We start from the raw sequence: 143,754 nt of genomic DNA, 5'->3' as shown, positions 1-143,754 counted from the left end.
CCTTCCATCCCTACTCCCACCCTTACCCTTTTTACTTTGCCCTCTTGCTTCTCTCCCCACCACTGCTTTTCGCACCCCCCCCACCCCTCAGAAAACCCAGCCGCCTCCTTCCTCATCAGATGTGATCTGTTTTTAGGGCCTGCCTCCAATCTCACACCTGCCAGGAAGCTTTTCCTGTTTCTGCCATTCATGCTCTTTATTTTAGTAGCACTTAATCTCTGTGACAAAATTTGTCATTAATTTGTATGCACCATTTTATATCACTTTTCCTTCTCCAACTAGATTACATCTTCTGAGGGTAAAGACTAAATTTTATACCTTCTTTCCCTGACCAGGGATGGGGAGGGGTTATAATTTAGTAAATGCCTCACTGACTTTGAACCTTCTTTCCCTTCTCCAGTTTGCTTCAGCTTCAGTGGAAGCAAGACCTAGAAAAAGGCTTGGAGCTTATTAGTAAGGCCATTGAAATCGACAACAAGTGTGATTTTGCATATGAAACAATGGGAACTATTGAAGTGCAGAGGTAAAAATAATTTACATTGTTGAGCCTATTTCTAGAAAAGGGGGAGGGGGCACACGCCCCTTCACAGTATTGGTGGACAACCAAGCCTACTCAATGACTAATAAAATGGTTAGCTTCTACTGGAATTTTAACTATTTTCAAAGTCAGAGAATTTTTGAGAGTTGGAAAGGACTTAAGTGGTCATCTAGTCTGAGTTGTACACAAAAGAAATCTCGGCTGTAACGCACCAGACAGTGGCGCCCTCCAAGGAGAGCAGTCTACTCTTGAGCAGCTCATTCTGCTCTACACTTCTACCACCTGGGGTTTTTGATGCTCTACAATACTCACTTGTATTTGAACTCAGATTTAGCTAAACTTTAAAGTTCCTAATTTCCTGTTTACCTTTCTTCTGCATGGGCTGGATGAGTTCAGCTAGTTTTATTGGTAATAAGAGCCTAGTGCTACAAAACAGTATTTTTTATCATTTTTTTGTCTATGAATATTTAAATCAGGATATGTAGTTTCTTAGGTAAAAGATAAGGATCATTTCCCAAGCACATTCCCAGGCCCATGATGAGTGGGCTAACCATTGTTGGTCAGCAGATTTTTCTGCATTCTCTAGTTCTCGCTATACTAGAAACACATCTGGGGTAGTAGTAGAATGAATCAAGGCTACACATCAGATGTGTGACCTTTGGCAAGTTAGTCTTTCTGGTCTGACTTTCCCTTGTTAAGAGTTTAATATTGCTACGGTAGAAATGAGAATTTTTGTCTAGAGAAGTATAGGTTGCCCAGAATCAAATGAAGCTTAGAATCTGCAAGCCGACTAAAAATGATCCACAGATATACCCAGGTCGTCTAACGTGCTCCTCTAACCTGCTCTATTCCCAGGGTAGGGAGGGGCAAGCACTGGGTGAAGTTTGTATGGAGAGATACAAGTTGCACTGATTTTGCTGTTCATTGAATAGAGACTAAGTTCTGTGGCCAAGATAAACCAACCTGGAATTAGTGATATGAAATGCTATTGACAACTAGGTGTAGAGCAGTTTTATAGGGCTTTTGCTTGAGTACTTGTACTTCAGTGGAACAGTGACTATAGTGATTAAACCCCATTTTAAAAATAAAATTTGCTGTCCTGGGAAATGTTGCTGATCTGTACTATGTCTGCCTAGTCCCAGAATATTACTTGTTCTTAGCAGCTATTATTTTAAAACCTGATTGTTTCTCTCTGACTGAATTTAAATTATGTCTCATGAACAAAAATCCTTCTTCCGAGCATTGCTCAGAAGCCCCATATTTCACTAATAGGGGTTTAAGTACAAAGCAGATAACTCAAAGTCAGTTTAAAATTTAGTAGTCAGGTCCCTGTATCATTTTGCTTACATTACTGTCCCTTTTTTTTAAATTACAAAATTTGTGGCGTAGTTTTGACTTGGAATTTTGTCCTTTCAGAGGAAACATGGATAAAGCCATTGACATGTTCAACAAGGCGATTAACCTAGCCAAATCAGAAATGGAGATGGCACACCTCTATTCACTTTGTGATGCTGCCTATGCTCAGACAGAAGTTGCAAAGAAATATGGATTAAAACCTCCTACGTTGTAAAACAGCTGGGAAAGGAAAAATGACCCTCTTTTTAGCCGTTTGCCCATACTTCAGCAGAGCCCTACAGACGTGATCACAGACCGTGATGAATGGCGGAGCTTAGTTTTTCCCTTTGTGGTGTTTGTCATTTGTCACATCTGTTTAATGTTTAGGTGTTGTGGGAGTGGCTGTTCAAGGAAGTTTGCAGTGTTGAAGTTATTCCCTAATGCAACAGAAAGGGATATCTAAAACAATGTTGCAGAGGGAACAAAAGATATCTTGGCCATGCAAATAAAAACTTGGATTTGTTCATGGGTGGGGGGAGTGATTATGTTTTGGATGATTTTGTTTTTATATATATGTACACATATATATGTGAACATTTTACAGCATGTTGATTTTAAAATAATATGGCGAGTGCTATGAAATTAATTTATATGCAGTTAATCCCTCTGGGTTGATTATTTGTTTTTCAAAGGAAAAAAGTATTTTTGTTTTTAAAGCTAAATTGAGAGAGAACCTTAAATATGACCAGAGGCACAAAGCCTTTGCGTTCTGCATAACTCTAGGAAGAACCTGGTGGCAGCTATTGAACAATTTGATCATTTTCCACAGCGACACTAATAAATGATGAGAAATATAAATAGCTTCAAATCTAAAGCAACCACAAACTCCTTATAGTAAACTGTGCAGAAACACAGAATCTGTTTTGAAGGACTTGTAGGCTGGAAGACTTAGAAAAGACTTTTAATAGCATTGCTACTGTTGGGAGTAGACCACTCAAGAGGTAAAAGCAGGTGGGTTTTTACAGGCCTAAGACTTATTTTCTGAACTTGGTACCAATTGTGTACACTTTTTTAAAGAAATTGAAATGCTGGCTTATGTATATAACCTAAATAAAAGTGGAATGAATGTGATACATGGAAATATTTAATTTAAAGTAGCTAGTAGAGAAAATTTGGTAAAGGAATGTGCTTTTATTGAGGGCTTAGATGTTATTGTCAAGAGCGCAATTAGTATTTCCTGAAATGGCAAGTGTTTTGAGTGTTTCACCAAGTTACAGTAACAGTTAGAAAAAGTACCTTTTCTGAGTTGCTACTTTTTATGTAAAAGTATGTGTGTGGGATGCCTTTAGTTTTAAATCAGTGAGCCCTTTGTTGTGAGGTCCTGAGTGCCAATATATAGGAATTTGTTGACAACTCAGGAAACCTATCTGTTTACATTTTTATTCTCACTCAACCTGCAACCCATACTTCAGTTCATTATTTATTCCTAGCCATCATTTTATCCAGACTGTCCTTTTGGGTTATAATCCTCATCTACTAGCAGAGCGTCCCATTTTGTTGCTTGGGTTTTCATTTTCTTTTTTTGTTTGTTTTTTTTAAAGCAGTGGGCCATCGGATAGTATCTCACTAAGTCTGAGCCTTAGACAATACATACCACAACATATTAGGGCCTCATGCCATCCCTCTGGGAACTAAAATCTTGATAGTGTACAGGGTCTGGGGTGAGGAGATGCTGCTTATCCAAAGGGTCAGCATTCACTGGGTGCTTATACTTCTGAAACCAAATAAACTTTGTCAGCGCAAACACTACCTTTTTAGTATCTATAAGATTGGTCCCTCTTTCATAGCAGGGGTAGTAACTCCTGGCTTTAGGAGATCATGGGTCTAAAGGTAGCAAATTGGGAAGTAAAATTTTTTTGACAACCAGGATAGTGACAGTTCAGATCTAAGGGCTCTCTCTCCATTTTTAGTCTTTAAATTATGCACCTTCCAGGACAACCACTGCTGACTTCAGGAGAGTTACTTATCCCCAACTTAAAATTCCTCTGATTCTCTAAAAGGGTTTTTATTTGCATGGCCTTATTTTCATTGACACTGACATTTTCTTCTACTCTTCTTCCTTCCTCCCCCTGGGGAGGGGTAGAAAAAAACCACACAAAGGAAAATGACGCATGTGCCGTTCAATATTATCATTCCAAATCCTCACGGACTGTTGCCTGTTCTTAAAATATTTGAAACTGCACTGAAAGCTACATTTGTCTGTAACTTTTCTTTTGTAAATGAACTCACATGTAAATTCACCAAATAAATATTACATTCAAGTTTTTCTTCATTTTTTAAAGATGGAACAGTACGTAAGTGATCACCAAATAGTAGCAGCCTATTGCTACAAGGTAATGGTAGTAGTTGAAAATAGCAGAGGTTTTAGATGTTAGAACAGAGATAATAACAGTCCCTCGAAATCATGTGCGCTCAAAGATAAAATAGGACAAAAGTGGCATTCCTTTAAAAGCAGGGGTCAGCAAACTGGTTTTTGACACCCATATGCTCATTGGATTCTACAAAAAGGTTAGAAGAAATTATGTGGAACACCATGACAGCTGACATTGTGGGAAAGGGGGCAACCATAGTCATCATCAGTACTTTTTTCCCTGTCCCTATATTCCTACAATATTGGACAAACCAAAGTAAATGAATTTATTTAGGATGTGTGGTGTTTTTTGGGTTTTTTTTTCCTCTCCTCATAGTAAGGACAATGGTCATGGAAGACTGTCCTACTCTAATTTGTCAGGACCAACCCTAGCATTCATTGTCCTCTGGTACTATGACAAGATTGCCAGTCAAATTCAGAGCGTCCTCCTGGCTTTCCTTTACCCCATCCAACTTCTACTTTAAAAAAAAATCCTTTATTGATAACTTATTTTCATATCACCCACATTTCTCAGTGTTATCCCTCCCATCCAAGAATGTAAAAGAAAAGTCAGCGGAAACATTTTAAAATATAAAGTGTTGTTTATGTGCAGTTCTGTATTTGAGAGTTCCATACTCATTATCCCTCCTACCCCCTTTGCAAAGGAGAGGTGCCTTCTCTTAGACCAGGGGTGAGGAACCTGTGGTCTTGTAGGTCCTTGTGTTGCAGCCTTTTGACTGAGTCCAAATTTTACAGAACAAATCCTTTTACTGAGCGGATTTGTTCTGTGAAGTTTTCAATTTTAACCCTTCTTTTTCCTTTCTATGTTATTGCTCTTGTGTATATTGTTTTCCTCATTTAACCTACTCCACTTTGTCTTAGTTATTAATTTATCATCACTACTCTGTATTCATCATTTCTTACAGTTCCATTATATTCACATTCTACAAAAAAAGTGCTGCTATAAATATGTTGGTTTATGTGAGGCCTTTTTTTTTTTTCCTTTCTTATCATTAGTGTTCTTAGGGCATATGCCTATCTCTGGCCTTCTAAGCCAAAAGGTATGGACATTTTGGTTACTTCTTTAGCATAATTCCAGATTGCTTTTCATAATAGAACAGTTTTCCACCCCAAGTCCCAACATTTGCTTTTAAAAATAATTTTTAATAGAACTGTTGACCCTTACTTACAGAGCATCTCACAGATTTCTTATTCCATATCTTTGTGGGCAACCATGCCCACAAAGGAAGAGCAAAAAAGTTTGCTACTATTATATCCTAAAAATTGAAATTTAATCAACATTTTCATAATAGAGCACTATACTAGATAATTATTTATTAATGGCTCTCCCCCACCACTGAATAACCAGACTGCCACACAACACAATTCTTAAAAAAAAAAAAGTCAGACCCCTTAAAGAGTGAAAGCTAAAGGCTTGGGGTAAAGAAATAAATCTTATCAGTAAGACATCCCCAGGGATGACAGTGAAAGACTTCAGCAGGAAGAAGAAACCTCAGCAAACACCTGTTGCTTTTAGAGGAAAGAAGGTGAGGTAGGTGGACCTTAGCCTAAGAGGAAAAAAAAGTAGGTCTGTTTGGCCAGAAGAGGAAAAACTTCTTTCTGCCCTTCCCAAGGGAAGGGCTTCAACTAAGTCCAAACAAAAAGGGGAGCTTTGGCATCCAGAGTGAAGGAATAAGCACGGAAGGGGCCCTAACTTATTCTGACCCATGAGGAAAGGGAGAGTCCATTTAAAGAAATCTCTGGGGCAAAGGAAGAGTCCTCAATTTGATCTGATCCTCAGAGAACAGGAAACCTAGAATTCAGCTGAGGTCAGGCCTCAGCAGCAAAAATGAATAAACAAATTTTTAAAGATTTTAAGACACAGGGACTAGGGTGGTACAGTGGATAGAGCACCAGCCCTGGATTCATGACCTCAGTTCAAATCTGGCTTCAGATACATAACATTTACTAGCTGTGTGACACTGGGCAAGTCACTTAACCCCATTACCCAGCCCCAAAATTTTAAGACACAATCCCAAAGGTTGTTGGGGGGGGGGAAGAACACAAGGCATAAAACTGGATCCAAATTAGAATCGATCAAATAGTTAATGATTCTAGGAGACAAGCATTATTAAAGTCAAAAGATCTTGGGAGAAACAGATCAAGGAGACAAGAATCATTGGATTACCTGAAATCCTTGACCAGAAAAACCAAAAAACTCGATCAAATATTTTTTTTAAAATTGCCTAAACATATTAGAAAAAGAGGGCAATGTGAAAATATGAAGAATCCACCAATCACCTAAAAAAACCTCAAAATGGAAACTTCTAGGAATGTCATTGTTAAAATACCTTTTCTAGATACAAGGAAAAAATACTGCAAGCCAGAAAGAACTCCAATACTGAGGAAATCAGGATCATATAAGATTTAGCAGCTGCCATTTTTTTTTTTTGTTCTGTTTTTCTTTTTTTGGCGAGGCACTTGGAGTTAAGTGACTTGCCCAGGATCACACAGTTAAGTGTCAAGTGTCAGGTCTGAGATCACATTTGAACTTCGGTCCTCCTTCCTCCAGGGCTAGTGCTTTATCCTCTCCGACACCTAGCTGTCCTAGCAGCTGCCATTTTAAAGGAAATGTGGGAAAGGAAATGATGTTTACCAATGCCTTGTTAAAGGATTCTGTACAGTAGATCCTCCATTGAACCTAGAGGAAAGAAACACACTTTTAATTGTTTGTGGGTATGTAAGCGAGTGGGTGACACCAGCGTTAAATCTATTGAGGAACGGGCTTCACTAAGTCTGCTCAAAGAATGGACAATCTGACTTAGCTCAGAAGAGCAGCTGAGGGATAGCTCTAGCTACCAAGTAGCTATTTCTCTTGAGAATTTTGAACCTGTCTTTACATAATTTTATCTGTAGTGAGTGCCTGTAATAACTTTAACTGATGTTACCATTATGTTGATTTTTTAACAAGTTAAAGCATTGGCTACCATTAGGAAGTATGAAGATATTGGAAAAGGGAGTAGTTATTCAAAACTTTTCTGCATCGGCCCAGACTCCAACTTGCTCCCCAATTTCCTTTCCAGGCAGGAAGGGTTAGTAGTTTGCGCATTGCTGTTGACAAAACCTCTCCATTTGTTTTTCCTTGCGAAAACAAAAGGTAAAATGAGACGGGATAATCCAGTAACACATGGGAATAAAGCTATTTTTGGGTTCTTACGTGTTGAGCTTGGAAACCATTTGTGTTTGTGTGCTGTTAACTGACACTTTACACAAGACTATTAGCAAGGACAACCCTCACATTTTAAGTTTGTGTAGAAACTCTCCTCTCCAGCATCTAGATGTTAGGCTGCAAGGATGGCTCTTTCACTTACACTGTGGGAGATGACAACCTACACTATCAGAAAGGTTAATAAGAAATAGAGGGTTGATGAGCCTGAGTGATCTTTGACTGGGTAGGCTAATACGTGGTAGGAAAGCAAAATGAAATATTTAGATTCACTTAAGGGACACTCCAAAGAACTATGTTAGTCAATCTGAGAGACTTGATTGGTGAGGACAACCATGCCCACAAAGGAAGAGAAATTTGATGAGGCAATGAGGGGTGGGGAAAAGGCCCCATGGTTTTTAATTTTAATGCAAATTTAATGTTATCTTTTAAGTAATTTTTATTGTGTACTTAACACAAACATTTAAAGTACAAAGAGGAAACTTCACAAAACTGCCCCTTTCTCCCTCTGAACTTATTCTTTTCCAGTTTTTAATGTATTACTGATGCTCTTCCTTCTTTTCTTCCCATCTCAGTCACTAGGCAGTAACTTAACACCCAGGCCCCACTGCCACAGAATAAATAGGAACTCTCCCTTTTAACAGACAAGTATAATCAAGCAAAACAATTCAACACATTGGCCAGGTCTGAAATCTTAGGCACTTCTGGAGAAATGCAATAAGTTTTGGCCAGTTTTCTGACCAAAAAACTTCCAACTCCATAAAATGGAGTAGTCACCTCAGTGTCCACAGGCACCTTGGTTTTATGTGAATTTTGCACCTGATCGGGATCTAACACTTCATTCTGCTAACTACTTTGGTCAGCATGTCCATTATAAGCCAATGGCTAATAATTAAAATGTTCTGTAATCTCATTAGTTTCTTTCTTTCTTTTTTTTTTTTTGGTTAGGCAATGGGGTTAAGTGACATGCCCAGGGTCACACAGCTAGTAAGTGTTATGTGTCTGAGGCCGAATTTGAACTCAGGTCCTCCCGAATCCAGGGCCGGTGTCTATCCGTTGCACCACCTAGGTGTCCCAATCTCATTAGTTTCTTCACCCTTTACTGACAGAAAAAGGTTGAAATTTTTAAAAAACAGGGAGATCCAGAAAAGAATTTAAAGAGCCAGACATAAAAGGCCGCCTTCCTCCTCCTCAGCAACACAGGCCCCTCAGGGCTTTTTCCACTCCACAGCATAGAGGTCTCTCCTCTTCTGGCTGAGAACAGGGATTTGTTGGCGAACTTCAGCCAACTTCTCCAGGTCTGCAAGAAGAGCAAGTTCTGTCACTAAAACACAGCCTCCTCTGAGAGCAAAACCTCCTCACTACTGGGGGTTCCCAGAGCACACCAGAAACCATTTCCTGGGGCTGGTCTGGGTCTGACCCTGGAGGAGGGGGTGTCACATTCCAAGCTCTGAGGGAGGTGGCTGGTTTGTTTCTAAGGGCTTTGTTGGTGCTTTTATTTTTGTTTTTATGTTGACTAATGTTGATGCACTACTGTCACTTCCCAAAGACCCTGCCTCTGCCCTGCTCCCTAAGGGATACTCCCTTTTAACAAGTCAGTACAGTTAAGTGAAACAAGCCAACACACGAGCCATTTCTGAAATGTATGCATGCCACAATCTGCCCACAGGGATGCTAAGCTGGGAGGAAAGACACCTCAGCATCATGTGAAAGCCGTGGAAGAGGGATCTAGCTGGTTCTGTCTGGTCCCAGAGGGCAGAACCGGGAGCAATGGATGCTAACGGTCAAAATCGCTATCCAAAAGCCGAATGGGCTGTTGGGATGCCCACGTGTTGCTCCATGAGGGTAGGGGTCTCACCTCTCTAGGATTCTGGGTCACACCACCTCTTTGCTGAGAGGCAGGAGGCAGCTCACCAAGTCTAATGAAGTCATGACTGCTGAGTCAGTTTGGAGGGCAAAACCAAACTAAGCCACCATTGTGTAAGTGGAAACTGAGGTTGAGGGATGAAGAGAAACAGGGTAAAACTGGCAGGCAAGTCTTACCTACGGTTGCATACACAACGGTTTCGTCAATGCCAGCTTGGGCTAGAATTTCTCCCCTGCAAAAGGAGCCAACACAGAAAAAGGACGTATTTAGCAGGGGCATTTTCTACATTGAGAGGATGATGGGTAACTGGCTGGTGTAATGGAAAGACCAAGAATATGGTTCTGAAATCTCACTTCTGACACTTAGTAGCTGTGTGACCTTGGGTAAATCACTTAACCTTGAATGGCCTTAGTTTCCTCACCTGTAAAACAAGGGAGTTGGAGATCACAATGGTATCTAATTCTAAGGTTCCTTCTAGTCAAACATTCTGTTATCTCCAAGGATGAAGACTATTACTCTTCCTAATGTAGATTTGTCATATAATATAATTTGTCACATAATGCAATTAATATGCAATAAGTCTGATGATGCACACAGGGTCTATTTCTTAATTCATTTCCACCTCCAATTCATGCTAAATCTCAAGAGAAAGGCTGACCTGGAAAATGTTCAAAACCCCATGTAAAATTCTATAATTTCTCTCTTTTTAGTAATTAACTCTTTGTTAGTTGACCAGGCAGCTACGACTGAATTTGTTTTACACACAAATCAGACATAACAGATGGCCACAATTCTCTTTCCTGCCTATGGCCCCCAAATGTCTTCTAGAACTCTATGGTTCAATTTTTGGAAAGGAAGAAATAAAGGTCCAGTGTTGTACAACCACTTAACTACTCTGTCACTGGGCTGATAGGAGTCAGTGTAGTACTGTGGAAAAAGCACTGATTCTGAAGTGAAATGACCTGGGTTCAAATCCTACGTCTGAAGCTTACTACTCTGCAAGATCTTGGGTATGTCACATGACATGTGGCCACATCTGTAAGAAACTGTCCACAATGCACAGATAAAACTGACCAAATGCTAGAGAGAAACTTGAAAGGGATTCTATTCTGAGATTATATCACAAGGGAATAGAATCCCAAATTTAAAAATGGAAGGGGCCTTAGAGATCATCATGTTCTACCCCATTTTACAGATAAAGAAACTTGAAGCCCAGAGAGGTTAAAAGACATGATCAAGGTCACACAGGTGATAAATGATAGTATTAAGATTTAAACCCAAGTTCTCTGACTCTCTTTCCCCAACACCATGATATCTCCTCAACATCCTTCCTGTAGGGTGCTCTAAGAACAAGTGCTACAAACTAAGGCAGTGTGAGAAATGTACACACAGAAATGCCTTCAAGGGACCTGGAATGAAGAAACTTACCAAGGACTCACCACCGTGCTGTGTCCCCAGGCAACATACGGGGCATTTACATCCCTGGCAGGGGAAGCAGTGGCCACAAACACTTGGTTGTCTACAGCACTAGAATTAAAAGATGAGGAAAAAATAAGTAATCCCTTCATAAAAAATCAGATCATCATGTTGCAAAATTCCTGCCCCAGATGTTTACATGTTGTCTCCCCTCTTAGGACTGTAAGCTCCTTGGGGGCAGGGACTATCTTTTGCCTCTTTCTGTATCCCAGTGCTTAGCACAGTGCCTAGCCTTAATAAATGTTGAATGATTGATAATACTTTTCAATCCAGAGAGGGCCCCTTTTCGGCTGAACAAGATGGAAGAATTTCTCAGGAGACAAAATACCAAGAACACCAAGAGACCAGCTAAACCAGGGAAAACGTGGACTAGCTGGAGGAAACATCAAGGGATACACTTCTAGACATTGTCTACACCACACTATGGCTCATGCCTTCAAGTTCAATAGTAATCAGTGACAATCACCTGAGGGGGGAGCCAGAGTAAAGGGCCTAGCCATGCAACAGCCACAGACTCTACTAGTTCCCTTTGCTTGTGTAGACAGAGCCACGAGGCCTAGCCTTTGAGTAATACAGAATAAAACAGGATTTTTTGGAAGCAATCCTTCACATATGTGAGTAAGGCAGAAGCAATGGTACCAATATCAGGTCACATTCGTGTTTCTCAAGTTTTTTTTAGCCTCAGACATATCTGTGAACTTGCCAGGCACACCACCTACCCCTGTAGTCAGTCATTCCTCATGACATCAAGAAACCCCAAGGAAAGCTCCCAGAATATTAAGTGAACACCTCTCTCTGCCTCCGTATTAACATACTGGTGGCTATAGATGAACACTTCACAGAATAAATAAGCATGGATTGATTTAGATCTGCCAAGTTGGAGAGAAACCCTCATCCGTGAGAGCACAGATCCCCTAGAGTGCTGGAACAAGCACCTACTATGTACAAGGCACTAGGGGTACAAAGACAAAATGACAAACAATCTCTGCCCCCCAGGAGCTGATATTCTCTTGCTTCTCTTGCACAGTCTCTGTCCTTCCATCCATCCATCCATCCATCCTTCCATCTTTCCTTCCATCCATCCATCCATCCATCCATCCATCCATCCATCCCCCATTCCCATCTCACACACCAGCCATCCACAATTCCCACCATCTCTCTTCTTCACCTCTGGTCACAAATTGGCAAGAGGGACTTAGGAAACATGGAAATCTGAAACATGGCTAGAGGCAAATTTACTACAAAATACGCTTTTTTGGGCCTCGGCTTCCTTATCTGTAAAATGAGCTGATTAGACGAGACAGACCCTGATCTACAACCAGATCGTGACCAGATGAACAGGGTACTATTTATGGTACTCTGATCCAAAGGTCCAATCAATTTCTGAATGCAAATAATGAGACAAAATATTTGTGATAACACTTCAACGTCTATAAGCACTATACAAGAAAGTCTAATTATCTTGGGTACAGGGCAGGCCTTATAGTCAAAAAGATCTGGATGGGAGTCCTGCCGTCACCCACACTGGCGATGTGACCCTGGAGCAAGTCACTTAACTTTTTTCTGTGTCTTCAGCAACGCACTAAAACTCACAATTTCAGGGCACTGGGAGAGAGGGAATTTTCTCATCAAAAGTTCCCTATACCAATGAAACCACAAGTTTCTAATTTAAAAAATATGGTTATTAGTACATTTTGGGTTTTTTGGCTAGGCAATGGGGTTAAGTGACTTGCCTAGGGTCACACAGCTAGCAAGTGTCAAGGCCTCAGGGCCGCATTTGAACTCAGGTCCTCCTGACTCCAGGGCCAGTGCTCTATTCACTGCACCACCTAGCTGCCCCTGGTTATTAGTACATTTTAAAATTAAGCATTATTATTCTAAGAATGAGAGTTAGATATCAGTTCCCTAACCCTGATCTAGTATCTGAGTGGAAAACATGGGAGGTGTCAAGATTAAGTCCCTAAAAGGACATAAAATACTTCATCCATTTTCTCCAAAGCAACAAAAACAGATTTCCAGATAAGTGAAATTTTTATGGTAATTTAAGGTTTGCAAAATGTTTATGGATGTTATCTCACTTGAACTTCACAATGACCCTGTGAAGCAGGTGCTGTTGTTACCACAATCTTACAGATAAGGAAACTGAGGCTGACAGAGGTTAAGGGACTTGTCCAGTCACAAGGTGAGTAGATGTTCTGAGATGGGATTTGAATGCAGATCTTTCTGATTCCAAGGCCAATACCCTACATGCCACGATATCTCAAGAAACTAAAACCTGGATTCCAGGTCCCAGGCCCAGACGAGGAAGGGCACAACACTGCAAGGGCTCTTGGGGATCAGGGGTGTGGCTGGTCACAAGGTGAAAAACAAGCAGGAATTCTTCCCGCTGGATCTGCCCAACGTGGCCAAGCTGAGGCTGGAGTCCCTTGGTGACATCCCACTGTGGACAGTAGGTTTCTGCTGGGTCAGCAGTCTACCAAGCTGGAAAATTTTTCAGGAGGAAAAAGCCCTAAAAAACGAGCCTGATCTTACCGGCCTCGCTGGAGCAGCTCCCAGTGTGCTGGTCCAGTGGTCAAGTTAAAAGCACCAGGGTATACCAGGAGCTGGCAACCTTAAAGAAAAAGATATGAGAACTGGCATTGGTCTGAGATGAGTGCAGCCCATGTCATTGCTCCTCACCTGGCACACCTCACAGCCCCAAACCTTAAGACAATGCCAATCAGGTCAGTCTAGACAAGCAGCACAGACATGAAGCCCATCAAAACCAAATCTCCTTCTTTTGTAATCACCGCCTGTGGTTCGATGCCCCACAGAAAATTGAAAAAACTCTCTCAACTCTGGATGATGGATTTCAATCTGAACATTAGACTGTAAACTGCTTGTGGGCAGGGAATCCATCTCCTGCTCCTTCACGCTGTGTGAGACTGACTTGGACAAGTTCACGAAGGACACTGAGATAGCATGACCCAGTTACCTCTACTTCTTCCAAAAGTCTTCTAAGTTCATGGCACTGAACACACACTAGACATTCAATAAATACATAATAAATTCAATAAACTTGCCAATTTTTGAGGTAGTTGGTGGCTCAGTGGATAGGGGGCTGGGCCTAGAGTCAAGAAGACTGGAGTCCAAACCCAGCCTCAGCCACTTACCAACTGTGTGACCCTAGGCAAGTCATTTAACCCCTGTCTGTCTCAGTTTCCTCAACTGTGAAATGGGGACAATAACAGTACTTATCTCCCAGCGTTATGTGAGGATCAAATGAGATAATAATCGTAAAGGCCTTAGCACAGTGCCGGGCACACAGTAAATGCTCTGTAAATGCTTACTTCCCTCCCCTTCCCTTCCAAATTAAATGTCATTTTTAAGGGCCTTTGCTCAATCTCTCTAGCAGGTTCTAGGACTAAAAGAGATGAAAAATTACATAGTCCCTCGTCCTCAAGGAGCTTACCACGAATGTTCACTATAACTGAGTCACAGAAGAGAGAGCCAGACTAAGTGCTCAAGGAAAATGTTGAAGAGTAAACATAATGAGCTGAGGAACCAAGGAAGGCTTCATGAAGGACCTCTCTACTCCAGCTTTAAGTGGAGAGGATTCTGAAGGCATGAATTTATTATTCAGGTTTGAATGTGCCATTTCCAAGAGTGCAATGTGCTGCTTAAGGAGGCAGTGGCTTGATTGATGGACATCTTTAGGCAAAGACTGGACGAGTATCTGCCCAGCATGTTGTAAAGGTGATTGCCTCCAAACCGTCTGATCTAGAGCTCCTTTGTACATAACTACCTGCACCTTGTCTCCCCCATTAGACTGTGAGCTCCTTGAGAGCAGAGAAAAGTTGGTTTTTTGCCTTTCTTTGTATCCCCAGCACTTAGCACAGTGCCTGACACGTGGTTGGAGCTGAATGAGTGCTTGCTGACTTGATTCTTATCCATTCTCTTTCCTCAATCTCAAAATGATCCAGGGCTTTCCACACTTGTCAATTGACCAAGGACTTACTCAGGCTTACGCAACTCAAGGCCCTCAAGTATTTCATCAGCCACCAAAAAAAAAAAAATCCTCACCTTTCTGAGAGTAGACTTGTGCAAGTTCAGCGAAGCGAATGTCATAGCAAATTCCCACGCCCACTTTGCAGTAAGCTGTTTCTCAGACAAGAGATTCAGACAAAAAGTCAGTGTCACTAGGCAAAAGGAAGCACAACAAAAAAAGCAACAACAGTAATACTTGGGGGGGGGGTACTCTCCAGTAAGAGGAGAGGACCAGGAGCCCAGTTCAGGCCCTCCTTCACCCAAATATACCCCAGCTTGGCTTATAGTAAGGGCTTTTAAGCTAGAACCTATGACCTGGGTTGTTTTTTTTTTTAAATCTTTTGATGACTGCATTCCAATATAACTGATTTCCTTTATGATCCTTTGTATTTTATTTCATGCATTTAACATTATTCTAAGAGGCCCGCAGGCTTCAGCAAACTGCCAAAGGTGTCAGTGTGCCCTGTTCTAAAGGATCTTAGACAACCTGGATCTCCCGATAGGAGGTCACCTCCCTTCAGACAGGGGCCGTTTCATTTTTAAATGTGTAATCTCAAAGTCTAGCACAGTACTCAGCACGTTAGTAAGAACTTAATAAATGGTTTTTGACTGACTCAACTTAGGAGACATGCATAAGGACACAAAACAGCTCTCAGATCTCCAGGACTCCACTAGAATTCCAAAATAAAAATGCTAGTCCTTTTACTTAAAAAATGGAGATGGTGCATAAATAGCAAAATGATCTTAATCCTGCTCCCCTCATTTATCCTAAATTATGACTTTCTGGAGGCAGGGCCTGGCTATCTGTGGAAGGCTGGAATAAACAGCAGGCAGGCAAGCAACTTAGCATCCAGCTGCTCACTTGTTCGACTGCCCAGGGAGCATCAGCGGGTTGGCCAACAAGCATTTGTCACTACGTCCAGCCCCTCTGAGGGAAACGCGGATGGGGCTGTTTGGGTATTTTTGTTCCACACCTGTGATTTCACTGGTGGAGGTTAAATCCCAATGTAGATCAGAAAGCAGCTGTTTGTCAATTCACTCTTTTAGAAACTTCCCTGGAGCGCCCAGAGACTTGCCCAAAGTCACAAAGCCAGTACATGTGAAGGCAGGTGCTGAACCCAGGTCTGTCTGACTCCCAGACCAGTTTTCTCCCCACTACCCCAGGCTGTCTCTACTATCCACAGACTTGTAACAAGGTTTTGCAAAATAACTTACTTTGGTGTTAAGGAAAATATGATTGGATTTGCAGTAAGATGACCTGGGTTAAAATGTCAATGCCTCTATTTATTAACTTTGTAACCTTGGGCAAATCACTTCTCTCCAGGTCTGCTTACCTCATCAGTAAAATGAAGGCACTGGTGCAAACCACCTCTAAGCCCCGACATCCCCATAAGGGGTGGGAACACATGCTGACTGTAAATCTAAGAAACACTGCCTTGCGCAAGGACTACGCCCGTGCAGGTAAAGACCGAGAAGGGGGTGGAAGCACCCGCTGCCCTTCACCGACAAGTAGGTGAGAAAGAAGCACCCCAAAGATCGAGGTCCCACGTAACCCTGCACATACGGGTATCAAACATGGAGAGACTGTCACCAGCACTCAACGTTTCTGACTCTTGGAATCGAATCCGTCCAGGAACATTAATGTCAAACAGATGAAGCTGTCCCAAAAATAATTGGTATGGTTACCAAGGAATGCTCACAAGCCTTCAAAAACTAATATTTTACACATGCAAATATGGGGAGTAGTGGGAAAATCCTGTAAACACCCCTCCTAGTAAATCTTACCCACTGGCTGAAGAATCACATTATTTCTAATCTATAACACAGATCTCAAAGATCTTCAGTGGTTCCCCTATTTGCCTTCAGAGTGCAACATAAACCCCTTGGTACTCCAGTCTGGTTCCTATCCCCCTTTCCCGGTTCTGTTTCTCACACTTTCTGTTCTATTCCAATAGGCCTAGCAGATGTTCCCTGTGCACAGCATTTCTCACTCTGATGCGATGGGTGGTCCTCCCATGTTGGGAATCTTCTTTTTTCTCTCCCTCAGCCTACAGAATCCATAGCCTACCCTCCCTTCAGATCACCACCATCCTCCCAGACCCCTGGGTTTTTAACCCAGGAGTCTATGTCACATAAGGACTGCTCGAAGGAACCAAGGATATTTAACCTATATAAAATGCACAGGACATACTAGCTGTCTACAAGTATCTGAAGACCTATCATGTGAAGGAGGGATGAGACACAGTCTATTTGGTCCCCCAGGTCAGAACCAGGAAAACCTGGTGGAAGTTGGAAAGAAACAAATTTAGATGGAAAGTGAGAAAAAGCTTCCTGGCAGTCAGAGCTGATCAAAAGTGGAATGGGATGCCTGGAAAGGTGATGGGTTGTCTCTGAGGGCTTCAAGCAGAGGACGGATGACACTTCTCAGGTATGCTAAAGTGGAGAATCCTTGTGTATACAGGATTCAATAGATGCCCACTCTCAAATCCTGGGATGCAGCCAACCCTTCTCCTTCCTCACCCCTAAGTCTCCTTCCTGCTTCCTCTACAGTCGCATCTCTTGTGTTCCTCCTCTTCTTCCACCACCTGGCTCAGATGCCTTCTCCAGGCTTTCCTCTCCCATCCACACCTTCTCCTCGGTTGACAAAACAATCCCCATCTAGGTAAGACACTGCTATGTGACTCCCCTGCTTAACAAACTTCTGTGTCTTCCTAATGTCTCTGGAATAAAAACTTCTCAGCCCAGCACTGAACACCATCCACAAAATGGATCCATGGCTTTGCTGATCTAACTCCCTGATGCATTGCTTCTCCTTAAGATTATAAAATTGCAGTTCTTTCCATAGGAAAAACCATATTTGGAATAGCCCATCTCTTTCTGGCAGGCATTCTTCTCCACTATTTACACTTTTCTGCTCCTCTGGATTCCACCATTCCCACGCCCATTCCATCCCACACATTTTTCATTATCTTAGATGTTTCCAGGCACATCCTTGGATTTGCTTGTTCACATACTCCATCCTCTCCCCCTTCTCCCCCACAGGAATTCAAGTTTAAGGGACTGTTGGTTTTTGTGGTCCCTAGCCCAGGACAGATGTTTCATCCCCACACTCACTCAGTTGTCAGGTCTTCATCTCTCACGCCTACAGCCTTCTCTTAATTTACTCAGCCACAACCCCAATTCAGGCCCTCATTCTGTCTTCCCTGGACTATTGAATGATCTCCCTGTCTCCAATTCCCCCTCTCTACATCTATCCTCCAAAAAGCCGTCCAGCTGAGATTCCTAAAGCACAGGCCTGCTTCATTCTCCTGCTGAAGGAACTTTAGTGGCTCCCTATTCCCTCTAGAGTAAAAAGCAAACTCTTCTGTTTGGCACTTAAAGCCCTTCCTAAGATGCTCCTCTCCATGCCTGAAATGTTCTCCCTCCTCACTATCTCTTGTTAAACCCAGCTCCCTATATACTTTGTAATTATTTTGTATTTTTCCTGTATTTAATTATATTTATCTATGTGGCTATTCCCACCCCACTCCCAGTACAAGGTTTTTTTGTCTTTGTAGTCCTACAACCTAACATGATATAGGCACTTAACAAATGCTTCTTGAAATTGAACTAAATTTTGCTGCCAAACTCCCAGAAAGATCATTTATACTTGCAGCATACCCACTGCTATACTTCTTCTAATCTGGCTTCTAACCTGACACTTCTCTCTCCCATACTCTGCATTCTCCCTTCCCTGCTAAATCCTCAGCCCTTCCTGTCCTTGACTTCCTCTCCTCCTGAAGATTCTCTCTGCCTCGACTTCCACAGCAAGGCTTTTTCCAGTTCTCCTCCTACCTCTTTGACTCCTACTCACTCTCCCTGAAACATCATCACTGCTCTCTCACTCCTTTAAGTGTGGGTATTCCATAAGTCTCTGTCCCAGGAACTCTTCTTTCTTTATACCTTTTCTATCCGTGATCTTCCCTCCTTCCACAGGTTCATATAACACATCCATAAAGATTACTCCTGAATTTACATATCCAGCCCTTATCTCTGTCCTGAACTCCAACCACACTTCATCAATTAACCACTAGATCTCTTTAGGTCCTGTAGGTATTTAAACTCAATCACCATTTATTAAGTGTCTTCTATGTGCAAGGCACTAGGCATACAAAGACAAAAATGGAGCAGAGCAGCAACAAGGACAAATGAGACTCGATCACATCCTTTACCTTTCTGTGCTTTGTCAGAAGAGTTCCATCAGGACCAAATACAGTACAGGTATTGTAAAATTTTCCACCATCTTCTTCGGGAATGGAGCCTTTCATTAAAAGGAAAAAAAAAATACATATACATATACCATCAAAATTTTTCTCAATACAGCATGTCAGACTTTAATTTCCTTGTGGAAAGTGATTAACAGCTTGTCAATATTTTCTGATGTGCCAAAAATAAGGCTATTTGAACATATGTTTTTCAAAATGATATTTTTCAGTATATATACTTCCAGAAATAAGTTCCTACATGTATGAGAAACAGTATCAGGGCATATAACAAAAACAGGCTTAAGAGAATCCAAGTGTTCCTTAATTTAAATTTTACCCTTAAGCAATTAGATGTTAGTTTGTGACATTATATCAGAGACAGACATCCACCTCTCAATTTAATTTCAACTGGCTTGTGGGACAAATATGAAGAGATATTTTCATTGAGGCCTTGGAGTCTTGAAAATGAAACAAAGCTTTAAAGTCTTTGGTAGCAATATCCCAAAAGACCACAAGATGGCAATGTGACAAAAGTCCGATTCATTGTTTATTTTGTCTCTGCTTCCCTTTTTTAAAAAAATGAATTATTTTTGAAAACGTTGAATTGTCAATACAATTAGCCAAATCTGCTTACTAACTAGTTTTACTTAAATGAATTAATTTCAATGTAAAAAGTATAACAATTTTTCAGTTACTTTTAAGTTCCTATCAGAAATCTGTTGTCTATTCTAATTCACTTCTATTATAAGGTTATAGTTAGTGTGTACTTAAGTGTTCTGATTCCACCTCTTTTTTTTAAAAATCTGGCATGACTTCATAAAGGTCTTTCCAGATTTGTTTTGCTTCTAAGGTAGTTTCCAACACAAAATTCATGATCCTAGGATTTTTTGCATTCCTTGTCAGTTTTGATAGTATTATAATATTCCATTATTACAATTTATTTAACCCTCCCTAGTATTGGAAATTTAGGTCATTTCCTGATTTTTTTAGTTATGTATATAATGCTATGAAAAATGTTAAACAAATAGTTTTCTAGTTTTTTTTAGGCAATTGGGGTTAAGTGACTTGCCCAGGGTCACACAGCTATCAAACACTGTCAAGTGTTTGATCTGAGGCCGGATTTGAACTCAGGTCTTCCTGACTTCAGGGCCGGTGTTCTATCCACTGCGCCACCTAGCTGCCCCCTGTGTTATTTTTTTTTTAAATAACACTTTCAGAGAACATTGCCACCAATGAAATCTTGGTCAAAGGGTATGATTATTTTTGTAACTTTTACTGCCAGACTGCTCTCCAAAAAAAGGTTCTACAAATTTGTAATTCCACCAATAATGAATGAGTGTACCTGTTCCTCCATATAATCACCAGCACTGGGTTTCACTTCCTTTCTCTCATCTCTGCCTCTTACCCTTCACTGAGCATAACAAAGAATTTTCTTTTTAAATTATTGGATTTATTTAACCAAATCTTACTTTGTCTATTCTTAATTTTAAAAGCAGTATAAATAAGTATGGTGTAGTGATACAATGGAAAAAAGCAATGGGAAAAAAGCCAATGATGGTTGCCTTTACATTCTGTGTAAACTTAGACAAGCTGTTTAACCTCCGTAGGATTCAGTTTCCTCCCCTGCAAAATGGCGATAATATCTACACTGCTATACATGTCACACACTCAAATGAACTTGTGATTTCATGAATCTGGGAATTCCCTCCCATGATGTAAACTGCAATTCATCCATGTTTGTCTTTTTTGGGCAACTCTCATCACACCTAACATATGTAACATACATGACATCAAACATGGAACTATACAGGAGTGGTAAAAGCTATTACCATAATAAATAGAATTTTTAAAAATTTCTTTCAAAAAACGTCCCCAAACAAACCTAGGTTACTGTTGAGCTTACTTACCTGCCTTCGAGAGGGAAATTTCTTTACCCCTCACGTTAAAGGCCCCACAAAACAGATATACTGGACATATGCTGATGTGATTTATCTTTCATCTCTTTCTGACAAATATGCCAAACACCAAACATTTTCAGAAAATCATTTTTGTAATGCCTGGAAAAATGTCTATTGGCAAAACCCATGCTATGGAATAGTATGTCTTTAACATGACTTTGTTGGAAGTAGGGGAGAAGAGGAAACTCCAAATCAATTTTTTTTAACATCAGAAAAAAATAATGGTAAAAGTAAAAGACATAAAAATCACTACCAGTTGTGACAACACCCACATGAATATGAACTTGACCCCCACCAAATGAAGAAATATGTAGCCCTGAAGCCCCAGAAAGCTACCTCCAACAAGATAAACTTGGTATTCCTTGGCTAAATCAGAAAGCCTTTGTGTGGATTCACCAGGGATTGTCTCTGCATATTCCGGAAAGTAGTTTGTGCCATAGGGAGAATTAAAGCACTCCTAGAAGTGAGGTAGGAGAAAGGGAAAAAAAAAAAGATGTTAAAGCCCCTCTGTTATGTCAAGGAAATGGTTGCTTTCAGAACGTTTACACTTGAAGAGAACAGTGTCTTCTAGAAAATTGTCAGCTCCCACATGGCCCTTCTGGACAGCAAAGGCATTAAAACTAAAGATCTGACCCAATCCCAACTAGGTAAGCCCAGGCCCAGGGCTCACCTTGTTGACCAAGAAAGAGACACTTAGCTCCTATCTCATCAAGATCCTATGTTAAAGGAAAACCATATGGGTCTAAAAGAGGTACACAGACTTGCTGCTGAGATCATCCAATTTTGGGGCCTTAAAGATGTTACAGGCTCCATGCATATGGACTGAGATACCCAGGACCTATAAAGAATTATGAATGATAAATGATGAACTAAAACTGAATTCTGTGACCTTGAACAAGTAACTATACCATAAGCCACCTCTCTGGTCTTCCTTCTGGTGATCTGAAAAAAGAGAGAATTGAACCAGGTGATCTTTAAGGTTCTTTCCAGAGCAAACATTCTGTGATTTTATGTTTCTAGAGATAAGAATTACTCTCATGACCTGCTGAAAAGTCCCTCCTACGTGTTCTTCCCTACACCTCACCCACATAAATATTAACATGGGCAAATATTTGTACAAATTTGGCTTAACTCTAAGACAGGGAGATGGAAGAAGTGCTGAGACTTTATCTTATGTCTTTTTTTTTTCTTTCACAACTAAGATAGCCAGGCTTTGATGATCTATCCTTAAAAGTCAAGTATGTCTACACTTGTCTCAGGATGAATCATCTTTTTAGCCACGTTATTTCCTGAGTGACTACAGAGGGGCAGGGCTGAATGGTATTGTACAAAGCATTTTTATCCATTTACTATACATTTATTAAGCATCTACTATGAGCAGAGCACTTTGATAGATAGTAAGATGCAAAGTTTACAAGATGTTCTGCAAATTACTCAGAACAAGGAATAATTTTTATATTGTTTGTGGCGAAGTCAAGTATTTCAAGCATCACTTAAGATCAAAATATGATCAGCTGCACCAAAGGACAAAAGAAAATGTGGCCAAAACAAAAACAAAACACTATGAACTAGCAAACTATTCTGCAAAAAAGCCTTATTAATCCTCACAAAATAAGAAAAGACCTTCAGAGGACCCAGAGGCTGGAGAGGTTGTTACTGATTGTTCTAGAGTGCAGCACAGGTTTCTTCAAGTTGGAAGAACAAAGACTAATGAAACACACAAACTGCTACTGTTATGAAGAAAAAATGCTTTTCATGGGCAAGACAATACAAAGACTGGCACTGAATACTGAAAAAAAATGTTTAGGTAACACTAAAAGACTGCAGGTCTTGGGACACTATATATTGAAGGGCAAAAGAACTAAGCTTCCTGACAAAAATGTGATACCCAGCAAAGTTGTGCATAATTCTGAATGAAAAAAAAAAAAATGGACATTTAATGAATTGTCAGACTTTCAGTACTTTGTAAAAAAAACAAAACAAACTTGAACTTGATAGAAGATATGACATATAAGAGCCAAGAAAAACATAAGGTATATACCAAAGACCAATTACAAGGGGTCCAATAAGGACAGACTGTTTACATATGTCTAAGATTGTTATTAGTAATTGAGTAGTTCATAAAAAAGATTGGGGTAGACCTAAGTATGATATGACTTCAAAAAGGAAACAAAAAGTTTAAAAAATAAAAAAGCAACAGCTAAAAAGAGTAATTATCTTATACAAATGAGGTGTGAGTGAAAGAACCAATACAGAGGAATTAGATGTGGGAGGAGGGCTGTTAGTTCTGGAAACCTACTTTCATTGGGAATGGGTTCAAGAGAGAACAACACATACATCGAAAAGAGTATAACTGTCTTCTAAATTTAGAAAGAAATAAAACACTAAGGGGATAAAGAGGGGGGATAGGACAAGGGAGGGATCTCTTGAGGGGAGGGTGAGGGGATAGGTCAAAGGGGTGTACAAAAGGGTGTTTAGATTTATGGGAATGGGAGGATAAGGGAGGGGGATAGGTTAAGTAATAGGAGGGCAAAGTATCGGGTAGAAGTAGAGAAGTCAGGAAGAATAGGAAATAAGAGATACACACAAATATAAAAACAAAGATTAGGAATAGAATCTGTTAGGTAAAGTACATATTTATATAAGTGTGTATGTATGTGTATAATCTATATATAAATATATCCATGCTTAATTGTAGCCTGGGGGAAGAGAGGAGAGGAAGGAGAGAAAATGAACAAAGTAAAAAGTATACAGCAGAGAACAAAAAAAAATTTAGAAGGAAGCAAAGAAAAGATGGATAGTACTGAACACAACATGTATTTATTATATAGGTTTCCTTGAAATGGAAATTTAGTGCTATATATTTTGAATCCTCTCTTATGTTCTGCTGTGCACATGGTTTTTTTTTTTCTGTTTTACTTTATTTTTAAGTTTAAATTTTTTTTTTTGTGAGGCAATTGGGATTAAATGATTTGCCCAGAGTCATACAGCTAGGAAGTATTATGTGTCTAAGGCTGGATTTGAACTCAGGCCTTCCTGACCCTAGGGCTGGTGCTCTATCCATTGCACCACCCTAGCTGCTCCTAAGTTTTAATATTTAAGTTTATAGTATGTTTCTTTTTCTTTTCTTATTATGTGTTTAAATCTTAGTATTCAAGTCTAAAATAAAAAAAGATTAAAAAAAAAGTTTACTGATCAAACTTCCTTTTTCATTCAAGGACTATATCAAAATCACTGAAAGAATAAGTCCAAGTGAACCTGTAAGAAATGGGCACTTTCATGAGGCTGTAAAATACCCACAAAAAAACTGTTTGGAGGAATTATTTTACTTCCAGTGGGCCTGAAAGTTTTGTTCTCTTGAAGGAATTAGTGATAAACTGTTCCAAAAGTCAGTAAAAAAGCTTAAAACTGCACAAAGTCTTTTGGGATACTGGACACGGCTTTGCTGAGAAACAGATTTGTTGTAGAATTACAGAATTCCAAATGGAGATGAATTACTACAACCATGACTTTGTATCATGCCACACATCACAAAAGGATAAGAAATTCACCAAAGAAATGGAGGCAAATATGCTTCAGTGGCCTGGAAATTTTCCTGACTTAAAACTCTTTGAAAATTTTTGTTCTGCAAGGGTTAGCCTTCAAAAATACAAAATGGTTGGGAAAGGTACACTTAATATCTAATATGAAAAAAGTGTAGGTTTACAGTGAAGAATTAAAGAACACGTATCAGATTTTGTGAACTCAATGTCAAATCATGTGAAGCAAGTGATTGCTGCCAAAGGACATATTGCGTATTAAAATTTCTTAAAAATATAAAAGTTTGGGACAGCTAGGTGGTGCAGTGGATTGAGCACTGGCCCTGGAGTCAGGAGGACCCGAGTTCAAATCCAGCCCCAGACACTTGACACTTACTAGCTGTGTGATCCTGGGCAAGTCACTTAAACCCATTGCCTAGCCCAAAAAAACAAAACAAAAAAAATCATAAAAGTTGTAAGGTTACATTAATGAACAAATTTAATATTTGTCCAGCATTTAACACAGCGTAGGCCTGGCATATTTTAAGAGCATAATAAAGGTTTGCTGACTTGACTTTTTGCCTTACTTCATTGCAAATAATTCAGATGCCAGTGTAGCTAAGACAGCTCCTGCCTTCAGGAAGCTTACAGGCTAGTAAGGAAATGACACCAATACAGATGTTTATAATTATAATAATTTATGATCAACACATCAAAGAGGTATAGAAAAGTGCTCATCTAAGGACTAAGGGTGAAAAGTCATAATTAACACCAGAGAGGGAGAAAAGGTACCCAAGGCTACATAGAGGAAGTCTGTTGAAGTCTGTTTGACTTGGAATTAAAGGATGCATAGGAATTCAACAACTGGAGTTGAGCAGGAGGAATAAGAAAGATTGTCAACAGAGACACAGATAGGTTGGATGGAACACAAAGTGCATGGAGGAGAGCACTAGAAAAGAGGCAAATGGCTCCCTATCGTAAAGGGATAATTTTATGTCAAGAAATGTCAAGAAAAAGAGTTCCTTGGCAGACAGAAGGGAGCCATGGAAGATCTTTGAACAGAGTAGTGGTGAAACTAGAATGTACACATAAGAAAAGATTCTCCTGCCAACATGAGAAGTCGATAGGAGGGAAGGTACAAATAGGAAGACCTGTTCTGAGGGTGTTACAACAACATCAAAGGTGGCAAGCAGGGCCTGCTTTACAACTACGGTAGCAGGGGGCAGCTAGGTGGCGCAGTGAATACAGCTCTGGTCTTGGAATCAGAAGGACCTGAGTTCAAATCCAACCTCCAACACCTAACACTTATTAGCTGTGTGACCCTGGGCAAGTCACTTAACCCTGATTGCCTCACCAAAAAATAACAAAAACAACAAAAAAAACCAACTGTGGTAGCAGAAACAGAAGGGAAAGTTCAGAAAGAATGGAGGTGGGGAGGCAGAAGTATCAGCACTTGGTGACTGACTGGTTATAAGAAACATGAAATAGGGATGCATCAAAGCAAAACCTGAAGTTTGAGGGATGAGAGATGAGAAAACTGGCTGAACCAGGTCTAGAGGAGGAGGTGGAATAAAAACAGGTTTGTGGGGAACTGGAGATGCTTATCTGGAAAGCTTTGGACTGAAAACCAAGATTTGGGAGTTAATGGCAGAGGTAAAGTGGTGGTTAAATCTACAAAAACATAATTAGCAAAGGAGAGATTGTAAAGAACAAGGATAAACCTTTGGGGAACCACCACACTGAGGGTCTAGGAAGAGACAGGGAAGTTAAAGAGAATTAAGAAAGTGTGGTGTTGGCAAAAAGAAAAATCATCTGTGTCAAGGGGTAGCCAACAGTGTCAAAAGATGCACAGTGGTCAAGAATGGTGAGAACTAGAAAAAGTCCACTGGATTGGTTCACTAGGGAGTCAATGAGATTTTATAAAAAAATATTTTAAGTGGATTGCTTGTTAAAGATACGTGATGATACTGGTGAATAAGCAGAATCCACTCCAAATAACATCCTGGTACTCTTCCCCTAGAGCCTCCAGGACAAGAGCTGAAATGCATAAAAAAAATCAGAATTTTATTAGATGTGTAATTCACAGATATTTCCTTTATACTTACAGGAAGAGTTATAATTTTGGCTCCTTGGCTTGCTGCCTTCTTGACAAACTCACCAGCTCGAGTCAGGTTATCTGACTTGACAGAAGACACACGAAGCTGGATGAGGGCCAAACGAAATTCTAAGAACACAAGTAAAGGAGAGTAAATACTAGGGAAGGCTGCCCATGAACACTAATGACTTTTATTGTAAGAGGAAAACAGTTATAGGTCCCAGTCTCATATTTAAGATTTTATTACATAGTTTTGGGCTAGCAAACCAAAAACTGGTTCTGAAAACAACTGAAGAGTCCTTTCTTCTTGCTTTTGGTTGTTTTGGGTCTTTTCCCTTCATGACATCCCTTACCAAGGGACTTTGGGTGAAGTCAAAAACTGTGATCACTTGAGATTCTAAGTTATTCCTTTCTAAAACTGTACTTGTCGTAATGATCCTTCTCATCATTGCAAGCTCCTGGAGGGCACGGACTGTCTTTTGTCTCTTTTTATCTGTGCAATTCTTGGCACCATTAATAAATGTCTGATTATGGACTACTGACTTTAGATGATCCATCCCCTGGCCCCAGAGCACTGCCCTGTGCCCTCTTTTCTACACTAACTGTCACCCAGTTCAGCATCTCCTGCTTCCTGCTGCTGCCTACACAATGGGTATCTCAAACTCAACATGTCCAAAACAGAACTTAGTATTTTTCCCTCTAAACAGCCCTCCCCCTACTCTTTTCTTGCCTATTTCCATTGAGAACAAAACCATCTTTCCAGTCAGCCAAGTTCAAAAACTAGATCTCATCTCACCTTCAGAAGAATTAACACAATGACGATATTGTAAAGACAAACAATTCTGAAAGACTTAAAAACTCTGGTCAGTGTAATGACCAACCATAATTCCAGTTGACTTATGATAAAGCATCCTACCCACCTCCTGACAGAAGTGCAAATAAGCAGTATGTTTTTGAACATGTCCAATTCAGGAATTTGTTTTGACTATGCCTACACATTACAGGGGCTTTGTTGTTCTGTTCATTTTTCAACGACGGGGGGGATAGAATGGAAAGAAAATAGATTCATCAGTGAAAAAAATAAAATAAAGGTTTTTTTAAAAGCACAAATGAAGTCAAAGATATTTTTGCTTCAAATCATACAGGTAGTAAAGAGCAGGACTATCACTTGAATTCAGGCCCTCGGACTCTAAGTCAGCTTACAGACAGGAAAATACTCAGAATTAAGTCATCTGAAGAGCCAAGGCTAGCATCCAGATCTCCTAAAGTCCAGCTCCAGGTCTTAACACCATACAACAATGCCTCTTATAAAAGATTTAGCAAAAGCCCAGTTTGAATTTAACTAGAAACTCATTTCTTAGTTTTTCTCTTCAATAAATAAATCAACAATTATTTACTAAGTGCCTACTATGTAGCAGGTCCTGTGCTAGGTACTGAAGATACAAGTTCAAAGAATGAAACAATCACTCCTTGCAAGGAGTTTACATTCTAATAGGGGAGATACACAAATATATTTATAAATACATAAAGCATAAATATGAAGTAAATAAATACAAATATATGCAGGAGTAATTAAAAATACAAGGTAGTTTGGGATAGACACTAGCAGTTGGTGGATCAGTAAAGACCTCATGAAGCTTTGAGCTGCATGTTAAAGGAAGACCTCAGCCTTTAGGAATCACAGACTGAGAGACCCATCTAGCCCAACAAGGAGTGGCCTGGAGCCAGCTCTAACCAGCTTACAGAGAATGTTGAATTTTCAGTGTGAGCATCTGCACCACATAAATCAACAAATTTGGGCCTGATTTATTTTTTTTTTGTGGATTGTTAAGTGTTAATAATGTAGATTAAATTTAAAAGAGTATGCATGTAATTTTTTTTTTCCTGAGGAGCCCAGTTGTAAAACATTTACCAGTGCATCCTTCAGACAAACCTATAAAAGATAACAGACAGAACACCTGGCCTTAAAGAAAGGTAATAAGGTAGTGAAAAAATAAGCTTGGTTGCTTCCTCCAAAATTGCACAGCTCAGACACAAAGCTCCTCACAGCTTCAGGGTACAGACAATAAATCCATTCTCTACCAAAGAAAAATTTAGGTAAGCTGGCCATTGGTAGGTCTGGGGGTGAGAGTAGAGGGGGTGGTGAGACAGGTTATGCAATTATTTTCTAAAGAACACAAAGTCCAGAAGTGGCAGGAATGTTACTGATTAACAGCTTAAAACAATGAATAATTAGGATAAAGGGTTACATATGAAGTCATCAAGATGAAAGGAAAATATTTAGAATAACAAATTTTTCAGTATTTTCCCCCATACACAAAATGACAAAATCTGTAGACTCTTAAGCTATTACTAATTTTTATTTTTATTTTTTGAGACAATTGGGGTTAAGTGACTTGCCCAGGGTCACACAGCTAGTAAGTGGCAAGTGACGTCTGGTCTCAGACCAGACTTGAACTCAGGTCCTCCTGACTCCAGGGCAGGTGCTCTATCCACTGCACCACCTAGCTGCCCCTTAAGCTATTATTAAGAAAAGCTTAACTGACAGCTAGGTGGTGCAGTGGATAGAGCTCCTGCCTTGGAGCTGGGAGGACCTGAGTTCAAATTCAGACTCAGACACACGACATTAACAATTGCCTCACCAAAAGGCAAAAAAATTAGCTTAATAACCATAAACTGTATGTTAGTTTCAGAATTTCAGCTGACTTGAGAAATTTCAATTTTGCCAATCACTCAGGAAAGTAAACAGGTTGCGCTTTTTTCTTTGCACAGATGTTTTCAATTAAGTTAAATATTTATAAATAACCTATGTGCAAGTCACATTGACATAGGTCAAAGACGAGATAGCAAGGGCTACTTACATTCTATTCTAATGTGGATTTTAATCTAAATTTTTTAAGAGCTATATTTTCCTACCTTTTTCCTCTTTACTAATTTTCCACCCCCCCAGACCCTCAAAATCTCCCAACAATTGCTTCATCCTTCTCCACTCTCCTGGCCCTTCTAGCCTGGGATGTATTTATTGTTTCACCCTAAAGATGTTGGGGGAGTTGTGTGTTCTGAACAGTGAATAGCAGCAACACTGTTAACACGTCCACATTTTAGATCCCCCAAAGGGAATGAGGACGATGAAAATGTCCCCGAGTTTGAAGCGGGAGAGGCCTGGGTTAAAGGTCCGGTTCTCCTGCTCAGGTCTGCTGCGCCCTGGCCAAGCTCCCTCCCCTGGCAGGTGGCCCAGCACAGACAGGTCTTTCTTACACGTAACCCAAGGTGGTGGGCCTGGATAACCTTTACAGACTGCCCCCTCCCCCATCTCTAAACCTATGTGTGTAGGTATCTGTATACATACAGACATGTATAGATAGATATAAATGTCTATGTAACATTTGGTGCCCCGGATCCCTCGGGCAGTCTGGTGATGCCTCTGCGACCCTTCTCAGAATGCTTCCCAATGAACAAAACGGAATACATAGAATGACAAAGAAAACCAATTATACTGAGATAGTTCTTCAAATGCTTTTTTGAAAACGGTCGGACCCCGGATTAGAACCCCTGCTGAAGGTGGAGATCAGGTTTCAGAGCCTCAATTGCCCTTTCTTACACTTCTCTTAGGTTCCCCACACCACTGACATTCCCTGTAAATCTCGGCTCAGGAGCCGGGCGGGACCTTAGTGATCCTTTAGCCCGACCCCTTCATTTCTCACAAATGGGGAAACTGAGGCTCAGGGCAGGTATGTGAACTGCCCAGGGTCACATGGTTGGGGGGGTCTGTGTCGGAAGCGGGATTTGAACCCAGGTCTTCTTGACTCGACGTCCCGAGCTTTCTCTCACGTACGCTGGGCCTCGAGGTCGCCGGGCGAAGGGGCAGGGAGGGCGGCCCGGGCCGGCTCCCCGGGGCAGGCTCGGGGACAGCCCCCTGGCCCTGAGCCCGGCCCCGGCTGGAGAGCTCCCGCCGCCCGAGAGCCGCCCGGCTCCGAGGGCCGCGGCCCTGCACTTACGGGTCATGGCTTTCGACACCGATTCCATGGAGGAAAAGCCCCCGCACCCGGAGGGAAGGCTGCGGGCCCACGGACGAGGGACAGCAAGCGCCTCACGCAGGGAGAGCGGGAACCACGCATGAGCCCGGGGCCGGAAGCAGCGAGATGGCCCCGCCCCCAGCGAGGAGGCCCGGAAGAGGCGGGGAGAGAAGAGAAAAGGGAGGGACCTGCGTGCTCCCCGTTGGTGTGGCCGCGTGGAGGCCCCACCCCTCTCGCCCTTTTTGGCTTTCCCGCGGTCGGGCCTGGGCGCCGAGCTCGTCTTAGTATCTTCGAGTGCCTCCCCCGCCTCCCACCAGGCTTTGCCCCCTCCCCTCAGGGGTTTCCGAGGGCTGCCCAGATTGGCTCCTCCCCAGGGGCAATGCACACCCCTCTCTTAATAGACCCTGCGCTTTTCCCAGGCTGGAGTTGTGGGGCCTTTCCTTCCCCCCCCCCCCCCCCCCCCCGCATTTGCTCTTCGGTTGTTTTCCCCTAATAGAATACATAAGCTCCTTGAGGGCAGAGACTGTTCCTTCTATGTGGTGGGTGCCAAGAGCCCACCGCACAGACAGTAGGTGCTTAATAAATGCCAGCGTAATTAAGGCCGGAGCTGCACCTTGAAATAGGATTTAAATAGGAAATTTTACTCCTGCAAACACTAAGCACCTACTGGGTGCCAGGCGCGGTGCTCGTTCAAAGGGGGCTTCTAGTCCTGCCCTGTCTTACTCGTCTTGGGCTGCTGCGCTGCAGGCTTCATCTGCTGGCTCCCTCTTCTCAGAGCCCTCCCCCCAGGCCGTCCAAGGCTCGTGCCCCTCTAGGCTGCACATGTATGCACATGTATACACAAGACCCATCCCCACACCCCTGCATTTTCCTTTTATGTGTATTCCCCCCATCCCCCCAATGTAAGCTCCCTCAAGAAGTCTGCCCTTGTTCTTGCACTCCCAGCTTTGGCAAGACGTCTGGCATTACTTAAGTGCTTAATAAATAGGCTTGTGGACCGACTTGACTGCTAAGCACTGGTCATACAAAGAAAGGCAAAAAGATAGTCCCTGCTTTCGAAGAGCAGGGGAGACAACATGCAAACAGCTATGTATAAATAAGATTTGTGCGAAATAAAGCGGAGATAATCTGAGTGAAAGAAGGGCATTCTAGGCCGGAGGAGCAGCATGAACAAAAACTTGGCGTTGGGAGAGATAGGTAAACAAATATGTACTACAACATATAAAGTCAATAAATATTTATTAAGCACCTACTAAGTGACAGGCTCTGTGCTAAACATTGGGGTTACAAGAAAGGCAAAAGGCAGTCCCTGCTGTCAAAGAACTCAGGCTTATAGGTGAGTGATATTCGAACAACTGTACAAACAAAATACAGGATAAATCAGAGATAATCAATAGACAGAAGATATTGGGATTTTATCTGAGACTTGAAAGGAATCAAAGGAAGCAGAGATAAGGGAGATTATTCCAGGAGTGGGGAACAGCCACTGAAAATGGACTCAGGTAATAGAGTGTGTTGTGCAATAACAGCAAGGAGGCTGGTGTCAGTGAATCCCAAAGTAGCCAGTGAGAAATAAGATGTGACAGGAAAGAGGAAAGGGGGTGGGGAGGTATAAAAGTCTTTGAAGGCTAGAGGATTGTATCATGGAGGGGATAAGGAGCCACTGGAGTTTACTGAGTGGGGGAAAGGGTGTGATATGGTCAGATTTTCACTTTAGGAAGACCACTGACAGCGGAGTGGAGGGTAGAAAGCAGTGGGGAGACTTGAAGCAGGGAGACCAACCAACAGGCTACTGCAATAGTCCAGGTCTGAGGAGAGAAGCATCTGCACAGTGTTGGTTGGGTGGTTGATTGGCTGTTGTCCTTCTTTCTCCAAAAGGACCAAAATGACATCACTATGCTAGCGTCAAGTTTCAGTGTGTCTGACTGCGGCTCCTCAGACCAATACGAGCTCGGAATGTTCTACCACAGGTCAGATACAAATAGTCCACATGAACATTTGGGGTGGATTCTCTAAATTTGTGGATCTCGAGTTTGTTTTTTGTTTTTTATGTTTTTATTTATTTTGTTTTTATTTGTTATTTGTTTTTTAAGCTATTTCAATTCTACTTTGCTCACAGAGTACAGCACCTTCTGATGTCGGCACACCAGTGTCTCCCATGTCACACAATCAATTCCAAAGTTCTTAAGAGAGACCTTGAGAGTGTCCTCTTATCACTTCTCCTGACCACCTTGTAAGCTCTCCATAAAATAGTCTTTTTGGCAAGTGTACGTTTTGCATTCAAACAAATAGCCAGCCCATTGGAATTGCATTCTCTGAAGCAGAGTTTGAATGCTTGGCAGTTTAGTTCCAGAAAGGAACTGGGGGTCTGGTATCTTATCCTGCCAGGTGATCTTCAGAATCTTCCTAAGAAAATTCAAATGGAAGCAATTCAGTTTCCTGGCATGGCGTTGGTATCCTGTTCAAGTTTCATAGGCATACAACAATGAGGTCAGCACAATGGCTCTGTAGACCTTCGGTTTGGTCTTCCTCTTCTCTCCCATACTTTCCTTCAGAATCTCCCAAACATTGACCTAGCTAGCTCTGGCAATGCCTGTGTCAATCTTGTTATCAATGTGTACATCCCTGGAAAGTACACTACCAAGGTAACTGAACTTATCCACAGCACTCAAAACTCCTCCATCTGCCGTAACCGATAGTTCCACATAAGGATGGTGTAGTGGTGGCTGATGGAGCACCTATTTTCTTGGTGGTGTTAGGCCAAAATTAGCACAAGCAGCAGAGAATTGATTCATACTCCTTGCATCTCAGCTTCAGAGGCTGCATTGAGTGCACAATCATCTGCAAACAGAAAATCATGCACCAACCCTCCCTCCACTTTGGTGCTGGCTTGTAGCCTTTGTTGAAGAAGTTGAAGAATTCACCATTAGTGCAGTAACTGACCTTGATAAAAGGTTCATTCTCATTGAAAGCATTTGACAACGCGGCTGAAAACATCATGCTAAAAAGCAGCCCTGGAAAGAGCTCAATAGCCTTCACACCAGAGGTACTAATCCTCCCTGAACACACCCACAGAATGATGTCAGTGTCAGTGAGAAGTGGGCACAGGAGAAATGTTACAAAGGTAAAACCTACAGGTTTTGGCAACAGATTGGATACAGGGGAGGGGAAGGGTGAGAGTGAAGAGTCAAAGACAACACCTAGGTTATGAGGGTGAACTGAAAGGCTGGTGGTACCCTCAGCAGCATCAGGGAAGTTTGGAAAGGGGGAGGATTTGGGGGAAAAGATAATTAGTTGCTTTAGACATGTTGAGTTTAAGATGCCTATGGGTTATCGATTGAAAGGCCTAATAGGCATTTTGAAGATTCAAGTATAGAAGTTAAGAGAGAGATTAGGGATGGATATGTAGATCTGAAAATCAGCAACATGCAGCTAACTGAAACCATGGAAGCTGATAAAATCACCAAGTAAAATAATATAGAGGAGAAAGAAAAGAGGGTCCAGGACAGAGCCTTGGGGGGGAAACCTACCTTTAGTGGGACTGACCAAGATGAAGATGTAACAAATGAGACTAAGGAGCAATCAGATGGGGAGGAGAACCAAGAAAGAGTAATGTCAGAGAAACCTTAAGAGAAAGTATCAAGGAGAACAGGGTCATCAAGAGAAGGTATCAAGGAGAACAGGGTCATCAACTGCTTCAGAGAGGTCAAAAAGGATGATTTGGAAATAAAAAAAAAAGGTCATTAGATTTGGGAATTATGATATCACTGGCAACTATAAGGAGAGAAATTTTGGTTGATGAAGTTGGAAGTGAGACTATAGAAAGCTATTAGGGATGAACAGAGCAAATGAGGGTTTTTTGAGAATCAAAACCATGAAGACAGGCAAGTTTGTAGACAGTAGGAAAGCAGTCAGTAGACCAGGAGAGATTGAAGAAAAGTGAGTTGGACACATGTATAACCTGTATCCAGTTGCTTACCTTCTCAATGAGGGTGGATGGGGAAGGAGGGAGGGAGAAAATTTGGAACCCAGTTTTAAAAACAAATGTTTAAAAAATTGTTTTCACATGCAACTGGGAAATAAGATATACAGGAAATGGGGTATAGAAATCTATCCAGTCCTATAGGAAAATTGAAGGGGAAGGGGATAAGAGAAGGGGGGGAGAGATAGAAGGGAGGGCAGATTAGGAGAAGGGGTATTCAGAATGCATGCCATCTTGGGGTGGGGGGGGGGACAAGATGGGGAGAAAATTTGGAACTCAAAATCTTTTGAAAGTGAATGTTGAAAACTAAAAACAAACAAATTAATTAAAATTTAAATAAATTAAAATTTTTTTAAAAAGTGAGTCAGTGTGGTGGAGGGGGTTAGTTAGTGAAGACAGGATGGTACAAAATTACAATCTGTACCCTATGGCTTCTATTCATCAGCCCTCTTAAGTCTCCAAACCAAAATATCCTCTCTCTGGCCATTATTCCCTATTATGTGTTCTCTCTCCCTATTAGAATATAAGCTTCTTGAGGACAAGGATTTTTTAAAAATTTTATTGTGGACCCCCAGTACTTTGTACAATACTTGGTGTATATACGTACTTAATAAATGTTCCTCAATTCATTCATTCTAAATTTCTAAGGCATTTACAACCATCACAAAAGATAGTTATATACTGCCCCTATTACTTAGAGACAGTGCTATATATGCATAATTAGTCCCAGGGTAAACAGTTACCCAATGATTGAATTTCTTTTTTTATTACTACAGTAGAAAAAAAACTCAGTACTCTGCATTTTTTTGGTGGTAGAGGCAAAACTGTGTCACAATTAAATAATTATCTTAAAGTATTGCTAGAGAGAAATAAGAGACAGTTAATTTCCTGTTGAAACTGTGACCTAAACCATGTACTTTCAATATGGTCAACACTGAACAAAGGAGAAGTCATTTCAATCCCTACTAGGTTCAGTCTTAACCAAAGGAAAAAAAAAAAAGCCTATCTAATCAAAATCCCTCCCTGAACTTGATTCTAGTCTAGGCATTAATTACTCAGTCCAGTTATTTAGAATTTATTAAGTGCCTACGACATATAATTACTGGGTAAAGCCTGGGTATATAAAGAAAGGCAAAAACCAGTCCCTGCTGTCAAGGAATTGAGTCTAGAAATTAGGTATTTGATATGAGTTAAATCAAGAACTAGATTGTTGTTTCTTTTGAATTTTTTTAAATTAGAATTTTGAATATTTTTCTCATCTTGGTGAGATCAAGGACTGAAATATGTTAGTATTTTCCATAAGTGGGAGTTTACTATGCTTCCACACTTTATGTATGATTTCCACTTAATGAATACAGATTACAGATCTTTTTGTTAGGTATTCCTCTTTCCTGAAGCTATTGCTTAAATAGAAATTCAGGTCAGGGGTGGGTGCTTATCAAGTCAATGACTGAACATTTACTCAGTGCTTGTGTTTCCACAAGTGGTGGAACACCATTTTGGGGAGGATTTTGGAAAAGAAGTGAAAGACAAATAGGTTAAAAACATTCCTGTTTTTGAGAGTCTTATAGTACAGTTAAGGAGATGAGTGATACAAAAAGTTGATAAATCAAAGTAGATAAGTGTCAAATAACTGCATATACCCTACTATAGGAATTCATGAGATAGAAATCATTGTGAGCTATAGTGCTTCACGGAGGATTTAAATATGTATTCTGAAGGATGGGTAGGAGTCCAGCCAATACGAAAGGGGTTGGGGAGGCTAGACAGACATTCCAGGGCCCAGGAAATAAAAACAAAGCTGAGAATCCACTTTTCTTCATTAGTCAGTTAGTCAAAAACATTAAGTGCCTCCTATGTTGCTAGACTCTGTGCTAAGCACTGAGGATACAAAAAGAAGCAAAAGACAGTTCCTGAGCTTGAGGAGCTCACTATCAAATAGGGGAGACAAACAAACATATATGTACAAATGAGTATCATACAGGATAAATAGGAAATAATTGAGATGGAACACCCTAGAATTCCTGTAGAAAAAGGAATTTTAGTTGAAACTTAATGGCAGCCAAGGAGGTCAGTAGGCAATTCTTGGGAATAGGAGGATGCTGGTCCTATTAACAGCAAATGGGAAGTTGGGGTTGGGGTTGTGGGGTTTAGGAGGAAAGATACCAAGCTCAGTTTTGGTCCCGTTGAGTCGAAGATGCCTAGTGGATGTCCAGTTCAAGATATCTGAAAGGCAAAGCTGGAGGACAGCAGGGAGGTTAGGGCAGGATAGGTAGATTTAAGAATCATCATCACAGAGATGGTAATTAAATCCATGGGAACTGATGAGATCACCAAGTAAAGTTGTATAGAACTAGAAAAGAAGACTCAAGACAGAACCGTGGGACACCTACAGTTAAAGGGCATGACCTAGATGAGAATGTAACAAAGAAAACTAAGGAGTGGTCTGGTAAGTAGAAGAACCAGGAGAGTGGTGTCCTGAAAACCTAGAGGGAAGAAAGTAACAAGAAGAGGTTGATCAACAGTGTCAGAGACTAAAGAGAGGTCTAAAGAAAGAAGGAGGACTGAGAAAAGACCATTGGATTTGGCAATTAAGAGATCACTGACAACTTTAGAAAGTGGTTTCAGTGGAAAGGTAAGATCAGAAGTCATATTGTAAGGGGTTAAGAAGTGACTGAGAAAAGAGAAAATGGAGGCACCTATTGTAGATGGCCTTCTCAAGGAGTTTAGCTACAAAGGATAGAAGAGATATAGAATGACAGATATCAAGGATGGAAGAATCAAATGAAGATTTTTTTTGAGGATAAGAGAGATAGGTATAGTTGTAGGCAATAAGGAAGGAGCCAGTAGAAAGAGATTCAAGATAAATGAGACTGGGAATGTCTGTTGGAGGAGACAGGATGGAATGGTATTACTTCTGCAGGTAGAGGAGTTTGCCTTGGTCAGGAATATGGCTACTTCTTCAGGTAAGACAGAAAAGGAAGAGATAATGGCAGATAACATCTCAGTAATATGATGAAGAGGAAAAGAGGGAGCTCATGGGGAATTTATTCTGCAAAATTCTCAGCTGAGGGAGTTTGGAGAGCGGAAGCCATGGGATATTTGAGAAGGGATGAAAAGATTTAGAAAAACTACGGTAGAGAATGAGATCGTGGGTTGATAAGGAGACTGTATTAGGATTGTCTAATGTCAGTGAGGGTGCAGTTGAGATTGTGTAACATAAATCTGTAGTGGGCCCAGTAAGAATGGTTGTGTGATTTTCTCCTCCTTAGCTCATCAGCACAGGTGCAGGAACAAAAGCAACAGATAGTGAGAGTTATCCAAGACTGAGACTTGGAAGGGTGAAATCAGTTACATAAGAGGGCTGGGGGAAATAAGAGGCCACTGTTGAGTTGAACTGATTCACCAAGTGGTCAAGATGGGGAAAAGAGAAGAGAATGCCCAATACAGGGAAGATGACCTGGGAGAGAACTGAGGGGTTAAGGTACTGGAGGTCACAGTATGAACAAAATTAGGATTTAGAAAGGGAATGCAGAGGCAGTGGTGGAAGGCCAATAATTACAGTGAGATAAGGGGATTTCTGACTTCTTTAACACAGAGGTGGTGCATTTGTGGATGAGGCCAAGATCAAAGATATGACCATCTTCATGTGTGGCTGAGGTGGGGGAGAGCAGGTCATGGGAAATGAGTAGGTGGAGGAACTGAATGCCTGGAGTATTTGAAGGAGAGTGAATATGTATATTAAAATTCCCTAGAATGAAAGCAGGATTTGAAGAGAGAAAAACTGTAAGCTAAGTACCAGAGTTGTTAAGGAAGAAAGGGAAGTGACCTGGAGATTTGCAGACAACAGTTGTCAGGATTTTTATTCAGTGGTAGATATGAATTGCATAAACCTCAAAGGAAGAAACATTACCAAGTGATGGAGGTACAGGAAAAACCTGAAAGTGGCAACTTGGAGCAAGAAGTATTACAAACCAGTGAGCCAAGGAAAAGGAGTGAAGATGCAGCCAGTAATTGAAAGGGTTGCAGGGAAGCTGCTGAGGGGAAAGGGATTAAGGAAGAGGGAATTAGGAAGAAAAAAATCAATAGCACTTGGTAATCAGTTTTGGTAGACCAAGAATTAGGAACTATTTAGGAGAGGATGTCAATATCTGAAACTTGAGAACCTGAGAGAATGACAGCAACATTTAACAAGGTGTTAAAGGGGAAAACAATCAAACAAACATTTATTAAATACCTACCTTGGGGTAGGCACTGGAGATTCTGATTTGGGGGGAGCTCAGTCTAAAGCATGCCAAGCCAAGGTGATGATAGAACACTCAAATAGAAATGTAGTTTCTTCCTTAATGTATCTTTTAAACTGAACTTGGAAAATAGCTGCTAACAATGTCTATTAACATGACATCTGATATTAATAATTTCTCTAACTCCAATTTTTTTTCTAGAAATAATTAACTAGAATGAATAATTTATTTCAATTCAAGTAGAATTTTATTCAAAAGAGCTCTCAGTTTCTTTATCTTGCTATAAAACTAGCATTTTATCTTCCAGGATTAGAAGTTAGGAACTAATTAGAACAAAGTGGCATAAGTATTTGGTGAGTTTTCCCTCAGCCAATGATGCTAAATTAGGGTTTGTTTGTTTTTTAGCTTAGTTGAATAAGATAGCTCTGTTAATAAGTCAAAATTTCTTTGAAATGGTCTACTTTTGTTCTGTTATACCAAACTGTAATCCTACTAAAACCCAGATAACCCTACTAAACCCAGATGGAACCCTACTAAAACCTATTAAAAGAATCCTACTTAACACCTAGATTTCTGGGAACCTATGGAACATATGCCACTAGTTAAATGGGGCACCTGGCAAGAGAAAATGGATTCATCAATGCAAACCCATCTTTATCAGTATGGAGAAAACAACTCAAAACACATGCTTTTCACAAAAAATGATATGGGTAGTAAAAGCATTTCTTTAGTGTCTGTATGTGTGTATACATTACACATGTGCACATATGTACACACACACATAACAAACACACTAATAATTTGTATAAAGGAATACTGCTACAAACCAGTGTGTGTGTGCGTGCATATGTGAAAAACTATATGTACAAAAATATTTATAGTAGCTATTTTGTAGTGGCAAAGAACTGAAAACTAAGGGAGGTTGTCCAAACTGAGAAATGGTTGAATACATTATAGCGGATGAATTTAATAGAATTGTGTTGTAAGAAGTGGCAAAAGGCACTGTCTCAGAGAAATCTGGGAAGACTTACATGAACTGATGAAGAAAGAAGTTAACAGTTAAAGGAACCAGACTAATTTATTCAATAACAAAAAAAATTAAGACAAACAACTATGAAAGAACTGGGGCAGTTAGGTAGCTCAGTGGATACAGCACCAGCCCTGGAGTCAGGAGGACCTGAGTTCAAATTTGGCCTCAGACACTTGACACTTACTAGCTGTGTGACCCTGGGCAATTCACTTAACCTCACTGCCTAGCAAAAAATAAAACAAAAAAGAGACTTAAGAACTCTGATCAGTGTAATAACCAACCATGATTTCAGAAGACTGATGAAACATCCTACCTCCCTCTGTATAGAGAGATAGATGATAGACTCAAGATGCAAGATGAGACATATTTTTAGACATGGCCAATGTGGGAATTTGTTTTGATTATGCTTATTTGGGGTTTATTTTTTGTTTCTTGTCTTTTTTAATGCATTTTGTTTTTTCTTAATGATAAGAGAAATAAATTTAAGAATGAACCCAATACCATGCTTTTTTTTTTTTTGGGCTAGGCAATGGGGTTAAGTGACTTTCCGAGGGTCACACCGCTAGTAAGTGTTATGTGTCTGAGGCCACATTTGAACTCAAGTCCTCCTGAATCCAAGGCCAGTGCTCTATCCACTGCGCCACCTAGCTGCCCCCCAAAACCATTCTTAAAAGATGAAGGTCAGTTTTCAATTGGATAGTTTGACTCAATAAAAGTACTATGAATGAAATGTTTGTAAAGTCTATGCATATTTGTTACAAGAGTTTTGTTTTTGTTTTTTTTTTCCAGTGGGAGGCAAAGTGAGAAAGAGAAAATAAATGCCTGCTAATTGAAAAAAAAAAAACTTAAGAGACACTTTAGATATTTCAGCATATCTTTCAAATATTCCAAACTTACTAAAGGTCTATTCTTGCTTAATAATTAAAAAGCAGACTAGATTTTCTCCTTATCTGTAATCCTGGTTTGAATTACTATGGAGAATCAAAAATACTTTCCCCCCAAACAACAGTTTGTTCTCTACATAGCAACACAACATAAGAGTAAATTGGTGTGGTCAATAGGGCACTGGACTGGCAAGTCAGAAAGACCTGGGTTCAAGTTCCACCTTAAATACTTATTAGCTCTGTAACTATGGGCAAGTCATTTAAACCTTCTTGTCTATTTTACTCTTCGGTAAAATGTACTAACAGGTTAGACGTGATGGCTTTTAAGGTCATCCTTTCCAATTTGAAATCTATTATCTTATGATATGCAGAATGAACTTAGGCGTGCTATTCACTGATATGACTACCACCAAAACAACACCTGCTACAGACCTTGAGGCTCCTCAAGGTGCACGGTTTGGGGGTATTTCTGGATTAAAGTTAGGACTCTTGCACAAGTTAAATTTTGCTTGAAGGTCTAGAGTTTATGTCAACAGCTGTAACTAAACTGGTAAATGTTATATTTTTCTATGTGAAGAAAAAATGGTAATTTTCCAGTACCTATAACTTAAAAACTCATTCTACTAGAGAAAGTTCAGGAGTTCAAATTAATCTATAATATAGCAACTACAAAAACTTAAAAGGAAAAGAAGTGTCATGTCTTTTGGAAGAAAAAGTTATGAGCAAATTGTACTGGTTTATTTACAGTTGTAATTTAAAAACAGTAACACAAACATTTTTACATTAATATCATGGAAAAAATCCCATGGCTGAATTAGGCAAAAGTCAAAGACCTTGGGGAAGTTCTGTAAGGTAACCAGGAAAAGGGAAATGTAATACAACAGTCATAGGGCAGGATTATAAATACCAAGTGTGCCCCAGGTGCAATTTCATGCAAATGTCTTCAACAGTTCAATTCAGTTGGTTTTAGATAGTAAAGCAAATTATTTCCTGAATTAAGGTGCCTCATAACCACTTGATTCCCATTAAAATAACTTAAAGTAGTTGATTGTTAGATTCTTTTCTCACTCCTCAAAGCATTAGTTTTATATTTTATCACCTGAAAGAGTCTAAGGATCTGCTACATTCCTTGTGAAAAAAAGGATTCTAGAAAGTCATTCCATGGCCCCAAACACATTCTAGGGCTCCCCACCAAATGTGTTCAAAATGGATCGAAAAAGATCAACTAAGAAAGCAGCAAAACAAAGCAGATCACTTTATGTTTCAACGCATCAAAGGGGAAGAAAAATTTTTTTCAAAAAGGTTAAACTTTGAAAAACAAAGTACCAAAGGAAAAATAACATTAAGAAGCAAGGACATGATGATAAGGCATTGCAGCTATGTAGCACTCTGATTAGTAGTTTTTATTTAGTCTCATCACAGAACACAACCTCAAATGAGTGTAAAACAATGCACACTCAAACACACAGGTTTCGAAATAGACAAAACCATATAATTCACTTGTGATGGAGACCATTTTCACTGCTCCAATTTTATCCTTTTCAATTTGAATTTCAAATTTAACACACTTATCCACTTATTATAATGCTTTTACCCATTCCATTTTCCTCGTTAAGACTAGAAGTTACTCTTAGCTATCCTGTGGTAACTATTAGTACCAGGTTTAGTATTTTTGAAGCACTCGTTCATAAGTGTTCAAATTACTTCCCCCAATTGTGCATAGGTTAAGTGGTGTGATTTAGAAAACATGTGTTTACACTTCACAGTAGGGTAGCATTATTCGATCAGCTGGAATCTCCATATCCACGGAATTGGTTGAATTCCAGTCCTTTTAAGAAGAACAAAAGTAGTAAGCAAGATGTTTACTACACTGAGTAACATTTTTACTCTGATAATATTCGTGGGTAAAGCCAAATGTAAGAACATTAGGTTTCCTAAACAATTTCTAAGAATAGCGTTCAAGGTCATCGAAGACACTGCAATCACGCACACACGCACGCAGGCACACACACACACGCACACACACACATTTGTATGTGTCTATATTGTTACCTGAAAAGTTCGGGATGTTGTCTTAAAACAGGTTGCGCAAAACTGAACTGCATCTTGTATCCTTACTCCATGAAGGTGCAAGGTCAGCTACTCTAAAGCCACTTAGTAAATGACCTTGATCATAAATGACTTGTACAAAACCAAAAATGCAAAAGAAAATTTAAAAATTTCAAAACAGTCCTGAAATTGATTATAATAATTTACCCTATCTTAAGCCTGCTACTCAGGCACTCCCAGGAGTAAATAAAGTGTCTCAGGTTAGTATTCGGTTAGGAAAGTATGTTCACACCTCTCCTGGTCTTTTGCTATTAGCTTTCCAAGGCATCCAGAACCTTCATGATCTGTTGTTTTATGGCTTTGGTAGCATCCCCTGCATTTGGAATCAAATACCTGCAAGAACAAAAACTAAATGTTAATGTAAGGCTTTCATAATAATAATAATACTTATTCTTCATAATACACCTAATAAGATTGAGGGGTTAAATGAATTTTTCAAGGAAAAATAAGGAGCCCCACAGTCTGACTATAAGTTGACTTATAGTTGACTATAAGACTGAGACAATCCTAGTGAGCTAATCTAGCAAATACAGTTTATTTCCCCAATCTCATGACAGGTTCTAGGTTGCAACAAGACAATGCAGTGAGCTGCAATGAGAAAAGTTTGTATTGTACATATAACAGTGTTTCAATTAGGTAGAACTTCAAAGCATTTGATGTCAGCCACTTTTGTGAGAATCTATCCTTCTTAGGTCAAAGACAAAAAGGAAGGCCTCTGTATAGAAATACTAAGAGAAATAGTTTTTGTGGTGGCAAAAAACTAGAAGCAAGATGGGTACCCTCTGATTGGGCAATAGTTGAACAAATTGAGGTATAGGAATGTCATGGATTAGGGGTGGGGAACCTGCAGCCTCAAGGCCATATGTGGCCTTTTGACTTAATCCAAGTTTCATAGAACAGATCTTTTTATTAAGGGGATTTGTTCTGTGATTCAGTCAAAGGGCCACATTTGAGGACCTAGAGTACCACATGTGGCCTTGAGGCCTCAGGTTCCTCAATCCTGTAATGGATAGTACTGTGCCATAAGAAATGGAGAACTCAGAGGAATTAGTGAAAACTTGTAGGAACTGCTACAAAGTAGAACCTAGAAAACAATTTCCATAATGACTACATAATGAAAAAGACAACAACACTGAAAGACATCAGAACTCATATCAATGTAGTGACCAATCTTGACTACAAAGGTCTGAGAGAGAAATAAGCCTCTAAAGCTCCAAGAGGTGATTCTATAGATGTAGAGTTCTATTAGAGGTGAAAGTAGACAGCAGCAGGGTTGTGATAGGATGTAAAAAAACACAATTATCACTATAGAGTACACACATTTTTTTCTTAAATAAGAAATACAAGGGAAGTTAAGTATCAGATGCTATACACAGCATGACTGAATATTACAATTTACACATGAAATAATCACTGACAGAAGCTGGAAGCCAAGATGAACAATGCAGGGGCAGCTAGATTGTGCAGTGGATAGAGCACCCGCCCTGGAGTCAGGAGGACCTGAGTTCAAATCCAGCCTCAGGCACTTACTAGCTGTGTGACCCTGAGCAAATCACTTAACTCCAACTGCCTTGCCAAACACAAAAAAACAAACAAGATGATCCATGTAAACTTCAGGAACTCAATTCTTCAAAATTACCATTCATTAAGCAGTTGAGGAATTGCTGAGGCCTGTATTCACTGACACATAAATTATTAAATGCAATCAAGCCTACAGCTGCAAAACATCTCAAGTAGATGAGAGAGAACTGATAAATGTTCAACCAACTCGCTTTAAGCTGTTACTCAATTTAAAATGTACAACTCCCCAGACACTGATTTTAATCATTGCTCTCAAGTATCTAATGAGCAAATAGAGTTCTTTGGTTCACAAGAAGTATAATGAATCCTAAATTCTACAAAGAGAACATGCCAAAGTGCACATGGTCCAACTCTGTATCATGGATTAGTTGCTAGACCACATCTGTGTCAGTAGTAGTTGTTATTGGGGGAGGAGGGAAAGGCAGAGATGTGAACACATACACTGATTGTTTAAATACCCTATTGTACCATTTTAATATAATAATTTATGTGATAATCACATCTTCTTACCTTTCAACTGCCAAAATTTCTATTCCTGAAGTACTGCTGTTTCCATACTTGAAGGTAATTAGCTCAGGGTGTTTTTTCTTGGATGTGATTTTAACTACAGAATTTAGTGCTTGCCGAGACTGTATGTAAGCCAATCCTTTTCGTGAAGGAATTTCCCTTAAACAGTACATGTGTGTTGCAGTAACCAAAAGATGACTTGAAAGAAAAAAGTAATCAAGTATTAGAAAAGAGTTTTCACAAATAAATCAAAGTAGATGCTACCAAACATCCCTTTTGCTAATACAATGGTTAGATCTAAGTGAGATTAGTTCTGTATTAGCCAAAATCACAGCATAAAATGATTTATGAACAAAAACTATTTTATAATGAAGAATTTTTCAAACTGATACAACAAAAAGACCCAATATAACATACAAATATATCAGAATGTCTATTATTACTAATGCTATAGCTAAAGTGGAACTCTTTATTCATAAAGATGTAAACAAAAATGTATTTAATCTACAAACAAAAAATACAGCCTATTTTGAAAACCTCTCCAGCATAAACACTTGGGCTCTAAAAGTGACAGTATTTGCTAAATGATAACTGATAAACAAATCATACACAGTTTACAGGTAAAGATATTATCTTCTGCTACATTATACTTTTTATCAACCTTGATTTTTGACTCAGGGAACTGGAATCTCACTATGGCAGTATCAAAGGAAAACTATCATCTGGCATGGTACCAAAGCCAGTGATGACCACAGATTATTACGTTTTCTTTCATGATTAGAAGGAATGCAATGTATTTAGCTCCCCAAATCACAAGTGACTATGGAGCAATGGTTAATAACTCCCCCTGGCTCAATTCACTTGTGATACATTTACAAAATACCACATGTGAGAGTTTTTCATTTTTAAAAACTATAAAAATATACATTGCAAAAGTTGATAAAATTATGGCAGACTGAATTTACATGATAAAATAGTCATGGGTTTAAATATTTTTTAGCCCACTCGATAATTTTAAGTATATATTATCACACTAACTTTGATAAATTTTATTTTATTTCAGAACAAGAAAATGACTTGAACCAGTACCTAGGAAACATGTGTCCATTTTCTTTTACTTCATTGCAAGGAAAATGATGCTTGATGTCTGGCTTGTTTATCCAGGTTTGAATATTCACAACCTCTTTTCGATCATCATCTGACATTGAAGAACTATCAATTTCATCTATAAAGAATTAAAATTATTGTATAAATGGAGATCACCTCTCAAATATAATTGCAATATGATATAGTAGAAAAAGCACTGAGCTTTTGGTCAAGAGAAAACTGGGTTCAATTCCATGCTGCCATTCCGAAGCTAGGTAACACTGGGAAAGTCACTTAATCTCTCTGAGCCTCAGTTTACTCATCTGTAAAACAGAGATGATATCATCTTTAATCCATAGCTCACAGGCTATTTGGAGGATAAATGAACTAATGGAAATAAACTGTTTCACAAACCATAACAGTGCTATAAAAATGTTTTTAATATCTTCTCACCAACTTCTGAAAAGTCACATACCACTTACTAGTCAAGAGAAAATTTCAAAAATACTTTCATCAAACAAGACTAAAAAAGAACCCTATAATATTTCTTAAGGTAACTAGCTATATTACATGACATTTTGGGATGAAAATCTAGTGAAAAAATTTATAAGGCAAACAAACTTTTCTCTAAACTAAAAGATTTTAGGAGTTTATATGTAAACTTGTCATACAATTTTCAAAAATAGTGTGAAGTAAATCAACTTGATATATATGTAACAAAATTGTAAAGACATGGTTGAGCCTACCCAACCACAGATATATTTCTCCACTGCAAGGAGAGGAAAAAATTTTTCCCCATCAAAAGCCATAAATAGTAACTTAGGGGAAGTAAAAAAAAAAAAATTCAAGAATCACTTAAGTTAAAAAAAAATCAACTTACTTTTTAAGTTTTTAAAGGGAAATACTTATAAAATTATGAAGATAACATTAAAATGCATTCAACAATAAAACTACTAGTTAAATCACCTAACTTTCTATTTCATGAAGATTAACACTATCACCTAATAGGAATTCCCTCAATTTCCCACCTTAAAGCTTCTGTGATTCATCTTCTTTCTTCTTTCCATCTCAGAGGGAAAGGTATCCCCACACCTTGCTAAATAATTCCTCCTGCTCTTGACCTCATTTATCCTTTCCTTTAAACTCCAAGACCCCTTTCTTCTCTGCTGGCTCTTTCCAATCTACTCATAAACATGTCCAAGTCTCATCAATTCTAAAAATGTTTCTCCCTTCTATTTCTATCTCATCTAGCTATCATCCTACATTTGTCTTCCCCTTTATAGTGAAGTTTCTTTTAAAAAAAAAAGTCTGTGAGTAAGTAGTTCATACTAGAGAGGGGGATGAGAAGAAAGGCACACTAATTCACTGTTGGTGAAGTGGCATCATGCCACTATTCTGGAAAATAATTTGGAATTATTCAAGAAAAATGACTAAACTGCCCATCAATGATGTCTCTACTGAGCATATATCCCAAAGAAGTCATAAACAGACAGAAAGAATTCATATATATAAATATTCAGAGTAGCACTTTTTATGGTACCACAAACCTAGAAACAAAGTGGGCAGCCATTGAAGGGAGGGCAGGGGAGCAGGACAGGATTGGGGGGAGAATCCTTGAACAAAGTGTGGTATATAAATGTGATATATATTATAATTATGGCACCATAAGAAATGATGACTATGAAGAATTCAGAGAAATTTGGGAAGACTTGTATGAACTAATATAGAATAAAGGAAGAACCAAGAGAATAATATACATAAAGACCACAAAAACAGAAATGGAAATACTATTAAAAGACATCAGAATTCAGAAGAATGAATGACCAATTGATTTGTGAGGGCTAATGAAACATACTTCACTCCTCTTGGTAGATAAATGGTAGACTGGGTCCAGAATGTTACATATACTATCAGAACTCAACTGTTTTTCTGTCAAAAAGGAGGGTTTCTGGGTGGAGTAAGGAAAGAAGTAATTGGACAGTAATATTAAAAAAAAAAAAGAGCAATAAGGTATTTTTAAAATAGTCTAAATTTAATGCTGCCATATCCTCAACACCTTTTTGCCCCGTCAACCCCTTGTACTCTAACTTGTACTTGCCAACACTCTTCTGAGACTGCTCTCTCAAAGGCCATGGAGGACCTAATTGACAAATCCAATCGTCTTTTCTAAGTCCTCATTCTCCTTGATTTTCTGAAGCATCTGACACAACAAACTGTCCAAGTTATGGATACCCTCAAAGAATTACATAATACCAGGTGAAAAGGACCTCAGAAATCAAGTAGTCTGACTTGTACCTGAACTACTCTAAAATATTCCTAATGAATGAGCACCAGTGACAGAGAATGACACCACCTTCCTGCGGCAGTTCATTCTACACTGGGAGAGCTCTAATAATCACAAAGTTTTATTTTTCATTTTGAGTCTCTGTGTGACCTCCATTCATTGTTTCTAGCTCTTTCTCCTGATCTCATAACATTTGTCTTCCCCAAGGTTCTGCCCTTAGCCCTCTTCTTTTCTCTCTCTACATGACAATTTCATTTGCTCCCAACCCACCTCTAACACCTGCCAAACACCCTGTTATTGCTACCCATTCGGAAAGTTCAGTTCAAATCCAGGAAATCTTTTCTGATATCCTTCAGTACATAAACATATTTTCTTTGTTTTCACCTCTTTCATGAACTTCTGGTTCCCTAATAATTATTTGTGGATATGTCATTTCCCCTGACTAGAGTATGTTCCATGAAAATTGAGTCCATATTCTATCTGAACCTCATTATCCCCTTGACACCTACCACAGTGCTCAGCACAAAGCACATATATTTATATGTAATGAGAGTTTTGCCTTTTTTTTTAAAAATTCCCATTTCCTGGCACTTAGTAAGTACTTAATAAATGTTTACTGACTAAGTACGTAGATCTCTAATATTTACTGAATTGAAATGAACTGAAAAGAGTAAGACAGAGGATGTCGTAGATGGATAGTTACAAAAAGAAACAGACAGAATTTTAAGAAGCAACACCTCCACCTTGTGGCTCTTTAGAGTAACAACTGCTATGGGTACACAAGGCAGCAATCACCTGGTATCAAATGCTGGCCGTCATCTGGTGGTTAGAAGAAATAAAGCATTGGGCCAGCTGTTCCCAACTTCTGAATCATACTATGCCCGTATTATGCATATTATGCCTAATTTTGCTATATATTATGTAGTACAGAGCTATCACTTGTACTCAGTAGTGTGTGTGGATAATAATACCTAAAGAATTCCAAGATGGTAGAGAAAGAAGTAAGTCACTCTCACCCTCCCTCATTGAGGTCTGAAAACCCAGAAAATATCGACCCAGGACAAACCCTAAGCCAGCAGAAAGACAGGGTACAGCAGTCTTGTGTCCCAGGAAGCTTGAGGAATTAACAGGAAAGGCCCCTCTCACTCTGGGAGAGGGGGAGCAGTACAGGACCAGAGGCAGACCAGCAAGCCAGTGGCAAACCCCACCTCAGCACACCAGGGGGAGATCCTGAGACCTTGCTTGGTGGTGCAGGCAAATGCCAACACCAGAACCCCTGAGAGCCTCAATACAGGCACAGGAACTAACAGATACCAGTTCGGAAAACCACCACGGGCTATGGGATTCTCCAGCAGCAAAATCACTGGGTGTCTCAACACAACTCTGGGAAGCACAACTCCAGAAGGCAAAGCTCCAGGCTAACATACATCTACCAGCAGCACAACATAACTCTGCAAAGCTCAGGTAAGCAGGAGCCAAACATTCAAGTGCAAGGCCTGGGTGAGCAGGGAAAGAAGCTTGGGTAAGTGCACCCTTCACTCCACCAGGAGAACTCAACATTTTTTTTTTAAAGTCAGGAAATGGGCAAACACAATGAACAAAAAGCAGAAATGGGAAATGATCACAGATTCTTATTTTAGGGAAAGGGAAGATCAAGGCACAAATTCAGAAGAGGACAACATTGTCCGCTGACCCACATCTGAAACCTCAAAGAGGAATATGAACTAGTCTCGAATCCAAAAAACCTTCTTGGAAGAGCTCAAGAAAGATTTTAAAAGTCAAATAAGAGAGGTAGAAGAAAAATTGGGAAAAGAAATGAGAGGTATGCAAGAAAGAGTCAATAACTTGGAAAAGGAAAAACAAAAATTAACTGTAGAAAATAAGTCCTTAAAAAGAAGAATTAGCCAAATGGAAAAGGAGGTACAAAATCTAATAGAAGAAAACAACTCCTTAAAAATTAGAAAGGAACAAGTGGAAGCTAATGACTCTTATGAGAGAGCACGAATCAGTCAAGCAAAAACAAAAGAATGAAAAAATACAAGAAAACATAAAATACCTCATTGGTAAAACAGCTGACCTAGAAAATAGATCCAGGAGAGACAATTTAAAAATTATTGGTCTAGGGGCAGCTAGGTGGCATAGTGGATAGAGCACCAGCCCTGGATTCGGGAGGACCTGAGTTCAAAGCCAGCCTCAGACACATAACACTTATTAGTTGTGTGACCCTGGGCAAGTCATAACCTCACTGCCTAGCCAAAAAAAAAAATTATTGGTCTATCTGAAAACCATGATGAAAAAAAGAGCCTTGACAACATCCTTCAGGAAATCATCAAAGAAAACTGCCCTGAGGTCCTAGAACCAGAGGCTAAAAATGGTCAAAGAATCCACCAATCACCTCCTGAAAGAGATCCCAAATAGAAAACGCCAAGGAATATTGTAGCCAAATTCCAAAATTATCAGGTCAAAGAGAAAGTACTGCAAGCAGCCAGAAAGAAACAATTTCAATATCATGGAACCAAGGTCAGGATTACGTAGGACCTTGCAGCTTCTACATTAAAAGATGAGAGGGTGTGGAATACGATATTCTGTGAGGCAAAGAAGCTGGGATTACAACCAAGGATCAACTACCCAGCGAAACTGAGCATAACCTTTGAGGGGAGGAGATGGACATTCAATGAAATACGGGACGTCCAAACTTTCCTGATGGAAAGACCAGAGCTCAACAGAAAATCTGACCTTCAAATACAAGACTCATGAGAGGCATAAACAGGAAGGAAAAAAAACCATTATTCAATAAGGGCAAACTATTTACATCCCTATGTGGGAAGACAATACTTACAACTCTTGAGAACTGCATCTTTATTATGACATTTAGAAGGAATATACATAGACAGAGGGGGTTTAAGTTGACTTTGCTATGATGATAAAAAACCTAATTAAGTGGTGAAAAGGGATTGTACTGGGAGAAGAGGAAAGGAGGAGGCAGACGAGGACAAATTATATCACACTAAAAGGCACAAAAACCAAATACAGTAGAGGGAAAGAAGGGAGGGAGATGAGCATTGTTTGAACCTTATTCTCATCAGATTTGGTTCAAAGAGGGAATGACATAACCAGCTAGGTATAGAAATCTAAATAACCCTATAGGAAGTTGGAGGGGAAAGGAAAAAGAATTTCAAAGCAAAAAGAAGTACCCTACAGATAAGCGGATGTACCTGTGTCATATTCTTCTTCATCTCCAATGCTGAATACAGGCTTCACACCACGGTAGGGCTTGCCTACTCTGTCACTGCTACTCACGTGTCTATAATTATTGGAATTTGGAAAAGAAAATAACAGTTTAAGATAACCATCATGCAAAGTTTCCCCCAAACACCATATTAACATGCAAGCAAATAAGAATTTTATGCACCCAAGAAGAGCCCATAGTTTCAGAAAAGCTGTGTCAAAATTGAAAGTAGATAAGCAAACTATGTTAGTGAAAGTGGAGTACAGGATTTATTTGCTAGACTAAATGTTCTCAAAGCTGTAAGAATAAAATTTAAACAAGTTAAACATTCCTCTTAAATACAATCCCAAGTTCCTGACAATGGAACCAAAGATTCAAAGGACAACAAGGCCAACCAGGCATTTTTCCTTTCTAAAACAGAAAAACTGTTGCATGCTGGGAAAACTTGGTTTTGTTTACTTTTTTTTTCTCTTAAAACTTTTTTTATGGACATAAAAAAATACCATAAAGACTAAGGTTCTCCCTCAAAACATCCCAGCTCCAACTTCATTTTTTTTTTTTTGGAGACAAATAAATGTTGTGTACACAACCTAGATGAACCCTATAGAAGTTACCTCCGAATTATATGTATGTATATGTATTTGTATATGTGTGTGTGTGTACACACCTGCTGATATCAATTATCTCTATAAGCCATCAAAGTAAAATGAAAACACTCCATCAACTATATATTAGTCTACACTTTCGAGGAAGCTGCATCATGTTTTTAGAATAAAGATCAGAAGTCTCATTTATTATAAATGTGCTCTCTAGATTTTCACACTTTATCATATTTTTACAAGATGTTCTTATATAGAAAAATTTGGATTATTCAGATCTTCAATTAGTTTTCTTAATTGTGTGTAGGTAATTCTCTAACAAGCACCCTAAATGAGGCTCTAAGCAGAAAGCCACTGTTCTAGTCCCTTATTTTTTCCCCAAAGAGGCTGATATTTTAGACCATATACAACTCACTGCTGAACAGGAAACTAATGGGAAGTGGGTATAATATTGCTCCAAATGTGGGCCAGATGTCCCCTAAACCTGAGTTTGGTATGTTATAATCACATTCCAAGGAGCACAGACCCAGTTTTAGACTCACTGGCCTCATCAGCTACAGCTTGAGTGATAGTTGCCTTACCCACACCCTGGGGACTAAGTAGAATCACACCTGGGAGTGGGGAAAATGATCACTTCTCATTGCACAGCTATGCTGGTTTCCTTTCAAAGAAATTTTATATCAGGTTTATATCAGGTTCAACACCGCAGATTATGAATACTAGATAGAAACAACTCCTGTGAACCACAAAACAGGTTAAACAACATATCTTATAAAGTTGGAACTTAAGACAATTAAATGATCCAGAAATTACAACAAATCTTTTTGATCACTCAGTAAAATTATCGAGGTAGAACCCACATCAGCAAAACAGCTTCAGGGATAAAATCTAATCATAGAATCATAAGACTTAGTTAGAGTTAGAAGAGACTTTAGAGATCATCTAGTATGAACCCCTCATTTTTCAGATTAGGAAACTGAGGGCCTGAGAGATTAAATAACTTGTTCAGTCACTCTAGTAATAAGCATAGAGCTAAGATTTGAACCAAGGTCCTTGATTCCAAAATAGGACTTTTTCTACTATACCACATTGTCTTGGCTTTAAATGCATGTTTCAGTCCAAACGAATCATAAATCTTCTGTCAGCTTTCTGATAGGGAAGAAAATGATACTGCCAAAAGCCAAGGCTTAAGTCCTGTATCTTAAGGCATTTTAAGACCTTTTGATATATTTTTTAAAATAGGAAGCAATTATTTTCTTTTGATTAAACCATTATGATTTAAAAAAAAAAAGCCAATAGAATGCTTACATGAGTAACAACCAGAAAATAAGCATGAGTAACACTTACAATCCAAAAGCAAATTCTTGATCTGGACTGTCAAAATACAATGTTTTGCAAAGAAAAAAAAAATAGAACAAAATACATTAGATAAATTTTAAAGATGTGTCTGTATTAATTTTTTAGTCTTAAAAACACTAGTAAAAATTACTGAAATTCCATAGAAAGGACTTATTTAGCCAAAGTAAAAAAAAAAAAAACTCATAGAAAAATCAACCAAAAAAACCCAATCTTCAACCCAACATCTTAATGGAAATCAGAAGGGAAGGAATTTTTAACTAATTTCATCAAAGATGGAAAGAAAACAACTCTTGTTTTCACTTCATCTAAATTATATTTTGCTCAAATTCAGATTTGAGATAGTTGAGATAGTTTCCCTACGTTAATATGTTTGGTAGGCCTCCCAAACTTAATGGAAAAATTAACTGGAACAAGGAGGATCATAATTTGAATGATAAATTAGTTCACAATTTGGGAAGAATAAAGCTCAGCTAAATAAAATTTAACTAAAACAATCACCTCATAATAAGAAAAACGCGGAGAAGACTGCATGTTGGGGAAGAATGCCTTTAAAAATAAAAAACAACTAACAAATTATACTGTTAAAGGAAGTGATTTCTCTAGGAAAAGATTTAGGTAGGCATTTCAGAATTATCTAAATGTGAAGTTTAAAAAAATTAGAACATTAGCTTCCAAAAGGTATGTTACCAGAAAAGAGCCAATCCTCTTTAACCGGTTTACATTCACATAAGTATTAAGCCTTATTATTTAAAAAAGTGTAAATTTCAAGAAAAGAGTAAATAACATAATGGAAATAGGGGAAAAAAAAACCAATCTGCCACAGGCAGAACTAAATCTCTTAAATGACCAAATGACCGAGAAGGTCTCTTCCAACTCTAAGATTCTGTATTAGATTATAAGCTTTCAAGAGGTTGAGGCCGTGCCTTATCAGCTATTTGTCCTATGGGCTGGTACTTTAAATTCTCTCTTTCTATTTCACTTTCCTGTAAGCAACATGCTTTACTACCTCAAAGCAAATGATGGCATGTATAATCACACTGGTGTATGCAGTCTTCAATGCAAATTTTTCATGAAAGATTAAGTCCTCAAGAGAAGATGGCATAAAAGGAAGTAGAATCAAACCAAAGAAGCATGCATGAAGTAAAAAATGAAAAGCACCAAGCTAATACAGCCCAAAGAGCAGCACTAGACAAATAATCAAAAAGCAGAATGAAAAGAGGCTACCGAAAAATTTAGCTTTTTTTTTCACTGCTACCTGGAATCTCAGGTTAATGTCAGTGTAACTAATGCTTACAAACAGTGAGAATCGTGCTTATAGACAAGCATGGCTTAGTTGGACTCTTCTACCCATGGCTTACCGCTCTGTACTTGTTTTGTCTGGCCAAGGAAGATTGAAAGACATTCTATAGCAAATTAAGGCAGAGGACAGAACAAAACAATTATAAAAAAATTTAAAATCTACATGTTTGAAGTGATCAATTTTTCTAATACATATCATCATGTGAAGACAGGGTTTTTATATTCTCAAGCAGAAAGCAGGAAAATATGACATTGTAAGTAGGGATGGAGGGAGATGGCTAAGGGGGAGATAACTGATTTACTCAAAAGACAAACCCTATTCCCAGAGAGATATTTGACTAAACGGAACATACAGAAGGTGACAATTACATTCCTACACCTAAAGACATATCAAGAAGTTGTGAACTACCTAAAAGTCAAAAGATTAGACTTTTAAGAACAAAAGAACCACCATGAGACCCATTACTTAAACAGTCAGATCTGATAAAATAACCTTAATACGATCCATCACTCCACATGCATGTATAGTTTACTTTTTATTAACAAAAATAAATCTCTAATCTTAGTTGCTATTTATATTTTCTGAAGGAAAAAAAACACTTCTATGAAATGCCATATTTCTAACATTCAAGTTTTTATGTCACCTGATTCAAATATCCCTGGATATTGAAAGTAAAATTTAATGAGTTATTAAATGAATACATTTTCAAGAGAAAAGTGTGCTTAGAAACAAATCCTCATTTTTGTTCTTTCACTTCAGCCATTTTTACAATGCAAAACAGGTACCCATCATTTGGGGAACATAATAGGAGAAATGAGGGTTATGAAAGATTGAGATAACTACAGTAAGACTTGCATAAACTAATCCAGACCCAAAATAAGCAGAACTGAGAGAATAATTTACATGATGACAATAATATGAAGAAAGTTAACAAACCTCAGAACTCTAATCAAAGTAAGTCACAATAGTGACTTCAAAAGAACTGAAAATGGAATATAAACCACCCCACCACCCGACCTCTTTACAGGAAAGTGCTGGATTAGAGGTGTAGATTGACATATACATTTTCAGAAACAGGAAATGTGCTGATCTGTTTTGTTGGACTATACATATTTGTTACAAGAAAGGGTGGAAAGAAGACAGGAGGGTAGTGATAGAGAGGCAAAAACAGGCCATCAATAAAATAAATTTTAAATGCAAACAAAAAATCCAAGAGACACAAAGTTTTGTTGCTATTTGGTTAAATTCAACATATGTATTTTTTAAAAAGTAAATTTAATTTTTTTTAATAGATCAACACCCCCTCCCCCACCTTCCAATTTGTTGTTTCAGTCATTTTTGAGTGATGTCTGACTCTTCGTGTCCCCCTTTGGGGTTTTTTTGGCAAAGTTACTGGAGTGGTTTGCCAATTACTTCTCCAGCTCACTTTACAGATGAGAAGACAGAGGCAAACAGGGTTAAGTGATTTGCCCAGCTTGTAAATGTCTGAGGCCATAGCTGAACTCAGGAAGATGAGTCTTTCTGACAGAAAGAAACAAATCCCTCTGGTTCAAAGTTGTAGGGTAACTTCAGATTTTAGAAAACAACTAACTAATTAGGCACACTGAAAGATAAGTTTCCAAAAGCACATAAAGTACATTATAGGTAACAACAATTTTGAAGAAAATTAAGAGTGATAAATGAGGGAGTATTTACTTTTCTCCATTCCATTTAACTAGGATTATTTAAATTCTATGAAAAATTAAACTCACAAATTCCAAAGAGTAGGCCTGTGTTTTGTTTAGCAAGGTAAAACTTCCTAGTTCATAAATCTTTGATAATGGAGGGTTAGATCAAGAGCGGGCAAAGGCATTTCCCCAAAGTCCAAGACTCTTTCTACTGCCCATAAGACACTGGAAAAGTATCCACTACATGTAGTGATATGTACATATTGTAGCAGGTGTTATTATTTTAATGAATAAAAGGCATACCATCTATCTATCTCATTTTCAAGTTTTAAAAGATTTTAATATACAAGGTTTTTCCAGTTATCTTCAATTCTTTACTGTGTTGTATAGTGGGTCTCCCACTCACAATTCCTCTTTTTGTTGCCAAAGAGGGGATGAACTTTGAGCCAAAATTTATTCCATCGAATAAACACAATATATAAAACTTAGTGGAATAGGATCACTTAACAAAAATGTGTTTAAACAGCTTTTCTGGAGTATCTTCATTAACTGAGGTATATCTATGTACCAATCAGAGATTATAGGTCTTATAGATATAAATCTGGGACAGGTTGAGAGGTAATCCAATCTAACTCCCTCATTTTACTGATGAGCTAACTGAGGCCTAGACAGGTTTAAGTGTGTTATCCAAGACACAAATCCAGCCCTCTTTCTACTGCATCATACTTCTCTTAACCCCAAATTCTATTTAAAAAAAAACCTCACCTGTCTACAGGAGTTGATGTATTCTCAATAAAACTGATAACTTTCTCCTTGACATTCACAGATTTTGTCTTTAAAGCGACAGTCATTTTGTTTACCAATGATTTCATTCCTCGCCCATCATTTGAACCATTAGGAGAATCACCCTGTAAGAAAAGAACTGATATAAGGATTGTCTCCTAAAACACAAAAGCGAGCAAACTCATGACGAAGATATGTGGATATGAACTTTTTAGGAGCAAAAGATGGAAAAGTAGGTATAAATGCCTTAGGCTGTCAAAATCTACTCTTCCTCCAATGAGAAATAGTTCAAACCTATAGATTTCTGGTCTGTCTAACCAACAGAATAAAAAGGTAGGAAGATTACTACTAACATGGCCAATTCATTTTTTCTTTTACATGTTTCTACCATATTTGTTCTTGGGTCTTTAAGTATTTTTTTTTAGAAATTAAATAAACCCATACATATAATGAAAATGTCTGCTTCTATGTCTAAACCCCAAACTTAATCAAATTAACACTGAAAACAATCTCCTTATCAAACTCAAGTTCTTTAACTTTCTTGTTTGCACATGCTTTGGTTGAAGTGGCTTTAGTAAAAATTTTATTTTTAGTGTATATAATGCATTCTCTTCCCAACTTTATCCTTTTATTTTTAGACAGTTGTTAGAGCAAAAGATTTCCATTAGGTCTTTAATCAGTATTTTTCAAATTAGAAGTCAGGGACGCCGAAAAAGGCTGTGAGTTGGAAAAGTAGGTAGAGAGATGAGCTACTCAGCTCCCAAAAGATACTGAGTATTTATAGCAGCAAACTGCAAAGTATTTGAATAAGGTGAGTCAGCCTCTTCTTCCCAATCTAGTGGTTTATTGGAAACAGGTTACTATATAAAATGGGTTACTAAAGGGGATTCTTTAATAACTAAATCACTGTATTACAAATAAACTCACCAAAGTTCTCATTTGATGTAAGGGGGCATCAGTCAAATACTAAATGGTTTCTTTATAAAATGGTTAAAGACTAAATTGGGAAAAAGGAACTACTGGCAATTTAATTAACTGGTGTCCTATTTATAGTTCTACTTTGAGGGATAATCATGCATTACTACCTTAGGACCTTAGGTCTTGAAGAAGACTATAATTACATTAAAAAATAATGACTTAGGCCTAATGGATTTTTTAGGAAAAGGAAGACACACTTAAATCAGACAAACTTCTGAAACTTTTCTTCTATTCAAGGTAATGACTAAAATAGACTAAGAATATGTCTATACAAAATACGAAGACATCTATTAAAACAAATTATCACATGATTAAATGATCATGATTCACTATAAACATAATGAAACTACTTAATGAATTTGTTAATACTTGGTCCTCTTTTCTAGACATTTTAGACACTTACATCAACAGAGGAATTTATACTACTCCTGGAGCCTGAGGTGCTAGCAATCCAGTGGCCATATCCATTTTCTGGTCCATCCACATTTATGTCTGCTAAGTGCTGCTGGAGTGCTTGTGGAAAAACAAGAAATAAAAACTAAAGTATCAAACCCTTTTAGACACAGTTATTAATAACTAAGTAAATATGCTACAAAATTAATTCCTTATATACATATGATCCTCTCTCTGCAGAAAATAGTAAAATAGTATGGCCCATAGTAAAAAGCCATAATTTAAAGAAAGGCTCCTCTTCCCATTAACTTCCTGTCCATATGCCACACATGCGTTACAGTGATTTTAACATGACTCTGGTGAGTTCTACATTTTCCCTTTTTGATTCTTACAAGCTGCCCATAGATAATCTCAAATAAATTGTTTTACAACATAACATTAAGAATTCATGGGAGAACTATTGCTGCTTTTCTTCGCATAAGGAAAACTCAAGCCAGCCTTTCCTATAACAATTTAGCAACTTTCAAAGTTAATTATTTTTTAAAAAGATATATTAATCCCAGTAAAAGCAACGATTGGTAGGAAAAATTATTTTGCAAAACCTTAGTTCCATTCTATAGGAGAACAATTTTCAAATGTTCAAAATACAAAGGACAACAATTTTAATGAACATCCCCTCTGTTTAGTCATACAAATTAATGATGAAAATAAACACTGGATCCAGGACCAATGTCTATATAACACTTATAACCACCACACCACTCACTTTCTAGGTATGAGTCGTTCACTAGCTTATCATTGACTATACTGTGCAAGAGAAAATAAACATTGCTAATATCAAGAGAGATTACATTCACTATTTTCTGTCAAACTACGGAGCCAATCACTAAAAAAAATGAACTTCAGTGTATCAAGATTTATCCTTGATAAGGAATCTATGGCGACAGCCTAATACCCTGTTCTCTTCAGGATCCACACAAATTGGTTGTTATAACTGATCAGGGCTTACAGATCTATATTTTTTATAATCCTCCTTCTACTACTACTTGTAAGATACAGACAACATGCCAACTCCTTTTCGACTTTTAAATGTTATATTAAAATTTCATGAATTTTCAAAATATGATAGCTATACACTCTGCATAACTCTGGTCAATTATTTTAGAATCTGAGGAACCAAGTTATCAGCTTAATGATACGAATACACCTAGCCTATTTAAGTAGTTTCTCACCAGATAAGAATTTATAGATTAATAGTTTAGAACTGGAAAAAACCTTAAAAACATCATTTAATCCAACCCCTCAATTGACTGAGAACCACAGAGGTTAAGGAAATTGAACCACCCAAGGAGACATACAGTGATAAGAACTCTGAGACTGGAATCTAGATTTCCAGATTCCAAGTTCAGCATTCTCTGACTATACCAGGAAGACCTACAAGTACAGGACTGGGGCTTAAAAGCAGTAGCTCAAGAACAGGGTTTTGTCCTTAAGGTTTAAAAAAAAAAAAAAAAGACTAAATTTTTCTATCAAAATTTCCTCCTTTGTTTCTCAGATGACAAGGATATTAAGAGGTAAAAGCTCTCAGTCAGGAGAAAGCAGACTATGATTTCTGAGGTCTATACTTCCTCCTCTCTATTAACCAAATATGTAATCAAATCTTAGTGGAAAAGCATTTGTTATATTATGTATAGCAAAATGTGAATGTTAAAAAAGTATTTATTAATGCATGTTAATAATAATTAATAAACAAGGCTTATAAGTGCCAGTAACTCTGTTACCTACACTAAAGAAGGGGAAGAAGAGATCTAATAGATAATATCAAAAAGTACATAAATACATATATGCATAACTACACATATATATGTATACATACATGCATAAATACATATATATATACACACACGTATACATACATACACAAACACAATTATTTTTAGTTTAGAAGACATAATATGGTTTTCTGCAGCACAGCTACCTCCCTAATTGTGTCTATCTTAATCTAATCACAAAATTAATTTGTATTTCTAGGATACACAACTGACGGTGACAAGAAGCCAGCTGAGAAACCACTAATGGCAGGTGGAAACCAGTCTGAGCTTAAAACACAGTTGTAGACAATAAACATATGTAGCTCATAATCTACACACAGAAAACTGAGAGAACTTTACAATACAAATAAGGTCAATTAATTATAGCTATTTACCAAATTTAGTGTGTTACTTTTCCCTACTCTTCCATATCTTGTTTATAAATGACAAAATGACAAATGACAAAAACTAGTGTCTGCTTGTATGTGTCAGGTATAGACCCATATATTTGTCTCCAGCATTAGCATGAAGCACAGTGCTTGGAATCAGGAAGGTTCATCTTCATGAGTTCAAATCTGGCCTCTGATACTTACCAGCTTAGCTATGTGACCCTGAGTAAGTCACTTAACCCTGCTAAGTGTTAAGCCAGACATGACTGAATAACAACAACAAAACCTCCTTGAAAACAGGGACTGTTTCACTATTGTCTTTCTATCCCCAGCACTTGGCAGTATCTGGCAAAAATAGTAAGCATTTAATAAACACTCAGTGATTAATGAAATTCTCCATCCAACATTACTTCTGCTCTTACCCCAGGTATCTTCCCTTCACATAAGCCAGGTGTAAAGAAATGAAATTTTAAACTTACCCATAAATCCTCCGCTGGCAATGCTGACATATTCTTTGTTTTTCTGTCATGGGAAAAAATATTAAATTATTTTTAAATTTCCTAATATTCAAAATGCTAACGATGCTGTTTACAACTTACATTTCTAGAAACATGTATCCAGCATTTTTGTTGTTCCCTTTTTAAAAAGAATCTAAAAACAAGATCCATAGTGTTATGCATTAAACTGCCAGTTTCTTCTTGATATTCTCAACTTTTGCATGAAGGATTGGAAATCTGTCTTTTGAGTTCATTCTTTTTTTCCCCCCACTGAAAACTGTTAACTTCCAAATGGTTAAACAGTTCAATATAAAGGCTATGATTTAAAATACACCACAGAACCAAAAGGGAGAATAGAAACAACCAAAAAGAAATCGTTCCTCAGTGTTTTTTAAAAACCTTTCAAAATTCTTCTGAGGGCCATAATAAAATTATCTAATCTCCCCAAGTTTTTCTCATAGCTGAAGTATGACTAATACCAGATTTGCTGAATAGGAGTCAAGTCCTGGAAAGGAGAATAAATATAAGGAAGATGGCTTGGGGCCTTCATCTTAGTCGCTATGTGCATCTTGCTCCATCCAGTGTGTCTTTCTTCAAGTATGAATTCTGTCCTCTAATCACTTTTACATTTCTGTGAATCTGAGACCTCAGTAATGTAGCCACTTCCCCTCTCTACAGCAATGCACCCCTGAACCACATTCTGAGATGCTCTTCTATGTCTCCACTCATACCCTCCTGAGGATCTACCTGCAAGCTGCAAGACTTCCACTAGATCTTCAAAGGATCTCTTTTTTTAAATTGTAAACACAATGACTGTCAATAAAAACAACCAAATAAATACATGAACCAAGGAGTAAAAACTTAGTCCAAACTCTCACCCTTTAAGAAGAGAAAGTCAAGCTAATTAACAAACAACAAATAGGCAAGGAAAATACTTTGTTCTGTCAGCCTCAAAGCCTGCCTAGATTCTACCTCTGATTCTTTTTTCCTTTCTTTTTTTACCTAATTATATCCAGGGTAGATACAGTTAAATTGTTAAGAGACCATGGTGCTGCACAATCTAGAACTATAGTATATAGAATAATGCTGATAAAAAGAGGAATCTGAAGGTCAGAAATCACTGAAAATATTGCACAATTTCCAAAATGCAATTTAGCAGACTAAGTTTAGTCTGCTTTCTCTTCCTCTTATTTAATTCTCAACCAAACTTACTGTCAATCTGCAGTGACTATTCAACATAATAAAATAAACTCAATGGATTATTCTTCAAAATGCATGCCATAGTCTGAATAATAGAATTCTTCATTCATTTAGTTTTTCTCTGTAATGTTGTTAGTCCAATATCTTTAGAAAGGTCATTGACCTCATTGAAAAGTAACTCTGGATTTTGATGCAATAAACACGACATCAACCATACACACACACACACACACACACACATTTGCCAAAGTGGCTTGCAACTATCATGGAGGGGAGACACACACACAAGCGCGCGCACACACACACACACACACACACGCACGCACATACGCCAAAGGGGTTTGCAACTCTCATGGAAGATATCCTCCACAGAGCACAAAAAGGAACGTGGTTTCCAGTAAATGCTGAGTTCATCCAGATGTAGTTGTTTATGCTTGACATTGTGTGTGTGTGTGTGTGTGTGTGTGCATAGTTTCCTATATATACATTCTAGAAATAGCTTCCTTCCCCACTACCAATTCCATTTGTTTTCTCAGTTCTCACCCCTTCTGACAATTCTGACGCATGAGACAATGCTCTTCTCTCTCTGTTTTACGTTCTCTTCTAACACTGTCTTCTCCTGTCTAAACGCTCCACAGCCTCCTCCATGTTTTATCACGCTCTTTCCACTCCTCTTTTCTGCAGTCCTCGGCCTTCTTCTCTTGTCTCTACACCCTTTCCCCGTGGCCCTCATACATTATCATAATTTCAATGACAATTTAAAAACATGTATCTATAGAGAGTGTTCTCTCTCTGAGCTCCGGTCCTTTACTTCTACCTATCTGCTGTATAACTCCAACAAGCTATGCTAGCAGCGCGTCACATCCACCACGTCCAAAACTGATTTGCCCTCATTACCAATTCTGTTATTTCTCTCACTGGTAGTACATTTCCCAGCAACTTAGGCTTGGAGCTTCAGAGTTTTCCTTGACTCTTCCCTCTCCTCTCAATCTTCACATCCACTGAGGTGCCAAGTCTCAATGAATTTTAACCTTGTAAAATATTTCACATCTGTCCTCTCCTCACCACTAACAATGGCACCATACAGTTCAGGCCCTTCTCAACTCTCACTCAGACTCCTGTAGATAGTCTTCTGACTTATCTCGCTGCTACCAGATCTCCCCTCTCCATTACATCCTGCAAGCAGAAGACAACTTGATCTTCACAATGTACTCTTTTATTCAAGAACCCTCAGGGTTGCTCTACTGTCTACAGGAAAAAAAACAAACATTTTAGTTTTATATTTGAGACCCTCCACTGTCTGTTTCCACACAACCTTTCTGCGATTATTTCACAGCACTCTACTCCACACACATGACATTCAAATCGAATGAGATCACTAGTTGCTTTTGTACTTTGTCCACATATTCACCAAGACCATTCCCTAAATCTGGAATGCTTTCTCTTCACATCTCCTTTTGCCAAAATCTCTTTTCTTTAAGGCCCAGCTCAGGTGCTTTCATGAAGAATTCTATCCATGAGAGCCTCAGTGGAAAGGTATCCTTTCTTTCTAAATTTTTCTTTGGCTCTCTTATTTGTTCTTATCACATTCTACCTAATGTCATACTTATTTGTCTAAATCCAGTTAGAAGGAGAGCTAGTAGTGGGTGGGAACTGTGTGACTGTATAAGATTTGCTTTATCTAGATTTGTTTTCCTATTATCTCCTGAATTAGATTGTAAACTCCTGGAGGGCAGGAATTGTCATAGGCCTCTTTTTGTATTCCCAGCTTTGCATAGTGTCTGGATGCACTTAATAATGTTTATTATAAGCCTTTAAATGTTTATTGATTGCTAGATAGGACAGACTAGGTACTTAAGTGTTTTTCTTAAATTAAAAAAAAAAGTCTTCTAATTAATACCAGGAATTGAAATCTAATTAATACCAGGAAATGAAAAAAATGAGACGGCTTGTGCAACAGTATACCTCTTACCTCCCTAATTCAAAACCATACAAACGTTGATATCAAAGTTCTAGTTATCAAAAATCTAGTTATCAAAATTTCATTTGGTGCTTATGAAGTCAAATTTTCCAGCTAAATAAATGATGAGAGGACAATTTTTTGGGAATGCAGAGAAGAGCACAAACCATGCCACAAAATTCATAGGTCATCTGATTAATTTCAACCCACAATTTATTAAGCACCATGGACACATGATTAAGCCCTGAAGATAGAAAGCAAAAACAAAACTAGCCAGCTTCCAAAGTAGCACAATTAAACGCGAGATTTAGAGACGGAAGGGACCTTAGAGATCATCTGGTCCAACTTCTCATCTTGCTGATACAAAAAAGAGACCTATGACAATATTTAAATATAATGAAAAAGTGTCAAATCTCAAAAATATATAACCAATTTCACAATGACAATACTATAATGGAAATATTCCAAACTTTATCTATCATAATCAGAAAATGCCTAACAGGCCTGTTTATTTTTTTTACAGCATTAACTTTTTATTTTAGATCAATGGTCAAGAGAAAACACTTGCTCAGCTACAGTCATTTACACAAACATACCTGTAAAAAGTGTGCAAGGACCATGTTCATATACATGTCTTCTTCTTCCCTGCCACTTCCCATGAAACAGAGGTGCTCCCCTCCCGCAACTGAACCAGACTCAATAGATTGCTTCTGGGCTTCTAGCAAATATTTTACTGACTGTGCAAATTCTGATGGATTCTGAAGCATCTGAAGGGGAAAAAAAAGATAAATCTGGCCAACCTGATTTTTCATACTTCTTTCAAAAAATTTAGATCTATTTTATTATCACACAATGTTAGCATTTAAAGTCAGCAGGAAAAGGAAAGAAATAAAAGTCTTCATTTAATTTAAGAAATCCAATCTCTTAATCAGTTCTGATACAGACCAATAAATGTCAATGAAAGACATGAAGATGAATGGCAGCATATGGAAGGATATTATGAACATGTAAAGGCAGGCATAATAGCTACTACATAACAAAAGCAAAACATTTCTTTAGAAAATCCAGAGTTGACTACTGTAGGATTTCAGATAATAGCCAAAGATAGCCCAACTAAAAAGCATCATATTGGGGCAGCTAGGTGGCACAGTAGATAGAGCACTGGTCCTGAAGTCAGGAAGAGCTGAGTTCAAACCCGGCCTCAGACCAAACACTTGACACTTACTAGCTGTGTGACCTTGGGCAAGTCACTTAACCCCAATTGCCTAAAAATAAAAAAAAATTAAAAAAAAAAGCATCATATTTGTACTTTCTGAATGTGTGCTAACAACCAACCAAGTTCAAAACTGTAATTAAATATTTCTCAGTTACTATTTGAAATGAGTACTCATACTTAGATAGTTTAAAACTAACATTTTCAGAATTTCTTAATCAATTATATGAACTTTCCCCTAAGAGCATGTAATCTCTTCTAGTTGAAATAATGTGGTGGTACTTAATGACAACTTATGCTGCATTTCTAGAAATGCAGCAATAATTTAAAAATAATAATGAGGCTACATAGTCATTAACAATATGTCCTTACTTATGCACTATAAGGGAAAAAACAGTATTGTTCCTTACTTTGCTTATTTAAATCAGAGCTTATACTAACCAAATCTGAATCTAAGTGAAAAGCTGTTGATAAATGCCCGGCATTGTACTGTTCCGCAGGCCTGCAATCCACCACAAAGAATCGAACTCCTTCCTATGAGGAAAACAACATCTGGAATGTTAGAATTCTCAAAATTAAAAATTTCCACTGTGAGAGGCTCACATTCAGTGAACATTTGCAACTGATCAAAGCAAGATGGACTGATATGATGTGCTAATAAAAAACTGAATTGAGTATTATGAATACAATAGATTCAACCAAGGAAATACTTGAGATATCCCAAATAATTCTGAGATTTAACAACAAAAATGTCTTACGATGAATTTTTTTTATAATTTAAAAGCTTTAAAGATAAGGCAGTAATTGCCTACAGTACACTAGACATTAAGCAGAACATAAAATTTATTTCCCAAATGTGGAAAGAAAATCTTCTGAATTGACAATCTAAAATGAAGTTTGTGCAATGAATTATTTAATCTGGACTTAATGTCTTTAATTCTTACAAGAGAAAAATCAGATACTGGTACTCACTTTAATCCCAAACTACCAGTCGTGGTATTAAGAGGCAGCGTGGTGCAGTGGAATGAGAGCTGGATTTGGAGTCAGAGGACCAGGGTTCGAATCTTGGCTCTGCCATTTACTACCTGTGTAACCTTGGACAAGTCACTTGACCTTTCTGGGTCTTAGTTTCCTCATCTGTAAAATGAGGGGGTTGGACTAGATGGTCTCTAAGGTCCTTTCCAGTCCTAAACCTATGATCCTAAAATCCTTTGGGGGAAGGAAGGAACATTGTAGCATAGCAGTTTTCCATTCCCCTCCCCAACACTTTTTTCTGATTCCCTGAAAGAGCTTCTAACATGGCAAGACAGTGCTTATATTTGAAACACATGATTGACAAGGGCTGCTTTCTGGGGTTTTCACACTGATGAAAACAAGTTAAGAACTAGTGAATATTTTTCTCACAATTTTCCCTTCTTAGCACATATAGTCTTAAACTACAGTATAAAATTAGCTGAACCCTGGATCACAAATTAATACTAAATATCATATTTAATCTTTGATCTATAATATTAAACTTTTGAAGAAAGTTAGTGGCCAAAATTCCTTACATTTAAAAGGGTCATTTTTTTAGGGGGGGAAAATGTATTTCTTTTATTTACTGACCCCTTGCTGTTGATTTGCTTGAAGAATCTCTGATACTGAAATGGCCAGACAGAGAGCCTGACTTAGATCTGTGTCGTCATCCTTAATTCCCAGCAAAGGACTGCCAAATAAACTATGATTGTCCTGATTGGTAAGAGAGAAGTATTTTTTTAATTAGAAAGAAAAATCAAAGTCAGAGCTTTGTCCCTTTCCTAGAGACTTCTGAATAAACCAAAATCAAAAGACTTGATAAACTGTGTTCAGTGTTTTTTAAAACTCATTTTATGGAGCCTCAATGCACAAATCAACAAGAATATACAAAGCTTATACCTCACAACCACACAGCGCTCACAACTGCAAAGCCTAAACAAACAGCATACTATGTAAGATATGGAGTTCAACTGGTTTGCCTGGTAATGGTAAAATCAAAGCTGTTCTGCCAGAAATACCTCACAATCCAAAAAACAGATGCAAAGAGATAGTGTTACATACCTCTTTTCCTTTATGTTCTTCCTAAAGAAAAACTAAAACACCACAGCCCTTCAAGCAGGTTAGAATTCAAAATTCTTTAAAATTGATAAAACTTAAAACCACTTAATTTTTACTTCTACTATCACCAAAAATAAAATAGTGAAATGACTGCTTTATATTCCTCATAGGTTTCGGAAAATCAAAAAGAAGTATAAATTAGTTATATAAAATAACTAATATAATGATACTCTATTCTAACTCATAAATATGACATTCATCTAAAGCAGAGGTTCTTGCCTTGGGGTGTGGTAACTTGTTTTTTAATTTCATTTCAATATTATTGATTTCCTTTGTGATCCTTTGTATTTTATTTTACTTACTTAAATATATCATTCTGAGAACAGGTACATAGGCTTGTCCAGGCTGTCAAAGGGATCCACAACACAAAAAAGATTAAGTACTCTTGACCTAAAGTATTTAACCAACTATTCTGAAGGGTAGAAGGTGACATTAGGTTGTGGAGAGAAAAAAGGAAATAACCTTCCATAAAATTCTCCATAACCCAAAACAACTATGAAGCATACTTAAGGAACAAGGTATTTCATAATAAGTTTGTTTTTTGTTTTTCAGATTAAAAATATCCTTCAAACACAAAAATGCACTTTTATTATCAATATTTTAATGTTTTTAGGTGATAAAATTTTTATCTCACAGTTGTTTTTAAAATCATAAAGATAATATGTACTTCACATAAAAGCAGTAGCACAGCACTAATACAGTAGCAATGATTCATTTTAGAAAATGAATATGAATATACTTTCCCTCTCAAAGAAATTGCACCTGGTTGCAACCTTTGGGATTAGATTGCCTAGGTACGACTTACTATATTGATTAAGAGGTACTATATATTTCTCTGCTTTCTTAAAGGTAACAATAACTTAACCATTTCTTAAGAACTCCAGGCCATCATTATAAATGTCAGTCACTGTGCTGTGCTCTGACACAGAGGTGTCAAACTCGCAGTCCTCACTAGAACCATATTAAAATGTAATTGAGAAATGTTTAACAAAAAATGTAATACAACATAGATATTATTAATTTAAGTCAATATGCCTCGCCAGGGCTCCCTTTCTAAGAGTTTGACACCACTGCTCTAACGCTCTAACTCGCTGAGGTCCTTCTTTTCTCTTAGCAGCTAATGAGTGTAGCTTCTGCTCTCTACTCCCTCACTGTTATCTACTATTTTTCAGTGTTTCAGCTTCAAACAGATACATAACATACTTGCTACGTTTAATCTGCTATCTTGAGATTATATAAATTCTATTTCACACACAATTCTAAGCCTCACCTCCCACCCTAAGCTCCCTGAGTTTGTAATAGTTATGCTGCTAAAAGACCTTTTTCTCTTAAACTTACCTGTAGATTAATAACTATGTTCTGGACAGCTGAGGCTGCCAAAAAGCTGACCTTTGAATAAGATATTTTTCTCTCTCGTTCAACACATTTTTTTAAATCAAGTAGGCAATAGTTTGTGAAGTTATCACCAACTGATTTCCTCACAACCTGAAATAACTGCAGCATTCAAAAGCAAAGGTCAGGCAGAGCAAAGTGATGATGGATTACTGGTACTTGTCTACCTCCTGTCTTTTCCTTTGTTCTTCCACTCAGGAATACATACACATACATGCAAACACACACACACACACACACACAATCACATAACTTAGAAAATTCAAAAAGGGCAGGAAAAAAAATCTGGGGCATTATGAAAACTAAAGGAAATAAAAGACAAAATGAAGCAATTTGCACAGTGGAATGTTGTATGTATTCATTAACCTCTTGCTTAATACCTTTCTAAATGAAGCTGGAGTTTTACTGTAATAATATTGTGCCAGAGAAAAGAGATCTTCAATATCTTCTATATTCAAACTGGATGGAGTATTTTCCAAGAATTCTAAAATACATGAAGACCAAGAACACAACAGCATTTTAAAACTGTGCATTAAAGAATAAGACTTTGACTGTTGCAAGCTCTCAAGTAGAAATGTTTTAGGGAGTTTATAATACTTAATACTGTGAAAATAGTATTAATATTAATTACATGAATTATTTTTTCAATCAACTGCCCATTTGGGAGGCATGCTGAATTTCACTGAAGAGTTGATACTCATAATAAAGAAAGTAATTTTTGGTTATTTAATAATGCTTTTGTTACTTGGGTCTATTAATCTTCAAATGTCACACCCATTATATTTCATGGTTTCATGATTTGTAGGGAAAGGCTTTTCTTTTCTTCTCAATTACATGTAAAAATTTTTAACATTCATTTTTAAAAAATTTTGAGTTCCAAATTCTTTCCTCCTGTCCCTCTCTCTCCCCTCCTTGAGAAGGCAAGCAATTTGCTATAGATTATACATGTACAGTCATGCAAAACATATTCCCACATTTGCAAAAGAAAACAGACCAAAAAAACCCAAGAAAAATAAAAAAGTTAAAAAAAAAGTATGCTTTGATTTGCACTCAGACTCTATCAGTTCCTTCTGTGGAGGTAGATAACATTTTTCATCCTAAGCCTTTGGAATCGTCTTGAATCATTGTATTGCTGAGAATAATTTAGTCATTCTCAGTTGATCATCATACAATATTGCTGTTACTGTGTACAATGTTCTCCTGGTTCTGCTTAGTACATTTTGCATCAGTTCATATAATAAGTCTTCCCAGGATTTTTCTGAAACCACCCTACTCATCATTTCTTACAGAACAATAGTAACCCAATCACATACCAAAACATGTTCAGCCATTCCCCAAGTAATGGGTTTTCCCTCAATTTCCAGTTCTTTGCCTCCACAAAAAGAGCAGCTATAAATATTTTTGTACATATACATCCTTTTCCTTCTTCTTTGATCTCTTTGGAATACAAACTTAGTAGTGGTATTACTGGGTCAAAGGATATGCACAGTTTTATAGCCCTTTGGCATAGTTTCAAATTTCTCTCCAGAACAGTGGATCAGTTCACAACATGGGAAGGCAAAAAACTAGTAATCTGGGATTCTGTTCACGGAATCAATGAATGCTAGTATTGACTCCACCTAGTCCAAATCTCTAATTTTACAGGTTAGAAAAATAAGAAAATGAAATGGCCAGCATTTGTTTTCCTACATAAAATGATACTTACGAATAATTTCTTCTTTATTGTCAGATTCTTGTGCTAAAATAACATCTCTGTAACAGAGAAAAGGGATACAAATTACCAGTCAAAGTTAAACAAATGGTAATCAGGGAAAAAGAAAATGAAAAATGTAGCCATTTTTATACTCACTTTGTATTGACAAGGATTATTAACATTAAAAAATAAATAAAGAATGGATCTGCTTGCTGTAGGTATCCATCCCATATTGCCTGGGTCACTTCAATTGAACAGAAACATGAAAAAAGGCTTCCAAGCTGTAGTCAGGAAATATAGCAAGAGAAGCAAATATTAGAAATAACTAGAAGTAGAAACTTAAAACTGGTTCTGAAAGACTAATTAAGATGCCAATAAGAAATGTATAAATCACATGGAATAAAATCACCTACACTTAATATTTAGTGAATATAGTAAAATGAGTTTCAGAAATAAGAGCTGATCTTTAGAGAGTACAAAAATGATGCCAAAAAGTTAAATTTGATAGCATCATTGTAAAATGAATAGCATGACCACTTATGTTTACATATTTATCCATTGTAAAAAAACTTCACAGACTGAATCAGAGTAAATCTTTTTCTATTAGTTTTCACACATTTAAACAGAACACAAAAATACACCAACTTAAAGAGTTTTGTTTTTTAGAGTTAAATTGGGCTCTGGTGGTATCACTTCAGTGATAACTTAAGAATTCTCAATTTTTAATGAAAAGTCCATTGCCTACCCCCTAAACCTTATCTGTTTAATTCTAAACATTTAAAAAAAATTAAAATATGCTTTCTAGTAGGACTTCATTCTTTTTAGAAGTTTTCTTTTTTAAAAGTACTATAACAAATAGACATTAAAGACATGTGGTCAATGCCTTCCTAGGTTGCTTTTTTTGTCAGCGGAAAATGGGAACGAAAATAGTGGCAGAATTTTGCTATTTTCAAACCTAGCCCGCACAGATCCTGTTTTTGTCATTATTATACCCTCAATACTAAGCTATCAAATTTTAATTTAACAAGTGCTCTACCAATGAGCACTAAACCTACGAGGACTGAATCTTCCTGTTACCATGTCAAAAAGTTAGTGTTCTGGTGGTAGAAAGTCTCCATTATGCAAACAGAATAATCTAATAATATATTAAGATGGTTCAAAAGGTTCAGTTCACCTTTTTTTTTAAAGTGGAATGCAAGTGAGAATGGCTAGAGTTATATTGCTTTGCATTCCCCTATTTGGCTTATTATGATAAATAATCAAATGATTAAAAAAATAAACTTCAAAAAAGCTATTACTCTTTTATTTTTAATGTTTTCATTTTAAAGCAAGATGGTAAGTGGAAAACCAAAGAGAATATTTAGTTTAACACTTCTAAGATCAATACTAGTTAATATCTACACATTTATTTTATGTCATTAAAATTAAGAAAGCATTAGAGAAAGTCATCAGAAATGCCAAAAACATTGATGTACTTTCATCACTCAATTGTGGGCCTAACCTGGTCCTGCACACTTGCAAAAAAAAATCCAACCACAGTATGACACATATAGAGCACAGGTCATTATGAATAAGATTTTAAGAGAAAAAAAATATATATATATATATACATACACATATATATATGCACACATATATTTGTGTGGGTACACATATATATGGACTACAGAAATGTCACAACACACAGTCTTCAAGATCAGGATGCTAATGAATGCTAAATTCTTGCTAATATAAAGATATTAACAAATAGAAGTCTCTAAAGAAAAGTTAGGGAAACAGGTCTGCTTCATTAATGTTTTCTTTCAATGTCCAACTATCATTTTAGTTTAGGGGACTGAAGCATGAAAATAAGGTTGAAAATTTCAATTGTGCATTTTAAGAGTTAACACTGAAAAATAAACCTCATATTCAAAATCTCTGAAAAAGATGATTAAATATAAAACATGAAGACAAAGAGAAGCAGAGGTATTTAACTACTTTAAGTCCCTGAAGTCAGTTTCCTAATAGATGAAATACTGACCTCAAATGTTTTCATACATGACATCAACTACTTTATTAGACACTGAAAAACCTTTTAATAAGTCCCATTTACAAATAACAAATATGTTAAACTTCATACCAAAATATTCTGGAAAAAGTAGAGTAACAAAAGTTATTCTGGAACACCAATAATTCTAACCCATTAGTATAAGTAGTACTGTTCTATAATTTAATACTTTTCTTCCTTAAATAATTATATTATATATTTATAGATAAATCTATTTTTCATTAAGTGTCCCTACTTTCACTTTATTACCCAGTTGAGTGCATAGGAGTCTGGAGTCATCTTCTTTGTATCAAGAAAGGAACACAGTTCAGGTTCATGATACTGGATAAGCAATCGAAAGAGATGAAATGGTCTCCCCTTCAGAAAACAGTCCCTAGAAAGCAAGAGAGGCAAAGTTTTCATTAAGTGCACTGCACTGATACTGCATGAGTTATTAAAACAGTGACCCTTTCCTGCTGTCTTCTTCTAACTCAAGGGAGCTAAAAATCTTATAAGAAGTGAAAAGTTCCAAGATTATGAGTATGGCAAACCAGCATTACCAAGTGTGACAATATATCCAGAAACACAAGGTTGACTCTGGTTCTGGGGCCAAGTATCAAGACTAAGGAAGTCTCAGATCTATAGTAAGTCACTCATTGTGGGGGTCTGGATAAGTTTTAACCTAGAGGAGAAGCCTGGGATAGGAGGTAATAGGACCTCTTATGTTCAAATCAGCTTGGAGAGGTTGCGGGGAGGAGTGGAGAATCTGAAAGATGCTGGTTTGGCAGTTCCTCAGCACAAGTAGGGAGACAGTTAGGATTATTCTTATCCATTCACTTAAGAGAGTGCCCTCAGTCTTCAAGGCTGACACAATAGATCTATAGATCTAATGGTCATAAAGCAGTATGTATATCATAAGTTTTCCTTGTTATCAACCTGGTTTCTAAGTGGAACCGGCAGCCTGGGAAGCTCTGAAATTGGCCAGAACTGTTTAGAGGCAGATCAGGTAGTACCAGGAAGAAACCACATCAAAAGTGGAATATGCTAAAACCAAGACTAGTACTTTCTTGCTCCATGATAGACCAATGTGTAACTCAGGAATTCTGGAATCTCCTTGATATGAAAGAGGGTTGTTAACAAAAATAAAATGAGATGACAGATATAAAAGTACTGCTTAAAGTAAAAAGTATTGCATAAATTCAAGATAACTTTATTATTATTTCTTCTATTACTAAAGAAGATTCACTGAAATGTCTCATTTGCTGTCAAATTTCATTATGGATATAAGTTCCTTCCATATTTCCTCTCACCAAGTTAGGCAAGCTACAGCATTCAAGCCCTTCTGGCCCATTCAAGGAGCAATTCCTCCCTCCCAAAGGACTTTTAACTATCCATAGACCCATAACTATGTCAAGTCACCAAATATTTATTAAGCACTTACTATGTGCCAGACTCTGCTAGGCCACCACCACCATTTCAGTTACTGAAACCAACCCAAAATCAGAAGAACAGAATTTTCCCCAAATCTCTCCGTATCCAGGTATACTTAGTTGAAAGATAAATCCTTTCCAAATATTAATAAATTCTTCTATAAGGATTTATTAGAAGGCATCACTGTATTTATAATAACTCATCATTTACCAACACAGTACCTCATTTCATTAACTGACAAAAATTAACAAACGCATAGAAGTGTAAAATCCTCAAACAGGTTGCAGTAAAATACTTTGCCACATTAAAAGTCATCATTATAAATTAAGTCATCTCTTCCCAGTTTAACTGCTTAGCATGTTACTAAAGAAGCCAGAGTCAACTTCCATACAGGCCAACAACTTTACTCCATTGAATAGAACTCGAGAACAATGATAATTCTAGCCAACTGTCTAATATATGAATGTTAATGGTCACCAGGGGCCTAAATAAAAATGCATATAGATGGATCTGCAACTATCTATCACTAATGGAACAAGTTAAAAGCATATATCCTACTGACTAGATAAATAGAGGCATTTTCTTCTTCCTTTTTTTGGGGGGGGGCGCTAGGCAATGGGGTTAAGTGACTTGCCCGGGGCCACATAGTTAAGTGTCAAGTGTCTGAGGCTAGATCTCAACTCAGGTCCTCCTGACTCCAGGGCTAGTGCTCTATCCACTGCATCACCTAGCTGCTCTGAGGCATTTTCATAAACAAAAGATATAAACATAAATTTTCATAAACCAAAGTACTAAGATTCAAAAAAAATCAATCTAAGAAATGCTTCAGCTCAGAATGTTCCTAGTCCCACTTTAGGGAAGTAAAAACAGTGATGACTGCAGTGATCAGCAATGGGGGACAGTGCTACTAAAGCTATTAAGATAAAAGAATAGGTCCCAGGGCAGCTAGGTGGTACAGTGGATAGAGCACTGGCCCTGGATTCAGGAGGACCTGAGTTCAAACCCAGCCTCAGACATATAACACTGTGTGTCTTTGTGTGACTCTGGGCAAGTCACTTAACCCCAATTGTCTCACCAAAAAAAAAAAAAAAAAGAAAAAAAAGGTCCTTAGTTGGGAGGAGGGGGGGAGAAACACCTTCAAACACCTGTGCTTACATTTAGGCATTTGTAGTATACGCAATTAAGTATTATTTTCATTTCTCCCATGAGAATTTCAAGTTCTCATCTGTGAAATAAATATGGCATTTACATTTGAAAAAACTGTCCATCTTGATGAAACAATGCCAATTCTGGGAAAGTTTTCATCATTAAAAAGTAAATAGGGGGCAGCTAGGTGGCGCAGTGGATAGAGCACTGGCTCTGAAGTCAGGAGGACGTGAGTTCAAATCTGGCCTCAGACCAAACATTTGACACGTACTAGCTGTGTGACCTTGGACAAGTCACTTAACCCCAAATGCCTTAAAAAAAAAAAAGTAAATAATCTGTAACTTCACATGAAATTGGATATAGCTACTGACCAAAAGAATTCTTTTAAAAGCCTAAATGCTTGCACTTTTATCTTACAACATTCTAAGGGAAACATGTAAGTTTATGGCAAAGCAGTACTAGAATTTTAAACTTTTAGCTAACATTCCAAAAATTTGTGAAATAATTCAGAGTTGAAAAAAGGTTTTTATTTAAGTGGTAGATAATAATTTTTTTGCTTAGTTAAGAAAAATAATGCACACATTTTTTTACCTGGGAATATACTTATTCATGATAGCATAAAAGCAGTTGTATAAATCGCTGCGTGTAAGATGAAGATTCACCAGCGGCTTAAGCAAATGAATCCAGCCGAGGGATGTGCTGTATTTGACATTCCGTGATTTGCAATAAAATGTAATTACAGATTCAACATTCAAGAGTAATGCATCAGTCTTTTCTTCTGGCACTGAAAGCTGATCTAGAAAATAAATGTCAAAACAATTGGTAAGTTAGCATTATAAAGTCAAAGGTATCAAAACTACTTGGTAATAGTTAAAAAACAGATAAGCAAGCAAGTGGCACAGACTGGATAAACAAAACTTCTAGGTAAATCAACAAAGTAGCCCACTGTTTGACAAAATAAAGAACATAAAATAATAGGTGGACCTCTAATTCAATAAGAACTGCTGGGAAAAAATGAAAAGAACTTAGGTAGAAAATAGGTTTTGACCAGCATTTTATGCCATATAACACCGTAAGTTCCAAATGGATAAGCAGTATAATTATAATAGACAATATCATGAAAAAAGAGATGGATAGATGGAGGTCCTCTTTATGACTAGAGCTAGGGGGAGTATTCTTTTTTATTTTTTAGGGAGAGTATTCTTAAACCAAAAAAGGGATAGAATATATTTTTTTAAAAAAAGATGAAACAGATAATTTTTATTATACAAAATTTGAAAGATTTTTTTTCCATTAAAAAAAAATAAACCAGGAGAAGAAAAGATTTGTTGACTGGGGGAAAAATGCTGTACCATTCATCTGATAAAAATCTGACACCTAAGATATACATGGAAGTGATATAACTTAATAACACTAAGAAACAATGATAACTGGCCAAAGGACACAAATAAAAAGTGCTGAAAAGAAGACATGTAACCTTACAAGCTAAAGGAAAAAGTTCTCCAAATAACTAATGATAAAAAAGCAAATTTAAAAAACTCTACAATATCACTTCACCCATTAAACTGTCAAAGATAATATGTCTTAGCTTAGCTCTTTCTCAGAAACACAGGGCCCAAGAATCTACAAATGGAAGGGATGTTTGAGATCATATAAAAACCCCCTCATTTTACAATAAATGAAAGTGAGGCCTACAGAGGTTAAATGATTTGTTCAAGGATCACCAATCTGGTCTCGCGCCAGAAACATGCCATCATGGCTGAGGCAGACTTGTACATCCAGGGCCACCATACAATGTACATCCATTCCCTGCTATCTACATGACACCCTTCCCCAAATACACCATGTTATCTGTAGAATTGTAAGCCAACAACAGCCTACTTCATGTGTGATGTAACTGAAGTATTAGGGGAGGAAGAACAAAAAGAAGACGCCCAAAATGAAGTGACAGCAAGTAGGTCAACTCAGGGGTGAAGCAAAAATGAAGTCATTACCAGCCACACTGAAGTCAAAATAGGCCTTTACAAGAGGCAAACTAATCATCAGTTATAACATTGTTGCTATAACACACACACTAATGGTAATCTAAGTGTCTTAGGATACAACTTATGGTAAATTGGAGACTTCTTGTATACGTGATCAAAACACAGCTTAAATTGTAACAAAAACAGGAGAGAGTAAAATTTGTGGGTACAGGAACACGAAGAACTGAGCATACAGTGTAAAAGGCAAATATTTTGTTTTTTCTCTCCCCAAAATCATTAAAGATTCTGCAACTTGATTCAATTTTTTTCACCTACAATCTCTATTGAAAAAAGGGTCATTTGCAACTTTGAATAACTATCAAATTGTAACCAGAGACCTCCTAAGGGTCAGGTCTCCAGCAATATTTTTAATAATTTCAAGATTTTATATGGACAGCTTGAAAACAATTCTCACACTGACCAATTAGTTCCTGGCAATCCTTGTGTATTGTAGTCTGTTCTGGTAGATCCAAATTACCATCCCAAGATGCTAAACTGTCACCTTTCCCTGCAACATTTAAAGCAATCTGGAAGAGAAAAAAAAAATCAAATCCAACAATTTCAGGTATTATTTGTCATACTTCGAAAATACACTATATTTTCAAACTGAAAAGTTTGAATGCCAGAGAAACAGATCTATATTTTAAAACCCAAGAATTGGTAGATTTATATTTTACCAAATAACATAATGCCCTAGGAATTATTGTTCCTTGGGAAGTGGACTCTATTACCTGGTCATCTTTTAAGATCACTTAAGAATACAGTCTATATATGCTTGTTTATCAACCCCAAAATTTAGCACCTGAGAGTCTGACTTTTATTACCACCTGTATTAACCATTATTGGGAAAGCTATTTCAATATGCACATTTCTTTCCTTCACAAATTTCACAGAAATGGTACTTTGATAACAACTACAACATCCATAATAAAGAATATTCAAACATTTAATGAATATAAAGTCCACAGTAATGAAAATGAAACATTCTTCAGACATTAAGTTGTTTTTAAATTATATTTTCATTCCAACTTACCTTCCAAACTTTTGCCCTCAAATCAGCAGGCAGGGGTCTCCCTTGAATTATATTCCTCAAAGTTTCAAGATCACAACCTCCAGTTTCCAAAGCTTCTCCAAGATCTTTTTCCCTAGGGAAAAAAAATGTTCCTTCCAATTAAGAAAAAACTTTATTTCATAGAATCTGTTACCTGTTCAGGCTACAATAATACCCATAGGCTGGTAAAGAAACTTTTCTTGGTAAACTACTAGTGAGAAGTTTTGCTGCACCCACAAAAATCAGTTATCTAAAATACTGATTTATGGGTTCTGGATAGCTGAAGTTTTACAGTATATGGTATATACAAGATATACAGTATATATCTTCAACAGTTTAGATTCTACATCAATAAAAACAAGCCCATCCTTGAGTAACACATTTTGTAAATTTCAAATTTCAAGAAAAGTAAGGAATGGCATATTCCACTTGAGATCAAGAAACCAGTATCACTGCTAAGTCCTTTGTGGTGTTGAGAATATAATTTTCTTATTCTTATCAATGCCTTACTCTCATCAACAAAACAATGCTAGCTTGCCCTATCTTGTTACAGACTGTTCTGAAGATACTAAATGATTTCCCAATATGTTAACCTCTTTGGAGAGTGATTACTAAATGACTAAGCTATAATTCACAAAATTCTAATAAATCAACTTGGTACAATATTCAATACAGAATAAGTCAACAACTGTTACACAATTTTAAATGAACAAAAAGCTAAACACCCAGGACATATTATGGAGCATATATATACTTGTCATGCCTACAGCCAAAAATAGGGGAAGGAGAGGAAAAGGGAAGAGAAAGAAACGCATCAACTAAAAGCTTGCAGGATGTCAGTTTTGTGCTTATAGTTGCTTAAGAGCTGTACTCATTAAAAGTATGATCAAGGGTACACATATAAAGAAAAACAAATTAGAACTGAAACACCATCGGTGGACTTGGAAAATAGTACACATACTTCATATCACTTTAATAGCCACCATGCTAGAAACTGTGCCCCTCCCCACCCTCATCACTAATTCTAAATTCTAGGTAACCTCTACTATCCAATTCCTTCATTCTTGCAGCCTCCTAGGCTGCTGAGCATCACTGGAGAAAGTCACAAAATTGAATCCATTTCAAGTAGTATAAATTTATTATAAGAAAACCTTGGGTTGGCCCTCAGTGCTACCTGGCAATCTTTCTCTACTCTTATTGACTCCCCATTTTATTCTGCACAGTAATTACTACAAAATCTTATCCTCTTTCCTCAAGTCCCCAACCCTATTCCCACAACAGATAGTATTGACTCTTACTTCACAAAGAAGACTGAGGTTATCTGACAAGAACTTTCTCAACTTCCTTCCTTAAACAAAACCTTTCAGAGCCTTACACGAGCTGATGCTGAGTGAAGTGAGCAGAACCAAGAGAACACTGTACACAGTAACAGCAACATTGTGTGATGACCAACTTTGATAGACTTAGCTCTTCTCAGCAATACAATGATATAAGACAATTCTAAAAGACTCTCGACGGAAAATGCTATCCACAACCAGAGAAAAAAAAACTATGGAGTCTGAATACAGATCAAACCATACTATTTTCTCTGTCTTTTTTGTTCCTTTCTCTTGGTTTTTCCCTTTTGTTCGATTGTACATATATAGCCTATATCAGATTGCATGCTGTCTTGGGGAGGGGGGGTGGGAGAAAAAAATTTGAATCTCAAAATCTTATAAAAGTGAATGTTGAAAACTATCTTTACATGCAATTGGAAAAAATAAAATACTATGAAGTGGGGAGAAAAAACATTTCAGCTTCACTCCCAATTGTCTTCTCCTTATTTCTTGTCTTGGCTAAAAATCAACCTACCTGTGCCCTACATTCTATTTCCTCAGTCAGGACCTTGTTCAAGGAAATCATCCCACTTGCCTCAAGTATCTCTAAGCACCCCCTCTTCACTGGTTCATTCTCATCTTCCTATAAACAAACTCTCAACCTATCCAATTCTAAAAAGCACTTTCTCCTCAACCCTTCTACTCCATCCAATTACTGCCCTTTCCCCTGCCATTCCCTGATACACTTCTTTTAAATCTCAGTGTCTCAAATTCCTCACAATATACTAATTAGATTTCTTCAAACCCTTGTAACCTCTTCCTTTAGGACTAAGTAACTCTGCAATCTGGTTTTCCTCTCCATGTTTCTAATGAAATTGGCTTTTCTCAAAGGTTAACAATTACCTCCTTACTCCTTAATCACATGGTTTTTTTTCATCCTCTTTGACCTCTCTCCAGCATTTAACACTACTGATGTTTAACACTTCTAGACACAATCTCTTTCCTTATTTTCTGATACCACATTTCCCTGGTTCTTTCAACCTCTTTAACCCATTTCTCTGCTTCACTCTTCTCCTCTGGAGCCCCTAAAACAGATTCCAAAGATTCTGTCTGCCAATCTCTTCTCTTTACGTATAAATAACCTCTTCACATTCGCTCCCACATCTTTAATAACCACCTCTATCAAGACAATGTCCATTTCTCAGTCTTCACCCTCCTTGACTTCTCTTCAGCATCTGACACTGACTCTCTTCTCTTAGGGTTTTCCTAAGACTGATCTCTCTTGCTTCTCCTCCCACCTACCTGACTCCTTCCTCTCACTCTCTTTTGCTGCTTCTTGATCACACCACAACCATTAACTGTGAGTGTTAGGAAAAATCAAGAAAAATAAAGAAAGTAAAGAAAAGTATGCTTCAATCTGCACTCAGACTCAATCAGTTCTCTGGACATGGACAGCATTTTTAATAAGTCCTTCAGAATTGTCTTTGATCACTGTATTGCTGAGAATAGCTAAGTCATTTAGAGTTTTATCACCATACTGTTACTGTATACAATGTTCTGATTCTGCTCATTTCATTTTGCATCAGTTCATGTAAGTCTTTCTAGGTTTTTCTGAGAACAGCCTACTCATCATTTCTTATAGCACAACAGTATTCCTCACAATCATATACCACAACTTGTTCAGATATTTTCCAATTGATGGGCATCTCCTCAATTTCTAATTTTTTGCAACCACTAAAAGAGCTGCTATATTTTTGTATATAAAAGTCCTTTTCCTTTTTTATCTCTTTTGGGATATAGACCTATTGCTTGGTCAAAAGATATATATATATATATATATATATATAGTTTTATAACCCTTTGGGCATAGTTCCAAATTGTTCTACAGAACGGTTTAATCAGTATACAATTTCACCAACAGTGCACTACTGTCTCAATATTCCTTTATCCCCTCCAACATTTGTTATTTTCCTTTTCTGTCATATTAGCCAATCTGATAATCATGAGGTAGTACCTTAAAACTGTTTTAATTTGCATTTCTCTAATCAATAGTGATTTAGAGCATTTTTTCACATGACTATGGATAGCTTTGATTACTTTGTTTGAAAATTGCCCGTTCATATCCTTTGACCATTTATCAATGATGGAATGGCTCTTTATTTCTATAAATTTGACTCAGTTTTCTATATATTTGAGGTCCTTATCAGAGAAACTTGATATAAAAGTTTTTTTCACAATTACTATGTATTTCCCTCCATCCTAGTTCCCCCGGTTTATCCTTTTCTCTCTCTCTCTCTCTCTCTCTCTCTCTCTCCCTCTCTCTCTCTCTCCTTTTATGCTGTCCATTCTCAAATGTTTTACTTCTAACTTTTACCTCCCTCAATCTGCCTTCTCTTCTATCAGTCCCCCACTCCCATCCCTTTCACCTTCTGCTTTCCTGTAAGGTAAGACAGACTTCTATACCCAACTGAATCTGTATGTTATTCCCTTTTTGAGCAAATTCCAACAAAAGGTTCACATGCTCTCTCCAACCCCCCCCTCTTCCCATCCGCTATAAAAGCTTTCATGCCTCTTTCATGTCAGATAATTTACCCCATTCTATTTCTCCCTTTCTCAAAACTTCTCCCAGTCCATTTCTCCTTCTCAGACCTTAATTTTATTTTTTTTAAAATAATTATCCCATTATATTCAAATCACACCCATGTCCACTGTCTATGTGTACCTCTTCTAACTGTCCTAATAATGACAAAGTTTTTAGGAGTTATAAGTCTCATTTTCCCATACAGGAATGTAAACAGTTTAACCTTAGTAAATCCCCTGTGATTTCTCTTTCCTGTTTACCTTTTTATGCTTCTCTTGAGTCTTGTATCTGAAAGTCAAATTTTCTATTCAGCTCTGGTCTTTTCATCTAGAATGCTTGAAAGTTTTCTATCTCACTGAACGCCCATTTTCCCCCCTTAAGGATTATACTCAGTTTTCTTTCTGGGCAGGTGATTCTTGGTTGTAATTCTTTGTCTTCTGGAATATCATATTCCAAGCCCTCCAATCCTTTAATGTAGAAACTGTTAAATCTTGTGTTATCTTGACTGTGTTCCATCACATTTCTTTTTTGGCTGCTTGCAATATTTTTTCCTTAACCTAGGAGCTCTGGAATTTGACTATAATATTCCCGGGAGTTTTCATTTTGGGATGTCTTTCAGGAGGTGATAGGTGGGTTCTTTCAATGTCTATTTTACCCTCTGGTTCTAGAATATCAAGCAGTTCTCTTTGAAAATTCCTTGAAATATGATGTCTAGGCTCTTTTTTTTTTTTTAAAGTGTGGCATTCAGGTAGTCCAATAATCTTAAATTATCTCTCCTGGATCTACTTTCCAGGTCAGTTGTTTTTCCAATGAAATATTTCATATTTTCTTCCACTTCTTTTCATTCTTTTGATTTTGTTTGAATGATTCTTGATGTCTAATGGAGTCATTAGCTTTCACTTCCCCAATTCAAATTTTTGAGAAATTCTCTTCTTCAGTGAGCTTATGTATCTCCTCTTCCATTTGGCCAATTCAATTTTTCAAGGAATTCTCTTCCTTAGATTTTTGTCTCTCTTTTACCAGGCCTATTCTGTTTTTTAAGGTGTTATTTTCTTCACTATTTTTTGGTGCCTCCTTTACCAAGCTGTTGACTCTTTTTTCATGATTTTCTTGAATCACTGTCATTCCTCTTCCCAATCTTTCCTCTACCTCTCTTACTTGATTTTTAAAATCCTTTTTGAGTTCATCCATGGCCTGAAACCAATTCATATTTTTCTTTGAGATTCTGGAGGTAGTAGTTTTGACTGTGTTGCCTTTTGAGTTTGTGTTTTGATCTTCCTCTCACCATAGTAACTTTCTACTGTCAGGATCTTTTTTTTTTTGCTGTTTACTCCTTTTCCCAGCCTATTTCTTGACTTTTAACCCTGTGCTAAAGTGGGGCTCCGCTTCCAGAGTAGAGAGGGCATTGTCTAAAGCTTCAGATTTTTTGTATAGCTGTTTTCAGAGGTAATTCTGGGGACCTATAAGTTCATGGTTCTTCCAAGGTGGTATGATCTAGAAAGAGGTATGTTTACTACTCTCCTGGCCTGCTCTCTGTTCCGTGAGCAACCATAAGCAATTCACAGCTTCACCACTGAAGGGAGGTGAATGTGTCAGGAGATGGAAAGTATTTTTTATCATCCATCTTCAGGATCCTGGCTGGTCATTACACTTGTCAGAGTCCTTAAGTGTTTCAAAGTTGTTTGTCTTTAAAATGTTGTCATAGAATAAAGTGTTCTCCTCATTTCACTCTGCATCAGTTCAAGTCTTCTCAGGCTTCTCTGAAACAGTCCCTTTCATCATTTCCTACTGCACAATAATATTCCATTGTATTCATATCTATTCCATTCTCCAAATGATGGGCATCCCTTTAACTTTCAGTTCTTTGCTACCACAAAAAAGCTATCAGATCTTTTTGTACACATGGATTTTTTTCCCCTTTCTTTAGTCTCTTTAGGGTATAGACATAGGAATGGCACACACATTTTATTAACTTTTCCAACATAGCTCCAAATTGCTTTCCATAATGGCTAAACCAATTCACAGCTTCACAAACAGTTCCCTGGACATCTTCTTACCAGCTGCCTTACCCCTCTGACCTGAACCTATGTCCTAGAAGACCTACTCATCCTAGAACTTCCTCCTCCCTCCCCACTACTTTTTGTTCTAGAACCATAATCATTTCAACTCTGTCAATGGTCCTGAAAGAATATATCAATCTACTCTTTTATGGTTCAACTCACTATCCCTGAAACCTTCCAAACCAAAACACTCCTTCCTGCGTACCGGCACTCTCGACATAGCCTTCACCAACCAGAACGAAAGGCAGGGCATTAAAGATAGGGACTGTCTTTCTTTTGTATTTGTTTCTCCAACATTTAACACAGTGCTTCCTACATATTAAACATTTAAGAAATGCTTTTTCATTCATATGAATGAGGATCCCCTTTTCCATTTGAACTATTTCCATTTTTATCTTTACTACAGTCAAGTATTCTTTCTAAGTTAGTTGATTATACTGGGATTCATGCTATCCCTGAGGGGCTAAACTTGATAATATCTAAAATCTTTTTGAATACTAAAATTCTGTGGTTCTAAGTAATTCTGGAAAATCTAGTTAAGCCAAACTGGTTTTGAATTAGCATTTATCTCTGCATTGAAGTACTCAATCAATTAGACAAATCTTATATAGAACTGATAGAATCACCAAGGAAATCAATTATATTGAAATACAGTTATAAAAATATTTTTAAAAACAAAGGCCTCTATTAAGAACCTTTGAAAATTCTAACAGATGGCTCAGGAAAGTAGAAGACTTATAATCTTTACCTTCTAGGCTCCTCCCTCCCTAAAAGGTTGTATATTCATTCTATATAGACTTACATATGTACATATTATCTCCTTCCCTCTCTCCACATAGAATGTAAGCTCCTTGAGTGCAAGGTTTTGTTTTGTTTTTTCATATCCACAATGCCTAGCATAATGTGTGACACATAGTAGACCCTTAAATGCTTATTGATTTATTATAGTTTTCAGAATGCTTCACCAAGTAGGAAAACAAATTAAGAAGTACTAGTAATTCAAATAAGACATACACAATAATTGTAACAGAAGCTGAAAACAAAGGAGAGGTATAAAAAAGTGTTGAGAAATATTAGAAAGGAGAAATAACTTTGAGCTGGGAAGGGAGAGGATCAGAAGTAGAGGTGGTGACATTGAACTGGTACTAAACAGAGAATGAGAAGGATTTGAAGCCAGCAGGGCTCTTCATTTTAAATCCAGTTTTCTTTCTATTTCACCATAATGCTTTAATGAGAATGTCCGCAGGAAGAGAGAGAGGAAAAAAAAGAGGGAGAAATGAAAGTTAACAGAGATCATGAACATGACTGATGAAACAAGGTCCTGGGGAGGTAGAGAGGATAGGATGGAGCAAACTGGTTGAAGGTATCTTTGGAAATAGGGTTACCCATAATTCTGTGAGATCCTCAGAGTATCTTGATCTCCACAGTCCAAAGTAGCAGTCATAATTCTCAGTGATTCAGGTCAAAGTGGGTGAACAGACAATCCTCAAAGGAGGAAACAAAAATTGATAGAGAAATGCAAATCGAAACAACTTTGAAGTACTCAACTTAAACCTGGATACTGGCAACAAAAGTTGCAAATAAGAATTCTAAAATTTATGATAACCTTCAGCTCAGCAATTCCCCTGCCCAAGTATATGCTAAGGATATTATTTAAAAGAGAGGGGAAAAAAATGATATTGACTGAGACCTACCTCTGATATGCTGGAACTGAGAAATCTTTCCAGCAATGTAAATTGGTTGACACCTTTTCTGCAACTTATAGCCATAAAAATATACCCAGAGCATTGAGAAGGTAAGTGACTTACCTAGGGACTCAGTATGTGTCAAAGGTAGAACCTAAACTCAGGTCATCTGGCTCTAATCAGCCTTCTACGACTTTACCATGCTGCCTTTCCCAAAGCAATGGTAACTCACATTTATATGTCAGGCACATCCTGAGAGGGATTTGTTTATGACCACAGAGTTTAAAAAGCTTATTAAGTTTAATAAGTAAGAGGTGGAGTTTGGATATAGGTCTTCTGATTCAAAATCCAACATTCTCATCCACTATGAAAAATTTAAAACAAAACAAAAAACTCAAATGATCTATTATGTCCAACAACTAGGGCAGAAATAGGAAAAAAAATTGTACAGTTATATATAATAGAATATGACTAGGTAGTGCAAAAAGCATTTATGAAGTACTTAAGATGTGCAAAGTCCTGTGTCCTAGAGATACAAATAGAGAGTCCTGCTGTCCAGGAACTCACATTCCAATCAAGGACACAACCACAAAGGAGATTTCAACTATAACTCAAGAAAAAGGTCCTCAAGACACTTCGAGTACTGCAAGGCAGATGGTAATATATCTTCTTTAGTGTCCTTTCTATTGATAATACTGTTCTATTGATAATATCAGTTGAAGACTGATAACCTGTTATTACTGTATGGCAAAAATGACAAAAAATATAAAGACGCATGACATAAAATGATGCTGAGTGAAGAAAGCAGAATTAGAATAGAGACAATGACTACAATTACATAAAAATGACTATAGCAACAAAGCTTTATGAACAACATAAATGGAAGACAGAATGTGATACAGAGCAAATTTAAAGTTAGTTATTATTTTGTTCAAATTAATATTTTCCTTTATGGCATTAGCTTGAGTTTTATGATTTTGTTCAGGATTTTCTATATTTTTATTTATTTCTGAAGATTATAACATACATAACAAAAAATTATTTTACAATTAGCTATTTTATTAAAATTATTTTATAATTTTAAAATTTCTATTTTTTATAAAAATTATTTTATAGAAAAAGATCCCTAATCTTTTGAAAGTTCTGTGTGGATTTTATATTCCTCCTCCTCCTCCCCTTTTACTTTCCCAATTGGATCTAAGCTCTTAGCTCTGACATTCAAAGGCCTCTATAATATGACCCAACTTCTCTCACTGCTCTCCTATATGAATGCTAGGCTTCAGTTAAACTGGGCTTCTCACTGTTCTCCAAACACACACACTTTTCTCACTTCCATGCCTTTGATGTTCTGCTGTTTCTTCTCTCTGTGCCAACATGCTCATTTTGTAAGAGGCAGGGAAATCTGCCAAAGATGATTTGCCAAAGATGATATCCTAAGATATGGATCTGACTATGCCATTTTCCTGCTCAAAATCCTTCATTAGTTCTTTCTGGCTTCTAGGATAAAATACAAACTCCAGCCTGACATTCACTGCCACTCACAATATGGCTTCATCCTACTTTTCCATTCTTATTTCACATTACTCCCTGTTACTCACTCTTATTTTTCTAGTCAAACTGGACTACAAGCTACTTCCTGAACTCCATAACCCATTTCCCACCTCGGTTCTGTCATATAGGACACAAGCTTTTCCTGATATTTATAATAAAGTGCTTCTTTATCTCTTTTCAGAATCCTCATCTTTTTTCAAAGCTCGGTTCAGGTCCCACCTCCTCCATGAAGTCACCCCAAATCCTCAACCCTCAAATTCCCTTGCATTTGCTCATCTGTATATGTGTAATAATTTATAGTAGAATATAAGTGTAAGAATAAGAGACACTTTCATTATTCTATCCCTAGCATCTGTAAGACTTTACACAAGTAACCACTAATAAATGGTAGTCCAACTTAACAACACTTCTATCTCTTCTATGCATATAATCTGTTTCAACTAGAGATGTGGACTCAAAAAGCTATTTACACTTCTCATGGAGCTCATGTTCTGTCTTAGGCTTCAGTTATTTGTACACTTAGCTTTTTCTCCAAGATTATAAGCTCCATGACAACTATTGGACCTATACCCCAAAGATATCAAAAAGAGGAAAATGATTTTGTTCCCATATGTTCAAAAATATTTACAGCAGCTCTTTTTATAGTAACAAAGAAATGAAAACTAAGTCATTCCCATCAGTTGGGAATGACTGAACAAATTAGGGAATGTGGTTTTTTGAGTTTTGTTTTTTTTTTTTTAATTAACAAAAATCTGTTTTCCCCCTCTCATCTCCCCACTTCCATTAAAAAAAAGAAAAACAAAACTCTTGCAATAAATATATACAGTCAAGCAAAACAAATTCCTACGCTGATTGTGTCCAAAAATTATGTCTTATTTTATACCCCAAATCCATTACTTCTCTGTCAGGAGGTAATATGCTTCATCATCTCTGGAATCCAGGATGGTCATTACATTAGTCAGAGTTCTTCTGTCTTTCAAAGTTATTTGTCTTTACAGTGTTAATGTGTAAAAGATTATCCTGCTTATGTCACTAATCAGTTCATACAAGTCTTGTCAGTTTTCTCTGAAATGATTCCTTTCATCATTTTGTATAGCACAACAGTATTCCATTATATTCACATACCATAATTTGTTTAGTGCTATTCCCCAATCGACTGGCAGTCCCTTCATTTCCAGTTCTTTGCTGATACGTATGGGTCTCTTTCTACTTTCTTTCACCTTTTTGGGGTACAGGCCTAGTAAAGGTATTTCTGGGTCAAAGCGTATATGCACAGTTTAGTAATATAACAGACTATTACTACTGCATTGTAAGAAATGACAAGAGAAATGTTTCAAAGAAACCTCAAGTGAAATAATATTTGTCCAAGCATTTAGCACAATTCTTGGCACATGTTAGGTGCTTTGAAAAATTCTTTGAAAGATTTAAGAATACCAATCAATGCAAAAACCAATCATGATTCCAAAGAACCCTGATAAAGCATACTACCCACCTCCTGACAGAAAGGTAACAGACTCAAAGTGCCTACCAAGAGATACATTTTCAGTGACCGTGATGGGAATCTTTTGCTAGACTATGCATATTTGTCACAAGGGTTTTGTTTTTCTTATTTTCTGATAAGGGTGGGGAAGTAGAAGAAGGGAAAAGGTGAGTAGTGCTGAGACTGTTTAAAAAAAAAAGAAAGAAAGAAAAGAGGATCACTGAAGTATTTTTTAAAATACGCGGGACAGGAGGAAGCCAAAAGAGAAATAAACAAGAATGCTTTGAAAGCTATATGCTGAATTTATTATTTATTTCAAAGGACGCATGGAAGCATGCTATACGTAAGAGACTTACAATTTCATGTATAATCTTTTTTCTGTTCTACTTTCTATATAGAAATGTTCATTTGATGCTTAAATTAAGAAGTTTGCAGAGGGCAGCTAGGTGGTGCAGTAGATACAGCTCCGGCCTTGGAGTCAGGAGGACCAACCTGAGCTCAAATCCAGCTTCAGACTCTGGACACTTACTAGCTGTGTGACCCCAGGCAAGTCACTTAACCCCAATTGCCTCACCAAAATAAATAAATAAATAAATGAATAATAAGTTTATCGATAAAAGAACCAGGCTAATATTTCCTATGAGTTCCCTTCACCTACAATAATGTCCTAAAGAGTCAGTTTGGTAACTGCAAGTTAAATTTAATTTTTTGTTTAAAAAAATCTCTTGACCCTAAGATTCCAACATATCATCCTTTTTCCTCTCTATATTTAAAAGTCCAGACACAAGAATGTCTCCTCCGGGAGCTAACATTCTACTAGAGGTTACAACCTGCATACAGGCTTTACCTTTTCATCTCTTATTCTGCCCTTTGCAACCTGGCTTCCAGACGCACCACTCAACAGAAACTGCCCCTTCAAGGTCCAGGATTTTGTCAATGCTAAATCCAATGGCCTTTGCTCAATTCTTCTTGACCTCTCTGCAGAGCTTAATATTGTTGACTGCCCTTCTCCCTTCCATACTCCTCTCTTCTCCCTGGGTTTTTGTGACACTGCTCTGACATGGCTCTCTTCACACCTGTCTGACCAGTCCTTCTTAGTCTCTGGTGAAGGATCATGCTCTAGCTCCACAGTAGAAGGCTCAGTCCTGGGCCTTATTCTCTTCTCCCTCTGTACTTTCTCTCCTGGTGATCTCAACAACTCCAAAGTAGTAAATATCTCTATGGAGATGACTACCAAATCTATACATTCAATCCTTACTTCTCTCCTGCTCTACAGTTCTACATTTCTAACTACCTGCTGGACATCTCTACCCTAATGTCCCCATAGGCATCTTCAACGTCCACAACAGGCCCAAAACAGAACTCAATAATTATCTTTCCTCCTAAACCCATTCTCCTCCTAACTCCAGTATTTCCTGTTGAGGGCACCAAAATGAATCTGTCATTCAGGTTCAAAACCTAGGAGTCATCCTGAACTCTCTTCACCATTCCCTCCCCTAATCTAATTAGTTTCTTAATTTTATCAAATCAACAATTCTCAGTTTCTTATCACCTCTGGCCAGTGTGGCAGAACAAAAAACCCTTTTATTTCTGCAATGTTTTCCATAATGTCTGGTTGCTGTAGTTCTATATTCCCTTTGTATTATGTGGATAAGGCAATGGTTTTGTTTTTTAGAATTTTTAAAAGCAAATGCCATCTTTCCCTCACTTGGAGGAATGTAAACGCACAAATTTTGTTTACTATAGACTAGATGCATGCATATATATTTTTATATAGTTAAATTAATAAGGCCTTTATCCCCCTTTTAAGATCTTGTGTACTGGAAGTTTATTCTCTTCTTGCCATGTCACCTGGAATGAGTTAATATTTCATGGGGGGGGGCACATAAGGTTTTGATTTCTCACTCAAGTAAGAAATGGCCATTCTCCTGGCAACTGCCAGAGAACTGGCATATACCCCCTAAGTATTACATGTCCCTTACTTGGTGCTTCCACCCCAAAAACCAGCTAAGGTTGCCCTGCTTTACCCAGTCATAACTTCATATGCAAAATGTTCACTTGGGCCCAGAAAGCCCAATGATATCTGACATCTGATACAAGATCCTTTATATTTCCCTTGCTAACCAACCTTGAATAAATGGGGGAACATTAATATTCTCAACCAACTACGAAGCTCAAAGGTCCCAAAGCACAGATATTAAAGCAGACAGAGCAGACACTTTGTCTTGGAGTAACTTTTCTGGGACACCCCCCTGCCCCCTCTCCCCCCTGAAAAAAAAGAAGCAGCATCTCCAACACAGAGACTGAAGTTTTCCTATACCAAAAGAAAACCTGGGAAATCATCTTTGAAACTGCCATATCAACACATCTGAAGACTTGCAACACCACAGTACAATCCCAATGATGAATTAGAGACCTTCAGTATACCACCCACTCCTGTCTCTTGACTGGCTGTAAAAAATGTCTTTTAAGGGGCAGCTAGGTGGTACAGTCGATAGAGCACCGATCCAGGATTCAGGAGGGCCTGAGTTCAAATCCAGTCTCAGACACATAATACTAGCTGTGTGACCCTGGGCAAGTCACTTAACCCCACTGCCTAGGCAAAAAAAAAAAAAAAAGAATGTCTTTTAATAGTCTCCTTTGGATATGTAAGTCTTATTCATGGGTTTACCCTCTCTCGTGCAGAGTTACCACAAAACTACTCATTTGAAAAGATATTTGACACTAAATGAAGGAATTGAACAAGACAAGAAAAACTATCTAAGTCCTCATTTCTAAATTCAAACATCCCAATTACCAGAATGAAAATGCTGGGCCTAGAGTCAGGAAGATCCAAGTTCAAATCTGCCCTTCCACAGCTAGCTGTACGACCTGCCAAGTCACTTAACCTAGTTTTCTCAATTATAAAATGGAGATAATAATAGCTCCTACCTCCCAGGGTTATGAGGATCAAATGAGATAATTATTGTAAAGCACTCAGCACACAGCCTAGCACGAAGTAGGTGCTTAATTCTTGTTCCCTACTACAAACACAACCTTCCATCTCCTACTGACTGTTCCCCATACCTAGAATGCTCCCTCTCACCTTCACCTCTAGAAAACTATAGCTGTCTTAGAGGATCAGTTCAACTGTCATCTGCTTTAAAAGGCCTTTCCTGATCTCTCCCTTGGTTAGAGCCCCTCCTCTGGAATACTTTCTATTTTTGGTAAAAACCGTCTAGTAATTTATTCTATTCAAATATAAGTTCCTTAAGAGCACCAGTTTTAAGCTTTTATTCACACCCCTAATGCTTTGCACAGTTCCCAACACTAAGAATGTAAGCTCACTTCCAGTAAAAATCTTTTCATTCTTTGTACTTGTATCCCCCTAGCTCCTTCCACAGTGCCTGACAGGTACTTAATAAATACTAGTTGACTGACATAGAAGGCATTTAATAAATGATTGTTGATGTTCTCAATTACATTATTCATCCTTTTCTCTAAATTGTAGATTTTCTTCACAATGATCAAACTTTTATTTAAAGTTAACAAAACACAATGAGTGACAAACTAAAAAATGGAAAATGACCCATACTAATATGTAATAATTGCTATATTAGGTAGATTCACTTTTTTTATTAATTTATTTTTAGGCAATTTGGGGCTAAGTGACTTGTCAAGGGTCACACAGCTAGTAAGTGTCAAGTGTTTGGTCTGAGGCCAGATTTGAACACAGGTCCTCCTGACTTCAGGGTTGGTGTTCTATCCACTGAGCCACCTACCTGCCCCAACACTTTTTTTTTTTAAATGGGAAAGTAGAAGCATGTTGGCTATTGGGAAGTGACTGATGTATCCATGTATCACAAGTCATCAATTTTTAAACATCACAGAATGATACTATGCTAGGGACATCTGATATGGTAAATATGAAAAGTATAATCGATTTTCAGAAATATTTAAACTAGGGGCAGCTAGATGGCACAGTGGATTGAGCTCCGGCCTTGGAATTAGGAGATTCGAGTTCAAATCCGACCTCAGACACTTGACACTTAGTAACTGTGACCCTGGGCAAGTCACTTAACCCCACTGCCTCACCCACCCTCCTACCCCTGCCAAAAAAAAGCAGATATTTAAACTAGTCAAGTCATTTAGTACCATACACTTGGGTCACCTTTAAGTTGACTTACAGTTGACTATAACACTGAGACAATCCTAGTGAGCTAATGTAGCAAGTACAGTTTATTTCCCTAAACTCATCACAGTTTTGGAGTCTTGAGTGCCCTTTATTTACCACTTGCATAGGCAACACAGAAAAAAGGTTAAACTATCTGTATCGCAAGTACAAGGACGCTTGTTCTTAAAAATCTTTAGTTGTCATGGGACTAGAAAATAGAATCAGGTCATCGTGTGTGTGTGTGTGTGTGTTACTATATATATGCCCAATATCATATAGCATGCTATGGTAGAGATATGTGGACAAGTCATCACTAACACAGACAACCTACTCAGAATTTAAAGACACCAGTGGACTAAGTGATCTCAGAAACTAGCAATCAAATATAAATCAACTAAATATAATACAGATCTGACATACACATAGCCACAGATATGCGTGTCTCAAGCTGATAAAAACATAGCGGGTTGGAAGATAAAGAGTGAAAAGAAACTGGACTAAGCCCTCTGAAGACAGGCAAGGCTGAAGGAATTGCCTCTGGGGTTCAGCTATTGGGTTCTACACAGACCACGCCTCCTAACAGTACAGAGGGGGAGAAGTTCCTTTTTCTCAGAGATAACTCTGCACTGAAGGAGAGGTGGGTCACCGTTCAGATTTCCACAGCAGCCGTCCCGCCCCCCAACCCTCAGCAGAGACTCGGTACACTCCAAAACAGGACCCTGAAAACATTTCCACTCGATATCCCAAGTCCAGCTCCACCCGCCCTGGGACCCTCCTCCAACACAGCCCGGATACTTCTATAAGGGGAACGGGGGAGGTAGAAGAACACGACACACCCACTTACACGGGGGTTGGGAGCTACTCTGAGGTCGGAGAGGAAGCCACTTCCAGGAGTTCTAGGGGGAGGGAGAGGCAGAGGGAGCCAATGACACGGTGGTCGGGGGAGGTCCCTCCCACAGGGGTCGGCGGATCCCCAGGACCGAGGGTCCCCTCCGCGCGGGCGGGAGTCTTTTCCGGAGGGGGTCGGGGAAGCCGCTCCCCGTCTCCTCCACTTCCTCCCGAGCCCAGCCCGGCCGGGAAGAAGGAACCAGAGGCAGAAGAGGCAGGGGCGGGGCGCGGCACTCGGGTCCGCGGGGACAGGGTCTCCGCGGATGCCCCCGCGCCATCTCGGCGCCTCAGGGGTTAGGCGGGCGCCGGAGCGGAGCCGGGGAAGGGTGGGCACCGGCCGCGCCCCTGGTCTCACTCACCAGCTGTCGCTATCCGACGTTGGCGGCGGCGATGCCTCCTCTCCTTCCGCCATTGCTGTTGACGTCCACGTCACTTTGCCGAAAAGCGAGCCGGCGCCGGGGAGGACTCTGGGATCCCGTGTGTCGTAAAAAGTTCTCCGGGTTCGGAGGCTGAGCCGGGGTAGAGGGAGAACTGGACTGAGGCTTAGAAAGGAGTAGGATTTGAAGGGGGACGTGCAGGAGTGGGAACGTGATACGTCAAGCGGCCCGACGACGTCAACACGTTCCATCTGTTCCAGAACTACATCTCCCAGCGTGCAATGTGCCCCGGGCAGGGACACAGGCGCTGGAGCCTGGTTTGTCTAGCTGTGCTTCCTCGGCAGCCAGCGGAGCTATGCGCCGGCTTAGATTCTTAGAAGGTCTCAGTCCCTTTCATCATGGGGATGAGCAAACGTAAGTGGCTTGGCTAGGGCTTGCTGGCGAGTTAATGTCTTTTCTGGTTCTGCATTCTTACACCTGATTAGTTCAGGTCCGCGTCGGCGTCCCACGCGCATTCGCCCGCTTACATCTGAGAGATTCCAGCAGCAATGGGATAAATTTGTGGTGTGGCTAAAAATGAGGTGCACACCCAGACTCGGCTTCTTTCAGGACTCAGTTCAAATTCCACCTTCCTGCAAGAGGACTTTCCTGTCTTTCCCTGCCTCCTCACTCACTTACCTCTGAAATTACCCCATATCCCCTGTATATGTTTTGCCAATATACACAATTGTCGGCATGTTGTCTCTCCCACTGAATTGAGAGCTCCTTGAAGGCAAGGACTGTTTTTGCCTTTCTTGCAAACATGCCGTCACATGATAAGAACTTAATAAATGCTCTCGTTCATATAATTTCGTGACTTGGACCGTGGAAGGCCCGGTTCTTTTTTCTTTACCTCTTTAGCTGTTTGGTTTTCACCTTTCTCAATTCATGTCAATCCCTCCTCTAAATGTGCCACCTGTCACTGCCTGCAATGACAGGGAGGCGTGTCAGTTGAAAGATACCTGCGAAGGAAACGGGGATCTTGAATCTTCTTCTTTCCATGAGTGATTCTTAATTTGTTTACAAGAGAAGATTGTTATTATCGATTCAATCAGCCCGATTTTGGGGCCACAAGGGAATTGGAAGACGAGGTTAAGAATGATATATGAATTTGAGATGTTCAAGAAGGATTTTTAAAAAAAAAAATTATTTGTGAAAAATCTATCATTTGGGAAGATGTTTAAGGGGGTAGGAAATGTAAACGGGGGGACAGCAAAACTAATAAATACATCAATCGCATCTGGAAGTGGAATTTTTAACATACCTTTCCAGTAAAGGGTGGAATGAGCATTTTCTAAATTCTTCTCTGGGATCAAGCTTGATCATTATATTTACACAGCATTTATTTTCCATTTATTGTTCTTTCCACTTACATTGTTGTCATTCTGTGCATTGCTTCTTGACTCTGTTTACTTTGTTTTGCATAAGTTAATAAGTCTTCCCATGAATATTCATAGTTTCTTAAAATTCTATTACATTAAAATTAAAATTCTATTTTATTCTATCTAAAATTCTGCATTAAAATTCTGTTATATTCTTGTACTATAAATTATCTAGCTATTCCCAATCAATGGGCACCTACTTTGTTTCCATTTCTTTGCTACCACAAAAAGTGCTGCTGTGAAAAGTTTGGTACATATGGGACTTTTTTTTTTTTCCTGCCTCTCACTTCCTTGGGGGTAAATGCCTAGGAGCAGGATCTCTGGATGAAAGAGTATGGACATTTTAGTCAGTTTTTATGATAATGCCTTTTTTTTTAGCAAAATAATTGGACCAATTCACATGTGACTCCACCAATAATGTCTTAGTCACCTATAAGTTTATTTTTTGGGGGGGGGTTTGTTGTTGTTTTTGTTTTTTTGCCAGGCAATGGGGTTAAGTGACTTGCCCAGGGTCACACAGCTAGTGCGTGTTATGTGTCTGAGGCCGGATTTGAACGCTATTCTATCCACTGCACCACCTAGCTGCCCCTCTTCACATATAATTTTAGGTGACATAAAAAGATACCCTAGAAAAAGTTACAGGCAAGCCTCAATATATAAATTAATAAGGTAGGGATAGGCTATTTGGGAGGACTTACAGATTAAATTCTTCCCCTTCTTTTCATCTCAGCTCTACTCCTTTCTGAATCCTAACTGGTTCTCCAAATTACCCTCTTTTTAAAAATATTACAGACCTAGGAACTGACATGACAATTGCCATCACTTGTTCTTTCTGATCACAGAATTTTTCTCTCACTAACCCAGCGCACATGTAAACAATACAATTTCCTGGTAAATCCTTTTAAAATTTTCATGTTTTGTTTTATTTTTATAGCTGACACAGGAAACCTTGAGAGGTTCAATCGTATTAAATTCTTTCCAATCCAACAAGCATTTATTAAGCCCCTATTATGTGTAAAGCATTATGGTAGGCATTGAGGATACCAAGACAAAAACGAAGAATGGTTCCTGCTCTCATGAAGATTATATTCTACTGGGGGAAGGGGAGAATGTAACATGTAAACAAATGTATGTGGTACTATTGAGAGAAATTATTATTAATAACCAATGATTTAGGGAGATCCAGAGTTCCCCCCTTTTCCATAATCCTTATTTCAAAGTTTAGTCTCTTGAAGGACATTACTAATAATTAGATTGAGTTAACACTCCTCAGTCTTGGTCAAACGCAACCCAAGCTTACAAGAAATTTAATCTAAGATGAAGTTGCCTGGCATGCTGCTGGTAGACTGTCCAGGTTTCACACGCATGCAACTATGAGGTCAACACAACGGCTCTGTAGACCTTCAGTTTGGTAGACAGTCTAATACTTCTTCTCTCTCACACTTTCTTTCTGAGCCTCCCAAACACTGAGCTAGCTCTAGCAATGCATGTGTCAACCTCATTACCAATATGTACATCCCTGGAAAGTGTACTGCCAAGGTGAGTGAGCTTATCCACAGTATTGAAAACTTCTCCATTTTCTGTAACCAATGTTTCCATGTATGGATGGTGTGGTGCTGGCTGGTGGGGCACCTATGTTTTCTTAGTGTTAATTGTTAGGCCAAAATTAGCACAAGTAGCAGAGAATCGATCCATACTTTGTTATATCTCAGATCCAGAAGCTGCATTGAGTGCACAATCATCTGCAAACAGAAAATCATGCCAACTCTCCCTCCACTTTAGTCTTGGCTTGTAGCCTTTTCAAGTTAAATAGTTTACCTTCAGTGCTATATCTGGCCTTGATGTTGTTTTCATTCTCATTGAAGACTTGTAACAACATTGCTGAAAACATCATGCTAAAAAACATGGAAGCAAGCACACAGCCTTGCTTCACTCCGTCAGTAAATGGGAAAGAGTGAGAGCCTTATTCATTATGCAGAACCTGGGCAAGTATGCCATCATGAAATTGACATACGATACTGATGAACTTCTCTGGGTAACCAATTTGTTACAAGCCCTTGAAACTGACAGTATCACAGGCCTTGGTCAGATTGACCAACTTTGTGTACAGACCACTGTTCTGCTCCTGGCATTTCTCCTGCAGTTGTCAGGTAGCAAATACTGTACCAACAGACCCCTCAGCCCTTTCTGAAGTCACACTGGCTCTCAGGTAGATGACCATCTTCCAGGTGAAGGATCAGCCTATTAAGGAGGATTCTGGCAAGAATCTTTCAAGACCTCCCTGTAATTGTCACAGGACAATCTGTTTCCTTTACCTTTACAGAGATGGACAATGGAAGCATCCTTGAACTCCAGGGGAATAACTTCCTCTTGCCATATAACACAGAAAATGTCAGTCAGCTTTTGTATGAGTAGACCCTTTTTTGGTAATAGTAAACCCTCTGCCTTGGAAATCTCAGTTGGAATAGAGTCAGCACCAGGCACTTTGTCATATGAGAGGAGGCGAATGGCATTCAAAATTTCTTCGGTTGGAAATTTGACTTGAGAGGAGTTGACTTCTACCTGAGGTATACAGTCAGTGGCTTCAGCATTGATTGATGATGGTCTGTTGAGAACATTATGGAAGTGTTCAACCCATGTCTCCAGGATCATGATCTTATCACTAATCAATGTGGTTCCATTAGCACTGAGTCGTTGAAATACTCCATAGGTCTTTGACCCAAAATAGCCTTTAAGGCATCATAAAAATGATTTAGATTGTTACTATCAACGTAAAACTGAACTTTGTCTGCCTTCTTACTGAGCCAAGAATCCTGCATTTCTCTAAGCTTTGCTTGCACTTTACTTTTGATGGAATTAAACACTGCCTTCTTAAAGATGGATTGCTGATGAACCCTGTGGAATTCTCATTTTTCATTTAACAGCTTCTGAATTTCCCCATAATTTTCATCTAACCAGTGTTGATGTTTATAAGTATACTGGTCCAGATGAGTAAATGCAGTACTATACCCCAAATCTCTGAAAGCTGCCCACTCCTCTTTTACTCCATTGTTGCCAACCATGTGTTGACTCAGCTTTTCCTCCAAGTTAGCAATGAATTGTTCCCACTTGAAGAAGCACTCTTATCTGTTGACATTATGTCTTCTGGTAGTCATTTTGTCTTGGAGTTGCCACTTTTGTTGAATGCAAATATTTAGCTTGGAGAGGATAAGTCTGTGGTCAGCCTAGCACTCTGTGCCACACATCACCTTCATCACTCTCACATCTTGTCTGTCTCTTCTCCTTACAATGAAATAGTCTATTAAATGCCAATGTTTGTTGCAAGGGTGCATCCACGAAGTTTTATTGCATTTAGGTAAATGGAAGACAGTGTTGGTGATGAGAAGATCATGACATGTACAAGTCTTCAATAGTAAGTGACCAGTGCTGTTGCTATTTCTGACTCCATTCCTCCCAAGGACTCCCTGCCATGTCTGGTAGTCTGTGCCTACTCTAAAGTCACTACTACTAAAATCACCCAGAATTATAAGCTTGCCCTCTTTTGGCACATTGCTGATGAGGATCTCTAGGTCTTCATAAAATTTTTCTTTGACCTCATCAAGGTTTGTCATGGGGGGAGCATATGCACTGATGATGATGGTGTGGCACTTTCCTGCAAATGGCAATCTCATTGTCATAAGTCTGTTGTTGTTCACTCCTTTTGGTAGGCATACAAGCTTGTTGACTAGTTTAGTTTTGATTGCAAAACCTATACCAGCTTCATGGTGCTCCTCTTCACTGCAGCCACTCAAAAAAAAAACGTATTTCCAGCTCTGACTTCAATAATCTGGCCTTCATTTGCTAGCCTTATTTCACTCAGGACTGCTATTTGGTGTGAGAACCTGCTGAGTTCTCTCATAGCAAGAGCTGTCTTTCAGGTCTACTGGATTTTGTTTTAAAAGTGTTTATAAGTGTTTTTTATAAATTTACATATGTTTATAAGTGTTTAAGTGTGTTCACACATTTCATGTACTGATGGTGAGTGGAATCATCTTTGCAAAAGTTTTTGTGCATTTTTTTTATTGTGTTTCTACCACAGGGTGGGATCCCCACCTGCCTTGGTAAGCAGGCCAGGGTTGGGTGAAACATACAATTTTTAGGGCACCTTTTCTAGTCCCTTCCTCACACCAGGAGGTGAGCAGTGCAGTCCTTAAAAGGCTGCTCAGATACCCAAGGGGCTGTGGAATCCCACTGCAGCTTCCAGTGAGATGACCCTATGGTCTGGGTCACCTGTTGCAGAGTTGTGACTACAGTTCCCAGTGTATCTGCTTTGTCACTTGACTGTCGCCACAGGACTTTGAGGTAAGTAAAAAAAGGGGGGGAGGCAGGGTAGAATGGTATGGGTGATGTCTTTTGATTTGTGCATAAATTGGATTTAAGTGAGGGAGAGTTGGGCGAAATTGTCAGCCTCACTCTCCCTCTCTCTCTTTTTTTCTGTTTCCACTTTCTTTTTTCTTTTTTTTTAACTTTATTAATTTATTTTGATTTGTCAACAATCACTTCCATAAGCTTTTGAGTTTTAAATTTTTCTCCCCCCTCTTTCCCCACGACCCTCCCCAAGAGAGTGCTCAATCTGATATAGGCTATACATATACATTCCTATTAAACATATTTTCACATTAGTGGTGTTGTAAGAATTAGAACCTGTAGGAGGAACCATGAGAAAGAGGAAACAAAACACAACAGAAGAAAAAAAGTAGCAAATAGTATGCTTCGATCTGAATTCAAACTCTGTAGTTCTTTCTTTGGATGTGGATAGCATTTTCTATCATGAGACCTTTGGAGATGTCTTAGATCCTTGCATTGCTGAGAAGGGTTAAGTCTATCCATATTAGTCATCACACAACGTGGCTGTTACTGTGTACAATGTTCTGGTTCTGCTCACTTCACTCAGCATCAGACCATACAAGTCTTTACAGGTTTTTCTGAAGTCTGCCTGTTCATCATTTCTTATAGCACAATAGTGTTCCATTACGTTCATATAACACAATTTGTTCAGGACCTGGGCCGTTTTAAACTAAGGTCTTTTCAGGTTCTCACTTTGAGTGAGGCAATGCCCATTCAGTGAATAGGCCTCTTTAAGAAGTGAGTCAAAGGATGGCCCCTTTAATTAAAAAAAAAAAAATCAAACTGGAAGGGGAAGACCCTTAGGGATGCTGGGTAAAAGAGAAACAGTTACTATTTGTATTCACTCTGAGCCAGGAAGGCCCCAAAAATTAACCATTAAGTGCTTGGACAGGGACCTATTGTTGTCCAATCCATGAGATGCAGAGTGGATTGGGTTTAAGGCTTGGTGTTTGATGTGGGAAAATGGTCTGTTATATGAAACACTTCATAAGAACTTTAATTTCAAAATAGTGCATCTTGTTGTAGTGGGTATTGCCTTCAAAATGCAACAGTGAAAGAACATTATGAGAAACCCTGTGCCTGCACTGAGGCTACTACAACTCACTGTTGAGGTTTAGATGTTAGCCGTGCGGAGACCCCAAAATCTTGACACACGGATCCTGCCCAAATGAATTCAACCCCAGCCTTCTTTATTTATTAAAGGTTTATTAAAGATCAGCCATGTTGGCCAGACTCAAAGAATCTAAACATTTGTGACACTCATAAGGACCAGTGGGCATGAGGAAGTCTCAGCACCTAAATGGCGGCCAGGATGGATCTTATATACAGAAAGACTGTTGGAGGGATCTAGGAGTGGCCAAGTAGTTTGGGGTGACTGGAGGAGGGTCCAGGAGAAGGGGTATCTTGATGGCAGTGGCCAGTAAGCTGGGATGACTGAAGGGTGTAGGGAGGATCTGAATGGGAGTGACTGGGAGGTTGATGAGATCTAGATAGGATCCAGGATAGGAAGTAGGTGGAGCCATGGGGTGGGGTTGGGGGTAATAGACAATGGAGGGCTAGGCTTAATTAGCATAACAAAGAATTGGGAGATTGGGTATAGGCTATAAGGAAAGGCCAGTTGATAGGATTATAGCCTCAGGAGACTGCTAGACTTCCTTGACTAGGTAAAAGAGTTCAAGGAGAGTCTCATAGACAAATGGGACCCAAATTCTTTTTGGGGTGAGGGGCAAAGGTCTCGGCTTGAGCCCGTACCCCATTGTCACCATGCACTTACTATTTCTGCTCCTCTTTGGGGCACTCAATTATATATCATCTTGCATTGTTATTTAACCATGTCAAGTGTATTGTTTATTCTTCCAATTAAGAATAGATTCCTGGAGAGCAATAATTGTCCTTAGTGCTTGTCTTAATATTTTCCATAGGCTTAGTATACTGCTGAGCACATAGTGGGTATTCAAGAATATATTTGTTAAATTGAACAATAATATCCTGGCTCTTATCTATCCAAATTATTTTCCCTGCTATGTGACTAAAAGTAAAAAAATTCTTATTTTAATTTAAAGCATTCCCATCAGGAACTACATTTTACATAAATGTTGTTTAACTACTGAAGTCTAAAAGTTAATTTTGTGATGAAAAGAGCCAAATTAATCCTCATTTGCAAATGACAAGTGAACATTTGGCAACAATTTCCACATCTGCTTTTAATCTATTTGAAAGTGTTGAGGAAACAGAGAGATAAAAGGAGCTGGCAATTATAATATTTCTCCATTAGTCATCTAGTAGTAGTTGTCTATAGCAGTTCTTTTTAATTGAAACTGACTACTAATAGGATGTGTAGACATGGCCCAAAGCAAACATCTGGACAGGAATTAGACCAGTGTTTGTTGTCCTTGGGATGGTAGCAGTTCAGTGTGGGAACCTGTTCCATCCTTTTTTTTTTTTCACCTTTGCTTCCAAATGTTCCAGGCCTCTTATTGGGCTGTGTGAATCCAATCACTTCTATTTAGGCTCCCAGAAAGTAATTTGCCCATTAGCTGTCAACAGGCTTTATTTTTAAACACCATCTCTAATTTCTTATAGACTGACAACACTCAGTAGGGAAAAAAAAAAAAACAATTCTGCCTCCCAGAGTGTAGATTTACAACAGTTTTGCTAGACAGAAATCACCACTGTTATTCTTGAGGGCAGGACACCCCATTTTATCTAATATTCATACCTCCCTCAATGTGTAGCACAATGCTCTGTACAGAGTCAATGCTTACTAAATGTTGGATGTATTTGTGTAAAGGGCAAAGTTTGGAAGCAGCTTTGGTTTCCAGGGTGTATTTACCCAGTTGCCCTGCTTTATTGGGATATGCCCAAAGTGAGCCAGTACAGCTTGTAGTTATGTAGCCATTGGTGTGAATTCTGATAGGAGGGACTGATTTGTGATAAAGCAGTGCTGGAGGATGCTTGAAATCTGGTGCCAAGTTGAGAGGAAGAAGGGAGAAGGTTAAGAGAGTGGTTGAAGTAAAGAAGCTCATGACAATGTAGAGCTTGAAGAATCTGACTGCCTCTGCCCTGATGTTCCCCTTTTTCAGGGGCAGCTAGATGGTGCAGCAGATAGAGTACTGAGCTTGCAGTCAGGAGGACCTGTAAGTAAGGACCAGCAAGCTTACAAGTTCTGTGACCCTGGGCAAGTCACTTAACCCTGTTTGCTTCAGTTTCCTCATCTGTAAAATGAGCTGGAGAAGGAAATGGCAAATCACTCTACTATCTTTGCCAAGAAAACTCAAAATGGGGTCATGAAGTATTGGATATGATGGGGTCGGGATCTGGGCCCCAGAAAGGAAAAACCCTGGACTTTCCCACAGGGCCAAATCTCTGGTGTTCCCCTGAGGCTATAATCCTATCAACTGGTCTTTCACTGTGGCTACACCCAATTTCCCCTCCATTGTCTTGCCTCCCTATAGCCCCAGACCATTTCCCACCCTTGGTCCCACCTAGGCTCCATTTCCTACCCTTGGGAATTCTATTACCTCATGGACTACTTGGCCGCTCTCCCACAGTCTTTCTGTATATAAGGTCCATCTTGTCTCCATTAAGATGCTCAGATTCTTAAAATCTAGCCACTGCTTAGATTCTTATGATCTAACCACTGCTTACCCATGTTCAGACTCCTTAAGAGTCTGCCCAATATGATGGATGTTCTAATAAACCTTGTTTCTGGCTGAAAGAAGGCTTGGGTCGAATTCTTTCAGGCAGGACCTACGTGTTGTGATTTTGGGGTCCTAGCACCCCTGAACCCCTAAACCGCATCAGCATCGGATACAACTAAACAATCTCCTTTTTTTTTAGATATAACTCAGAGATAGATGTGCCATGAAGAGAGGGCTGGGAGGACTCGTGCCCTCTCTTGAAGTATGTGAGCTCCTAGAAAGAAAGGACTGGATTTTTTTTTAAACTTTTTTTTATATTCCCAGCACTTAGTACAGTGCAAGACATATGTTGTTGTTGTTCCGTTGTTTCAGTTATGCCCAACTCTTCATGACTTCATTTTGGGTTTTCTTGACAGATACTGGAGTGGTTTGCCATTTCCTTCTCCAGCTCATTTTACAGATGAGGAAACTGAGGTAAGCAGGGTTAAGTGCCTTGCCCAAGGTCACATTCCTAGCAAGTGCCTAAGGTGGGATTTGAACTCATAAAGATAAGTCTTCCTGACTCCAGGCCCTTATAGGCACTTAGTAAATAAATGCTTGTTGATTAACTAACTGGAAGGAAGAAGAATGGCCCCTTTCAAAAGCTCTTGGATCAACTTTGCCCTCTCACACAGGCATTCAGTGAATAAGTATTCCTTCTATTCATCTGGAATCAAGCCAACCAACCAGGTATTGAAGATGCTATTATTGTCCTCCTCCTGAATTCTGGCAACATCATGAAACCAAGAAAAGGGAGAGAAATTTCCAAGATTTATACCCAAAACTCTGTTGAGGTCATTTTGTCCAATCCCCTTATTTTTACAGATGAGGAAACGGAAGCCCAAGGAGATGAGCCCAAATTCACACAGGTAATAAGTGGCAGAGACAACATTCAAATCCTCATCCTGGTCTTTTGCCTCCAAAGCCATTGATCTTTCAGCACTGTACCATGTTGATTCTCTAACTTTTGAGGGCATCTGCCAAATGGGAATCATAGTGGTGCCGTGGAAAGTGTCAGATTTGGGATTAGAGGACCTAGCTTCAAATTCCAGCACTGTTTCTTCTTACTACCTGTGTGACCTTGGACAAGTCACTTGCATTTATATCTTACATCTGTAAAACAGGAGGTTGGATTAGATGACCTCAGCTCTAATTCTGTGGTCATCCTCATCTCCTTCTCTTAGAATCTTGAATTCCCATCTAGGCTCAGCTAAGCTGGCATTTTCTATAGGAAGCCTTTGCTTATCACTCTAGTTGTTAGTACTTTTTTCCTCCTCAAATGATATTGTATTGACTGCCTCTGTAAATACTATGTCTCCCCCCCCCCCCCCCCAGAAGCATGTAATAAGCCCTTTGCGGGCTGGGACTCTTTTTTTTCTTTTTTTTCTTTTTTTGGTGAGGTAATTGGGTTTAAGTGACTTGCCCAGGGTCACACAGCTAGTAAGTGTCATGTGTCTGAGACCAGATTTGAATTCAGGTCCTCCTGACTCCAAGGCCAGAGCCCTATCCACTGTGCCACCTAACTTCCCCAGATGGGACTCTTTTTCCTTTTGTCTTTATATTCCCACAGTTTAGAACCATGCCTGGAAACAGTAGATGCTTAATAAATGTTAGTTAAATTGATCCCTATGTATTAAATAATTACTAATATCAATTACTACTGTCAGGATCCCCATGCCAAGACCACCCCTCTCTTTTTGCTCTTCTCTTTTCACTATTAGGAGACACCCTGTTTTCCAGAGCTAAGGCTCAGCAAGCAAGCTGTGCCCTAATCTTGGCATAACAACAATCCTTTGCACTCACCCTTTGGATGAACTCAGCCACAGTAAAACCCACAATTGTTTCCACACCAGCCCCAGGTGGTCCCTGAGCTCAGACAAACACCTGCAGGAACCATGTTCCTGTCAGGAAGCCCTATGATGAATCAAACTTGTCTCTTTATTGTTACCCCTCATGTCACACCTCACTGAGTAGCCAGTGCTGTATGTATCAAGGTTTGGCCTCGCTAAAGCAGATCTCCTCCTAGAGTAGATCTTAGACATGTGTCTAGTTTCCCTCTTCCAACAGAATAAAAAAGCTTTTTCCTTATGACCACTGTTAGCTCTTTGGTTTTATTCTGTTTTTATTTTATTTCTTAGTGTTAACTGTGCTTGTGATAACCTGTGTGAGCTCTTTGATAATTTTAGAATTAACAGTGGGTGTATAACCTTTGTGACTCTTTGGTCATTTATTTTCAGAGTTGACAACTATTATTAACTACTTAGTGAGTTTAGACCAGGACAGCTAGGTGGCACAGTGGATAGAGTGCCAGTCCTACAATCAGGAAGACTCATCTTCCTGAGTTCAAATCTGGCCTCATATACTTACTAGCTGTGTAACCCTGGGCAAGTCACTTAATCCTGTTTGCCTCAGTTCCCAGCTGGAGAAGGAAATGGCAAACCACTTCAGTATCTCTGCTAAGAAAACTCCAAATGGAGTCACAAAGAATTAGACACAACTGATAAACAACTGAACAACATAGACTTTAGACCAGGGCTTCTTAATCCAGGGTGGAGTAAGGGAGTTCATGGATAGATTTCAGGGAGTCTGTGAACTTGGATGGGGGGAAAAAACTTACATCTTTGTCTTGTTCAACCTCTAACTGAAAAGCAGTATTTCCTACAAGTATTTATATGTGCCGGTCGTGCCGTGCACTCTCCTCCTATAAGGAGCAGGCTGCCAAGGTCATACTTATCAGTCTTCGGTGCCCACCCGGATAAACATAGAGACGAGCCGATCAGGAGATGCAAACACTCGAACTTTATTCAGAGGCCATCACAGCAAGGCCAAGCAGGAAAGCAAGAGCAAGAGAGCAGGAGCAAGAGAGAGCGAGCTCTGACCCCTACCGCCCCTATATACCTTCCTAGCCCCTCCTCCTCAGCCCGCCTACTAGTCATTGATTGTAGGATCAGATACAGGAAGGAGACGTCTGGGGTTAGCGCTGCACCTAGGGAGAGGACATGACAAAGGGAGCTCATTCTCTGCCATCCCACTCCCACGTGGCACAGCCCCCTGCCTCAGGAGCACATGCTCCAGCTACTTCCCCGTATCCTGTTCCTACCCCAGTTCACCACAACTCCACATGGCACAGCCCCCTGCCTCGGGAGCGTGGGCTCCGGTTACTTCCTAATATCTTGTCCCTGCCCCATCTTGCCACAACCCCCATGTGGCACGTAGCCAACATCAGACAATCCCTCACATTTATATATAAGCAATAAATTCTATTCTGAAAGGGAATCTGTAGGCTTTACCAGACTCCTTCAGGAGGTCTGTGACACAAAAAAGGTTAAGAATCTGGATTAGGTAGATGTCAGAGTGATAAAATGAAAGTGGCTTTCAACTGAAATATCTTTTAATCTACTAAAAGATGTGTTACAGATGTTCCTAAATTCCATCTTGGGTAAATATCAAATGTAACCAAGGGTCCTAATTTTAATGCAGTTTTATAAAATAGCATTCAGAATAAGTGCTAGCACAGTCCTAGGACTTAGCATGTGCTACTTGAAAAGTCCGTCCAAACAGAGACATCTGGCACAACTAGGGTGCTCAATAGACAACTCATTATTAGCACAAGAAACATATTCTCCTGGCAACACACATATGGTCTATAGGATTTCAACCTCTTTGAAACTGAGGCAGAACTATCTGGCTAAGGAAGAGATAACTCCCAGTTGCACAGATTCTTTGGAACCCTGGTTCTCAGAAAAACTAAAGGAAGGAATCATCTGAAAATCCAAAATAGAATCTTTTGAATACCAAATATGTGAGATAATCTGGGCTCCTGCAGAGTTGTTAAGAAGGAGGAAGAGTTCATTCAGGGCTTTGTTTAACATAATTTATTGGCTTCCAAAGGGTCAAGGACTCTAGGGAAGAAAAAAAAAGTTAAAACCCTATCTGCTGGACTATTTTCAGTCAAAAATTATCTAGTCAAAATCTGGGTTGATCACTGCCACTGACCAGAGGAAAAAGAGAGCTACTGTTCTTCTTAGAGTTTATTTGGATGACCCCAACCTTAGGGATCAAAGTAAATACAAAGGCTACCATTTAAATATTCTGACCTTTGACTCCTCTCTATTAAAATATTTTTAAAAAAAAAACTTGAGCAGCATTACATATAAGTCTTCTATTCAATTCAGTGAGAATTTCATGTGTGACTTGTGATAGGTCCTTGACCTCTGGAATTCCCAGAATGTTGTCCTCAGGACTGCTGCCTTGTTCTTCATGCCATAAATTAGCTGTGCATTTTCTTTCATTGCCCATATCCTCTGTAGGCTGACTGAAGCCCATCCAAGAAACTTGGCCCCCATTTTGAGACCACTTCAGAAGCAATAATTCAAGCAAAGGAAGCCTTTCAGAATATGTCTTCATTGGGAAGCAAAGCCTTAAATTTGAACTTGGCTGTTCATTGACTTAAGTCATTTTGGCCAAAGTAGGAAAGGAATCCCAATTGTATGAGGTCAAATATCCTTTCTCCCCACCCTCTTAACTGAAATGGGAAAGATGATCTAACTCATAGAAAAGATTTGTTGATAAAATTTATGTTCTGGGACCCTTTTATAATAGCAGTCCTCTTTTTTTTTCTTTTCTGTATTTTCAATTCTGTCGAACATCACGAAGCCACAGTAGAGAGAGGGACTGACCAGTTCCTGAATCAGTCTTGCAGTGCAACAAGCAGCAAATTTCTTACAAAGTGCAATGAATGAGTGAGCAACTTCCCTCTCCCCACTGTGTTGAGGGATTGTAAAGTTTCTGAGGAGGCTCCAACTTCTTAGTTTTACCTTCCTTCACAGAAGCAACAGGACAGAATGTGTGTTGGGGATGGGAGGAAGGGTGGGAGTAGAGATTGGATTCACTATCTGCCATTCCTAGGGAATTGGTACAAGGCAATGCAGCTTGCTTGGCCCATAGTTGTCGTGAGTTCTTGCTGTTGATGTATTTCCTTGTTTGCTATTTTTAATAGGTCACTGTGATCTCAACTACCAGTGTGAATGATTTCCACAGTGCTTGCTATTTTAATTAAATTGTTCTTTGCTTTACTATTGCTAAGAAGTCTAAGTGATTTATCAACATGAGTGGATCGAAGGGAAAATTGCATATCTGATGGTATAGGAGCAAAGAGGCAGTGAAGTATCTAGAACCTGGTAATCATAAGCAGAAGTGGGTCTCCTCATCAGTGCACACACTTTCCACCTTGTGACATTTGTATTCTCTGTACTGGATTTTCCACAGTCTGTATTATTCCTTTGCATGCAACCATTAAGTAAGGATATTTGCCTTGTATCAGAAAATCTTTACTTCCTTATGCTTAATATAGGTTTGTAAAGGGATGAGTGATGACAGGACAGTGGGACTAAGTATTTGAGGGTAGAGTCCACTGTCAAGTTGAACTTGTTAAATATAGTTTCAAGATTTTGAAGGGAAGAAACTGAGGACAGAGCAGGGTTGATGGAATGGTTATGTGGGTCAGGACTGGAGATATAGGTTTGGGAGTTATCTGCATAGAAATAATTGTTGAAGTCATGGGAACGAATAAAATAACCATGGGAGAGCATATATAGAGAAAGGGTCAGAGCCATGAAGAACATCTTTATAAGACTGGGAAGATAGATCAATAGATAGAGAGAGAGAGAGAGAGAGAGAGAGAGAGAGAGAGAGAGAGCAACACTTACTAGACACCTATTATGAGCCAGGCACTGTGCTAAAGTAGACAAAGAGCCAATGGAGATGGATAGATGAGCATAGATAGATGGATAGATAGAGGGGCAGGGTCAAAACTGGTGATAAAGATTTGAGAGTCATCTGTATAGAGGTGATAGTTGAAGCCATGGGAGCGAATAAAATAGCCAAGGGAGAAAATTATATAGAGATAAGAGTCAAGGACAGACTCCATGAAGAAATCCACTTTATGAGTCTGGGGAGATAGATAGACAGGCAGACAGTTAGAGCAGGTATTTACTAAGTTTACTAAGTTCTTGAAGTAGATGAAGAGCCAGTGGAGACAGAGAAGTAACAGGGATGACAAGGGGCATAACCAGAAAAGTATGGTGTCTTTGAAGCCAAGAGATAAGAGAGTATTCAGTTGGAGGATGTATTAGTGACAAACGTCCTTCCATCTTCAGAATTTAAGGGGTCTCCTTTCTGAGATAGGAAGCAGCAAGTTACAACCTCTCGGAGTTTCAGTTTCTTCATCATTAAAATAAGAGGGTTGCACTAGAAGGCAATCTATAAGATCCCTTTCAGCTCCTATATTCTATATATTTTAACTTTTAACAATAGAAGTTAATAAAGTATAGACAGTATATACCAGGAATGAGGAGGGGGAAAAGATCCATGGGTAGTTACTGCAGAACCAATATCTATTTACCACAAGGGGGCACCAGAACTCCAAAATCTTACTGAATTATTCACTGAGATACAGAACAATGAGAATTTTCTATCTTTAGTTAGAAAATGAAACCTTGTGTCACTTGAGGACATACAGGCCTTGTTCAACGTTGAGCAACTTCTCTCTTAAAATAGTCACTATAACTCATGTTTGCTGCCATCCAGAGTTCTCCCTGGAAACATCTGAGTTTGGTTCATTTCTAGCTCTACTGCTTGCTACCTATACAAGTCGACTCACCCTCACTTATCATGTTGCCTTATTTGTAAAATGTGGCGATTGGATTAGATGACTTCACAGGATCATAAGTTTTGCAGATGAAGAAACTAAGGTCCAGGGTGGGGGAAGGTCCTTGTTCAAAGAAAATCAGCTGAGCCAGAGCATGGCCCTAGATCCAAAAAGCTATTAGTCCATATACTTATATCTTAATAATTCAAATAAGAAGCATATTGAATGTTTGAGTAATGAGTATAATAACTCACATTTATCTAGTGCTTTGAGATTTATAAAGTTTTTTTTTTCATTGTGGCAACTCTATGAAGTAGGTATAACAAATAAGATCATTGATTTTAGAGCTGAAAGGTCCTCAGAAATCATTTAATCCAAACCCTTATTTTGTGGATGAGGAAACTGAGGCCCAGTAGGGTGAAATGAATTTCCCATGGTCTTGCAAGAAGTAACCATGGGATCTAGAACTCAAATCCAGGTGCTCTGCTGCTGCATGACCTGGCCTTTCCTCAGTATCTTAAGTTGAAGGTTCTATGCTAAGTATTGTTAGAATTACAGAAATGGGCAAGTCATAATCCCAGCCCCTATATCAGAGATAAGTCATAAATACAAATCACTACAATATGTAAGTAATATAATACATGCCATAAGATAGTGGTGTAAATGAGGAGAAGTTCAGAAGAGGCAAGAATTACTATGGTTTGGAGATGTGGGTATGGGCATGCTGGGCCAAGGGAATGCTATGATCAAAGACACAGAGACAGAAGTTGTAGGTATTTTTGTTGGAGTCAAAGAAGAATAGTTTGTGAAGTACTGCTTATGCAGAACTGTAACAGAAGCTAAGACTGAGGAAGTGGGTAGTATCCAGGGAACAAAGATCCTTGAATTCCAGGCTAAGGAATGTGAATTTTACTCTGCAAGCAGTGGATAGTCACTGAAAGTTTTTAAATAGTAGAATACAACAATCAAAGCAATACTTCAGGAGAAATAATGTGTCTTCCTGACACAAAACCTTATCTTTTTTACCTGAGTTATCTCCCAGTGATGTTGGAAAGCTCTAAATCTTGGAACTCCACAACCTCTGAATTAAAGCTGAGGGTGACCCAAAAAGGACACCTGAGGCATGTATGGTAGACACAAACAGGCTGAAGCATATTTTCTTTTATATATATATGTGTGTGTGTGTGTGTATATATATATATTTACCTTTGCCCCATTAAGCCAAAAGAAATTTGGCTCCTTGTTTACAATTCCTAGAAAAACTTTAAAACTTTTAGATTCCTTGTAGACTCACTTTCTCTCTCTCAATTTGAAAGTCTTAGCCTTACCTTTTAAGCTTATTCAAATGCGCTTTCCTTTCTGACCTCAAAAAGAACCTGGCTTCTGTTTGTCTCTCTTTATCTCCATTTGAAAGCAAACTTCCCCCCCCCTTTCAGCTCCTCTCATTATCTATTCTCATTGTCTGTTCAAATCCCTCAGACATTCCAAATGGAAATTCTCACCTGGACCCTTTCTTTTCCCAACCAACCTCCCCCCTTCCTCTGGCCACCCTTAATCCTAGCTAGGCACCACAAGGTCCAGGACCCAGGCATTCCTTTCATCCCAGCTTACTAGCCACTCCCATCCAGAACTCCTTAGACCCCTCCTCCTGTCACTCCAAACTGCTTGGCCACTCTTAGACCCCTTCCCCAGTCTTTCTGTACTTAAGACTCACCTTTCCCCCATTCTGATGCTGACCTGTCCTCAAGCCTAGAGGCTGAGGCTCTGCCAGCTCATCCTCACGGGCATCACATGACCTATCCACCCCAGCCTCCACTCAGACACTGAGCTTTCCTCACCCCCCAGAGGTTGAGACTGCCTCACACTGCACCTGATTGCCTTAACCCCCATTTAGATCACTGATGTTTGGGTTCCTTTGCAGTCTGGCCTATACGCTTATCTTTAATAAACTTTTTCTCTGGCTGGAAGAAGATTTGAGTTGAATTCATTCAGGCAGATCCACGCTGCAATTTGGGCTTTTTTCCCGTGATCTTGGGGTGCCTCTGTGCATCTAGTAGCACCTCAACCCCCCCTTCATATATATATATATAATATATATATATATATAAACTTATTTTTAGTTTTCAACAATCACTTCCATATGCTTTTGAGTTTTAAATTTTTCTCCCCCTTCCTCCTCCCCCTCTCCCCAAGATAGTGTGCAATCTGATATAGGCTATACATATACATTCCTATTAAGCATATTTTCACATTAGTCATGTTGTAAGGAAGAATTAGAACCAATAGGAGGAACCAGAAGAAAGAGGAAACAAAACAAAAGAAAAAAAAGAGCAAATAATATGCTTCCATCTGCATTCAAACTCCATAGTTCTTTCTTTGGATATGGATAGCATTTTCTATCATGAGACTTTTGGAGATATCTTAGGTCCTTGCATTGCTGAGAAGGGCTAAGTCTATCAAAGTTAGTCATTGCACAATATGGTTGTTACTATGTACAACGTTCTCTTGGTTCTGCTCACTGTACTCAGCATCAGACCATACGAGTCTTTCCAGGTTTTTCTGAAGTCCACCTGCTCTTTATTTCTTATAGCACAATAGTATTCCATTACATTCATATACCACAACTTGTTCAGCCATTCCCCAATTGATGGGCATCCCCTCAATTTCCAATTCTTTGCCACCACACAGAGAGCTACTATAAATATTTTTGTACATGTGGGTCCTTTTCCCATTTTTATGATCTCTTTGGGATATAGCCCAAAGAGTCAAAGGGTATGCACATTTTTATAGCCCTTTGGGCATAGTTCTGATGCAGTTTAGGGGTTCAGGGGTGCTGGAACCCCAATATCACAGTACACGGGTCCTGCCTGAAAGAATTTGACCCAAGCCTTCTTTCAGCCAAAGACAAGATTTATTAGAACATTGTCATATTGGGCAGACTCTAAAGGAATCTGAACATGGGGAAGCAGTGGCTAGATTATAAGAATCTCAGCATCTTAATGGAGACAAGATGGACCTTATATACAGAAAGCCTATGGGAGGGATCTAGGAGTGGCCAAGTAGTCTATGAGGTAATAGAATTCCAGGGACCTGGACCACATGGCCAAGGGAGAATGGAGCCTAGCTAGGATTAAGGGTGGGAAATGGGCGGGGGCCAGAGGGAGGTAAGACAATGTAGGGGAGATTATGTGTAGCCACAAGGAAAGGCCAGTTGATGGGATCATAGCCTCAGGCGAAGGCCAGATATTTGGCCAGGTGGGAAAGTCCAAGGTTTTTCCTTTCTGGGGCCCAGATCCCAACCTCATCAGTTCCAAATTGCTCTCCAAAATGGTTGGATCATTTCACAGCTCCACCAACAATGCATTAGTGTTCCAATTTTCCCACATCTTCTCTAGCATTTATCATTTTCCTGTTTTGTCATGTTGGCCAGTATGATAGGTGTGAGTTGTTTTGATTTGCTGAAGCATATTTTCAATGACAACATATATACAAGAAGCAGGGAAAGGAATGTCTATCAGGAGACAGGATGGATGGAAAAGGAGGAGGCATAATCATTTAGCAAAAGCAAGTGATAAGAGATAGTGGAGTTGAAACTGAAATATTTTCACCTGGGAAAAAAAGGGAGGTAAAAAGAGGCTCATTTGGGTATGAGAAGCACCCTTGCATTACACTTATAGACTCCTCTTTCTCAGTTTCTTTTACTGGCTCGTGATCCATTTCTTGTTCCCTAATTATGAATATTCCCCAACATTCTGTAAAAAAACAAACAAACAACAACAAAATAAAACTCTCTTCTCTCCTACATTCTTTTTCTCTCTTGACAATCTCATCAGCTCTCAGGGATTAACTATTATCTCCATGCAGATGACTCCTAGATTTATATACGTAATCCCAGTTTCTCCCCCAATCTTAAGACCCAGATGACCAATTTAGAATTGGTCTATTAGAAATTTTAAGATAGATATCCAAAAAGCATGTTAAAAACTAAACTCATTATCATTTCCTCTTAAGCTCCACTCTCTTCCAAACTTCCTGATTTACGTGGAAGTCACCATCATCTAGGTTTGTCCCTGTGACATTATCCTTGACTCCTCCCTCTACCCACCCTCATTTATGCAATCAGTTGCCAAATATTTTTGTTTCTGTCTTCACAATATCTCTTGCATCTGACTCCTTCTCTTCATTCACATAGATAACACAGTAGTTCAGAGCCTTGTCACCTCTCACTTAGATTATCACAACAGCCTTCTAATTATTCTCTCTGATTCAAATCTCTCCCCATTCTATTCCATTTCACACAATTCTGCCAAAACTAATTTCCTTAAACATGGATATGACTCCCCTACTCAATCAACTCTCTGGGCTTCCTATTGCCTTTAGAGAACAATATAAACTCTTCTGCTTAGCTTTTAAAGCCCTATAAAACCTATCCCCAACCTATCTTCCCAACCTCATTAGACATTATTCCCCCCTTACACTCTTTGAGCCAACCAGATGAGTTTTCTCTCTGTTCCTCATATGTAACACCCCATCTCCCACCTCTGCGTCTTTGTATTGCCTGGCTCATTTGTCTGGCATGCAGTCCATCCTTACCTCTGCTTCACAGAGTCCTCATTTTCCTTTACAATGCAGTTCCTCCCACATCTCCATCTCCTGTCTCCACACCTTTATACTGGTTGATCCCCATGCTGGGGGATCTCTGCAGCTCTCTTACTGCAGCCTCAGCTGAAGCACTATGTTCTGCATGAAGCTTTTCCTGATTTCCCAAACTGCTAATACCCTCCCAAACTACCTTTTATTTACCTATATACTTTGTATATATTCATATTGTCAACTTTATATTTATTCTGTATATATTTTAATGTGTAATTGTCTCCTCTATTAGAAAGTAAGTTTCATTCTTTGCATTTGTGTTCCCAGAGCGTAGGGTGTGGTAGGTAGTGGATACTTAATAAATATCTATTGATTAATTGATTTCTTTTCTGCTGACTAAGTGGTTGATAAGTGAAAGCTCACCCCTGCTGTCAGATGCATTGCTGCATGGGAGAGGGAGGTGGTGAGGATAAGATAGGCAGAGGAAAAGTATCCTCAAGGAGGTGCTGGCAACATCTTTTAACTTTCCAGCCCTGGCACAAGGCTCTAGAAGTTCCACGCTACTTACATCTTGAAAGATGGTGCAGTATTCATGAAATTTAAAAAAGAAAAGAAAAAAGATTTAAAAGCATAGTGGGCAACTCCTCTATGGATTTATAGAAAAATGAGGGAGTCACAGAGGATGAGGAAGTATAGAGGGGTTGCATTCTGGACCAGTGGAGGGAGGATCCACATTGATGAGAGCACAGATCCCATGAAATATAATCTAGCATTGGTATGCAAGATGGATTGAGGGAGGGAGACAAATTAAGAAGCCATAGTAATATTGTCATGTAGGGGAGTCTTAACTCCATATTGTAGGGTGTGTAAGAAAGGAAGGGATCATTTTGAGTTGGAGTGATCAAAGAGAGCATCATGGATGGGTTGGCATTTGTTCTGGATTCTGAAACGAGGAGGGTTGGATTTTTATAGCTAAAGATGTTAAGGGGTGAAGCCAGAGGATTCCAAAAAGAACAAAGGTACTAGTTGAAAACCAGTACAAGGTGAGATTGTTCAGGAAACAGTTCAGGTTTATGGGTGTGTGGGGCTCCTGAATCAGGTATCATGAGAGATAAAGATGGAAAGGTAGGTTTAGTAGGCAACAGGGAGCAATTGAAGGTTTTTGAATAGGGAAGACATAACAAGCAACACTTCCTTACTCTAAACCATATTTTTCACCTTTACACTAAACTTTACATTATAATATCTTTATGCACAGGACCCTCCCTGCTTTGCCTCCCTCCCTTCCAAACTCTCCTTTCTTCTTAATTTCCCAATTATAGGGTAGAGGGCATCACTATCCTCCCAGTCACCCAGACTCATAACTGAGGTTTCATCCTTGACTCCTTACTCTCTCCCTCCCTCCCCCCATAACCAATCTGCTGCCAACTCCCGTTAATTGTACCTTTATAACATCTGTTTATGCTTCCTTCTCTCCTCTAGCACTGTCAGCACCTTGGTACAAGCCCTCATGACCTCATGCATGGACTATTGCAATAGACTACTGGTTGCTCTCTCTGCCTCAAGCCTTTCCCCACTCCATTATTCTTCCAAGAAGCTGTCAAGTTGATTTTTCCAAAGCCTAGGTCTGACAAGTCACTGCCCCTCCCCCCCTTCAATAAATTTCAGTGGCTGCCTATACTCTCCAAGATAAAATAGAAATTCATCTGTTTGGCTTTTAAAGACCTTCATCACCTGATCCCTTTCTACCTTTCCCTTCTTCTTACTCCTTACATATCTACTACCACATACTCTGTGATCCACAGAGTATGATCCAGGGGCTTTTTTTGCTCTTCCTTGAACATATCCTGACTTAGGGCAACTTCTTTGGCTGTCTCCCATGCCAGGAACCGTCCTCTTTTTCCTCATCTCTTCTTCCTGGCTTCCCTGGCTTCTTTCAAGTCTTAGCTAAAGCTCTTTTTGTGGAGGCAAAGAATTGGAAATTGAGGGGATGCTCATCAAATTGGGAATGGCTGACCAAGTTGTGATATATGGATGTAATGGAATACTATTGTTCCATAAGAAATGATAAGCAGGTGGATTTCAGAAAAACCTGGAAAGACTTACATGAGTTGATGCTGAGTGAGGGGAGCAGAACCAGAACATTGTACACAGTAACATCAATATTGTGTGATGGTCTACTATGCCTGACTTAGCTCTTCTCAGCAATACAATGATCTAATGCAGTTCCAATAGACTCATGATGGAAAAGGCTATCTATATCCAAAGAAAGAACTGATGGAGTCTGAATGCAGATCGAAGCATACTATTTTCACTCTGGTTTTTTACCCCTTGTTCTGTTTCTTCTTTAACAACATAGCTAATGTAGAAATATGTTTTACATGATTGTACATGTATAACCTATTTCACATTGCTTGCCATCTTGGGAAGAGGGTGGGGGAGAGGAAGAAAAATTTAGAACTCAAAGTCTTATAAAAATGAATCTCAAAAATTGTTTTTACATGTAATCAGAAAAAATAAAATTCTATTCAAGTTTTAGCTAAAATCCCAACTTCTGCAAGATACCTTTCTATCCCACTTAATGCTAGTTCCTCCCCCCTGAGATTATCTCTGATTTATCCTCCATATATTTTGTTTGTACCAAGTGTATTTGTTATCTTCTCCATTAGACTGAGCTCCTTGAGACAAGGGACTGTTTTGTTTCTCTTTGTATTTCCAGTGCTTATCACAGTTCCTGGACATGGTGGATATTTAATAAATACTTGTTGACTTGACTTGACTTTCACCTCTTCTGCTCTCATATCCAACCCTAACTCTTGGGGCAATAATGAGAAACCATATTCAACAACACAAAGTCATTCACCTCCCTAAATTCTTTTTCCCCTTTCAGTTCTAGCCAAATTTTAAGGTTTGTTGGTAAATGTCTGTAGAGAACAAACCCCCAAGCCTGACGTAGTTTTAGAAATAATTTTATTAAGTCATTTAGCAAAGGAGAGAGCTGGAAAAAGGTGTGGATCCTACCTCAAGTCTTTCTGAGGTTATATTATATAGAGTTCAGACAAGGGTATGAGGACATAGGCATCAGGCAATTTCCAGAGGACGTATATGAGCAGATAAGTTTAAATATACAAATTTGGGGAACTCAAACACAAGCTTTGGGTCAACCTAAAACAAGACTTGAGTGGGATCTAAGCATTCCCTGAAGCTATCCAGCATCTCTGAGTTCACTTTGACATCTACTGTTAACTTAGAGTTAGACAATTTTCAAACAATATTAAATGATAAATAATAAAAGACTTTAAGTAATAAAAATATTTTCTCTCAGGTTTGATTCAGGACAGGAGTCCATCAGTGGTCTACTTCTATCACCAATAGTCCCAGAACATGAAAAGTCTCGGTCTCAAATCCTAAACAAAACTGGGTTAACCATGGATACCAGCTTTCCATTATGTTCATCTCCACCACAAAAGTGTGATCACTTCTTCAGTGATGTAGGACATCTCAGCAAGACTTTATTAAATAAATAAACAACAAGATTCATTAAATATCAGCCTTCCCTAAAGGGACTGGGGATCACGTTAGAAACTCAGAGTATGTTGACCCGAGTATTAGGCAAATGAGTTCCAAAATATAGCAGGTCAAACAGTCTTTTTTTTTTTTCTGATCTAAAACCAAATGGCTTCATTGGCAAAATAGAGATACCTTCTACCTGGACTTACAACTAAGAATTGTTGCAGGTGAGACCTGACCCAGAAGACATTGTAACTGGGGTCCCATTGACCAAGTAGAGGGGAAAGCCTGTCTTTTAAAGAGGTAGTTATACTCTAATGCAGTGCTTCTTAAACTACGGATCATGCATAACTGAATGCGGGGGTCATGGAAAATTTGGCAACAGTAAAAGGTTTCTGAATGCACAACGACCAAAAATTAGTTCAGAATCAAACACGTAATGAATCCAAGGTGTTTCTGGCAGTACATGCCCATGTTGCGTCATGCAACTTCACTGCAGCCTTGGTTCTGAATACACAACATGTGCACTTTGCACTGCACACGCCTTCATGCCACACAGTGCCAACAAAGGCTGCCAGAAACACCTCGGCTCAGACTTGAAACCATTGTATGTTATGAATTGTAGTGTTTTTACTGTACATACAAAATCATTGAATGAATTTTGGCTTGAAATTAGGACAGAATTTCCAACAATTTCTGGAATAGCCCTAAACATACTTCTGCCATTTTGTACTTAGTATTTATGCGAAGCAGCGTTTTCAGCATTGATGATTATAAAATCAAAATATCGATCAACTCTGAAAAAACACTGAAGATGCTCTACATCCTGCAGGATCAAATATTCCACCAAGATTTAATTCTTTATGTAAAAATAAACAAGCACATCCATCTCATTTGTATGCAAATTTGCTTTTATCTTTAATAAATGGTAAAATATGTATGCCAAAATTGTTTTAAAATAAATTTCTTAATGATTTATTATCAGTAAATGTTTGATTTGTATACCTATTTTATATACCTATATACCTAGGGTCATGTGAAAATTCTTTGGGCGAAAAGAGGTTGTAAGAGGAAAAAGTTTAAGAAGTCCTGCTCCAGTGCACTATTGGTGGAGCTGTGAATTGGTTAGTTCAGAGATCATCTTAATTCCTCTCTAACACATGTGGGGCACAGCCTCTCCAAAGTCTGAAGTATTGCCTACAGACTCCAGATTGTTTTCATTCTGGGAGCACTGAAAAATCTAAATCCACACTGCCCAGGTTTGTAGTCTAGCTAGAAGATGAAGGATGAATAACAACAGTCTGGAATCCTGCTCAAAATAATGGAAATGTGAAATCTACACTATAGAGTCTCCATGTCACATCTGGAATCTCCTTTTTATTTTCATGACCCTCCATATTCAGAGGACTCAGATTCTCAACATGCTGTGTCTACAAAGATTAATGAATGTAGTGAAAATTAAAAATGTATATATTAAATGCTCCTTTGTGGAACCATCTGCCTCTAGTTATCTTCTAAAACCTCCTCCCGGGTACTCTCCAAGTTTTTTGGGTGTGGTGGGAGGAGGTTAAAAAACCACCCACATGTACAGCTTGTGGAGAAGGAATGAAAGAAGAGTTGTGTGTCCAGGTTTCTGGCCTCAGATCACAGACTATATCAAGTGGAAAAGCAGTGCAAAAATGTCATCTCTCTCTCTTGATCACTAGCCCACGAGATTATCAATAGCTGCCGACTGCAGGGCTAAGGGTGCTTCTTCTCCATTCTCTGGTCTCTGACTCTCCCCAAGCATCTGGATCAACTCTACAGCGCTGATCTCTGCCATCCTAGTCACCAGCTGCTTGTGCCTTGAGCCTTGGGCCTCAGTGCATCTGCTTCACAAAGTCCCATTTTAACAGCTGTTCACTGCTCACCCAACCCCACATGGCAATCTGGAAGTCTTAATCTCAAGGGCAGCAGATGGAAAAGAGAGACAGTCAATCCTGGACACACAGGTCCAGATTTTGTCATCTCTAGAAGCATGTCTACTTTCCCATTGTAGATATGTGTTCTCTTAGAATCCTGGGGAGTGAAAAATAGGAATCACCTGAAACTAGTCTATTGGTTAGTTAGAGGGTAAACGATCCTTAGAAACTGAATTGACTTTCTTGGAATCCCAATTACTCTTCCAGATATTCAAGAGATAAGAAAGTAATGTATGGGCCACATCATATCCAAACCCTTTTCTCCTACCGGCTCTGATCGAAGAGAACACATAGTAACCAGTTTAAAAACGCTTTACAAAGTGTTTTTAAATTGGAGTTAGGAGATGATGAAGTGTGTATGTGTGTGTGTGTGTGTGTGTGTGTGTGTGTGAGAGAGACAGAGACAGAGACAGAGAGACAAACAGAGAGAGGAAGACTAAAGAAATTTTTCTAAGATGAGGAAAGAAGCCAGAGGGATAGTGATAAATCACAGAATTAGAGATGAGGAGAGAGGATAGTCATTAGTGTCAAGCAAGAGTAGGTAACCACTGAGCACAGTGGCACATTCCTGTCATCACTGCTACTGCAAAGGCTGAGGCTAGTGATGACAACTAGCATCCATATAGCACCTACTATGTGCTAGGCATTCTGCTAAGCACTTTCACAAATATCTCATCTGATTCTCACAACAACCCATCCTCCGTTTACAGTTGAGGAAACTGGAACAAACGGAAGTGAAGTGCCTTGGCCAAGGTTTCACAGTAAGTGTTTAACTCAGGTCTTCCTGATCCAGGCCCTGCACTCTAACTACTGCGCCACCTAGTGGCCATCGGTGCATTGCTTGAGTTCAGAGTTCTGAAATGCAGTAGGGTTAAAGTTGATTGGGTGTCTGCAGCACCAATATGGTGCTAGGAGTGGAGGACCAATATGGTCCTTGGGAGTGGAGGACCAACAGACTGCCTGCAGAGGGGCAAACTGGTCCAGGTCAGAAAAATGGAACAGGTTGAAGCTTCTGTGTGGATACATTTTGGGACTTGGCCCTTGTGTAGCCTCCACATTTCCAGCTTGTGTAAAGTAGGGGGTGAGTCATGAAGAAGAAGAAGAAAAAGAAGAAGGACGAGGAGGACAAGGAGGACGAGGAGGAGGAGGAGGCAACCCATGGACCTGGTACCCTTGATTATAACATTCAGCTATTGAGAGCATTCCACTATTCCTTATCATTCGTTCCCTTTTATCTCTTCTCTTTTCTCCCATTTCCATTCTTCTTTCCTTTTCCTTCTCTTGACTTCCTACTTGTAGCACTCAAAGAAATTGTGGGCATTGCTTAACCTCCTTGATGGTATGTAGGCCAAAGAGGACGCTGATTCTTGGTGAGGGTCAAACTCATGGTTTCATGGTCAGGAGTTTTCACTGAACTTCAGGAACATTTGGGAGCTACAGAAGATTTTAAGAAAAGAGAGAGGGACCGCTAAGTGGTGCAGTGGATAGAGCACCGACTGTAGAGTCAGGAGGACCTGAGTTCAAATTCGGCCTCAGACGCTTGACACTTACTAGCTGTGTGACCCTAGGCAAGTCACTTGACCCCATTGCCTAGCCAAAAAAAGAAAAGAAAAAAAAAAAGAAAGATGTGGTTGAAAAGATGGAAGATGATTCCTGATACTCTAGGATGGATTGAGAAAGGAGAGAACAGGGGGGATAAGCTTTTATACAGCCAGGCACTGTGCTAAATGCTTTATAAATATTAGTATTTAATTTAAAAATTTAAATAATTAAAATTTACTTTTCAAAATTTAATTTAATGGTTATTATTAAGGGAGAAAAGCTTAAAGTCAAGAGGCCAGAAAGAGGATTGTTTCCAACAGTTCAGGCCTGGGAGGGTCAATATAGAGAGTAGCCTATGGCTATAGGACAAGAGGTAGAAGTTTGTGAAATAGTTCAATTCTCTAGACAGTTTTAAAAACAGAAGCCCCTATCTTCTGAGGATAATGTAGGTGCAATCTTTGCCAGATGAAAAGGAAAGGATGTGATGACCTTTGGGGACCTACTGAGTCTACTTTCTAGTCCCATGACAACTAAAGATTTTTAAGAACGAGTGTCCTTGTACTTGCGATACAGATAGTTTAACCTTTTTTTCTGTGTTGCCTATGTGAGTAGTAAATAAAGGGCACTCAAGACTCCTAACTCTCAGTCTCTTTATGAATCACTCTCTGAGCCTCTGTTTTCTCTTCTGTAAAATAGAGCTAATAATACCTAACCCACTTACCTCACAGGGTTAATATAAAGATCACATAAAAGAATGCACTTGAAAGGACTTTGGAGAATGTAGGCCTTGCATGGTGGCATGAGCCTGTAGTTCCTACTAATGGGAAAACTAAGGCAGGTGGAGTGCTTGAGCTCAGGAGTTTTGAGGTAGAGTAGGGTTAAAACTTAATGGGTGTCCTCCCTAAGTCTGGCTCCAATAAGGTGAGCCCCCAGGAGCAGATCATTAGGCTGCCTAAGGAGGAGTGAACCAACCTAGGTTGGTAATAAAGCAAGTCAAAACTTCTGTGTCAATCAGCAATGGGATCAAGCCTATGAGAGGCCTCTGAACTTCCTGCCTGGGTAACATAGGGAGACTGTCTCCAAAAAAAAAAACCAACAAAAAAAAGTAAGGTGCTACTATTGGTCCCAATTTTGCCACTGAGTAGCCTCATGACTTGGGGCAAATCGCTCCACTTGTCTAGATTTCATTTTCCTCATTGGTAAAACAAGGGAGTTGGACTAATTAGATGACTTATTGATCTATTTTCAGCCATCTAAATTTCCTACCATGAAGACCAGTCTCCTACTAGTGTGTGAAGTGACACTAGGTGGCGCTGCTGCAACTCCAATGGAAATGGTGTTCACGTAGTCCTGGTACTTTTACCCTGGTCCTTCAATGCCCATTGACTTGGAAGGCATAATGTGAGGAAGAATCCGCCCCACTGATTTAGTCTCCTTTTAAAATGACTGCTTGTGGACTTACAGATGTATTTACTAATTGCTTTTATTACTATGTAGCCTTTGTCCTCATAACTTATTCTTTTTTTTTTTTTTTTTCAATTGGGACTCCCCCTCTCAGGCTAGAAATACAGGGACTATTCATACTACCATTCTGATAGAAGGTTTGACCTGCTCTGTTTCTGACCTGGGCCATTAACCCCTCTCTGGGTAACCTGGTGGCCCTCTACCTCCTAGGGGCTCACTATATCAATGTCAAACTTAGTATGGACACCCAATTGCCTAGCTCACACAGCTCAGAACATTGGTGCTCAAGACATCCACCAGCTTCAGCCTCTCTGGTAGCAGGGATTATAGGAATGCTCCACTACACCGGGCAATCCTTCTTTTAAAAATAATTTTGTAATTGGAAAATAAAGAAAAGAACACTGGATTTGGATCCAGAAGACCTGGGTTGAAATCCTGGCTTTGCCACTTATCATCCCTGTGTTCTTGACCATGTCACTTAACTTCTCTAGGGCTTCCCCATCTGTAATGAAGACTTAGAGGGAATGATTTCTAAGGCCAGTTCTAACTCTAAATCAGAGGTTCCCAAACTTGTTTGGCCTATCACCCCCCTTTTCAAAAAAATTACTCAGCACCCCTTGAGGTTAGGTTAGATTAATCCTTATTTTTATTCAACACCCCCCAATTGCACCACATGCTACTACTGCCCCCTGACTATTCCAACCCACCCGCAGGGGGCGGTATTGCCCAGTTTGGTAACCTATGCATCATGTTCCAATATTCCTATGAAAGGGAAGAGAACCAACCAGTTAATATGGCTCTAAGTAATTTCTAGAGATCTACTGTTGGGCTGTAGAATATTTGCAGCGCTATCCATACATGAGTGTCTGCATGACTTTCCAAAGTTAGGAAGATACATTGACAAGTAACAAACTTTGCTCCTGTATTTGATTCATTTCAATTTGACAAGCATCTGTTAAGCTCCTACTAACTATTTGCAGACCATCATATTATGGTCACTGACTACATTGTTGATAAGGGAAGAAAGAAGTTCAAATCACAAGGTATATGATGAGTACCAGTGCTACATCTTTTTTTTTTTTTTTAAATAGGCAATTGGGGTTAAGTGATTTGCCCAGGGTCACACAGCTACCAGCGTTACATCTTGCATGGATCTTATGCTCCAGTTATTCTGTACTATCTCCTAAATACACCTTGTGCCTTTTAATCTTTAAGCTTTTGCTTATGTGATTGCCTCTGTCTGGAATGTCTTCCCCCTGTCCCAGCTTATCAGAGACCTATTTATCACTTTTTGTATGATACTTTGATTGCTCCTTCCTATTTCATTCCTGAAAAGCAATGACTTTTCCCTCTGCTCTGCTATAGTGTGTACCACTTAGCTGATACCACTTATAAAGAACTGGGGTATTGCTTTACATTGTAGATATTTGTGTATGTGTCCAATCTCCCCTACTAGTATTTAAGATGTTTCATAGAACTCTGTATTCTAGCTTGGTATAAGTAAACATTTAATATATATTTTGAATGAATGAATAAGAGAAGAAATTAAGCTAAGTGAATTGTCCATGTAGCAAACTATAACACAAGAATGGTTGAGTTGGGTTTAAAATGGCATGTTCTCCTCCAAAAGGTCTCATGATGGAAAAGACTATCCACATCCAAAGAAAGAACTATGGAGTTTGAATGCAGATCGAAGCATACTATTTGCTATTTTTTTCTTCTGTTGTGTTTTATTTCCTCTTTCTGGTGGTTCCTCCTATTGGTTCTAATTCCTACTTACAACATCACTAATGTGAAAATATGTTTAGTAGGAATGTATATGTATAGCCTATATCAGTCTTGGGGAGGGAGGGGGAGAAAAATTTAAAACTCAAACGCTTATGGAAGTGATTGTTGGTAAATAAAAATAAATTAATAAAAAAAGAAATTACTCTGGGCAACTTTTAAAACTATTTGCTTCTGTGGGTACAGATTGTATCCCTCTTACAGCACCTAAACTCAGAGAGAGCAGAGATTATTTCACTTGTATCTAGTCTGGTGCTTGATACATTAATAGATGTTCAATAAATATTTCCTAGATTGAATTGAAAAAAAAAAAAAGAATGGCATGTTCTCCTAATCTTTTGGGCCACTGGAAGTAGTTACTAAAATGCCAGTTGGTTGCCTTTTTTTTTTTTTTTTTTTTGCTTTGTTAAGAATGCCCGGGAAGAGTTATTAAGACATCCTGAACTACATATGCTATATAAGTTCATTTAGTTACCACACTGAATTGCAATCAAATGGAATTCTTTGCAATGAGCCACAACATGGCTGCGGCCAGTCAAGAATGCTTCAGAGGCTCTACTCCCCATAACTTCTTGATCTCGGTGTTAGAGATTTCTTTAGAGGTTCATTGTGATTCAGGGTAATTCCAGTAGGCTAATCTGTTTCCATTAGGCTTTGTGTCAAATTTCCAGAAGCAGATGAATAGATTTAATGTGTGTTTATCTTTCGTCACCAAGACAATAGTGATGGTCAGGAGCAGTAACAGAAACATCAGGTCTCTTGAATGAATGATAATACATACATCCAATGTTGTTATTGGTCATCCACTTCACAGGTCTGGACCATCTGAATTGAAACAGCTAAAAGGTCATAGGTCTCTTGTATGCTGTCTTTCCCTGGGCCTAAAATGATACTTAAACTCACTCTTTACTGATTTCCATTCAGTGTAGAACCTCATTTTCCATCAGACATAGTGCTTGGGCTGGCCAAAGGATGGTTATCTCAGCAGATTAAGACTGATTGGTGGAGAGTACTCTATAAGGCAGGAGGCTTAAAAATCAGAGTTGCCAGATATAGGACAAATAGGGTGAAGGAAGAAGATAGAGGTTCAGTGGAGAAGGGAGTAGAGGCCATTTGAGCTAAGGTCAGATTGAAAAGTCCTATTTGGAGAACATGGGGCAAAAAGTTGAATTTGGAAAGAGAAGTAAGTAAAGTAGGGATGGCAGATCCAGGGCTAAGTAAGGATGGAGTGGAGTCTAGATAGAACAATAAGAACTTTGTAGCCAAAATTCTTTTTTTATTTTTATTTTTAAAATTGATTTATTTTCAATTATCAACAAACACTTCCATAAGCTTCTGAGCTTCAAATTTTTCTCCCTCTCCCTCCCCACCTCCTTCCCCAAGACGTTATGCAATCTGATATAGGCTACACATATACATTCCTATTAAACATATTTTCACATTAGTGATGTTGTAAGTAAGAATTAGAGCCAATAGGAGGAACCACCAGAAAGAGGAAACAAAACACAACAGAAGAAAAAATAGCAAATAGTTTGCTTCGATCTGCATTCAAACTCCATAGATCTTTCTTTTGATATGGATAGCATTTTCCATCATGAGGCCTTTGGAGATGTCTTAGATCCTTGTATTGCTGAGAAGGGTTAAGTCTATCAATACTGGTCATCGCACAATGTTCTAGCCAAAATTCTTCAGCAGATTCCAGACTAATCCCTCCAGGAGGTAGCAGATCTCTATGCTGACCTCTGAGGACATGCTGACATGATGGGGATTGATTGACAATTTCCCACCATGTCAGGTCGAAAAATTAAGTCGTTTCCCACCCCTTTAAAAACCTGGGAGGTTTTTCTATTTCATCTTCCATGTGGAGAATTGTATGGGATTGTACCTATTTGTGTGTGTGGGTACAGAGGATACTTCCCCTACTTTATTTCTTCCCTATAGAATGTAATTTCCTCGCAGTGTCTTTGAATCCCCAGCACCTAGCATAATGTCTGGTCCATAGTAGACACTTAATAAATGTTTATTGAATCAAATTGAATTATTGATTATTTACATTGTTCCAAGTCTTACATGTGTTCCTTTTGGATTCATATCTTTTGCATACAGTGGCAATAGGAAAGGATTTGATAGGGTCTTGGGGAGCTGCATAACCAATTCCCAAGAATGTTTACAGGAAATTTGGAGAAAGTATTAAGAGGTTCTAGAGCCTCTTACTAAGCAAGGTTCGGTGACACGTCTTATTATCCTCAACATGGACCTTATACTTTGGTCATTTTGTGGTACCCACTGTTTCTTGAATACACCTTGAACCTTCTCATCTTGAGCTTTTGACCATGTGATTGTCTGCCTGAAATGACTTCCCCTTGATCTAACCTAGAAGAGGTCCATTTATCTTTGCAGACAGTTCACAGACCACTTATTGCACAATATTTTGATTGATCCTCCTTTTTCTTTTCCAGGAAAGTGATTTCTTTGTATTTCACAAGGCACCCTGAGGGAGAAGGAGGGCGGCAGCACCGTGCCAGGCAGGTCAAACCATGTTCCCTCAGAATCTAGTATGATTCTACTAGAATTAGTAATGACAGCCTAGGATCCTGAGCCCAACACCCCTGGGAATAGCAATGTCCACTGGCCCTATGTCCATCTTAGCCCTTCCAGTAATCCAGGAAAGCGGTCTTTGTGGAGAAGGGGTCTACCATTCCTACAACCAATTGATTGCCACCAATGGATAGGCAAATCCAAGAGCCCTAGTAACAACTGCACACCCAAAACTACCAGCCTGCTTCCAGCCTGACCTCTGAAGCAATGGCTTGTGGAGATGTCCCCTGGCAACTTCCTGTGCAGGTGCTACAGACCCTGCTTCCCCAGCAGCCAAGCTACTAAAGATACAGAAGAGAAAGTTTTTGCTCCCAAAGTCTTTGGCACCATTGATAGGTTCAACATCAGAGATTTAAAAATAAACAAGAAAATTATATCATGCTTCCGGATGTCATGGATAATGATAATATTTAGATGTTTAACTATACATATTTATAGAATTATGAAGCAATTACATTTAATAAATGGAAATAACATTAAAATATTCATTACCATCTGCTTTACCTCCGCAGTCTAAGGCCCATGGGGCCTTTCTGTCTGACTTGAAGCTGAAACCTCCTAAATGGAATCTCCGTCTTTGAGAAGGGGACCTCCATAAGAACATAAACAGTTTTATTTTTGTATACTCATTGTATACTCATTGTATACTCATAGCATTGTGCTTTACACAGAGTGTTTAATAATTATTTTTTATTCATTCATTCATTCATTTCATACTAGGAAACAAGATACTAATAATTTCATGTGCTATTTTCTTTGGCCTAGTAATAAAGCATTGACTAAACAAAATGACATTTAACTTTTAAAAATAGAAAGTCTCTTCTAACTTTAAATCAATGATCCTATGATAATTAACAAATCCGATAACTATTCTTCCTTCTGCCAACATATATCAACTTTAGACAATTTAAATGATATGACAACTAGCAGCATAAATGATGTGGCATTTATCTTCTAATCTCATCAATAAAGAAAATAACTTGGCCTTATGTTGGTAATTGGTAATAATATGTTTAGAATTTCATAATTTCCTCTCTCACCATTGTTCACAATGGAAACAATCTTTCACATTTTATGGAGATTAATAATATGTTTCTTCATATAAATCCTTTTAGAAAGTTTTAAAGGCAAAAATAATTGAAAAGAAATAGGAGCCTATAGTTATAAGAACAGTACAAATGAACAAAGTGAAAAAAAGAAAAAAACAGGTAAATGAGGAGACTGGGGACAAGGGGTAGTTCCAGAGCAAAGCTCCTGTTCCTGACCAAGGCAAAGGGGAGGTTGAGTTTTAAAGATATTTATAAAGTTAAAGGAATTCTGTTCAGTGGATTTTTGGGGTCATTGTCATTTCATTACAGAATGCAAAGAAGTAGTAAAATAAGGAAGCTTGTATTTCCTTCTAATGAAACAAAAAAAGATTAAGAAATAATGGAAGACTATACATAAAATTTAAAGTCCTATAATTATTAAATGGATTGAACTATAAAAAGATAAGGGGTTAAAGAATGTACTTGAAAGCAAAATCTAACACTGTGATATCTACAGGAAACACATCTAATGTGAAAAGTTGCACACAGATTTAAATTCAAAAGGGGTCTCTCATGTCATTGCAGAGGTGGGTCAGTATAGGTATACAAATATCATCAGACTAAATTGATATGTTAGTTAGTTTTGCTAAAATGATTTTCTTTTTTAAAATCATTCTTGTAGCAGGAGAAGAGATATATTTGGAAATGAATATGATATAAAAATGAAAGGCATCAAAAATTGAAAGAGTAAACTGAAATTATTATGATAGCTTAAGAAAATCTTGAATTGTTATCATACTTCAGAAATAAAGTTCAAATCAGAAAGTTTTAAAAGATAAACAAGGAAATCATATGGACAATGACAGCATTGAGATGTTTAAATTTCCCTATTATAAAGCAGTTAAATTCAAAGGAAAAATTCATGGAAATAGAAAATGAATAATAGGATATTACAGTATCACACTATAAGTCAAATAAACAGGAAGTTATGAATTTGAACAAAATGTTGTAGTAACTGAAATGAATACATAGATACTTCAAAATGATTGTGCAATTTCCCAAATGCAATCCAAACTATCAATCAATCAATGAATCAATAAACATTTAAGTACCTCTCCCAGTTGGGACACTGGGCTGGTAGTGGGGGTGGAAGTTGCCTCCTGCTGGCACAGACAGATGGTGTTGCTTTAGGGCAAATGGAAGATGCTGGGCCTAGCCCCTTACATCCTTCTGTCAGGGGACATCCTGCATCCAGCAGGAGATGGAAGGCCTAATGCAGGAACAGTCTGAGGTCTTCTCACCAAAGAGACTGGCAATGAGGCAGCAGCAGGAAGTGGTAGATTCTCTGGGCAAAGATGAGTAATTTCTGGCTGATGAAGAACCTGTTCACCTTTCCCTATTCAGTTCTGGAAGTCATTCGTTTCCATCTGCAATGTCTGCTTGAAATATACGTGCTGATATACATGGACGATACGTGGATGAAGTCAATGGGCTGCTATATTCAACTGTACCTCAGCACCTGGGCAATGTACATACTTACTTCATTTAATTGGTATTTTTTTTTTTTGGTGGGGTGAGGCAATTGGGGTTAAGTGACTTGCCCAGAGTCACACAGCTGGTAAGTGTTATGTGTCTGAGACCGGATTTGAACTGAGGTCCTCCAGACTCCAAGACTGGTGCTCTATCCACTGCATCACCTAGCTGCTTGGTACTTGATACTTTTTTTCTATGGCTTGCTTGACTGCTCTCTTCTGAGTGACCATGGAGCTCACTGAGGAGGTCCAGTAGTATTCTGGGGCTTAGTGAAATCAGAACAATGTCATCCTCAAACAAATGTCATCTGTAGGCAGGAAAATCTAGACGACTTCACTCTATAGAAAATCCTTATTCCATAAGGTCTCTGAACAGATGGACATTCCAGCATATTTGATAAATGTAAAAACAGAAAAGGTTTTATTTTTTTTTATTAATTTTTTAAATGAACCAAAATCCACCTTTTCTCCTTCACACCACACTCCCCCTCTCTCTCCCTAAACCCCTCCTTGCCCCCCAAAAGAAAGAAAAACAAAACATCTATTACAAACATGGTTAGTATAGTAAAACAAATTTACTCATTGGTCATATTAAAAAAAAGCCCCATTCTGCACTCTGAATCTTTCATCTCTCAGGAGGTAAGTAGCAGGTTTCATCATTAATCCACAGAGGTAATTTTATTTGATGACCTTGGTCTTATCAACATCAAGTGAGGGTCTGGGAACAAAGTTCTGTCTGTGTTTACATCTATCAAGGAATCTTGTGTAATATTAATATACTCACGGGAGACATTTTATTGGAGGAGAACTTTTAAAAGTTGCTTTTTCTCTATTGGATCAAATGCTTTTCTCTAGTCAACAGACAACAAACCCATTAGAATCTTTTCCCCTACCTCTTTTAATCAATTGTGTGACTGTGAAGGTATGGTCTGCTATAGAAAAAGTCTGTGGTTGATCCCAATCTGCTCCCTGATACAAAAACTCATCTTCTTAACACCAATATTATCCAGTGGTGCCATGTGGTGTGAATTATAGAATATTATGCTCTCTGAACTGGCCCTGGTACACCCAGCCACACTCCATTGCCTTTTGGATCATTAACAATTTTAGTTCTTCAGAGAGCAGATTATTTAATTTCCAATGTGAGCATTTGCATCTCAGAAATCAACAATGCTGCAAATTAGGGCTTGTTTTATTGTTTTGTTGATTGTCTAGCCTTAAGAAAGTGATGCTGAAAATTTTAATAATGTAGATTAAAAGAGAATATTCATATGAAGAATATGAATATAATTGGGGGTGACTGGGAGAGGTCATATGATCTGCAGGAATGAAACACATCCTTGGGAGCTAGGTACCTGTGCTTTAAGTCCATGGGGAGAGATGGATGCTCTGATTCAGCAATAAAGGACTGGTACTTTAGGATGATGCATCACTTGGCCCCTGTCTCTGTGCCAAAGAGGACTGGCACCTGAGTGAGAAAGAGCCACCTACTCAAACCAAAGTCTCCACTCCTCTCTTTTTTTTCCCTTCTTTTGACCACATCTGGGCTCTGTCAGCTAGCTGTCCCTTGCACTTTAAACAAGGGAGGAGGGGATTTCTGACAATTTCTCTCCAAAAAAAACAACCAACCAAAAAAACAAAAACAAAAACAAAAAACAACAACTCTAGCAGCAGCTACAATGGCTATATGTATTGTTGTTGTGTCAATTAGCTGTCTCTGATTCTTCATGACCCCATTTGAAGTTTTCTTGGCAGAGATACTAGAGTGGTTTGCCATTTTCTTTTCCAGCTCATTTTCCAGATGAGGAAACTGAGGTAAACAGAGGTTAAGTGATTTGCCCAAAGTCACATAACCAGTAAGTGGCTGAGTCTGGATTTGAACTCAGGTCTTCCTGACTCCAGGGCTGGCACTCTATCTACTGGCCACATAGCTGTCCTAGCTGTATGCATATGGTATGTGCTCGTCTAGATGAGTCTGAGACTGGATCTTGGTTTCCTAGCCACAAAGCAGAAAAAGTCCACTGGGTTCAGTTCAGGTCAGTCCCCTGATAGTTTATGTTTAATATTGGAATAAAACGAGAGATTCACCATTCACTCAACAGGTAACAAAAAGAGGCTTTCTTTTCTGTAGCAGGAGAAGGCTGCTCAACAAGGATACGCATTGAGGACACCTTAAGTTGATTCGGCTGAACAAGGCTCTCTTGCCTGAGTTGCTGATCATCGTCTGCCAAAGATCAGAGTGATTGGAGTTCTTCTTGGCTGTTTTGTACTCAGGCACTGAGGAAGTGATACCTGTAGTCTGAGCCTTTAGTCCCCTGAGCCAACCAAGTCTTGAGGATGGTTTCAATATCTTTTAAGGAAAAACTAACCCAACTTGCATGGGTTAGGATATTGCTTCTTCCACAATGGGTGACCAAACAGCAGTCCTGAAGTGGCTGCTCCTAGCCTCGGAATCTACCTTGTGAATCTGAGAGGTACAAAGTCTACACTTTTAGTCTACATGGCTATACTCTTTTCATAGAAGGAAAAGACTAGGTCATTGGGAGATGACCCAGGCATGGTAGTGCCCCTACTAGAGATATGCCCCCAGATTAGCACTTATAGTGATGGGATGGGGATGACCGCAACCTTGGGTTCAAAGGTAACTATAGATCCACAAGTGCCTACCAGTGCACTGACCTTTAATGGCCAGTGTACACAATAACTTAAAGCAAAGGCATTTGTTAAGATGACATAGTAAGAACATCAGCTACAAACCATTTCCCACCAAAAGAGGATGTGCTTTCTCTCCAATAAATATAGCATTAATAGGAAGAATGGGCACATACATAGAGAACAGTAGAAGGGAATACACATGGGCAAGGCTATTCACACCTTTAGCAATGCAGGGCCCATCATTCTCTCTCTTGATATCTTCATGATGCTTCCCTCTAGGTACATTGTCTTTGCTGGGCTCTCTGGGCGTACTCCTCTTTATAGCTTGACTCTTAGATGCCCAGGCAAATCTTTTTTTTTTTTTTTCAGTGAGGCAATCGGGATTAAGTGACTTGCCCAGGGTCACACAACTAGTAAGTATCATATGTCTGAGGCCAGATTTGAGTCTTCCTGACTCCAGAGCCAGTGCTCTATCTACTGCGCCACCTAGCTACCCCACAAATTTTCTTTTAATCAATGACTGGCTCTCTTTTCTGCTGCTAGGGTCACACCCCTTGGAGCTAACTCCACCAACTGTCTCTCTCTTACTTTTCTCTACTGCATGTGGTTTTCCCCTACAAAGTGGATCACTTGACCGCACTGTGGTCATTGAGGAGAGAAGGAAGGGAAATCCCCTCCCCTCTCTGCTGCTTAATACAATCCAATAAACATTTAGTAAGCACCTGCTAAGTGCTAAGCACTGTGTTGAGCATTAGGGAAACAGGTAATAAAAAGAAAGACAGTCTTTGCTTTCAAGGAACTTACAATCTAAAGATGGAAAGAATACACAAAGGGAGGCAGGAAAGCAGAGGTGGAGGGTGGGAGAGGATGAGGATGGGACACCAGGGAGTACATGGTCAGGGCATCTTGTTTCATGGAATTGAAACCAGACAGGGAAGCATAAGCAAAATGGAGTGAGCTGAATCCATTCCTGCCCTCTATAAAGGAAGGCATTGGGAGAATTTGGTACTCAGCCCTCCAGCCCTCCAATCAGAGGGGAGAGGAGGCTGAAGGAAGATGGTGTCAAATGAGGCTTGAATTAGCTTCATGGTGATGAGTTTAGAAGTGATGAGCTTACCCTGGAAAGGACATCTTGTTCTGTGGGGTTAAAACCATGCAGGGGGGTGCATGGAAAGCAGATCATTCCTTGGGTACAGGCATAAGGGTCATATTCCACAAAATCTGTTTCCTGCCTGAACTCTATTGATTGTCTAACACTGGAGAGTGTAACTTTTCCAAAGCCACCAGGGGCATGGTGAATCTTTTTTTTTATTAATTTATTTTGATTTATCAATAATCACTTCCATATGCTTTTGAGTTCAAAATTTTTCTCCCCCTTCCTCCCCACCACCCTCCCCAACACAGCACACAATCTGATATAGGCTATACATTTACATTCATATTAAACATATTTTCACATTAGTGATGTTGTAAGTAAAAATTAAAACCAATAGGAGGAACCATCAGAAAGAGGAAACAAAACTCAACAGAAGAGAAAAAAAAATAGCAATTCAACTTCCATAGTTCTATCTTTGGATGTGGATAGCATTTTCCATCACAAGGCCTCTGGAGATGTCTTAGATCCTTGTATTACCAGGAAGGGTTAAGTTTATCAATATTAGTCATCACACAACGTGGCTGTTATTGTGTACAACGTTCTCTTGGTTCTGCTCACTTCACTCAGCATGAAACCATACAAGTCTTTCCAGGTTTTTCTGAAGTCAGCCTGTTCATCATTTCTTATAGCACAATAGTATTCCATCACATTCATATACCACAACTTGCTCAGACAATTGATGGGCATCCTCTCAATTTCCAATTCTTTGCCACCACAAAAAGAGCTGCTATGAATATTTTTGTACATGTAGGTCCTTTTCCCATTTTTGTGATCTCTTTGGGATATAGCCCTAGAAGTACTATTGCTGGGTCAAAGGGTATGCACATTTTTATAGCCCTTTGGGCATAGTTCCAAATTGCTCTCCAAAATGCTTGGATCATTTCCCAACTTCACCAACAATGCATTAGTGTTCCAATTTTCCCACATTTTCTCCAACATTTAACATTTTCCTGTTTTGTCATGTTGGCCAATCTGATAGGTGTGATGTGGTACCTCAGAATTGTTTTGACTTGCATTTCTCTAATCAATAGTGATTTAGAGCATTTTTTCATATGACTATAAATGGCTTTAATTTCTTCATCTGAGAACTGTCTGTTCATATCCTTTGACCATTTATCAATTGGGGAATGGCTTGTATTCTTATAAATTTGACTTAATTCTTTATATATTTTAGAAATGAGGCTCTTATCAGAGAGACTGGTTGTAAAAATTCTTTCCCAATTTTATACCTTCCTTCTAATCTTAGTTGCACTGGCTGTGTTTGTGCAAAAACTTTTCAATTTAATGTAATCAAAATTATCTATTTTGCTTTTCATAATGTTTTCTATCTCCTGTTTGGTCATGAACTCTTCTGTTTTCCATAGATCTGACAGGTAAACTATTCCTTGCTCTCCCAGTTTGCTTATAGTATCAGCCTTTATATCTAAATCATGAACCCATTTTGACTTTATTTTGGTATATGGTGTGAGATTTTGGTCTATGCCTAGCTTCTGCCATACTCTTTTCCAGTTTTCCCAGCAGTTTTTTTCAAAGAGTGGGTTCTTATCCCAGAAGCTGGGGGCATGGTGAATCTTGTACCAGCCAATGACAAGCGATCCTTTCAAGCTCATCAACATATATGTTTTATAAAGGGATGACAGCATGTAAAATCTTCTTGGTACTTCATTTAACATATGAACAAACACCTTGTTACTTCTCTTAACTGTTATTACATCAAAGGACTGTGGATACCAACTTCCATTTCCCTACCCTTTATGCACACATGGGTGTGCAAAAAAATATGCACCTAGACTGTTGTACCTAAAAAAGTTCAGAGCCAATTGAAAGTGAAATCTGTTCAGCAATCTTGCAAGTCACCTGAGGGTCTTTGGCTCTGGAACACACAGTGCTTGGCACATTCTAGGTGCTTAATAAAGGTTGATTGATTGGAAGAGTATAATAGAGGTGACAGACTTTTGAGTCCAAATTTTCTGCATATGTTTATGGGCTCTTCTGAGTCCTTTGTGATAGGTTAGTTTCATATTTTCAGTATTTGTCAATGTGTGGCTATGAATCTTTTGTATTTTAGGCATTTCTTGTGTGGTAGGGGAGATTAGAAGCTGTCCCATACCTAATATCGATTACTTTGCATAATAAATAACTTTTCCAGAAGGAACCTCTATTAATCCTTTTGGGAAAGATCCTAGTCATTAGCTCAGAAATTCCCAAATTTATTTGGCCTACTGCCCCCTTTTAAAAAAAATTACTCAGCGCGCCCCCTGGAAATCTACTTTCTTTAATCTTTTAACAACTTTTTTTGGAAATTTCAGTAATTTCAAGAAATATAATTTTTTTTAAAAAAAAGACACATTTTAAATTTAATAACTTATTGTAAATTTGTTTTTGTTTCTTGCATTGAAATTTTGATGACACAATATTGTGTCATGTAGCTGTACAGTATTGTATTGTAAACAAATCATTACACGCACATATTTCTGCTAACACATGCTAGGATTCCTGACAATGTGAGACACGCTCACCTGCCAACACTTGCTTATTAAGACCTGTTGGCAGACTTGACCACTGATGAGTTATAACTAGCATTTTGTGTGTTTATTTGGAAAATAATGTAATCACTATGACTTTAACTCTGTTATACAGCAGATGAAACATGTAAGAATGGTTTTTCAAAATTTTCTTCTCTTCTTTCCTTATGCTTCCACTGCTCCCTTGTTTTTATTCAACGCCCCCCCAATTGCACCCAAGGCTACTACCACATCCCCCATCGGTTCAGTGCCCCCCAGGGGGCAGTATCACCCACTCTGTGAACCTATGTGAGTTTAGCTTTACCTAAGAGACTTTCCCTAGAGTTCTACTCAGGGATAGAGGTAATGAACTTGATTCTTTACTTTGGGCTCAAGGCTTCCCCAGTACTGAACCCAATCCATGCCAAAGCAGGAGCCCCTTGTGGTCAAGGAGTATTCCCTCTTGACTGTAAATAAAGAAGGAGTGAAGACGGACATAATATAAAATAATTAATAATAAAGACAACGAAATTAGAAAATGACATTTTTTAAGGTAACACAAATCTTATTAGAATAGAACTCAGAAGGGGACACAAACCAAGCAAGATATAATCTCTTTGAGTATAATACACTGCTTCATTATTGTCTTGGCAACCTCAGCACTTAGCATACCATAATCAGGCAGCAAATATTTGTTATGTTGAGTTGAATTTTGTTATAGTTTATGTGTTTTTTCCTTTTATCAAAGTGTAAGTAGTTTGGAGTCAATGGTTTTATGCTTAATTTTTATCTGATTTTCTTTATTTATTTTTTAAATTAATTTTTGTTATTGTTATTAAATTAAAAAATAAAGCTTTGTATAAATACCAATTATTTGTACATATTATAGCAATATGATGATAGTGTCTTCATAGACTATTACCATTATTCCAAAATTATTTTAATGGATTTTTGTTTGTATACCTTTTAGGAAAAAAATGCCATTTTTCAAATATGCTCATTTGAAATGGAAGGATATTAGTCAAATGGAGTTAGGTTTTTAAAGGCCTTGCTCAAGGAATGGAATTGAAAAGTCAAATAAAGGTCCCGAGTTATATGATCTTTGGGGTCTCTTCCAGGACTCCCCCAAGAGAGAGCTGTGATTCTAGGCTGAAAGAGCTATGCTCAATGCTATAACTTGAGTATGATCAAAATGTTCTATAATTCATGCTTCATCCATAAAGTATTTCTATTAATGTAATCCAATCTTGAGAGGAGCTGGCAACTAGATGGAAATGCATCTGTTTTTAACTTTAAAATATCATTCACTTTTGTGTGTTTAATAGAGATGTCTAAAGTCAAGTAAAAGCTTCTAGTTATAAGATTTTTTTACAGAAATGTTTTTTTTTTCTTACGGTTAGTGTCAAAGAGGAATGATAAAGTTTTAAACCCTGGTTTCAGATTCCATGTTTATAATTAAATTGCATCATTTCTGAATGAATGAAAAAATGCATTTATTAAGTGCCTACTGCATATCAAGCATTATGTTAAATGCCGAGAATACAAATAGAAAAGAAAGAGATAGTTCAGGACTTCAAGTAGCTCATATTCTAATTGTGGGAGATAACATATATGTTGTTGAGTCATCTCTGACTCTCTGTGATCCCACTGGGGTTTTCTTGACAAAGATATTGGAGCAGTTTGCCATTTCCTTCTTCATGAGGAAACTGAAGCAAACAGGGTTAAGTGACTTTGCTAGGGTCACATAGCTAGTAAGCATCTGAGGCCAGATTTGAACTCAGGTCCTTCTGACTCCAGGGCCAGCACTCTATCCACTGAGCCACCTAGACAGCCTGATAACATATATACATTTAACATTTTTTTCCAGTACTTTCTCTAATTTATACAATCAACAAAGCAATAAACCAGGCTCTGATTTGTAGCATTTTATGATTTCCAAAGTGTAAATGCTTACTCTGAAAATTTAACAACCAACCCTCCCAACCCAGTATGTCATGTACACATTTTTCCCCACCAAAAAACCAGTCTGTTAAGCATTTACCAGAATATCCCTGGCTCAGTTGTAGTGTGGATGGAAAGACCTAGGGATCTTTAAGGCACAAGAGCAAGGCAGATAGTAAATTCTGGTGACTCTTAGGGTACAACAGAAGTTCAGGTAGCCAGTACTGTGAGTTTAGAGGGTTCTGTAGGGCAAATGTGTCATGTCACCATTACTAAAGGAGCTCTATACTTCAGTAATTGTCCATATTATTTAGTTGCAGCTCATTACTTCATTTGCACATAACAGATTTTTGTGGCTAAAAAGTGGATTTGATCTTTCAAGTGCATTACTTCTGAATCTGAAAAAAAAATGATGCCCTTTTAACAAAGTTGTTGACTGGTAGATCTGGATCTTAATCTTTTAAAAATATTTTATTTGTTTTAATCAACCAAGATTTTCCTTCTTACCCTCCCACCCCAACTCACCACCTCCCCCCACACTGAGAACACAAGAAAAACAGCACTCATTCTCAATATGTATAATCAGAACAAATTTCTACCTAGAACATGATCAAAAACTTTTGTCTCATTCTGCATTCTGACTCCTTAACCTCTCTGTCAGGAGGTGGGTAGTATGTTTCATCACTAGTCCTCTGGAATGCTGGTTGGTCATTAAACTGATAAGAGTTCAGCACAATAGTATTCCCTCACATTCATACACTTGTTCATCCATTCCCCAATTTGTGGACACTCCCTCAGATTCTCACTCTTTGCCACTTCTCAAGCTCTCTCTCTCTCTCCATTTCTCTTTCTCCCTCTCCCTTTCTCTCTCTATCTCCCTCTTTCTCCCTTCTCTCTTCTCTCTCTCTCTCTCTCTCTCCCCCTCTTTCTCCCTTATCTCTTCTCTTTTTCTCTCTCTCCCTCTTTCTCTTCCTCCCTCCCTCTCCCTCTCTCTCTCCTTCTCCCTTCTCTCTCTCTCTCTTTCTCTCCCCTCCCACCCTTAGAGTTTGACTTACTTAGGACTAGGACTGTTCTCTCCCTTAATAATCCCTCTCTCTAATTTCCCTCCTCCCTTCATCCTTTTCCCCCCATTTTCCTGTTAAGTGAAATATATATTTTATGCCCAACTTTGTGTGTGTGTGTGTGTGTGTGTGTATTCTTCCTTCTTTTCACCAGTTCAGATGAGAATGAGGTTCAAGTGTCAGCCACTCACCACCTCGTTTTCATAGATGTCTGCTTGTGTATGTGAGACAATTTTCCTTAACCTCCCTCCTCCAACAGTGTATTCCTCTTTCTCTCTCTGTCCATTCTTTTCTTAAGATTATCAAGATATAACAGATTGACTCTCAACCCTTATCTAATTGGACTCCCTCTATAAGCTGTGATGATAATAGGAACCAGAGGGAACAAACACATTTATCATCTCCCCATATTTGAATGTAAACAGTTTACTTTGTTGAGGTAAATACGCATGTAAAATGATAAAAGACTTGTCCTTTATCATTTTACATTCATATCTACCTTTTTTATGTTTCTTTTCACTTTTGTGTTTGAGCTTCAAAAATGTCTACACAGCTCTGGTCTTTTCTCTAGGAATGCTTGGAAGTCCTCTGTTTCATTAAGGATCCATTTTCCACCCCATGGCATTACACTCATTTTCTTGGTTAAGTTGTTCTTGGCTGTAAGCCTAAATCCTTTGCCTTCTGGAATATCATAGTCAGTGTTCTCCCTTTTTAGTGGTGGCTGCTAAATTGTGTGTGATCCTGACTGTGGCTTCACAGTACTTGAATTCCTTCTTTCTGGCTGCTTGCAGTATTTTTTCTTTGATCTGGAAACTAGTTATTGGCTGTAATGTTCCTGGAAGTTTTTGTTTTAGAGATTCTTTCAGGAAGTGACTGATAGATTCTTTCTACATTCACTTTGTCTTCTGGTTCTAAGGGAACTGGACAGTTTTCTTATAAGATTTCTTGAAATAAGTTGTCTTTTTTGGGGGGATGAGGGGTCATGGCATTCATATAGTGCAATAATTCTTAAAATTTTCTCTTCTCAATTTGTTTTCCAGGTCAGTTGTTTTTAGTCTAAAATACCTTATATTTTTTCTTTATTTTCTTTTTTTTAGCCTTTTGACTTTGTTTTAACATTTCTTGTTGCCTCCTGGAATCATTGGCTTCTATTTGGCCCATTCTAATTTTCAGAGAATTTATTGCTTGTATAAAGTTTTGTACTTGTTGTGCCAACCTATTAATTCCCTTTCCAATTCTTTCTTCCATAACTTTTATTTCTTTTCCAATTTTTTCCTTAAGTGCTCTTATTAGATTCATAATTTTTTTTAACTTTTGCTTCCTTTTTTTTTAAACTCTCACTTCATCCTTTTAGGTGTTTTAGAATAATTTTCTTCTGTGTTTGTACCTTGAGCATGTCTGCCACCATAATAACTCATCATAGTAGAGTTGTTTGTTTTTTGTTTGTTTGCCCATTCTTCTAGCCTACTTCCTGACTTTGAACTTGATGTGAGGATTGGGCTCTGCATCACTTCTGTTTTTGTTTGTTTGTTTTTTTTGGTGAGGCATTTGGGGTTAAGTGACTTGCCCAGAGTCACACAGCTAGTAAGTATTATGTGTCTGAGGCTGGATTTGAACTCAGGTCCTCCTGACTCTAGGGCCGGTGCTCTATCCACTGCGCCACCTAGATGTCCCTTCTTCATCACTTCTGGAGATGAGCTGGTCCTACTGGGGCCTTCTTGGTGTACTGAGTGTGTGTTATTCCAGGATCTCAAGCAGAGGCTGGGGATATGCAAACTTTTAACACTCTCCAAGTGGTCTGATCCAAGGCAAAATCTGATTGCCGTTCCCTTGGTCTGAGCTCTACAAATTTCTGACCTGGTTTTGGGTCTGAGAAAAAGTAGACTGCTCCTGAACTCCATCCCTATCAGTTGGTCAGAGAGCGCTATTGATTCAAAGTGACAAAATTGTAGGTTCCCCTTTGGTCTGGGATTCCTGCCCTGGTAATTCCTCTGCAGGCTTGGCTAAGTGCTGGAAGTGAGACCCTGCTGGGGACCTGGAGTCTGAGTCATACTGCTGCTATGGCCTCTGCCACTGTTGGCTCCTGAATTTCCTACTTTCTCTGTACATCGCCTGGAATCTCCTAACCCAGGAGCACTGTTCCCTTGCATCCCTTCTCAGTCTGACCTGAATCTGTGACCTGGAACTGGGTAGCAGGTGACAAAACTGCCAGCTGGTACCGGTACCTGTCGTAGTGCCCCAATATCAGTCTGTGGTGCCCCTTTATGCATCTGGGACCTCTGCTTTCTCCGGTGCACATCTTTTTCCTTTGTCCTGGACTGTGTTCTGCACATCGTGTCACTTGCCCCAACTTTCCCAGTGTCCTCAGACCTCCCTGCTTGTCTCCCTATGCTGAGCTGGGCTGGACAAATAACTCATTGTGACTCTTTCTGAGTTTCTCCATCAGGATTTAATCTGATGCATTTTCTAGATCTGTTTGGAGGAGTTTGCCTAAGAGATATCACCACATTGCCTCTTACCAGGCTGCCATCTTAGCTCTTATTCCTTAGTCAATTTTCTGTCAAAACTATCTAAAAAGGAACCAGATTTTTTTCTATTTAGAATCTCAAACCTACTTTAGAACTGTATCTATAGCAATCTACTAGATTTAGCCTTCATAGATCACAGAAACCAATAAGAATTGTTGTTGACAGACTTTCTATTTCATGATTTATATCTTTGCTCATGAATATTTGCCCTCCTAATTCTGAGAATTTATTTTGAGCCTTGATGTATATCTTGTGTTCCTGGAATTTTTTCACCCCACATCTGGTCCAGATATAGAACCCTATTCTAATGCAGATGACTCTTGTTTTCTATGTAAATATATTAAATCAGATGTGCCTCTACCATACATAACTCATTTGAATACTGCCCAATTCCTCCATCGTGGTCAGTCAAGCTTGCATGTTTACTCACAATTGTTCACATGACAATATTTAATCTCCCATTGGGTTATTTCAGAATAATTACATTGCCATGGAAATGAGAGATACAGTCCCAGAATCCACTAGCCAGTGATGTTTTGGGACTGGGACTTCGGGAACTGTTTGGTGAAGATTTCTGGTGAAGAGAGAGGAAGTAGACATACCAGTTAGTGTGGGAAAGTCACCTTCTACCTTCTGTTTCTCAACTTTCCACTCCAGAGAATAAGACTAGTAACCACTGTTGAAAGGGCTGTTGCTGTGGTTGCTGAGCACATCATTGCACTGGTATAGACCATAGTTGGTGAGTTAACTCAAGTGTCTCCCTCAGACCCAATTCCTTCTCCCATGACTATGAGTCAGGGAAAGAAGCAACTCCTATTGACTAACTCCTTTAAGTTTTTCCTCACTCTCTTGATCATGAGAGGAAGGAACCTAAAACAGAAAATGTCTAATCTTACTTCTGTGAATATCTGACAAACTTTACTCCTTTCTTTTCCTTCCCTCTCTTTTTAAATTTCTATTGTTGATTTCCTTTTCATAT

The 143,754-nt window shown here is 38.6% G+C and overlaps 3 protein-coding genes across 5 annotated transcripts in view; 1 reads left to right on the top strand and 2 right to left on the bottom strand.

The window, feature by feature from the left end:
- Nucleotides 1–4,194, top strand: part of TOMM70 (translocase of outer mitochondrial membrane 70) — a 36,866-nt gene extending 32,672 nt beyond the window's left edge. Inside the window, exons 11-12 of the mRNA XM_027867489.1 lie at nt 401–523; nt 1,955–4,194. Coding sequence (XP_027723290.1) covers nt 401–523; nt 1,955–2,108 — 277 coding nt within the window. The 3' untranslated portion in view covers nt 2,109–4,194. The remainder of the gene's footprint in view (nt 1–400; nt 524–1,954) is intronic.
- Nucleotides 4,195–7,930: 3,736 nt separating this feature from the next.
- On the bottom strand, nt 7,931–30,815 carry NIT2 (nitrilase family member 2). Its single transcript, XM_027867851.1, has 10 exons — nt 30,692–30,815; nt 26,704–26,822; nt 21,417–21,537; nt 19,090–19,178; nt 16,443–16,536; nt 14,915–14,989; nt 13,385–13,463; nt 10,805–10,903; nt 9,553–9,608; nt 7,931–8,809 (listed from the first exon to the last, which is right to left on the bottom strand). Exons 1-10 carry the CDS (start codon nt 30,717–30,719, stop codon nt 8,718–8,720), a joined length of 852 nt encoding a protein of 283 aa, XP_027723652.1. The 5' UTR covers nt 30,720–30,815; the 3' UTR covers nt 7,931–8,717.
- A 10,750-nt stretch (nt 30,816–41,565) lies between these two features.
- On the bottom strand, nt 41,566–96,024 carry TBC1D23 (TBC1 domain family member 23). Of its 3 annotated transcripts, XM_027867518.1 has the most exons (20): nt 94,764–96,024; nt 78,673–78,784; nt 78,061–78,166; nt 76,207–76,411; nt 73,309–73,432; nt 71,169–71,293; nt 71,025–71,071; nt 69,700–69,803; nt 67,400–67,522; nt 66,236–66,328; nt 65,178–65,348; nt 61,404–61,446; nt 58,735–58,844; nt 57,336–57,478; nt 54,962–55,006; nt 51,632–51,720; nt 46,136–46,271; nt 45,050–45,244; nt 43,191–43,291; nt 41,566–42,677 (listed from the first exon to the last, which is right to left on the bottom strand). In XM_027867518.1, exons 1-19 carry the CDS (start codon nt 95,030–95,032, stop codon nt 43,210–43,212), a joined length of 2,322 nt encoding a protein of 773 aa, XP_027723319.1. In that variant the 5' UTR covers nt 95,033–96,024; the 3' UTR covers nt 41,566–42,677; nt 43,191–43,209. The 3 variants fall into 3 exon arrangements, with proteins under 3 accessions (XP_027723319.1, XP_027723315.1, XP_027723327.1); XM_027867514.1 differs by having other exon boundaries at nt 41,566–43,291; XM_027867526.1 differs by lacking the exon at nt 54,962–55,006 and having other exon boundaries at nt 41,566–43,291; nt 94,764–96,017.
- Between the last annotated feature and the right edge of the window lie 47,730 nt (nt 96,025–143,754).

The sequence above is a fragment of the Vombatus ursinus genome, unplaced genomic scaffold (assembly GCF_900497805.2).
Source record: "Vombatus ursinus unplaced genomic scaffold, bare-nosed wombat genome assembly UNPS02001419.1, whole genome shotgun sequence".
Taxonomy (NCBI): Eukaryota; Metazoa; Chordata; class Mammalia; order Diprotodontia; family Vombatidae; genus Vombatus; species Vombatus ursinus.
This window is presented reverse-complemented; position numbering and strand designations above follow the sequence as displayed.

Coding starts and splice junctions, on each gene's coding strand:
- TBC1D23 (XM_027867514.1), bottom strand. CDS start 95,032: ATGGAACGTGTTGACGTCGTCGGGCCGCTTGACGTATCACGTTCCCAC. Junction 71,294..73,308: donor ACTCCTATGCACTCAACTGG/GTAATAAAGTGA, acceptor TCCTGACTACAG/CTTGGAAGCCTTTTTTCATG. Junction 51,721..54,961: donor GACAAAACAAGTACAGAGCG/GTAAGCCATGGG, acceptor CAATAATTATAG/ACACGTGAGTAGCAGTGACA.
- NIT2 (XM_027867851.1), bottom strand. CDS start 30,719: ATGGAATCGGTGTCGAAAGCCATGACCC. Junction 19,179..21,416: donor CCAAGTTTATCTTGTTGGAG/GTAGCTTTCTGG, acceptor TTTTAATGAAAG/GCTCCATTCCCGAAGAAGAT. Junction 8,810..9,552: donor CGTTGTGTATGCAACCGTAG/GTAAGACTTGCC, acceptor CTCTTCTTGCAG/ACCTGGAGAAGTTGGCTGAA.